We start from the raw sequence: 144,179 nt of genomic DNA, 5'->3' as shown, positions 1-144,179 counted from the left end.
TCGTTACTGGTCAGGACACCACCGCCAGAGTCACAGCCCAGGAGGGCCCAAGTATCGTTACTGGTCAGGAGACCACCACCGGAGTCACAGCCCAGGAGGGACCAGGATCCCACAGCCCCGCTGGGCAATGATGGAACGTCAAGCCACACACCAATGTCCAGTGTGGAGATCGTCATGCCACACACCAATGTCCAGTGTGGAGAACGTCATGCCACACACCAATGTCCAGTGTGGAGATCGTCATGCCACACACCAATGTCAGTATCCGATCCGGCATGTCAGAGCACCGCTGAACAGTCCATAGACCGGAATGGCTAAGCACCGCTGAACAGGGCAAAGACCGCCATGGTGAAGCCCGCTGAACAGGGCAAAGACCGCCATGGCTAAGCACCACTGAACAGGGCAAAGACTGCCATGGATAAGCACCGCTGAACAGGGCAAAGACTGCCATGGCTAAGCACCGCTGAACAGGGCAAAGACCGCCATGGTGAAGACCGCTGAACAGGGCAAAGACCGCCATGGCTAAGCACCGCTGAACAGGGCAAAGACTGCCATGGCTAAGCACCGCTGAACAGGGCAAAGACCGCCATGGCTAAGCACCGCTGAACAGGGCAAAGACAGCCATGGTGAAGACCGCTGAACAGGGCAAAGACCGCCATGATGAAGACCGCTGAACAGGGCAAAGACTGCCATGGCTAAGCACCGCTGAACAGGGCAAAGAATGCCATGGCTAAGCATCGCTGAACAGGGCAAAGACCGCCATGGTGAAGACCGCTGAACAGGGCAAAGACCGCCATGGTGAAGACCGCTGAACAGGGCAAAGACTGCCATGGTGAAGACCGCTGAACAAGGCAAACAACGTGTGGGTATGAATAGGTCGCCACATCAGGCATACTTATCCGATGTGCAGCTGGGACAGTGACAGGACATGAACTTTCAAGGGGAGACTCATCCTGTCTGGGCACCAGTCCCACCCAGTACCAGTAAAGAACTGCATATACTTGCGAAAATGTGGCTTTGCATTCCCCAGGATGTAACAGTGGGCAACCCACCCACTGTAAAGACTTGTGAGACTGTGGCTTTGCACTCGCCAGGATGTAACAGTGGGCAAACCACCCACTGTAAAGACTTGTGAGACTGTGGATTTGCACTCCCAGGATGTAACAGTGGGCAAACCACCCACTGTAAAGACTTGTGAGACTGTGGCTTTGCACTCCCCAGGATGGCACAGTGGGCAAGCCACCCACTGTAGAGACTTGTGAGACTGCGGCTTTGCACTCCCCAGGATGGCACAGTGGGCAAGCCACCCACTGTAGAGACTTGAGAGACTGTGGCTTTGCACTCCCCAGGATGGTACAGTGGGCAGGCCACCCACTGTATAGACTTGAGAGACTGTGGCTTTGCACTCCCCAGGATACATCAGTGGGCATGGAGCCCCGTCGTGGATCTGGCTTCGCATTCATGTGGCTGAGGTGCCCCCCCTTCCCTTCCCCCTGAGGTGCCTGTAGTGTTTCTATCTGATGCCCTGGCAGTGTTCTCTCGGATTTTGGTCAGGTATCTATTGTGGGCCTCGCCCATCCATTTTTGGACTGTTGGTGCACGGACATTGTTGTGTACATATCTGCACTATTTCTTGTATTGTATATATAATTATGACAGATTTCTAGATATATATCAGTATTTTCTTGTATGACATGTATATTGGCACATTACAATGTTTGACTGAAATTCGCTTTGTCTTTGCATTCTTCCGGGGGGATTGTGTGTTGTTCATGTGATTTTTGTAAATGCATTGGTGTGTATGTTGTGATATGCGAGGGTGGGGGTGTTTGGTGGGTGTCCCCCTAACTTTGCCTCCCCCCTCCCCTGTGTCCTAGATGCAGTACTCACCGGTATCTTCTGTGCCTACGTCGCTGTTGGTCGTAGAGGAGCAGAAAGACAAAGGCAGGTAGGATTTGGAGTTCCGGCTTCATGGAGTCGTCGTTCCTCGTGGAGTGTGTTCAGGTGAGCGTTTTCTCAGAGCAAAAGCTGTTTCCGCCGTGTTTTTATCCACAGAGAATCCGCCCCGGAAAAGGTGGCAGATTGGCCTGTCATAATAGTGTGGGCGGTACATTGTCTCCCGCCTGTCTGTTGGCGGTGACCGCCGCGCTGTTTGTCTGTACCGCCGTGGCGGATGATGTGTTAAAGTGGCTGTCTTTGTTGGTGGTTTCCGCCAGGGTCGTAATTCCCTTTTTTGGTCCGCCGGCCTGTTTGCAGTATTTCCGCAGCTTTAACACCATCCGCCATGGTTGTTATGACCCCCATTGTCTCAGTATATTATAAATTCAGCCAAGTCTCCATCCTTATGAAACTGTATGCTTCATTCTGTTGAATTAACTTTGTTTTTATGTTGGATTCTAGGACAGCAGAGGGGCTGTTTTTGTTTTCTGAACATCCCTGTCCTGAGGATAGTCTCACAAACAAACATAGGGGGTTATTACAACTTTGGAGGTGGTGTTAATCCGTCCCAAAAGTGACGGTAAAGTGATGAATATACCACCAGCCGTATTACGAGTCCATTACATCCTCTGGAACTCGTAATACGGCTGGTGGTATATCGTCACTTTACCGTCACTTTTGGGACGGATTAACACCTCCTCCAAAGTTGTAATAACCCCCATGGTCTTAAAGACAGAATGTAGGAAAGTCCCCTCTTTTTGGCATCTTGCCCCTAATTACTGCCTGATGTCAGTGTGTTTTGACTGTGTCACTGGGATCCTGCTAGTCAGGACCCCAGTGCTTATGGTTTATGGCCTGCTTGCCAGTATGTTTCACTGATTTCTAAATTGTCACTAGGGTCCTGCTAACCAGGACAGCAATGCTTATGCTCTCTCTGTTTCCAGATTTGTCTTTACATACTGGTAACCCAGTATTTCACTCCAAATTGGCATATTGGTCCTCCCTTATAAGTCCATAGTGCAAGAGGCTGGCCTGGCTTGTAGTGGGTACCAGCGGTACTTACACCTTGTGCCAGGTCCAGTTATCCCTTATTAGTGTAGAATAGGTGTTTCTAGCAGCTTAGGCTGATAGAAGGTAGCTATGGCAAAGCAGCTTAGGCTGAACTAGGAGACATGTAAAGCTCCTACTATACCACTGGTGTAATATGCACAATATCATAAAAAAACACAATACACAGAAGTACTAAAAATAAAGGTACTTTATTTTTATGAACATATGCCAAAAGTATCTCAGTGAGTACCCTCAGTATGAGGATAAGACATATACACAAGATATATGTATAGAAACCAAAATTATGCAGGTAATAGCAAAAGGAAGTAATGCAAACAATGTAAAGTTACAGTAGGTTGCAATAGGAGCACATAGGTATAGGGGCCACACAAACCATATACTCCAAAAGTGGAATGCGAACCACGAATGGACCCCAAGCCTATGTGAGCTTGTAGAGGGTCGCTGGGACTGTCAGAAAACAGTGAGGGTTAGAAAAATAGCCCACCCCAAACCCTGAAAGGTAGGTGTAAAGTGCACCTACTACCCCCAGAGAGCACAGAAGTCGTGATAGGGGGATTCTGCAGGAAGAACACACACCAGCAATGCAACAACAATGGATTTCCGGACCTGAGTACCTGTAAGACAAGGTGACCAAGTCCAAGGGTCATGACAGTGTCGAGAGTGGGCTGGAGCTCAGGAAATGCCAGCTGAGGGTGCAAGGAAGCTGCCACCTGTTGGAAGAAGCTTGGAGTTATGCAAGAACGAAGAGGACTAGGAACTTCCCCTTTGGAGGATGGATGTTCCACGTCGTGAAGAAGCTTGCAGGGGTGTTCCCACGCAGAAAGACCGCAAACAAGCCTTGCTAGCTGCAAGGGTCGCGGTTAGGGTTTTTGGATGCTGCTGTGGCCCAGGAGGTACCAGAATGTCGCCACTTGGATGAGGAGACAGAGGGGGCGCACAGCAAGTCAGGGAGCCCTCACAGAAGCAGGCAGCGTCCGCAGAAGTACCTGAACAAGCACTTAGAAGAAAAGTGAACCGGAGTCCACCCGAAGTCACAAAAGGGAGTCCCACGATGCTGGAGGACAACTCAGAAGGTTGTGCACTGCAGGTTAGAGTGTCGGGGACGCAGGCTTGGCTGTGCACAAAGGAAATCCTGGAAGAGTGCACAGGAGCCGGAGCAGCTGCAAATCACGCGGTACCCAGCAATGCAGTCTAGTGTAGGGAGGCAAGGACTTCCTCCACCAAACTTGGACTGAAGAGTCACTGGACTGTGGAAGTCACTTGGACAGAGTTGCTGAGTTCCATGGACCACGCTCGTTGTGCTGAGAGGGGACCCAGAGGCTCCGTGATGCAGTCTTTTGTTGCCTGCCGTTGCAGGGGGAAGATTCCATCGAACCACTGGAGATTTCTTCAGAGCTCCTAGTGCAGAGAGGAGGCAGGATACCCCAAGAGCATGCACCACCTGGAAACAGTCGAGAAAGCCGGCAGGATGAAGTGATACAAGGTTGCTAGTAGTCGTCTTGCTACTTTGTTGCAGTTTTGCAGGCGTCCTGAGCAGTCAGCGGTCGATCCTTGGGCAGAAGGTGAAGTGGGAGATGCAGAGAAACTCTGGTGAGCTCTTGCATTCGTTATCTGGTGAGATCCCCAAAGCAGAGACCCTAAATAGCCAGAAAAGGAGGTTTGGCTACCTAGGAAGGAGGATTGGCTACCAAGAGAGGTAAGAGCCTATCAGAAGGAGCCTCTGACGTCACCTGCTGGCACTGGCCACTCGGAGCAGTCCAGTGTGCCACAAACACCTCTCTTTCCAAGATGGCAGAGGTCTGGGACACACTGGAGGAGCTCTGGGCACCTCCCCTGGGAGGTGCAGTTCAGGGGAGTGGTCACTCCCCTTTCCTTTGTCCAGTTTCGCACCAGAGCAGGGCTGGGGGATCCCTGAACCGGTGTAGACTGGCTTATGCATCGATGGGCACCATCTGTGCCCATCAAAGCATTTCCAGAGGCTGGGGGAGGCTACTCCTCCCCAGCCTTCACACCTATTTCCAAAGGGAGAGGGTGTTACACCCTCTCGCAGAGGAAGTCCTTTGTTCTGTGTTGAATACAATTGACTCAAATACTATTTCCTGGAGTCTTGATCTATTCTTTCTCTGTTGAATGACTGGTTAATTGACTTTCAAAATACAATTCTGATGTAATTAAACCTCATCACTGAGAGTCTGCCGTTCAGAAAATCTTATAGAGAATTTAGGGCCAGATGTAGCAAAGTGTTTGCGCCTCGCAAACGGCGAAAATCGCCGTTTGCGAGGCGCAAAAGCCACTTTGCTATTCAGAAATGCATTTTGCGAGTCGGCTCCGACTCGCAAAATGCATTTCCGACTCTCAAATAGGAAGGGGTGTTCCCTTCCTATTTGCGACTCGCAGTGGGATACAATTCCATTTGGACTCGCAGTTACCATCCACTTCAAGTGGATGGTAACCCACTCGCAAATTGGAAGGGGTCCCCATGGGACCCCTTCCACTTTGTGAATGGACCCAAAAATATTTTTTCAGGGCAGGGAGTGGTCCAAGGGACCACTCCCTGCCCTGAAAAAATACCGAAACTAAAGGTTTCATTTTTTTTTAAAGTGCAGCTCGTTTTCCTTTAAGGAAAACGGGCTACACTTAAAAAAAAAAAAACTGCTTTATTTAAAGCAGTCACGAACACGGAGGTCTGCTGACTACAGCAGGCCTCCATGTTTGCGAGTGCCTATACTCGCAATGGGGCCGCAATTTGCGACCCACCTCATGAATATTGATGAGGTGGGTCATTGCGACCCCATTGCGAGTCGCAGTCGGTGTCTGAGACACCGTACTGCATAGCAAATTGCGACTTGCAATTTGCGAGTCGGATGGATTTAGTGGCCCTAAATCCCTTGTATACAAATGCAAACCAGCAAACACTGCCCCCTCACAGTGGATACATAGGACTGTGTGCCTGACTCTTGCGAGAGGCTTGTGAGAGTCACCCCTGCTATGTGTGGGAGCTTCATGGCTCTCGCAAGTGTCTCACGAGATGATCAGGAAGGAAAAACAGAGGAAAATAGTACATACAACATCTATAACTAAATTACAGGGTAGTTCTGAAAATGAATTTTTCAAGTAACATTTTGAAAAACTGTATTTTTTGTGGTTATTAACATTTCTAACTTTTTGTATTTTTCAAAAAGGGATAGAACAAAGACAAGAACCGGGGAGTGAAAATACATCATCTCCTTTAAAACAAAGAGGGAAAAAATGTAGAAAACAATGTTTAAAAAAACTACTGACTAGGTGGGAATTTATGATCCCGGACAAGCCTCTCCTGGGCAGCCCTTTATGTCTCAAAAGGAAAAATAATCTGCTTGCTTAAGCAACAAAAAAGGCTTTTTTCAGATATGTAGGGTTATTACCTGCTTGAGCAGTGAATACCAGGATAGGAACAGTGTCACCAGGTTAGAAAGATGTGGACACCCCTGCTGAGTAATCAAGCTCTGCAGCACGGCTAACTCAGCCAGAGCAAGTCATTGAGGGTACATAGCTCTCAAATGCTGCTACATCCCAGTGGCACTCATGGAATATTGCTTGTTCTGGCTGTAGGAAAGTACCATCTTGCCTGGCATGTTACCCCCATTTTTACTGTATGTATGTTTGTTTTTGCCTGTGTCACTAGGATCTTACTAGCCAGGACCCCAGTGCTCATAAAGTGTGCCCAGTATGTGTTCGCTGTGTGGTGCCTAACTGTATCACTGAGGCTCTGCTAACCAGAACTTCAGTGTTTATGCTCTCTCTGCTTTTAAAATTGTCACTGTAGGCTAGTGACTAATTTTACCAATTCTTATTGGCACACTGGAACACCCTTATAATTCCCTAGTATATGGTATCTAGGTACCCAGGGTATTGGATTCCTGGAGGTCCCTATAGGCTGCAGTATTTCTTTTGCCACCCATAGGGAGCTCAGACAATTCTTACACAGGACTGCCACTGCAGCCTGAGTGGAATAACGTCCACATTATTTCACAGCCATTTTACATTGCACTTAAGTAACTTATAAGTCACCTATATGTCTAACCCTCACTTAGTGAAGGTTAGGTGCAAAGTTACTTAGTGTGAGGGCACCCTGGCACTATCCAAGGTGACCCCACATTGTTCAGGGCAAATTCCCAGACTTTGTGAGTGCGGGGACACCATTACACGCGAGTACTAAAATAGGTCAATACCTATATGTAGCGTCATCATGGTAACTCCGAACATGGCCATGTAACATGTCTAGGATCATGGAATTGCCCCCTCAATACCATTCTGGTATTGGGGGGACAATTCCATGCATCCCCGGGGCTCCAGCATAGAGCACGGGTACTGCCAAGCTAACTCTCTGGGGTTTGCTCTACAGCTACCGCTGCTACCAACCCTCAGACAGGTTTCTGCCCCCCTGGGGCCTGGGCTGCCCAGTCCCAGGAAGGCAGAACAAAGGATTTCCTCTGAGAGAGGGTGTTACATCTTGAATGCAGAGGTGTGAGGGCACAATGGAGACCTCTGAGTGGCCAGTGCCAGCAGGTGACATCAGAGACCCCTCCTGATAGGTGCTTACCTTTCTCTGTAGCTAATCCTCCTCTGAGGGCTATTTAGGGTCTCTCCTGTGGGGATCTCACCAGATAATGGATGCAAGAGCTCACCAGAGTTCCTCTGCACTTCTCTCTTCGACTTCTGCCAAGGATCGACCGCTGACTGCTCCAGGACGCCTGTAAAACCGCAACAAAGTAGCAAGAAGACTACCAACAACATTGTAGCGCCTCATCCTACCGGCTTTCTCGACTGTTTCCTGGTGGTGCATGCTCTGACGGCTGTCTGTCTTCACCCTGCACTGGAAGCCAAGAAGAAATCTTCCCCCTGCCAACGCAGGCACCAAACTTCTGCATCACCTTTCCTCTGGGTCCCCTCTCATCCTGACGAGCATGGTCCCTGGAACAACGGAGCTGGGTCCAAGTGTCCCCGACAGTCCAGTGGCCCTTCTGTCCACATTTGGTGGAGGTAAGTCCTTGCCTCCCCACACCAGACAGTAATCCTGTGTTTTGCGTGAACTGCAGCTGCTAGGGCTTCTGTGCACTTTTGCAAGCCTTCCTTCATGCACAGCCCAGCCCAGGTCCCCAGCACTCCATCCTGCACTGCCCAACTCGCTGAGTTGGACCCTCACGTCGTGGGACCCTCTTTTGTTGTGCTGAGACGACCGCAGTGCTCAGATAGTCTGAAAGCATGTTCAGGTCCTTCTGTGGGTGCTGTCTGCTTTTGCGTGGGCCCTCTGTGTTGCTGAGTGCCCCCTCTGTCTCCTCCTCCAAGGGGCGACCTCCTGGTCCTTCATGGGCCCTGGCAGCACCCAAAATCTTCAACCGTGACTCTTGCAGCTAGCAAGGCTTGTTTGCGGTCTTTCTGCGTGGAAACACCTCTGCATCCTCCAGCACGCCGTAGGACATCTTCTGACCACAGGAGAAGTTCCTTGCACCTTCCATTGTTGCAGAATCTTTGGCTTCTTCCACCCAGAGGCAGCCCTTTTGCACCTTCATCCGGGGTTTAGTGGACTCCTGCCCCCCCCGGACACTTGCGTGACTCTTGGACTTGGCCCCCTTCCTTCGCAGGTCCTCAGGTCCAGGAATCCATCTTCAGTGCTTTGCAGTCAGTTGTTGTCTTAGCAGAATCCCCTATCTCGACTTTACTGCCTTCTGGGGTAGTAGGGTAACTTTACTCCTACTTTTCTGGGTCTTGGGGTGGGGTATCTTGGACACCCTTAGTGTTTTCTTACACTCCTAGTGACCCTCTACACACTACACTAGGCCTGGGGTCCATTCGTGGTTGTCATTCCACTTTTGGAGTGTATGGTTTGTGTTGCCCCCTAGGCCTATTGTCTCCTATTGCATTCTATTGTGTTCTACAGTATTTGCACTACTTTTCTAACTGTTTTACCTCCTAAGGGAGTATATCCTCTGAGATGCTTTAGGCATAATGTCACTAACATAAAGTGCCTTTATTTTTAGTAACTTGAGTATTGTGTTTCTTATGATATAGAGCTAAGTGATATTAGTGGTATAGTAGGAGCTTTGCATGTCTCCTAGTTCAGCCTAAGGTGCTCTGCTTTAGCTACCTCTATCATCCTAAGCTGCTAAAACACTACTAATTTATTAATAAGGGATAACTGGACCCGGCACAGGGTGTAAGTATCACAAGGTACCCACTATAAGCCAGGCCAGCCTACTACACTGGCTGCCCCTGCTGAACTCTTTTTTGCATATGTTACAAATTACATATTTGGCAGATGCTTTCTTCCCACCAGGCCTCATCTGAAACAATTGCCAGACCAAGGACTGCGTGGGTGGCTGAGGTCGCTGACTTGCAGGAACAGGGGTGGGGTTCTCATCTGTATTGGATGATGACAATCTGATCACAGAAAATCAGCAAAGTCAGAGAGGTAGCCAAAAAAGTATAATCACAGAAAAACTCAATAGTCAAATGGTGTAACAAGGAAGGAATCATTCTTTGCTAAATGAAGACATCCATATGAACCAATTACAAATCTCTCTTAAGATGTCTTTCCTCTCCCCGGTGTCTCACAGGTGTCTCAGTAGAGGCCTGTGGGGTTGTAAAAACAGATACTTTTTCTTCCTATCTGAAATACAACAATAAATGTATTGTTTTTCTACTTTAAACAGCACTTCTCATGTGTTACTTTCTTTAAAACAACAAAAATACACTGTCATGAACTTAATTCTAAATGTATGATCTTGTAGGGGACTCTGTGTTTGGGTCCTGTGATTGTCTTGCCAGAACAATACGTTTGTAAACAAAATAATTAATACAATATATATACTGTACTGACTTTATTATTAAACATTAGTATTCAATAATAATGGACCAGCTGAAAAAGAACTCTACGACAAATTAGAACAAAATGTATACCTTTATGATCTTGTAAGCCTTCCGCAAGAGGGATCACACACTTAAAAATAGACGTACATAGTGAAAACACATAGAGGCATACCTAAGAGCCCCTAGCACCACCTTAGTGCTGTCATAGCATCATTTTTTTACGCTGAAATTGAATTTTCCCCACACTATATTTACAAAGTGGCCCAAGTCATGCATTGCACCTCTTTGTAATTCCTTGCTCCACATTATTCCTGTGCCAGGCATAATTTATGCAAGGGGGTCATTCCCCTGTTAGGCGGGCCGAATAAATGTCTCAAGGAAACCTAGAAGATTTCCCTGCACCATTTTTGTTGGCACTGTTAACACCTGCTCAGAGCACATGTTAGTGGGCTATGTGAGGGAGACTGCCCTTGTGTGCAGCCCAGTAATTGCACACAGGTAGCCTTGTACAGAGGTGGACACTGCATGATTAAGATGTTGCCTGAGATAGGCCTTATAATATTAGAAGGAACTCATAGGTAAAGTTAGTTTGGTTTATTGTGTTGTCTGCAGTGACACTGTTATTTGTTGGTGTTTTGACCCTTTGACAAATTAAGTAACTCTGCCTCACTTAAAACCTTTTATGTTGTTACATCACATAGTCAGTCTGGTGGGGTTTGGCACAGGGCCTGGCCACAGACTGAGCATGGGGGGAAGGCCATGTGCTGTAGCTGGGGTTTGGGCATCAGCAAGGGGTTGGGTGCAGGGCTTGGCTTGGCTTCAGGCCAGGCCCTGCGCCCAACTGCACTCTGTGATGAGGCAGGGATAGGGTGCAATGGGGTGTTGAGTACCAGTGGAATATTAGGCATCCTATGTCCAACCCCATGCAACACATGGCAGTTGTCATCTTCATTTACATAACAAAATATAATTTCACTGAAAGAAAACAAAAGTTAAAGTGATATAGTTATTAATTGTAATAGGTTACTTTGCTGTATAAAATTTGTAAAAATTCACTAAAAAACAAAGGTTAAAGGGACGATTTAGTTATGTGAAAATGTCAGTTAAAACATACTGCTTTTACAAAAAAAACTACTTATGTTCACCAAATATAGTTATCTCAAGTAACTAAAACTAGTGCCCTAAAGTAACTATAATTTACTCCATCGCCATGCACTGCTAATTACTTGACATATTACATCAAACATGACATGTTCTTTGACATCATTGATAATAACACTGCTACATCTTAAATTACATCATTGATGGTTTCTGGAGCCCGCTGCTGCGTGGACTGTCACCCTCGCCCCCACAACACCCATAGTTACCATGTTGCTCTTCTCTTTTGCTGCAGTCTCAAGTGACCTCCAATTCCTCTCTGACAAGGCTGTGTGTGAGAGTGGGTATGCGCAGCTTGCAATGGAGTGGGTGATTGATAATCAGTCTTAACAGAACATTTTTTGTTGCAATTAGGTTCTTCCCATTTAGTACGCTCAGGTGGTTTGCTTTTTTTGTTACCTGGTTTTGTACTTTTTACTGTGGGTGAGTCTCCCAATACATATCTCTCACCCACATTAGTCACAATGTAAATGAACTGCACATATTTACCACCAGTGTTTGCTTTTTAGGATAAAGCAAAAACAACAAGTGATGGACGGAATGCTGAACTTTGTCAAATATTCACCCCCAGTACAGTGATCTGGGCCTAAATCCATTGTTTTTTTGCTGCCCATGCCATTCCAGTTTGGACCCAGCCATATGCAAATCAGTCTTGACCCTGTTCCCCATGGGAACAGTCCAGCCCGAACTGCTAGGCCAGGTCTTCCCTGGACTGGAAACAAGCATCCTGGGACTGTTTTGGTGGTTTCACCACTCATCAGCCAGGCTAGCTTGAACCCAGTGGCATGGGAAGCACAGGACCCACGTCTGGGAATACTCTTCCCACTTAGGGCGACAAAACAAAAACAACAAGTGATGGACGGAATGCTGAACTTTGTCAAACATTCACCCCCAGTGCAGTGATCTGGGCCATTCCAGTTTGGACCCAGCCATATGCAAATCAGTCTTGACCCTGTTCCCCATGGGAACAGTCCAGCCCGAACTGCTAGGCCAGGTCTTCCCTGGACTGGAAACAAGCATCCTAGGACCGGTTTCAGGGTTTCACCCCTCATCAGCCAGGCTAGCTTGAATCCAGTGGCACAGTGAGCAAGGGACCCACGTCTGGGCATACCCTTCCCACTTAGGGCAACTTTAGCAACACAAAAGGATGATAGATGGAGTGCTGAACAATGCAAAAACTCATTTGCATATGGCTGGGTCCAAACTGGAATGGCATGGGCAGCAAAAAAATGATGGATTTAAGCCCAGATCACTGTACTGGGGTCGAAGACACTTGGACCCAGCTCCTGTGTTCCAGGGACCACACTCGCCACAATAAGATGGGACGCAGAGGACCGATAATGCAGACGTTTGGTGTCTGCGTTAGCAGGGGGAAGATTCCGTCGACCCACTGGAGATTTCTTCTTGGCTTCCAGTGCAGGGTGAAGGCAGACAGCCGACAGAGCAAGCACCACCAGGAAACAGTCGAGAAAGCCATCAGGAGGAGGCACTACAATGTTGCTGGTAGTCTTCTTGCTACTTTGTTGCGGTTATGCAGGCGTCCTGGAGCAGTCAGCGGTCGATCCTTGGCAAAACAGTAAAAACACCCTGACAAATACTCACAAACAGGCCAAAAGTGGGGGTAACAAGGCTAGAAAGAGGCTACCTTCCTACACAACCCACCCCCAAACGAAGGCCAATAAGGCTAACCTTGGACAGTTGAGTCTTTATTGTCCAAGTGGTGATAATTGGAGAGTAGCTTTGCAATAGATTGGTCACTCCCTTTATCATCCACTATATGGTTACTTCCCTGTGGGGATGTAAACCACCCTGTTTGAAGTTTTTTAGCTTGCCAACAATGTGAAGCAATATTCTCAGAGTTCCTATTAGTATGTTTAAGTTTAGAGCAGTGGGGGTTGTCCACTGGACCTATATCAAGTGATGAGAATGCCAGACAGGGATGCTGATTCAGTAAAGCCATAGCTGGGAAAAAACGTTGTCCATGTGGCTGTAAAACAGAACAGGGTTGCTGTTTCTCTTGGGTTGGAGCAGGGCAGGGATGCTGTCCTATGAGCTCCACACTAGGGCAGGGCTGCTGTCCTAAGTGTTGTGAGGCAGTGCAGGGTTGCTGCACTAAAGTTTCTCTGGGAGGGTTGGAGGGATGCTCCATGTTAACTAAAATGGTGCACTTTTTCTCACCAATATTAGTTATCCCACAGAGAGGTTCTTCCACCTCAGGGAGTACAGCTGTGCTAGCTGTTGGTTTCCTTGGTACAGGTGCCAGCCCAGGAGAGGTTTCTCCCACCACAAGAATGGTATCCTGAATGGCAGGGTGGGCAGTGGATACTTTGATGCCCTTTTTACCTGTTGTTGGAGAAGGATCCTGAGTTTTCAGGCCTTTTTCCCTCATTTGCTTTTTCATTTCATCTGAAATGAAAGGAAGCAATTCCTCAGGGATACCCAGCATGGCTGCATGGGTATTAAACTCTACCTCAGCCCAACCTGAGGCCTCTAGGTCATTACCTAAGAGACAGTCTACAGGTATGCTAGGTGATACTACCACCTGCTTAGGGCCAGTAACTCCACCCCAACTAAACTGAATTATAGCTAAGGGCAAGAACTTAGTGGAGCTATGGAAATCAGTAATCTTTTACTGTTGTCCAATGATGTGTTGTGCAGGAGACACTAGGGCCCATATTTATACATTTTTAGCGCCGCATTTGCATCGTTTTTTGATGCAAAAGCAGCACAAAGTTACAAAATACAATTGTATTTTGTAAGTTTGCGCCGATTGTGCGTCAAAAAACGACGCAAATGCGGTGCAAACAAAGTATAAATATGGGCCTAGGTTTTCAGTCACCAAAGTGATACTGGCACCTGTGTCCCTGTAGGCCTGAGCCTCAACACCATTTATTGAAACTGTCTGCCTGTACTTATCCATTGTAAGGGAACACGCAGACAGTGTGGCAAGGCCAATGCCACTAGGTGTGACAGAAACTGTCTTGGGACTGACTAGCCCAGTTTCTATGATGGACCCATAAGTGAACCCAACTACACCCTTATTTTGACTGTTGCCAGCAGTCCCACCACTATTACCACTACTGCTACGGGCACTACAGTTTGATGTATTAGTAGTTGTAGGTTCAAGGGGTTTACCTGGGCAGGACTTATCCCCTGGCCTATGGCCTTTATTTTTACACACATAACACCAAGGCTTTTTAATGTGTGTGGGTTGTGAAGAAGAGGAAGAAGTTGATTTATCCCCACTCCCTGAAGAGTGTTTAGGATTTGAAGAGGGGTCTTTAGTTTTACTCTTATCCCCATGCTTATTGATCGGTATAGGGAAAGGTGCGGAAGACATTGTGACACGAAGGGTTAATTAGCTTGAACAGTGTAGATGAGCATGATGCCTGATGAAACCTGAAACAACGTGGAAAAGTCCATGATGTCGTTTTCAAGTTTGGTTTCCAACATTCTATAGACAAAATTATTCGCAGCTGCATGTGTAAGAAGCAGGATGTGTAGGAGAGAGAGACGAAGGTCGTCCTAACCCTGTGCAGGAGCCTGGCCTGGCCTGTAGTGGGTACCAGAGGTACTTACACCTTGTGCCATTTCCAGTTATCCCTTATTAGTGTAGAAGAGGTGTTTCTAGCAGTTTAGGCTGATAGAAGGTAGCTATGGCAAAGCAGCTTAGGCTGAACTAGGAGACATGTAAAGCTCCTACTATACCACTGGTATCATATGCACAATATCATAAGAAAACACAATACACAGATATACTAAAAATAAAGGTACTTTATTTTTATGACAATATGCCAAAAGTATCTCAGTGAGTACCCTCAGTATGAGGATGCCAAATATACACAAGATATATGTACACAAACCAAAATTATGCAGATAATAGCAAAAGGAAGTAATGCAAGCAATGTAAAGTTACAGTAGATTGCAATAGGAGCACATAGGTATAGGGGCAACACAAACCATATACTCCAAAAGTGGAATGCGAACCACGAATAGACCCCAAACCTATGTGAGCTTGTAGAGGGTCGCTGGGACTGTAAGAAAACAGTGAGGGTTAGAAAAATAGCCCACCCCAAGACCCTGAAAGGTAGGTGTAAAGTGCACCTACTACCCCCAGAAAGCACAGAAGTCGTGATAGGGGTATTCTGCAGGAAGAACAAACACCAGTAATGCAACAACAGTGGATTTCCAGACCTGAGTACCTGTAAGACAAGGGGACCAAGTCCAAGAGTCGCGACAGTGTCGAGAGTGGGCAGGAGCCCAAGAAATGCCAGCTGAGGGTGCAAGGAAGCTGCCACCTGTTGGAAGAAGCTTGGTGTTCTGCAAGAACGAAGAGGACTAGGAACTTCCCCTTTGGAGGATGGATGTCCCATGTCATGAAGAAGCTTGCAGAGGTGTTACCACGCAGAAAGACCGCAAACAAGCCTTGCTAGCTGCAAGGGTCGCGGTTAGGGTTTTTGGATGCTGCTGTGGCCCAGGAGGGAACAGGATGTCGCCACTTAGATGAGTGGCACCCAGGGGGTGCCTAGCAAGTCAGGGAGCCCTCACAGAAGCAGGCAGAACCCGCAGAAGTCCCTCAACAGGCACTTAGAATAAAAGTGAACCGGAGTCCACCCAAAGTCACAAAAGGGAGTCCCACGACGCCGGGGGACAACTCAGAAGGTTGTGCACTGCAGGTTAGAGTGTCGGGACGCAGGCTTGGCTGTGCATGAAGGAAATCCTGGAAGAGTGCACAGGAGCCGGAGCAGCTGCAAATCACGCGGTACCCAGCAATGCAGTCTAACGTGGGGAGGCAAGGACTTACCTCCACCAAACTTGGACTGAAGAGTCACTGGACTGTGGGAGTCACTTGGACAGAGTTGCTGAATTCCAGGGACCATGCTCGTCGTGCTGAGAGGGGATCCAGAGGACCGGTGATGCAGTCTTTTGTTGCCTGCAGTTGCAGGGGGAAGATTCCGTCGACCCACGGGAGACTTCTTCAGAGCTCCTGGTGCAGAGAGGAGGCAGGCTACCCCGAGAGCATGCACCACCTGGAAACAGTCGAGAAAGCCGGCTGGATGAAGCAATACAAGGTTGCTAGTAGTCGTCTTCCTGCTTTGTTGCGGTTTTGCAGGCGTCCTGAGCAGTCAGCGGTTGATCCTTTGGCAGAAGGAGAAGAGGGAGATGCAAAGGAACTCTGGTGAGCTCTTGCATTCGTTATCTGGTGAGATCCCCAAAGCAGAGACCCTAAATAGCCAGAAAAGGAGGTTTGGCTACCTAGGAAGGAGGATTGGCTATCAAGAGAGGTAAGAGCCTATCAGGAGCCTCTGACGTCACCTGCTGGCACTGGCCACTCAGAGCAGTCCATTGTGCCACAAACACCTCTGTTTCCAAGATGGCAGAGGTCTGGGACACACTGGAGGAGCTCTGGGCACCTCCTCTAGGAGGTGCAGGTCAGGGGAGTGGTCACTCCCCTTTCCTTTGTCCAGTTTTGCGCCAGAGCAGGGCTGGGGGATCCATGAGCCGGTGTAGACTAGCTTATGCAGAGATGGACACCATCTGTGCCCATCAAAGCATTTCCAGAGGCTGGGGAGGCTACTCCTCCCCAGCCCTCACACCTATTTCCAAAACGGAGAGGGTGTTACACCCTCTCTCAGAGGAAGTCCTTTGTTCTGCCTTCCTGGGCCAGGGCTGCCTTGCCCCCATTAGGGCAGAAACCTGTCTGAGGGGTTGGCAGCAGCAGCAGCTGCAGTGGAGACCCGGAAAGGCAGTTTGGCAGTACCCAGGTTCTGTTCTAGAGACCCGGGGAATCATGGACTTGTCCCCCCAATGCCAGAATGGCATTGGGGTGACAATTCCATGATCTTAGACATGTTACATGGCCATGTTCATAGTTACCATTGTGAAGCTACATATAGGTACTGACCTACATGCAGTGCACGCATGTGATGGCGTCCCCGCACTCACAAAGTCCGGGGAAATGTCTTTGAACTATATGGGGGCACCTTTGTTAGTGCAAGGGTGCCCTCACACTTAGTAACTTTGCACCTAACCTTCAGCAAGTGAAGGTTAGACATATAGGTGGCTGATAAGTTACTTAAGTGCAGTGAAAATGGCTGTGAAATAATGTGGACGTTATTTCACTCAGGCTGCAATGGCAGTCCTGTGCAAGGGTTTGCCTGAGCTCCCTATGGGTGGCAAAAGAAATGCTGAAGCCCATATTGATCTCCTGGAACCCCAATGCCCTGGGTACCTAGGTACCATATACAAGGGACTTATAAGGGGGGTCCAGTGTGCCAATTGAAATTGGTAAATGAAGTCACCAACCTATAGTGACACATTTAAAAGCAAAGAGAGCATAAGCACTGAGGTTCTGGTTAGCAGAACCTCAGCGACACAGTTAAGCACTATACAGACACACACATTAGTCCATAAACTATGAGCACTGGGGTCCTGACCAGCAGGATCCCAGTGAGACAGGCAAAAACATACTGTCATACAGGTAAAAATGGGGGTAACATGCCAAGGAAGATGGTACTTTCCTACAGAAGGGTAATGTGATCTTCGGGATTGAAGTAAGGTGACCACAAATGTAGGAGCAGGAAAGAATGCATTTATTAACTGTGTCCAAAGCTCTCCTATCACACAACATACTCCTGTCAAATTAACACTTTAAGCTATCAGTACTGGTGGTTTCTTAGGTAGGGGAGGGAGTAGAAGAGGAGTTTAGCAAGACATAGGACTACAGAGGAATTATTATATACATAAGGAACAAATGTATATGAAGGACAAAATTATTAGTTGTAACAGATTATTACACATATCCCTCATTAAAATATATGCAGCAAAAAAGCACATATTATTATCCAACCACATAGTCCTTCTGCCAATAGGGTACATTGCTTTGTTTCTTAGTGATGTATTCTCCATGCCTATCATGTCTAGTTTATGACTTTGAGAGCTGTTCTCTGGACTGTTTGGTAGTGCTCCATGAAATGTAGTAAATCTGTCCATTCTCCACCATTGATCATTCCAAAATCTCACAACATTATTCTTTAAATCAACTAAACACAAAGGTGGTCATTACAACCCTGGCGGACGGTGTTAAAGGTGCGCTAATACCGCAAACAGGCCGACGGACAAAAATAGGGAATCATGACCCTGGCGGAAACCGCCAACAAAGACAGCCACTTTAACACACCGCCCGCCACGGCGGTACAGACAAGCAGCGCGTCGGTTACCGCCAACAGACAGGCGGAAGACAATGTACCGCCCACACCATTACAACCCGTCAATCCGCCACCTTTTCCTGGGTGGATTCACCGTGGATAAAAACACGGCGGAAACAGCTTTTGCTATGGGAAAACGCTCATCTGAACACATCCCACGAGGAACGACGACTCCATGGACCCGGAACTCCAAATACTACCTGCCCTTGTCTTTCTGCTCCTTTACGACCAACAGCGACGTAGGTGCAGAAGATACCGGTGAGTACTGCATCTACGACACGGGGAGGGGGGAGGCAAAAGTTAGGGGGACACCCACCAAACACCCCCACCCTCGCATATTACAACATACACACCAATGCAGTCAAAAATATCACATTAACAACCCACAATCCCCCCGGAAGAATGCAAAGACAAAGCGAATTTCGGTCAAACATTGTAATGTGCCAATATACATGTCATACAAAAATATACAGATATATATCTCTAAATCACTCATAATAATATATACAATCCAAGAAGTAGTGCAGATATGTACACAATAATGTCCGTGCACCAACAGTCCAAAAATGCATGGGCGAGGCCCACAATAGATACCTGACCAAAATCGGAGAGAACACTGCCGGGGCATCCGATAGAAACACTACAGGCACCTCAGGGGAAAGGGAAGGGGGGGCACCTCAGCCACATGAATGCGAAGCCAGATCCACGACGGGGCTCCATGCCCACTGATGTATCCTGGGGAGTGCAAAGCCACAGTCTCTCAAGACTATACAGTGGGTGGCTTGCCCACTGTACCATCCTGGGGAGTGGAAAGCCACAGTCTCTCAAGTCTCTACAGTGGGTGGGTTGCCCACTGTGCCATCCTGGTGAGTGCAAAGCCACAGTCCCTCAAGTCTCTACAGTGGGTGGGTTTCCCACTGTGCCATCCTGGGGAGTGCAAAGCCACAGTCTCTCAAGTCTCTACAGTGGGTGGCTTGCCCAGTGTTACATCCTGGGGAGTGCAAAGCCACAGTCTCTCAAGTCTCTACAGTGGGTGGTTTGCCCACTGTGCCATCCTGGGGAGTGCAAAGCCACAGTCTCTCAAGTAGATGCAGGTCTCTACTGGTTCTGGAGGGGGACTGGTGCCCAGACTGGATGAGTCTCCCCGTGAAAGTTCCTGTCCTGTCACTGTCCCAGCTGCAAATGGGATAAGGATGCCTGATGTGGCGGTACATTCATTCCTACACGGTCTTTGCCCTGTTCAGCGGTGCTTTGCCATGGCGGTTCTGGACTGTTCAGCGGTGCTTTGCCATGGCGGTCTTTGCCCTGTTCAGCGGTGCTTTGCCATGGCGGTTCAGGACTGTTCAGCGGTGCTTTGCCATGGCGGTCTTTGCCCTGTTCAGCGGTGCTTTGCCATGGCAGTTTAGGACTGTTCAGCGGTACTTTGCCATGGCGGTCTTTGCCCTGTTCAGCGGTGCTTTGCCATGGCGGTTCAGGACTGTTCAACAGTGCTTTGCCATGGCGGTCTTTGCCCTGTTCAGCGGTGCTTTGCCATGGCGGTCTTTGCCCTGTTCAGCGGTGCTTTGCCATGGCGGTCTTTGCCCTGTTCAGTGGTGCTTTGACATGGCGGTTCTGGACTGTTCAGAGGTGCTATGCCATGGTGGTCTTTGCTCTGTTCAGCGGTGCTTTGACATGGCGGTTCTGATACTGACATTGGTGTGTGGCATGACGATCTCCACACTGGACATTGGTGTGTGGCACGACGATCTCCACACTGGACATTGGTGTGTGGCATGACGATCTTCACACAGGACATTGGTGGGTGGCATGATGATCTCCACACTGGACATTGGTGTATGGCATGACGATCTCCACACTGGACATTGGTGGGTGGCATGACGATCTCCACACTGGACATTGGTGTGTAGCATGACGATCTCCACAATGGACATTGGTGTGTGGCATGATGTTCCATCATTGGCCAGCGGGGCTGTGGCATCCTGTCCCCTCCTGGGCTGTGACTCCGGCGGTGGTCTCCTGACCAGTAACGATACTTGGGCCCTCCTGGGCTGTGACTCTGGCGGTGGTCTGTGGACCAGTGACGATACTTGGGCCCTCCTGGGCTGTGACTCTGGCGGTGGTCTCAGGACCAGTGACGATACTTGGGCCCTCCTGGGCTGTGACTCTGGCGGTGGTCTCTGGACCAGTGACGATACTTGGGCCCTCCTGGGCTGTGACTCTGGCGGTGGTCTCTGGACCAGTGACAACGGTGCTGGCGATTGTGTCTGGACCGCCGGAAATGATGGCGCACTTCTCCGCCGTGACACTCACAACAGGCTGGGGAGACTTCCTCTGGACCTTCCCCACCTTTTTTGGAGTTACAGCTGACTCACCAATCGCCTTCAATCCCATTTCACTTGTTGTCCAACCAGGAGTCTTGACACGGTCCCGTCGTCCACTCTCCAATTTCAGAGCCTTTACAGGGCGTGGGCTGCCAGTGCCTTGGCTCGGGTCCTACTGCCTGCCCTGGTGGACGGTGCACTCCAAAAACCTGGAATATGCACCACTGGTACTGGAGGCTTTTTGGCTGAGGCGCTACGACGGGACTGATGAATTGGAGGAGGGGGTGGGGGCAAAAAGGTCAATTTGACAGAAGGGCAGTTTCTGACGGACACTGGGATGGGTAGCTGGAGGGGGTCTGGGAGTGGAGGAAGAGGATGTGGTTGTAGGAGGTGTCACTTTAGGTGTTTTGGGTGCAGGTGCAGGTGCAGGTACTGGAGGCTGTCGTGAGGTGGATGGATGTGGGGTGAGTGATTGCCGGCGTTTGGGTACTTTGGGAGGGGGCGTCACAGACACACTGGGAGAGGACACAGGGGACGTGTAAATGGCAGTGGATGTGGTGAGTGCAGGTGAGCGGCTTGTGGTGCTGGGTGTCCTGGTGCGAGTCCTAGTGCCTGTAGATGTGGTGCTTGCAGGTGTGTGTGTAGACGAGACTGGGAGGGAGGAGGGAGAAGAGGAGGAGGGGGACACAGTGGAGACAGTGGATGTTGCTGTGTCTGTATGGGTGTGATGCTTTTGTGAGTGCCTGTGGGATGTGTGGTGCCTATGTTTGCTTGAGCTACTTTTGGGTGTTGACTTGTGTGCATGCTGGTCTGTAGGTGTGCTTGGGATGGACTGGGGTACAGGGGATTGGGTCTGGGTGGAGGAAGTTGGAGGGGGGAGACTCGACACAGGGACAATGGCTGCCATCAGTGCTGAGGCCAGAGATTGCAGGGTTCGCTGAAGGACAGCCTGACCAGAATGAATGCCCTCCAGGAATGCATTACCATGTTGTAACTTTCGTTCTACACCCTGGATGGCATTCACAATGGTAGACTGCCCAACAGTGAGGGACCTGAGGAGGTCAATGGCCTCCTCACTGAGGGCAGCAGTGGTGACTGGGGCAGGGCCTGAGGTGCCTGGGGCGAAGGTGATGCCCACCCTCCTGGGTGAGCGGGCACGGGGCGAACGCTGAGGGGCTGCTGGGAGGGCGGTGCTGGTAGGGGAGGTGGCGGCTGTACCTGTAGAAGTGGGGAGCACAGATGGTGCTGCCACCACAGGGGAGCTCCCATCGGCGGACGAGTCTGTGTCACTGGTTGGTGATCTGGTGGCTGACGTGAAGCTCACCTTGCCCACCGTCCCACTGGTGCATTCAGAGTCTGTGGTGTGACCCTCCATGGCCATGTGGGATGCAGGTCCCTTGTGCTCCGGTGCCACTGTACCTCCGCCTGATGATGCTGATGTACAAAAGGACAGGGAGAGCAGGAAAAGGGGGGGTGAGACAGAAGAAAGAGAGTTTTAGTGCATGGCATACCGCTACCGTTGGCGGACAAGACAGACGCAGCAGCCCGCTGCATAACGCCGTGCTCCTGGCCTCTGCAAAGGCAATTTCTGGGATATGGCCTACATGGCAATGGTGGAAATCTGTGCACATGGATGACACAGGGGCAACTATACCTCAACTTGCCACTCTTCTGAGGTGGGGTAGAGTGCCACATGGCCTACATTACGGAGGGGCCTTGCCTACCTAACTCGCCCTGGCCTAGGGACACCCACAGCCCACCTCCCCACCCAGACCCGTCCACTGCACGCAAAGTCCGCAGAATGAGGTTGTATTCACCCCCTTGTGTCTGCTGTGATGTCCTCAAGCGCCCATCCAACTCCGGGTAGGCCACCGCCAGGATCCGGAACATCAGGGGGGTTATGGTGCGACGGGCACCCCTCCCACGTTGGGAGGCCATCCCCAGCTGAGCCTCCGCCGTCTTCTTGCTGCAGCAGCGAATGTCCTCCCATCTCTTACGGCAGTGGGTGTCCCGTCTCTGGTGGGCCCCCAGGGTCCGGACCTCCTTGGCGATGGCACGCCAAATGTCCCTCTTCTGGTGGGCGCTGAACTACATGACATGCACAAGGGAAGAGGAACAGTCATTACCAACTGCACCATCAATGTGAGTGGCCCCCTCCCTACTCTGACCATGTGGCCCATTTATTCCCATGCTTTACTGTAGTATGAACTCTGCCCCCTTCCCTCTTCCACCCAGCCCTGTCCACCCAGGCCTAGCCCATACAACGTGCTCCCTGTGTACTAACCTGTTGGTCTGGAGGACCGTAGAGTAGCATGTACTGGGGGAGGACCCCATCCACAAGTTTCTCCAACTCCTGTGCAGTGAAGGCAGGGGCCCTTTCCCCAGACGCAGCAGCCATCGTCGCTTCCAGACCGAGGTCACAACAGCACTAGCAGTGTAGGTCCTCTCCTGTCGAAGGTCAGGTATCTAGTGATTGAACAGATAGAAAATGGCGGTGACGTCCGCGGCGGGGCGCATCATCACCGCCGGCTCACCTGTTCATTGGCTCCTGGGACCCATAGGGTCCAATGTTAACCAATGCAGCATTGCGCCGCGGTCTATGACCGCCTACCGCGACGGTGTGCAACGCCAGCGCTGTTACCCCACAATCCCATTATCCCAGTTTAGAGGTCAGGCAGCCGCCATTTCAGGGGCCCACATGGATTCATTTTCAACTGTGTCACACATAGCTAGGCCTACACTCAACACACATACAGGAAGGGTTTATTGTCTGGTGTAGTCTTGTGTGTGACTGTGGGTACATACCTGGAGGAATAGTGACTGGTTCTTCGCTGTTGTCCTTCTCAGGCACCGTCAGCTGGGACATATGAGAAGATGGCGGAATCCTCCGGTGTACCGACCGCTGGTGGACCTGTTGACAATGGAAGAGAGACATTTAATCGTCACCTACCGGTTTGACCGTGCCACAATTCAGGAACTATGTACCCAGTTGGAGCCAGACCTGATGTCACCAATCCGCCATCCGACTGGAATCCCCCCTGACGTGCAGGTGCTGTCAGTGCTCCATTTCCTTGCAAGTGGCTCTTTTCAGACAACTGTGGCCATGGCATCAGGGATGTCCCAGCCTATGTTTTCCAACGTCTTGTCCAGAGTGTTGTCTGCCCTGCTGAAACACGTAAGGAGATACATCATTTTCCATCAGGTGGAGAATTTGCCTACAGTGAAAGGTGACTTCTATGCCCTTGGACATATCCCCAACATCATAGGTGCCTTTGATGGGACCCATGTAGCTCTGGTCCCCCCCGCAGGAGTGAACAGGTGTACAGGAACAGGAAGAGTTATCATTCGATGAATGTCCAGATGGTCTGTTTGGCAGACCAGTACATCTTGCAGGTAAATGCTATGTTCCCTGGCACTGTGCATGACGCCTACATCCTGAGCAATAGCAGCATCCCTGATATGATGGGTCAACTCCAGAGGCACCGTGTATGGCTATTGGGGGACTCTGGTTACCCCAACCTTTTCTGGCTATTGACCTCAGTGAGGAATCCCAGGACCAGGGCAGAGGAACGCTACAATGAGGCACATGGGCGGACTAGGAGGGTTATCGAACACACCTTCGGCCTCCTTAAGGCCAGGTTCAGGTGCCTCCATATGACAGGTGGGTCCCTATTCTACTCACCGAAGAAGGTGTGCGACATCATCATCGCCTGCTCCATGCTCCATAATTTGGCATTGCGAAGCCAGGTGCCTTTTCTGCAGGAGGATGATCCAGATGACGGTGTTGTAGCAGCTGTGGAGCCTGTGGAGCCTGTGGACAGTGATGAGGATTAAGCTGAGGAAGAGGAAAACTACAACAGGGAGTCAGTCATACAGCAATATTTCCAGTGAAACTCAGGTGAGCACATTTTCAGGTTTAACATTACATTAACTTTCACACGTCTACCTCTATCCTGTACCGACATTTCACTCACTATTTGTTAACTGAGTTGTCCCCTTCCATTTCAGTTTCACAAATGTGGTAACCTACGTGTCAACTGCTTGCCTCCTTGAAGGGCTTGTGATGTGTGACATTGGTATGTTAGCCTTCCAATGGGTAACCCATTATGACACTGTAATTGATAATACAAAATTACAAATCATAGACTGACTCCAGTTTTTTTAGTGTTTCAAGGGTGTTTATTTAAGTGCTAAAAAATGAAGGGGGGTTGTAAAATGGTGATGGGTGATGGTGGAGGAATGTCCATGGCAGAGTCCAGTCTATTAGTCTCACAGGTACATTGCACATCTGGCCATTGGAAGTGGAGCTGGGGCAGTTCCGATTTAGACAGGGTAACAAAGTGGGACAGTGGGGGGACAATCAGGGTGGTCTTATTTCCTGGCGGGGGTCTTGCCATCTTGCTGTGTCCTGTTCCCGGTATCTCAAAGACCGCTTGCGTGGTGGTTGTCTGTCTGCAGGGGGTGTGGTGCTGGTGTGGTGGTCCTGTTGCGGGGCGTCTTGTCCACTAGCGCCGGCGGAGGTGGTGGGCAGTTTATCGTCATGGCTAGTGTCAGGGGCCCCTTGGAGTGCCACGGTGTCCCTCAAGGTCTTTTGAATGTCCGTCAGCACACCTACGATGGTGCCCAGGGCGGAGCCGATGGTCCTGAGCTCCTCCCTGAACCCCAAATACTGCTCCTCCTGCAGACGCAGGGTCTCCTGCAACTTGTTCAAGACCGTTGCCATCGTCTCCTGGGAGTGGTGGTATGCTCCCATGATGGAGGAGACACCGCTGATTGACCTATCCTGGGTAGGGAGGTTTGGGCCCGCTGGGTAGGTGCTGTGCTGGTGTTACCAGAGGGTGGAAGTTCGGTGTTGGGCTGTGGCTGGGCAAGGAGAACCGACTGTCCTGAGGCCCACGATGGTCCGGGCTGGTCATCAAGATCCAGTAGGGCAGAGCTGCTCTCGTCACTGTGGGCCTCTTCTGGGGGTGGAGTGGTGTTGTCTGGACCCTGTGGTGTGGTGACGTTCCTTCGGGTTCCTGCGGGGGTATAAGTACATGATTATTGCATGTGTGTGTTTCATGGTGTGCAATGGTTGGGTGTGCGTGAACCCCAGTGCAGGCATTCCTGTGTGGGGCTTGTGTGCTGATGGTTGGGGGGGTGTTCTGGGTATGTGCAGTGGGCATGCTTTAGTGATGGGTGTCCATGCTTAGTTGTGTCATGCAGGTCTTGGGGTTGGGATGTGTAGTTGGTGTTCTTAGTACATTAGTGAGGATTTGGGGTGATAGGGGAGGGTGTGAGGGTGGGGGTGTGTGATAGCATGCAGGTAGGGTGGGGGATATGATAGTTAAGATTTGACTTACCAGTGTCGGTTCCTCCAACGACTCCTCCGAGGCCCTCAGGATGCAAGATGGTCAAGACTTGCTCCTCCCATGTTGTTAGTTGAGGGGGAGGAGGTGGGGGTCCACCGCCAGTCCGCTGTACCGCGATGTGGTGCCTGGATACCTTGGAACGCACCTTCCCCCGTAGGTCGTTCCACTTCTTCCTGATGTCCTCCCTATTTCTTGGGTGCTGTCCCACTGCGTTGACCCTGTCCACTATTCTTTGACATAGCTCCATCTTCCTGGCTATGGATGTGTGCTGTACCTGTGAGCCAAATAGCTGTGGGATTTCCTCCTCCTCCACCTTGACCCTGAGCTCCTCCTCGGAGAAGCGGGGGTGTCTTTGGCGTGCCATGGGGTGGTGTGTGATGCATGGACCCCCAACACAGACCTGCATGGACACCCATCACCACAGCATGCCCAGTAGAGAGACTCACCCAGCCCACAAAATCACCACTCACACAAGGCCAAGCTGACAGGGAAATCACAATCATACAGGGAAACACACCCATGCACAAGATGGCACACGCAGATTACACCCCACAGGACCCATACTCAACGTCACCGGAGAGGAGGTGACAGCTACATCCAGTCCCCCCCCGAAGAGGCCCACAATGACGACAGCAGCTCTGCACGCCTGGATCAGGATGACCAACCTGACACATCCGGGACCTCTGGACAGTTGGTTCCCTTGCCACAGTCCCAATCCCCCACAGAGCCTTCCCCCTCAGGAAACACCAGCACAGCACCCACCCAGCGGGCCCACACCACTGCCCCCAGGACACGTCAATCAGCAATGTGCCCACCACTACATGGACCCTAGGCAACCCCACAAACCCAGGATGATCAGTTTAGGAAAGTACCATCTTGCCTGGCATGTTACCCCCATATTTCACTGTATATATGTTGCTTTAGTGTATGTGTCACTGGGACCCTGCCAGCCAGGACCCCAGTGCTCATAAGTGTGCCCTGTATGTGTTCCTTGTGTGATGACTAACTGTCTCACCGAGGCTCTGCTAACCAGAACCCAAGTGGTTATGCTCTCTCTGCTTTCTAAATTGTCACTAACAGGCTAGTGACCAATTCCACCAATTCACATTGGCATACTGGAACACCCTTATAATTCCCTAGAATATGGTACTGAGGTACCCAGGGTATTGGGGTTCCAGGAGATCCCTATGGGCTGCAGCATTTCTTTTGCCACCCATAGGGAGCTCTGACAATTCTTTCACAGGCCTGCCACTGCAGTCTGAGTGAAATAACGTCCACGTTATTTCACAGCCATTTACCACTGCACTTAAGTAACTTATAAGTCACCTATATGTCTAACCTTTACCTGGTAAAGGTTGGGTGCTAAGTTACTTAGTGTGTGGACACCCTGGCACTAGCCAAGGTGCCTCCACATCGTTCAGGGCAAATTCCACGGACTTTGTGAGTGCGGGGACACCATTACACGCTTGCACTATACATAGGTCAATATCTATGTATAGCTTCACAATGGTAACTCCGAACATGCCCATGCAACATGTCTAAGATCATGGAATTGTCACCCCAATGCAGAGACAATTCGATGATCCCCCGAGTCTCAAGCACAGACCCGGGTACTGTCAAACTACCTTTCCCGGGGTTTCACTGCAGCTGCTGCTGCTGCCAACCCCTCAGACAGGTTTCTGCCCTCCTGGGGTCCAGCCAGGCTTGGCCCAGGAAGGCAAAACAAAGGACTTCCTCAGAGAGGGGGTGTTACAGCCTCTCCCTTTGGAAAAAGGTGTCAGGGCTGAGAGGAGTAGCCTCCCCCAGCCTCTGGAAATGCTTTGTTGGGCACAGATGGTGCCCATCTCTGCATAAGCCAGTCTACACCGGTTCAGGGATCCCCCAGCCCTGCTCTGGCACGAAACTGGACAAAGGAAAGGGGAGTGACCACTCCCCTGACCTGCACCTCCCAGGGGAAGTGCCCAGAGCTCCCCCAGTGTGCTCCAGACCTCTGCCATCTTGGAAACAGAGGTGCTGCTGGCACACTGGACTGCTCTGAGTGGCCAGTGCCAGCAGCTGACATCAGAGATTCCTTCTGATAGGCTCTTACTTGTATTGCTAGCCTATCCTCCTTCCTAGGTAGCCAAACCTATTTAGGGTCTCTGCTTTGGGGAATTCTTTAGATAACAAATGCAAGAGCTCATCAGAGTTCCTCTGCATCTCTCTCTTCACCTTCTGCCAAAGGATCGACCGCTGACTGCTCAGGACGCCTGCAAAACCGCAACAAAGTAGCAAAGACGACTACTGCAACCTTGCATCGCTGATCCTGCTGCTTTCTCGCCTGTTTCCTGGTGATGCATGCTCTGGGGGTAGCCTGCCTCCTTCTTGCACCAGGAGCTCTGAAGAAATCTCCTGTGGGACGACAGAATCCTTCTGCTGCAACCACAGGCAACAAAAGACTGCATCACCGGTCCTCTGGGTCCCCTCTCAGCACTACGAGCGTGGTCCCTGGAACTCAGCAACTCTGTCCAAGTGACTCCCACAGTCCAGTGACTCTTCAGTCCAAGTTTGGTGGAGGTAAGTCCTTGCCTCCCCACGCTAGACTGCATTGCTGAGTACCGCGTGATTTGCAGCTGCTCTGGCTCCTGTGCACTCTTCCAGGATTTCCTTCATGCACAGCCAAGCCTGGGTCCCTGACACTCTAACCTGCAGTGCACAACCTCCTGAGTTGTCCTCGGGCGTCGTGGGACTCCCTTTTGTGTCTTTGGGTGAGCTCTGGTTCACTCCTCTTCCAAGTGCCTGTTCCGGTACTTTTGCGGAAGCTGCCTGCTTCTGTGAGGGCTCCCTGACTCTGCCTCCTCATCCAAGTGGCGACATCCTGGTCCCTCCTGGGCCACGGCAGCATCCAAAAACCCTAACCATGACCCTTGCAGCTAGCAAGACTTGTTTGTGGTATTTCTGCGTGTGAACACCTCTGCAAGCTTCTTCACGACGTGGGACATCCATCCTCCTAAGGGGAAGTTCCTAGACCTCTTTGTCTTGCAGAATCCACAGCTTCTACCATCCAGTGGCAGCTTCTTTGCACCCTCAGCTGGCATTTCCTGGGCATCTGCCCAATCTCGACTTTGTTGCAACTCTTGGACTTGGTCCCCTTGTTCCACAGGTACTCTTGTCCGGAAATCCACTTTGGTTGCATTGCTGGTGTTGGTCTTCCTTACAGAATTCCCCTATCACGACTTCTGTGCTCTCTGGGGAATATAGGTGCACTTTACACCTACTTTTCAGGGTCTTGGGCTGGGCTATTTTTCTAACCCTCACTGTTCTCTTACAGTCCCAGCGACCCTCTACAAGCTCACATAGGTTTGGGGTCCATTCGTGGTTCGCATTTCACTTTTGGAGTATATGGTTTGTGTTGCCCCTATACCTATGTGCTCCTATTGCAATCTACTGTAACTTTACACTGCTTGCATTACTTCCTTTTGCTATTACTGCATATCATTGGTATTGTGTACATATATCTTGTGTATATTTGGCATCCTCATGCTGAGGGTACTCACTGAGATACTTTTGGCATATTGTCATAAAAACAAATTACCTTTCTTTTTAGTATATCTGTGTATTGTGTTTTCTTATGATATTGTGCATATGACTCCAGTGGTATAGTAGGAGCTTTGCATGTCTCCTAGTTCAGCCTAAGCTGCTCTGCTATAGCTACCTTCTATCAGCCTAAGCTGCTAGAAACACCTCTTCTACACTAATAAGGGATAACTGGACCTGGTACAGAGTGTAAGTACCCCTTGGTAGCCACTACAAGCCAGGCCAGCCTCCTACATTGGTTGTGCAGCGGTGGGATAAGTACTTGCAACTACTTACCACTTTGTCATTGTGTACTTTTCATAAGAGAATAATATACAAAACAAGTTCAGTGTATGTACACCTAACCAAAAAGTTTTGCTTTTCTTCTCTTACACTATCTGCTAAGTGCTGAAAAGTACCTCTAAACTTTAAAAAAGTTTCTAAAAAGTTGAAAACGTTTTTTTTTCTGTTTCCCTAAAAAGTCCTGAAACTTTTTCTTTCTTTTATCTGTCCCTAAACCTTTTTCTATCATGTCTGATGTAGGACCTTCTCTTGATCTGGTCAGCTCAGCTTATGACCACCTTAACTGGAAGGGTTTGAGGAGTCTCTGCATTGATAGAGGTTTAGGGGTGGGGAAGAATCCCTCTAGAGAATTGTTTTCTAACATGCTTATTGAGAATGATAAAGCCTTAGCTGGCACATCCATTGAGAAGTTAGGAGATGGTTCACACTCTGACTCAGGGGCTCCCCTAGTAAGAGTGTTAGATGGTGATCTTTCCAACCTGCCCCTTAGCAGACCACCTAGCATAGCTGGTACTAATGTGAGCTCTCATCACAGTAGGGATGTTATTCCTGAAGGCCAGGTTGTTAGGGTGCCAACTGTTAAGGACAGGTCTCCCTCTGTTCATTCACATCATTCTCCTGTGTCAAAGCATGACCATCCCACCCACCCTGATGACAGAATGTTAGAAAGGGAACTCAATAGATTGAGAGTGGAAGAGTCCAGGCTGAAGCTTAAACAGCAACAGCTGGCTCTAGACAGGGAATCTTTAGACTTAGAAAAAGAAAGACAGAGGTTGGGGTTAGGACCCCATGGTGCCAGCAGCAGCAGTATTCCAGATAGTAATCCTGTGAAAGAGCATGATTCTAGGAATCTGCATAAGATAGTTCCCCCTTACAAGGAGGGGGATGACATTAACAAGTGGTTTGCTGCACTTGAGAGAGCCTGTGTTGTACAGGGGGTCCCTCAAAGGCAGTGGGCTGCTATCCTATGGCTATCTTTCAGTGGAAAGGGTAGGGATAGACTCCTTACTGTGAAGGAAAGTGATGCCAATAATTTTACAGTTTTGAAGAATGCACTCTTGGATGGATTTGGCTTAACCACTGAACAATACAGGATTAAGTTCAGAGAAACCAGAAAAGAGTCCTCACAAGACTGGGTAGACTTTGTTGACCATTCAGTGAAGGCCTTGGAAGGGTGGTTACATGGCAGTAAAGTTTTTGACTATGAAAGCCTGTATAATCTGATCCTGAGAGAGCATATTCTGAATAACTGTGTGTCTGATTTGTTACACCAATATCTAGTGGACTCAGATCTGACCTCTCCCCAAGAATTGGGAAAGAAGGCAGACAAATGGGTCAGAACAAAAGTGAACAGAAAAGTTCATACAGGGGGTGACAAGGATGGCAAGAAGAAGGATGGTAAGTCTTCAGACAAGGGTGGGGACAAATCTAAAAATGAGTCTTCATAAGGCCCACAAAAACACTCTGGTGGGGGTGGTTGGTCCAAATCCTCTTCTAATCAAGTAAATAAACCATGGTGCTATTTATGTAAAGTAAAAGGCCATTGGACAACTGATGCCAGTTGTCCAAAGAAAAGCACCAAGCCTCCCACTACTACAACCCCTACTGCTACACCTAGTACCCCTAGTAATAGCAGTGGTGGTGTGAGCAAACCTACTAATAGCCAATCCAAGGGAGTAGCTGGGCTCACTTTTGGTAAATTAGTTGGGGTTGGTCTTGTTAGGGAGACCACAGAGGCTGTGCTAGTCTCTGAAGGTGCAATTGATTTGACCACCTTGGTTGCTTGTCCCCTTAATATGGATAAGTACAAGCAACTTCCCTTAATAAATGGTGTTGAGGTTCAGGCCTACAGGGACACAGGTGCCAGTGTTACCATGGTAATAGAGAAACTGGTACACCCTGAACAACACCTACTTGGTCACCAGTACCAAGTGACAGACGCTCATAACAACAATCTTAGCCACCCCATGGCTGTTGTGAATCTCAACTGGGGGGGTTTACTGGTCCAAAGAAAGTTGTGGTTGCCTCAGATTTACCTGTAGACTGTCTACCAGGGAATGATTTAGAGACATCAGCTTGGGCAGAAGTGGAGTTGGAGGCTCATGCAGCAATGCTGGGCATTCCTGGGCATATTTTTGCTTTAACCAGGGCTCGGGCCAAAAAGCAAAAAGGACAGGGTGACTTGGATCCTGGAACAATGGACCAAGTGTTCCCTAAAGCTAGGGTTAGTAAGGGTAAATCCCTACCCACTATCCCTCCCTCTACAGATGATTCAACTTCTGAGGAAGAAGAATTCCCCCCCTGTGCAGAACCTTCACCAGAGGAGCTGGAAGCAGACACTGCTGACCTTTTGGGTGGAGGGGGGCCTGCCAGGGAGGAGCTGAGTGTGGCACAGCAAACCTGTCCCACATTAGAGGGTCTAAGACAGCAAGCTGTCAAACAGCAAAATGGGGATGTCAGTGACTCACATAGAGTTTACTGGGAGGACAACCTCTTGTGTAAAGAGGCAAGGGACCCAAAACCTGGAGCAGCCAGGAGATTGGTCATTCCCCTGCAATACAGAGAGTTCCTCCTAACTCTGGCACACGACATTCCCTTGGCTGGACATAAAATTAAAACATGGGAAAGGCTTGTCCCCCTGTTTCATTGGCCTAGGATGTCAGAGGACACAAAAGACTTTTGTAAGTCCTGTATGACCTGCCAAGCCAGTGGCAAGACTGGTGGCACACCAAAGGCTCCGCTTATTCCACTGCCTGTGGTTGGGGTTCCCTTTGAAAGGGCAGGGGTTGACATAGTTGGCCCCCTTGACCCTCCTACTGCTTCAGGCAATAAGTTTATCTTGGTGGTAGTGGACCATGCCACAAGATATTCTGAAGCAATTCCTCTAAGGACCACTACAGCACCTGCAGTGGCAAAAGCCCTCCTGGGAATCTTTTCCAGGATGGGTTTCCCAAAAGAGGTTGTATCAGACAGAGATAGCAACTTTATGTCTGCATACTTGAAGGCCATGTGGAAGGAACGTGGTGTAAAATACAAATTAACCACACCTTATCATTCCCAAACAAATGGACTGGTAGAGAGGTTTAATAAAACTCTCAAAGGAATGATAATGGGACTCCCTGAAAAACTCAGGAGGAGATGAGATGTCCTGTTACCTTGCCTCCTTTTTGCTTACAGGGAGGTACCCCAGAATGGAGTGGGTTTCAGCCCCTTTGAACTCCTATTTGGGCACCCTGTAAGAGGTCCTCTAACACGTGTAAAGGAGGGTTGGGAACAACCTTTAAAAGCTCCTAAGCAAGACATAGGGGGTCATTCCAACCTCGGCGGTAAAAGGCGCTTACCGCCGTTCAGAAGACTGCCATAACACCGCCGCGGCCGTAGTAAACCGCCGCGGTCATTCTGACCCACAACAGGCAAACCGCCAAAATACAGACATCCACAAAAGTCCGCCACACCAAAGGCCAGCGGGAAACTGGCGATGACCAAACCTCCACCGTCACGCCAACAGAAATACGCCCACACTATCACGACACACGAATCCACGCGGCGGTCTTTCAACCGTGGTATTCCATTGGAGGTACACACCGCCGCGCTCAAAATACACACACACTTACAAAATACAACCACATTGGACAATTCAAAATGCACACACCTGAGACACATACACACACCACTCCCACACACCCAATTAAATATAAAACACACACCCACATCACCCACAAACCTCCACTCCTAGAGATTCGTGAACACGCACCGAGAAAAGACATCCGAGCACCCAGACGCCCAATTCACTGTCACCCAGCAATATTTGCACGCACTTCACACAACACAACAATACACATCACCACACTTAGCACCACACAATCCACCCCACACATCACCCACACCACCCCATGGCACCGCAAAGACACCCCAGGTTCTCTGATGATGAACTCAGGGTCATGGTGGAGGAAATTGTACGAGAAGAGCCACAGCTGTTCGGGGCACAGGTGCAGCACACCAGCATTGCCAGGAAGATGGAGCTATGGAGCAGAATAGTGGACAGGGTCAACACTGTGGGTGTTAGGGTTTGTGCACAGCAAAGAGCATGTCCCCTCTCACTGCACTAGTGGGTTCTGTAATAGCTCTCTTTTAAACTTACTATTGAAAGCCTTTCTTGTTATCTCACCTTCCCACCCCCCCTAGGCTTCTGTGTATGTTGTTTAATGTGCTGTTTTGTTTACACATTGGACCTTGCTCTTACCAAGGCTTCTTTAAAACACTCCTCCCTTGGCCATGTGTTAATTCAACTCATTTGCATAATAACTGAAACTCTGCACACCTTTCAAGAACATGTGCAGCATGTGAGGACCACACCCAGCTCTTCAAACCACACCCAGCTCTGCACACCTTTCAAGAACATGTGCAGCATGTGAGGACCACACCGAGCCCTTCAAACCACACCCAGCTCTTCGAACCACACCCAGCCCTGTCTATAAAAGGTAGCCCCCGAGCCTCACCCAGTGCTTGTGCTCGTCTACCTCCCGCTTACCTGAGACCAGATCCCTCGGCGCTGGCACTCCTGCTCTCTACAGACTTTCATTGGCTTCAATGGGTGCAGCTGCTGGCTCTTCCTTCCTCCGGTTTCCGGTTCCTCCTTGCCTCAGCCTCTCTCCTACAAGCAACCTGCAAAAGAGAAAGAAGACAAGGTTAGACTGATCAGTATCTCTTGCCAGCAACAAGTAAGTGCAAAACTTTTTATTACCTGAAAGAACTTTGACAAGAATTTCTGGATTCGTGTATAGACAATTTGAAACAAGACACCTTCCACGAACATTGTGATTCAAACTCTTTGTTACAAGAATACTTTGCAGAACTTTGTGAAGCAAACATTTTTTTTTTATGGAACTTTTAAGAATTGAACAGTGGAAACCATTAACAGCAAGACAAACAGTAAATCAAGGACTTGCACAAATTACATGCTGTATTTTGATGTAAAAGTACAGTATTTGTTTTATAATAGATTCTGGAAATATGGGAAAAGTGAGTCTGCTATTTGGAGTTTAGGCTTTAGTTATATTAAGATGAATGTTAGATATTGGTAATTCTGATAACAGTATTTGTTTAATGTTTTAGAAGCTTTACAGCAATAGAAAGCACATCCCAGAGTAGTAACACATTCCAAACCTGGAAACTAGAGACCAGGATCCAAGAGGTACTTTTAGAAGAGAATTTCTAATAAATAAAGGGATAGTCAGGAACCCATTTAGGAATAGGTTGTACTTATCTGTTCTTTGTTTATGTTTCATTAGGCATCAGTTTCTACAGAAGTCAGAAAGGGCCGCAGATTTGTGCAGCACTTCAACAGTGGAAACGCAAGAACGGTGTTGTCTCTCTTTTTTATTTTATCCACTTCCCCCCTTCCCTTGAGCTTCTGTTCTTAGTGCACTGTTTTAAAAACTAGTGTGCTGGAACAAGCAGTTTCAGGGTGGGGTCAGATTATCTTCAACCTCCATCAGAACTGAACAAGGACTCAGGTGAGCTGGGTTTTGACAGAAGCACAAGCCTTAAAAAAAATATATATATATTTCAGTTCTGGTGGACGATGAATACCGGGGAAGTAATAGAGGGCATTGACGTCACGGATATGGCGCAGGCCCCAAATGAGGACTTGGCTCATAATGAATCAGTGTCTGGCATCTTGCAACATATGCAAGAGGAAATAGAGAGATTAAAGATGGAGAATACCTCTTTAAAACAGGATTTAAGCAGGTATACATTTAGGGGATCTCAGTGGAACACAGCTTTTACGCCTTTGTTTAAACCCTCCTCAGAGACAGGGGCACCATCAAAACATACAACTTTGCCTCCCCCAGTTGAGGTTACTGTTAATGTTCCTAATGCTGTGCCCTTAGCAGCACCTGAACGTTTTCATGGAGATAGTAACAAATTCCATGTTTTTATCAATCAATGTCAATTACACTTCGTTTGTAAGCCACAACAATTCCCTACTGATGCTACGAAAGTGGCATTCATCTTGTCTTATTTGGGTGGCACAGCAGCCAATTGGTCAATTCCTTTTGTGGAGAGAGATGATCCCATCCTCCATAATTGGAATCAATTTAAACATACCATGACCAGCCTTTTTGCAAAACACACTTTCATGCAGGCAAGTGATAATGAGCTTTTAAATCTTAAACAAGGTAACAAGGATTTATTGACCTATCTTACTAGTTTTAATCGTTTACTCACCGAGACACAGTGGCCAGAAGAAAAGCGTGTCTCCCTTTTTTATAAAGGTTTGAGAGACGAGTTTAAAGACGCGCTGGCTCATATCGTTGATTTGCCAGAAGACTATTCGGACTTTGTAGATTTAGTTGTGAAATTAGAACATAGACTAGGAGAAAGAAAGGGAGATAAATACAAACTGGAATCACAGTTAACTTTTATTAGACACGAGAAGAAAGACCCAGATAATAAACTCCCTGAACCTGAGCCTATGCAAATAGGGATACTCAGAGGTCCACTCACATCAGAGGAAAAAGAAAGAAGGAGAAAACTTCAATTATGTTTATATTGTGGCAGGGCGGGTCACTTTGCCAGAGAATGTCCAGTAAAGACTAAAACTCCACGAAAGGGTGCTGTTTCCTCCACCTCCTCAACTGAATCGGGAAACGATTAAGCTTGACAAGGGGAGAGGTTACTTGTTCGAGAAAACATCTTAATAAAACCTCTAATGCTGCAGCCTTCATGGTACCGCACATACCTAGACATTTCATAATTCAGGTAGTTTTAATTGTTACTACCCAAGTGAGGCATTCTCTCCCTGTCCTACTGGACTCAGGCGCGACAGGAAATTTTGTGGATAATAAGTTAGCTGAAAACTTAGGACTTCCTATGTGCCTAAAGCCTTGTCCAGAAGCAGTATGTGCAGTGGATGGGTCTGAATTGACCTCTGGATTAATCACAAAACAAACAAGTCCACGTGTTATGGTCTGTCAGAACGGGCACACAGAGGTGATTAGCTTTGATCTGATAGATACTCCTAATTTTGGTTTGATTCTCGGGGTACCCTGGTTAACAACTCATAACCCAAAAATTGATTGGGTGAATAGAACTGTTACTTTGGATTCCTCTTTCTGTAGAACCAATTGCTATCAAGAAGCAGGTACAGAACAGAGCACAGTATTACACTGTGCTAGTCTTACACAAGATGAACCAAGTCTCCCTCCTGAATATTCTGACTTTAAAGACGTCTTTGATCCAGTAAAGGCTAGTGTGCTGCCCCCACATCGGTCTTATGACTGTCGTATAGATCTTATCCCAGGGGCCCCTTTACCTAATAACAGAGTATATGCTTTGACTGACGAAGAAACTAAATACTTAAGAACCTACCTAGATGACCTACTACAGTCTGGGTTCATCCGTCATTCCACATCTCCGGTGTCATCTCCACTCTTTTTTATCCCGAAGCCGGATAAATCCCTGCACGCGTGTATCGATTATAGAGGACTAAATAAGGCTACAATAAAGAATAAATATCCTCTTCCTCTAATACCTGTGTTGTTGGATCAATTAAGACATTCTACTGTATACACTAAACTAGATCTGCAGGGAGCTTACCACCTGGTCCGAGTAAAAGAGGGGGATGAGTGGAAGACAGCTTTCAAGACAAAGTTTGGTTTATTTGAGTACACAGTAATGCCCTTTGGGTTATGTAATGCCCCTGCGGCCTTTCAGTTCTTTATAAATGTGGTCCTACATGAATTCCTGGACGTTTGTGTCATAGTATACATAGACGACATCCTCATTTACTCTAAGAACTCAGAAGAACATACCCAACATGTTCGTGCAGTATTATCAAAGTTAAAAGAAAATCATCTTTTTGCTAAGTTAGAAAAGTGTACTTTTAATGTCAGCAAGGTGGACTTTTTAGGATACTGCCTGTCACCTCAAGGAATAACTATGGATGTAAAGAAAATCAGTGCTATTGCTGATTGGCCAGAACCATCCTCTGTAAAAGATATTCAGAAATTTCTGGGTTTCGCCAATTTTAATTGGAGGTTTATTGCACATTTTGCAGACATTGCGGCCCCAATAACTACCTTGTTGAGGAATGGGCAACGATTTCTTTGGACTGATGAGGCGGCACACGCCTTTCAACTCCTAAAACAAAAATTCACTTCAGCCCCAATTCTGAAACATCCTGATCCTGACTTGCCCTTTTTTGTTGAAGCGGATGCTTCACAAGTAGCTTTAGGAGGAGTTCTCTCTCAACGAGATGCAGTAGATGGCCAGTTACATCCTATAGCCTTCTATTCCAAAAAGTTATTACCAGCTGAACAAAATTACACTGTGGCTGAAAGGGAACTACTAGCTATCAAAGTAGCCTTTTCAGAATGGAGGCACCATTTAATGGGAGCCAAGTACCCAGTTACAATCTTTTCTGACCATAGGAACCTACAGTTTTTTGGATCACTTAAAGCACTAACACCACGTCAGATGCGCTGGTTAAATTTTTTTAGCACATTTGACTTTGTAATAACCTATAGACCAGGTGCACAACAAATTCAATCTGATGTGTTATCTAGATACGGACATACCTCAGACATGAAACAAGATAAAATAGGAGAACCCATTATTCCTCCCCAAAAGTTTTTGGCACCAGTACAACAGAAGGATTTCATCACAGATCTATATAATGCACCCTTGAAAATAGCATCTCAGGATTGGTTAAAGGATTCCCATAACACAATACAACGAGGTTTATTGTATCACGACAACATGCTGTTTGTGCCCACCTCTGAATTACAAACATAGGTGATAATGTGGCATCACACCTCACCGTTGGCAGGTCATCCTGGTTGGGTAAAAACCCTGGAAAATGTGCAAAAACACTTTTGGTGGGACACTATAAGAAAGGACGTTAAGCAATTTGTCACTACCTGTCCAATTTGTGCAAGACATAAATCTTCTCATAAGGCCCCTGACGGCTTGTTAATACCAATGCCAACACCCAAACAACCTTGGCACACTGTGAGCGTAGATTTTATTGTAGGTTTACCACCTGTAAAATCTTTCTCAACAGTGTTGGTTATAGTGGATTTTTTATCTAAAATGGCACATTTTGTACCATTACGGAAATTACCCACGGCGGCAGAATTTGCCCATATTTTTATAAGGGAAATTGTGCGTTTACATGGCTTGCCAAGCAAAGTGGTGTCAGACCGAGGGAGCCAGTTCAACTCTAGATTTTGGAAAAAATTATGTGAAAAACTGAAAATAGATGTGGCATTATCCACTGCTTTCCACCCAGAGACAGATGGACAGACTGAACGACTGAACCAAACCTTACTTCAAACGCTACGTTGTTTATTGGCTGATTATTCTAGTGAATGGTTGGAAGCTCTCCCTGTAGCGGAGTTTGTTTATAATAATACTGAGCATTCAGCTCTACTTTGCTCACCATTCTATTTCTTGCAGGGGTATCATCCAAGAGCTATACCCATTTTGTTAGAAGATTCCCTGTTACCTACAGTAACGGATAGACTAACGAGGTTAGGTGACATACAAGACAAAGCCAGGAAACATTTATTAAAGTACAAGGAAAGCATGAAAAGACAAGCAGACAAACACAGATCTGAGGCCCCAATGTATAAAATTGGTGACAAGGTATGGCTCTCCACAAAGAACCTAAACATAGAGGGATCCCGAAAGCTGCAACCACGTTTCATTGGACCCTTTAGTATAACTGCCATAGTAAACCCAGTAACGATAAAATTAGATTTACCAAAAGAATATCCAGTACATACTACATTCCATGTGTCCTTGCTTAAGCCGTACAACCCAAAAACCCGACCTGAACCACCACCTCCACCCATACCAATTAAGGGAAATCTAGAATATGAAGTGAAAAGCATAAAAGACTAAAAAAGAATTAGTGGACGTCTGTTTTATTTAGTAGAATGGAAAGGAGATGATGAATCTGAAAATTCATGGGAACCAGCATCATATGTACATGCCCCACAGCTGATTAGACGGTTTTATTTAAAAAATCCAGGAAAACCCCGTCCTGTAGGAGGGCCTTTGAGGGGGGCAACTGTTAGGGTTTGTGCACAGCAAAGAGCATGTCCCCTCTCACTGCACTAGTGGGTTCTGTAATAGCTCCCTTTTAAACTTACTATTGAAAGCCTTTCTTGTTATCTCACCTCCCCCCCCCAGGCTTCTGTGTATGTTGTTTAATGTGCTGTTTTGTTTACACATTGGGCCTTGCTCTTACCAAGGCTTCTTTAAAACACTCCTCCCTAGGCCATGTGTTAATTCAACTCATTTGCATGATAACTGAAACTCTGCACACCTTTCAAGAACATGTGCAGCATGTGAGGACCACACCCAGCTCTTCAAACCACACCCAGCTCTGCACACCTTTCAAGAACATGTGCAGCATGTGAGGACCACACCCAGCCCTTCAAACCACACCCAGCTCTTCGAACCACACCCATCCCTGTCTATAAAAGGCAGCCCCCGAGCCTCACCCAGTGCTTGTGCTCGTCTACCTCCCGCTTACCTGAGACCAGATCCCTCGGCACTGGCACTCCTGCTCTCTACAGACTTTATTTGGCTTCAATGGGTGCAGCTGCTGGCTCTTCCTTCCTCCGGTTTCCGTTTCCTCCTTGCCTCAGCCTCTCTCCTACAAGCAACCTGCAAAAGAGAAAGAAGACAAGGTTAGACTGATCAGTATCTCTTGCCAGCAACAAGTAAGTGCAAAACTTTTTATTACCTGAAAGAACTTTGACAAGAATTTCTGGATTCGTGTATAGACAATTTGAAACAAGACACCTTCCACGAACATTGTGATCCAAACTCTTTGTTACAAGAATACTTTGCGGAACTTTGTGAAGCAAACATTTTTTTTTTATGGAACTTTTAAGAATTGAACAGTGGAAACCATTAACAGCAAGACAAACAGTAAATCAAGGACTTGCACAAATTACATGCTGTATTTTGATGTAAAAGTACAGTATTTGTTTTATAATAGAATCTGGAAATATGGGAAAAGTGAGTCTGCTATTGGGAGTTTAGGCTTTAGTTATATTAAGATGAATGTTAGATATTGGTAATTCTGATAACAGTATTTGTTTAATGTTTTAGAAGCTTTACAGCAATAGAAAGCACATCCCAGAGTAGTAACACATTCCAAACCTGGAAACTAGAGACCAGGATCCAAGAGGTACTTTTAGAAGAGAATTTCTAATAAATAAAGGGATAGTCAGGAACCCATTTAGAAATAGGTTGTACTTATCTGTTCTTTGTTTATGTTTCATTAGGCACCAGTTTCTACAGAAGTCAGAAAGGGATTTGTGCAGCACTTCAACAGTGGAAACGCAAGAACGGTGTTGTCTCTCTTTTTTATTTTATCCACTTCCCCCCTTCCCTTGAGCTTCTGTTCTTAGTGCACTGTTTTAAAAACTAGTGTGCTGGAACAAGCAGTTTCAGGGTGGGGTCGGATTGTCTTCAACCTCCATCAGAACTGAACAAGGACTCAGGTGAGCTGGGCTTTGACAGTGGGACAGCACCCAAGAAATCGGGACGACATCAGGAAGAGGTGGAACGACCTACGGGGGAAGGTGCGTTCCATGGTATCCAGGCACAACATCGCAGTACAGAAGACTGGCGGCGGACCCCCACCTCCTCCCCCAGAATTTACAACATGGGAGGAGCAAGTTTTAAACATCCTGCATCCTGAGGGCCTCGCAGGAGTAGGCGGAGGAATGGACTCTGGTAAGGCAAATCTTAACTACTTCTCCCCCCCACCCCACCTGCATGCCAACTCATACCCCCACTCTCACCCTCACCCCCATCACATCCTACTTCTTGCAACTTTCTCACCATCACAACCCACCCATCCCAACACCTAGCCCTGCATGCGTCCACAAAGCATGGACACCCATCACCTAAGCATGCCCACTGCACATACACATACAAACCCCCCCCCCAACCACCGTCACAACAGCCCCCACAAAGGAATGCCAGCACTGGGGTACACGGGCACCCACCCATTGCACGCTATGACACACACAGAAGCAATAACCATGCTTTTATACCCCTGCAGGACCCGAACGCCACGTCACCGCGCAGGAGGGTCCACAAATGTCCCCTCCACCCCAGAAGAGGCCCACAGTGAGGACAGCAGCTCTGTCTCCCTGATCTAGATGACCAGCCCGGCCCATCGGGGACCTCGGGACAGTCGGTTCCCCTCACACAGCCACAGGCCACAGTAGACCTTCCCCCCTCTGGGAACACCAGCACAGCACCCACCCAGCGGGCCCATACCTCTGTCCCCAGGACACGTCGATCAGCGGTGTGTCCACCACTACAGGGAACCCAGGCTAACCCACCACCCCAACAACAACAGGGACCTGGGGGCAGTGGTAGTGGGCACACGGTCCAGGGGACAGAGGCCCAGGGAAACAGGGGAACTGGGAGGGCTGCTGTGCGACAGGGGGGGGACAGGCCCAGGGAACCCACTCTCCACGAGGCCCTCTCCTCCATCATGGGAGCATACCACCGCTCCCAGGAGACGATGGCGACGGTCCTGACTAGGTTTCAGGAGATCCAGCTTCTGCAGGAGGAACAGTATATGGGGTTCAGGGAGGAACTAAGAAACATCAGTTCCGCCATGGGTACCATTGTAGTGGCCCTGAATGAGGTAGTCACGACATTGCGGAACACTGTGGCACCTCAAAGGGCCCCTGACACTAGCATGCACCAAGAACTGCCTACCACCTCCGCCGGCGCTAGTGGACAGGAGGCCCCGACACAAGACCAACAGGCCACCAGAACCCCACCCCCTGCAGAAGGAGAACCACCCGGCAAGCGGGCCCTGAGATCCAGGAAGAAGACAGAGTAAGACGTCAAGACCCCCGCCAGCAAAGGATACCGCCCTGATTGTCATCCCACTGTCCCACATTGTCACCCTGTCCAACCTTAAACTGCCCCTGCTCCACTTCCCACAGGCATTTGGACAATGCACCTGTGAAACTGATAGTCTGGACTCTGCCATGGACAATCCTCCACCATCACCCCTCACCGATTTGCAACCACCCATCCAATGTAGAGCACTTGAATAAAAACACTTATTGCACAAAACAATCTGGAGTCTGGCTGTGATTTAGAAAAAATGTATTAGACATGACCGTGCCAAAATGTTCATTCACATTGTGATGGTAACAAACCGCTGTCACACAGCTGTAGTCCATTGGGAAACAAAGCAGATGTCACGCAGTGGGGCCCACAGCTCTGAAAACGGAAGGGAAAGTCACAACACAGTTACCATACACTGGGGGAAAAAGTCAGACAGTAGAGAGGTAGGAGTCATTAAGTAAATGTCATATGCCGGTGTCTACTCTTAACTGTGTGTCACTGAAAATACTGCTGTATTACTGTGTTCCTGTTCTCTATGTCGTCCTCTTCGGCTTCCTCCTCTTCACTCTCCACAGGCTCCACAGCTGCTACAACACCACCATCTGGACCATCCTCCTGCAGAAAAGGCACCTGGCGGCGCAAAGCCAGGTTGTGAAGCATACAGCAGGCCACGATGATCTGGCACACCTTCTTTGGTGAGTACATTAGGGATCCACCTGTCATATGGAGGCACCTGAACCTGTCCTTCAGGAGGCCAAAGGTTCTCTCGATCACCCTCCTAGTCCGCCCATGGGCCTCATTGTACCGTTCCTCTGCCCTTGTCCTGGGATTCCTCACTGGGGTCAGTAGCCAGGACAGGTTGGGGTAACCAGAGTCCCCTAATAGCCACACCCGGTGCCTCTGGAGTTGACCCATCACATACGGGATGCTGCTATTCCGCAGGATGTAGGCGTCATGCACTGACCCAGGCATTAACATGGGAGATGTACTGGTCAGCCAAACACACCATCTGTACATTCATGGAATGATAACTCTTCTGGTTCCTGTACACCTGTTCACTCCTGCTGGGGGGGACCAAAGCAACATGTGTCCCATCAATGGCACCTATGATGTTGGGGATATATCCAAGGGCATAGAAGTCACCCTTCACTGTAGGCAAATCCCCCACCTAAGGGAAAACGATGTAGCTCTGCATGTGTTTCAGCAGGGCAGACAACACTCTGGACAACACCTTGGAAAACATAGGCTGGGACATCCCTGATGATATGGCCACTGTTGTTTGAAATGACCCACTTGCTAAGAAATGGAGTACTGACAGCACCTGAACTAGAGGGGGGATCCCGGTGGGTTGGCGATGGGTGACATCAGGTCTGGCTCCAGCTGCGCAGTTCCTGTATAGTGGCTCGGTCAAGCCTGTATGTCAGTATGACATGTCGTTCCTCCATTGTCAACAGGTCCACCAGCGGTCTGTACAAGGGAAGATTCCTCCATCTCCTCGCATGTCCCAGCGGACGGTGCCTATGAAGGACAACAGCGAGCACAGAGTCAATCAACCCACAGGTACGTAACCACAGCTTGCACATAGCACGATTCCCAATGCATTGAATGGCTTGTATGAGTGTTGGTGCATGGCCTAGGTATGTGTGACGGAGTTGGTAAATAGGCCATGTGGGCCCTTGAAATAGCGGCTGCCTGACCTGTGAAGTGCGACAGTGGGATGTGAGGTCAATGCGCTGGCGTGGCACACCGCGGCGGTAGGCGGTCGAAGACCGCGGCGCTAAGCCGCATTGGTTAACATAGAACCCTATGGGTTTCAGGAGCCAATGACGATGTGCGCCGGTGGTCGCGGTACGCACCGCCGTGGTACGCACTGCCACGGGCGTGACCGCCATTTTCTATCTGCTTAATCACTCGATACCTGATCTTCGACAGGAGAGGACCTACACTGCAAGTGCTGCTGTGACCTCGGTCTGGAAGAGACAATGGCTCATGCGACTGGGGAAAGGGCCCCTGTCTTCACTGCGGAGGAGTTGGAGAAACTTGTGGATGGGGTCCTCCCCCAGTATGCGTTACTCTACGGTCCTCCAGACCAACAGGTAAGTACAGTGGGACCATGCTTAGTGGGCAATGCCTGGGTTGAGTCGGGTGGATGAAAGATGGTGGGGAGGGGAGCGATTGAGGCATGCATCAAACGACAGATGAGAGCATGTGCCACATGGCAAGGGTGGGGATGGGGGGCCACTCACATCGAGCATGCAGAAGGTGATGACAATTTTTCTCTCCCTGTACATGTCACATATGTCAGCGCCCACCAGAAAGTCGAAATTTGGCGTGCCATCGCCAAGGACGTCCGGACCCTGGGGGTCCACAACAGACGGGGCACCCACTGCCGGAAGAGGTGGTAGGACATCCGACGCGGGAGCAGGAAGATGGCGGAGGCTCTGCTGGGGATGGCCTCCCAACGTAGGAGGGGTGCCAGTCGTCAATTGACCCCCCTGATGTCCCAGATCCTGGCGGTGGCCTACCCCGATTTGGATGGTCGCGTGAGGACATCACAGCAGACACAAGGGGGTGAGTACAAATACATTCTGCTGACTTTGCACGCAGTGGAGGTGTCTGGATGGGGGAGGAGGGCTGTGGGTATCCCTAGGCCAGGGCGATTTCTGTAGGCTAGGCCCCTCCGTAAGGCATGGCCCTGTGCCCCCGCCCCCCACCTCTGTAGGGTGCCAAGTACAGGTATCCATGGCCCTGTGTTATCTATGTGTGCAGTTGTCGTCCATAGGCTTGTAGGCCATGTCCCACGGATTGCGTAGTGGACCCCAAGTGCGCAGCGTAGTGCAGGGGCTTCTGTGTCTGTCTTGTCCGCCAACGGTAGCGGTAATCCATGCACTCAACATGTCTTTATTTCTCCTCCCCCCCTTTTGTGTGGTCTTCCTGTTCATGTGTGCATTAGCATCATCAGGCGGAGGAGAAGTGGCATCGGAGCACGAGGGAGCTGCATCTCACATGGTCATGCCGGGCCATGCAACTGACTCGGATTTCACCAGTGAGACGGAGGGCGAGGAGAGCTCCACAGCGGGGACTCGTGCTGATGTCAGTGACAGCGACTCGTCCTCTGAAGGGAGCTCCCTTGTGGTGGTGGCAACATCCGTGCCCCCCGCAACAACAGGTACAGCCGCCACCCAGCGCACCAGCACCGCCCTCCCAGCAGCCCCTCAGCGTTTGCCCCCTGCCCGCTCACCCAGGAAGGTGGGCATCTCCTTCACCCCAGGCACCTCAGGCTCTGCCCCTGTCACCCCTGCTGCCCTCAGTGAGGAGGTCATTGACCTCTTAAGGACCATCATTGTTGGGCAGTCTACCCTTTTGAATGCCATCCAGGGTGTACAAAGAGAGGTGCACCAGAGTAAAGCATACCTGGAGGGCATTCATTCGGGTCAGGCTGCCCATCAGCGATCGTTCAACGCTCTGGCCTCAGCACTGACGGCAGCAATTGTCCCTGTCTCTAGTCTCCCCCCTCCAACTTCCTCCACCCAGACCCAATCCCCTGTACCTCTGCCTATCCCAGACACACCATCAGACCAGCCTGCACACACCTCAACACCCAAGGGAAGCTCATCCAGATATAAGCACCACACATCACACAAGCATTCACACAAGCAACATCCACATGCAGACATACCAACACCCACTGCCTCCACTGTGTCCCCCTCCTCCTCGTCTCCCTCCTCCCTCCCTGTGACGTCTCCACTCACACTTGCATGCACAACATCTTCAGCTACTACGTCCATCACCAGCACACCCACCAGAACACTCCGCACACGTGCAGTCACCACCCCCACTACCATTTACACGTCCCCTGTGTCCTCTCCAAGTGTGTCTGTCACCCCCTCCTCCAAACTACACAAACGCAGGCAGCCACCCACCCAACAGCCATCCACCTCACGACAGCCTCCAGCCCAAGCACCTGCACCCAAAGACACCAGACTTCACACTCCTACAACCACATCCTCTTCCTCCACTCCCATACCCACTACACCTACCCATCCCTCTCTTTCCAAATTGATTTTCCTTTCCAAACTTGACCTCTTTCCTACAACTCCCCCACCGCGTCCGTCTCATAAGACTCCAATCAGCACCTCAGCCACCACAAAACCGGGACCAGTGAAGACTGTTGTCCATGGACTATGGAGTCCCCCACCCTCAAGGGCATCCAGTTCAGCTAGGAGCCAAGGCACGGCCAGCCCACCACCGGAAAAGCATCCTAAGATTGCCAGTGCCCGGCGCGAGCGACCAAAGACCCCAGGGACCAAAATCCCTACATTGGCACCGTCAGGAAGTGAGGTGCCACCTGGCACACCGCCAAAGGTGGGAAAGGGCCACAAGAGTGCAGGGAAGGGTGGGAAGGGCAGCACGCCCGACAAGTCCGGCAGCAGGCCAGCTGGCCAGGAGGGCCCCACCAGCCACATCCCAGGTGTGCAGGAGGACACACACAGGCCCGGTACTGCAGCCCAGGAGGGCCCCGCCAGCCACAGCCCAGCTGCCCAGGAGGGCCCTTCCAGCCACAGCCCAGCTGCCCCAGAGGGCCCTGCCAGCCACAGCCCAGCTGCCCAGGAGGGCACCGCCAGCCACAGCCCAGCTGGGCAATGAAGGACCACCAGCCACAGCCCAGCTGGGCAATAATGGACCGCCAGCCACAGCCCAGCTGGGCAATGAAGGACCGCCAACTCAAGCACCGCTGAACATGGCAAGGACTGCCAAGGCAAGCACCGCTGAACAGGGCAAGGACCGCTGAACACGGCAAGGACCGCTGAACAGGGCAAGGACCGCCAAGGCAAGCACCGCTGAACAGGGCAAGGACCGCCAAGGCAAGCACCGCTGAACAGGGCAAGGACTGCTGAACAGGGCAAGGACCGCTGAACAGGGCAAGGACCGCCAAGGCAAGCACCGCTGAACAGGGCAAGGACCGCCAAGCACCGCTGAACAGGGCAAGCACTGCTGAACAGGGCAAGGACCGCCAAGGCAAGCACCGCTGAACAGGGCAAGCACCGCTGAACAGGGCAAGGACCGCTGAACAGGGCAAGGACCGCCAAGCCAAGCACCGCTGAACAGGGCAAGCACTGCTGAACAGGGCAAGGACCGCCAAGGCAAGCACCGCTGAACAGGGCAAGCACCGCTGAACAGGGCAAGGACCGCTGAACTGGGACCTTCATCTCAAGCACCGCTCCGCTGGGCACCGCCGTCTCAAGGCTGCACTGGGCCCTTCATCTCAAGCACTGCTCCGCTGGGCACCGCCGTCTCAAGAACCGCTGCACTGGGCCCTTCATTTCAAGCACTGCTGAACTGGGCCCTTCATCTCAAGCACCGCTCCGCTGGGCCCTTCATCTCAAACACCGCTGAACTGGGCCCTTCATCTCAAGCACCGCTGAACTGGGCCCTTCATCTCAAGCACCACTCCGCTGGGCACCACCGTCTCAAGAACCGCTGCGCTGGGCCCTTCATCTCAAGCACCGCTCCGCTGGGCACCGCCGTCTCAAGCACCGCTGAACTGGGCCCTTCATCTCAAGCACCGCTCCGCTGGGCACCGCCGTCTCAAGCACCGCTGAACTGGGCCCTTCATCTCAAGCACCGCTGAACTGGGCCCTTCATCTCAAGCACCGCTCTGCTGGGTACCGCCGTCTCAAGAACCGCTGCACTGGGCCCTTCATCTCAAGCACCGCTGAACTGGGCCCTTCATCTCAAGCACCGCTGAACTGGGCCCTTCATCTCGAGCACCGTTCCGCTGGGCACCGCCGTCTCAAGAACCGCTGCACTGGGCCCTTCATCTCAAGCACCGCTGAACTGGGCCCTTCATCTCAAGCACCGCTCCGCTGGGCACCGCTGTCTCATGAACCGCTGAACTGGGCCCTTCATCTCAAGCACCGCTCCGCTGGGCCCTTCATCTCAAGCACCGCTGAACTGGGCCCTTCATCTCAAGAAGCGCTCCGCTGGGCACTGCCGTCTCATGAACCGCTGCACTGGGCCCTTCATCTCAAGCACCGCTGAACTGGGCCCTTCATCTCAAGCACCGCTCCGCTGGGCCCTTCATCTCAAGCACCGCTGAACTGGGCCCTTCATCGCAAGCACCGTTCCGCTGGGCACTTCATCTCAAGAACCGCTGAACTGGGCCCTTCATCTCAAGCACCGCTCCGCTGGGCACCGCCGTCTCAAGAACCGCTGCACTGGGCCCTTCATCTCAAGCACCGCTGAACTGGGCCCTTCATCTCAAGCACCGCTCAGCTGGGCCCTTCATCTCAAGCACCGCTCCGCTGGGCACCGCCGTCTCAAGCACCGCTGAACTGGGCCCTTCATCTCAAGCACCGCTGAACTGGGCCCTTCATCTCAAGCACCGCTGAACTGGGCCCTTCATCTCAAGCACCACTGAACTGGGCCCTTCATCTCAAGCACCGCTGAACTGGGCCCTTCATCTCAAGCACCGCTGGCCCATTGGCGGAAGGGGCAGGCCCGCATCTGTGTCGGGCAGGGCTGCACGAAGCACTCTGGGCACTAGTCCCCCTCCAGTACCAGTGGAGACTGTTATCCACTTGAGAGACTGTGGCTTTGCACTCCCCAGGATTGAACAGTGGGCAAACCACCCACTGTAGAGACTTGAGAGACTGTGGCTTTGCACTCCCCAGGATATGGCAGTGGGCAAGCCACCCACTGTAGAGACTTGAGAGACTGTGGCTTTGCACTCCCCAGGATGGCACAGTGGCCATGGAGGCCCTTCGTGGATCTGGCGTCGTGGACTCATCAGGCTGAGGTGCCCCCCCCCTTCCCTTCCCCCTGAGGTGCCTGTAGTTTTCCTTTCTGATGCCCCTGCAGTGTTCTCTCCGTTGGAGGCAGGTATCCTGTGTGGGCTTTGCCCATGTGTTTTGGCCCAGTGGCCCACGAACAATGGCTGATGGACATATCGGACTGGACAATTTATGTATATGAAGTTATAGATGTGTGATATATTTTATACTCAGTCTTACAATATAATTCTATATTTATAATAATTTCCTTTTGCCTTTGCATTCTTCCGGGGGGGTTTAGGGGTGTAACTGTGATGTGTTGCTATGCATTGATGTGTGTGTTGTAGTGGTTGAGGGTGAGGGTGGGTGTGTCGCATATGTGTGTCCCCGTAATTTTTTGCCTCCCCCTCCCCTGTGTCGTAGGTGCAGTACTCACTGTTGTCTTCTGCGCCGGCGTTCGTGCTCCTGGTAGAGGAGCAGGAAGACAATGGCTGGTAGGATGTGTAGTTCGGGTTCCATGCTGTCTAGATTCCTCGTGGGGTGTATGGAGGTGAGCGTTTTCCATTTGAAATGTCTGTTTCCGCCGTGTTTTTATCGGCGGGGCTATCGCCCCAGAAAAGGTGGCGGATTGGTGGGTTGTGATAGGGTGGGCGGTACATTGTCTCCCGCCTGTCTGTTGGCGGTGACCGCCGCGCTGTTTGTTTGTCCCGCTGTGGCGGGCGGTGTGTTAAAGTGGCGGTCTCTGTTGGCGGTCTCCGCCAGGGTCGGAATTGAATTTTTTTTACCGCCAGCCTGTTGCCGGTTTGACCGCAGCTTTAACACCGACCTCCAGGGTTGGAATGACCCACATAGTGGACTATGTACTTGGCCTAAGATCCAGAATGGCTGAGTACATGAAAAAGGCCAGTAAAAACCTTCAGGCCAGCCAAGAGCTCCAAAAGCAATGGCATGACCAGAAGGCTGTTCTGATTCAGTACCAACCAGGAAAGAAGGTGTGGGTCTTGGAGCATGTGGCCCCAAGAGCACTCCAAGACAAATGGAGTGGACCCCACATCATTGTTGAAAAGAAGGGAGAAGTCACCTACTTGGTTGACTTGGGCACTGCCAGGAGTCCCCTTAGGGTGCTCCATGTCAATCGCCTAAAACCCTAATATGACAGGGCTGATCTCACCTTACTCATGGCAACAGATGAAGGACAGGAAGAAGATAGTGACCCTCTCCCTGATCTCTTCTCTTCCACAGAACAAGATGCTCTAGTGGAAGGTGTAGTTTTGGCAGACTGTCTTACTGCTGAGCAGAAAGACCACTGCATAAATCTCCTGGGTCAGTTTTCTGAACTCTTTTCTACTGTGCCAGGCACCACTTCTTGGTGTGAGCACACTATAGTTACTGGAGACAGCATGCCTGTCAAAAGTAGGATCTATAGGCAGCCTGACCATATCAGAGACTGCATAAAACAAGAGGTTCAGAAAATGCTTGAACTGGGAGTGGCTGAACACTCTGAAAGTCCATGGGCCTCTCCTGTGGTGCTTGTACCTAAGCCTCACTCAAAAGATGGGAAAAGGGAGATGAGGTTTTGTGTAGATTACAGAGGTCTCAAACAGGTAACTAAAACTTATGCTCACCCTGTACCCAGGGCAGATGAGCTCATAAATACACTGGCATCTGCCAAGTATCTAAGCACCTTTGATTTGACTGCAGGGTATTGGCAGATCAAGTTATCAGAGGATTCTAAAGCAAAAACTGCATTTTCGACTATTGGAGGGCACTACCAATTCACAGTAATGCCCTTTGGTTTGAAAAATGCACCTGCCACTTTTCAGAGGTTGGTGAATACAGTCCTGCAAGGGTTGGAGGCTTTTAGTGCAGCATATCTAGATGATATAGCTGTCTTTAGCTACACCTGGGGTGATCACCTGGTACACCAGTGGAAAGTTTTGGAGGCCCTGCAAAAGGCAGGCCTCACTATCAAGGCTTCAAAGTGCCAGATAGGGCAGGGGAAAGTGGTTTATCTGGGACACCTGGTAGGTGGAGAACAGATTGCACCACTTCAGGGGAAAATCCAAACTATCATAGATTGGGTTCCCCCTACAACTCATACCCAGGTGAGAGCCTTCTTAGGCCTCACTGGGTATTACAGGAGGTTCATCAAGAATTATGGCTCCATTGCAGCCCCTCTGAATGTCCTTCTAAGAAAATGCCTAAAAAGGTATTGTGGACAGCTAGCTGTCAGAAAGCTTTTGAGGAGTTGAAACAGGCCATGTGCACTGCACCTGTCCTAAAAAGCCCATGTTACTCCAAGAAATTCATTGTTCAAACTGATGCATCTGAATTAGGGGTAGGGGCAGTCTTATCACAACTCAATTCTGAGGGCCAGGATCAACCTGTTGCTTTTATCTGCAGGAGGTTGACCCCTAGAGAAAAGCGTTGGTCTGCCATAGAGAGGGAGGCCTTTGCTGTGGTCTGGGCACTGAAGAAGTTGAGGCCATACCTGTTTGGCACTCACTTCATTGTTCAGACAGACCACAAACCTCTACTTTGGCTAAAACAAATGAAAGATGAAAACCCTAAATTGTTGAGGTGGTCCATATCTCTACAGGGAATGGACTATACAGTGGAACATAGACCTGGGAGTACCCACTCCAATGCAGATGGACTCTCCAGATATTTCCACTTATACACTGAAGACTCATCAAGTCCTGGCTAGTCTTATTGTCCTTCGTTTGGGGGGGGGGGGGTTGTGTAGGAAAGTACCATCTTGCCTGGCATGTTACCCCCATATTTCACTGAATATATGGTGTTTTCGTGTATGTGTCACTGGGACCCTGCCAGCCAGGACCCCAGTGCTCATGAGTGTGCCCTGTATGTGTTCCCTGTGTGATGACTAACTGTCTCACTGAGGCTCTGCTTACCAGAACCTCTGTGGTTATGCTCTCTCTGCTTTCTAAATTGTCACTAACAGGCTAGTGACCAATACCACCAATTCACATTGGCATACTGGAACACCCTTATAATTCCCTAGTATATGGTACTGAGGTACTCAGGGTATTGGTGTTCCAGGAGATCCCTATGGGCTGCAGCATTTCTTTTGCCACCCATAGGGAGCTCTGACAATTCTTACACAGGCCTGCCACTGCAGCCTGAGTGAAATAACGTCCACGTTATTTCACAGCCATTTACCACTGCACTTAAGTAACTTATAAGTCACCTATATGTCTAACCTTTACCTGGTAAAGGTTGGGTGCTAAGTTACTTAGTGTGTGGTCACCCTGGCACTAGCCAAGGTGCCTCCACATTGTTCAGGGCAAATTCCCCGGACTTTGTGAGTGCGGGGACATCATTACACGCGTGCACTATACATAGGTCACTACCTATGTATAGCGTTACAATGGTAACTCCGAACATGGCCATGTAACATGTCTAAGATCATGGAATTGTCACCCTAATGCCATTCTGGCATTGGGGAGACAATTCCATGATCCCCCGAGTCTCTAGCTCAGACCTGGGTACTGACAAACTACCTTTCCCGGGGTTTCACTGCAGCTGCTGCTGCTGCCAACCCCTCAGACAGGTTTCTGCCCTCCTGGGGTCCAGCCAGGCTTGGCCCAGGAAGGCAGAACAAAGGAGTTCCTCAGAGAGAGGGTGTTACACCCTCTCCCTTTGGAAAAAGGTGTCAGGGCTGGGGAGTAGTAGCCTCCCCCAGCCTCTGGAAATGCTTTGATGGGCACAGATGGTGCCCATCTCTGCATAAGCCAGTCTACACCGGTTCAGGGATCCGCCAGCCCTGCTCTGGTGCGAAACTGGACAAAGGAAAGGGGAGTGACCACTCCCCTGACCTGCACCTCCCCTGGGAGGTGCCCAGAGCTCCTCCAGTGTGCTCCAGACCTCTGCCATCTTGGAAACAGAGGTGCTGCTGGCACAGTGGACTGCTCTGAGTGGCCAGGGCCAGCAGGTGACGTCAGAGACTCCTTCTGATAGGCTCTTACCTGTGTTGCTAGCCTATCCTCCTTCCTAAGTAGCCAAACCTCCTTTTTCTGGCTATTTAGGGTCTCTGCTTTGGGGAATTCTTTAGATAACGAATGCAAGAGCTCATCAGAGTTCCTCTGCATCTCTCTCTTCACCTTCTGCCAAGGAATCGACCGCTGACTGCTCTGGACGCCTGCAAAACTGCAACTAAGTAGCAAAGACGACTACTGCAACCTTGTATCGCTGATCCTGCTGCTTCTCTACTGTTTTCCTGGTGGTGCATGCTGTGGGGGTAGTCTGCCTCCTCTCTTTACTAGAAGCTCCGAAGAAATCTCCTGTGGGACGACGGAATCCTCCCCCTGCAACCGCAGGCACCAAAAGACTGCATCACCGGTCCTCTGAGTCCCCTCTCAGCACAACGAGCATGGTCCCTGAAACTCAGCAACTCTGTCCAAGTGACTCCCACAGTCCAGTGACTCTTCAGTCCAAGTTTGGTGGAGGTAAGTCCTTGCCTCCCCACGCTAGACTGCATTGCTGGGTACCACATGATTTGCAGCTGCTCCGGCTCCTGTGCACTCTTCCAGGATTTCCTTTGTGCACAGCCAAGCCTGGGTCCCCGACACTCTAACCTTCAGTGCACGACCTCCTGAGTTGTCCTCCGGCGTCATGGGACCTTCTTTTGTGACTTCGGGTGAGCTCCGGTTCATTCTTCTTTGTAGTGCCTGTTCTGGCACTTCTGCGGGTGCTGCTTGCTTCTGAGTGGCCTCTTTGTCTTGCTGGACGCCCCCTCTGTCTCCTCATGCAAGTGGTGACATCCTGGTTTCTCCTGGGCCACAGCAGCATCCAAAAACCCTAACCGCAACCCTTGCAGCTAGCAAGGCTTGTTTGTGGTCTTTCTGCACAGAAACACCTCTGCAAGCTTCTTCACCACGTGGGACATCCATCTTCCAAAGGGGAAGTTCCTAGTCCTCTTCGTTCTTGCAGAATCCACAGCATCTACCATCCAGTGGCAGCTTCTTTGCACCCACAGCTGGCATTTCCTGGGCATCTGCCCACTCCCGACTTGAGTGTGACTCTTGGACTTGGTCCCCTTGTTCCACAGGTACTCTTGTCTGGAAATCCATTGTTGTTGCATTGCTGGTGTTGGTCTTCCTTGCAGAATTCCCCTATCACGACTTCTGTGCTCTCTGGGGAAATTAGGTGCACTTTACACCTACTTTTCAGGGTCTTGGGGTGGGCTATTTTTCTAACCCTCACTGTTTTCTTACAGTCCCAGCGACCCACTACAAGCTCACATAGGTTTGGGGTCCATTTGTGGTTCGCATTCCACTTCTAGAGTATATGGTTTGTGTTGCCCCTATACCTATGTGCTCTCATTGCAATCTATTGTGACTGTACATTGCTTGCATTACTTTCTATTGCTATTACTGCATAATTTTGGTATTGTGTACATATATCTTGTGTATATTTGCTATCCTCATACTGAGGGTACTCACTGAGATACTTTTGGCATATTGTCATAAAAATAAAGTACCTTTATTTTTAGTATATCTGTGTATTGTGTTTTCTTATGATATTGTGCATATGACACCAGTGGTATAGTAGGAGCTTTACATGTCTCCTAGTTCAGCCTAAGCTGCTCTGCTAAGCTACCTTTTCTATCAGCCTAAGCTGCTAGACACCTCTTCTACACTAATAAGGGATAACTGGACCTGGTGCAGAGTGTAAGTACCCCTTGGTACCACTACAAACCAGGCCAGCCTCCTACATTGCTCCAACTCAAGAGAAACAACAATCCTGTTCTCTCTTACAGCCATATGGACAATGTTTTTGCCCAGCTATGGCTTTACTGAGACAACATCCCTGTCTGGCATTCTCATCACTTGATATAGGTCCAGTGGAAAATTCCCACTTCTCTAAACTAAAACTTACTAATAGGAACTCTGAGAATATAACTTCGCATTGTTGGCTAGCTAAAAACTTCAAACAGGGTGGTTTACATCCCCACAGGGAAGTAACCATTTAGTGGATGATAAAGGGAGTAACCAATATATTGCAGAGCTACTAACCACTTATCACCACTTAGACAATAAATACTCAACTGCCCAATGTTAGCCTTATTTTCCTTTGTTTGGGGTGGGGGGTTTGTGTGGGAAGGTAGCCTCTTTCTAGCCTTGTTACCACCACTTTTGGCCTGTTTGTGAGTATGTGTCAGGGTGTTTTTACTGTCTCACTGGTATCCTGCTAGCCAGGGCCCAGTGTTCATAGTGAAAACCCTATGTTGTCAGTATGTTTGATATGTGTCACTGGTATCCTGCTAGCCAGGACCCCAGTGTGTAGGAAAGTACCATCTTGCCTGGCATGTTACCCCCATATTTCACTGTATTAATGTTGTTTTAGCCTATGTGTCACTGGGACCCTACCAGGCAGGGCCCCAGTGCTCATAACTATGTGCCCTGTATGTGTTCCCTGTGTGATGCCTGTCTCACTGAGGCTCTGCTAACCAGAACCTCAGTGGTCATGCTCTCTCTGCTTTCCAAATTTGTCACTAACAGGCTAGTGACTAAATTTACCAATTCACATTGGCATACTGGTACACCCATATAATTCCCTAGTATATGGTACTGAGGTACCCAGGGTATTGGGGTTCCAGGAGATCCCTATGGGCTGCAGCATTTCTTTTGCCACCCATAGGGAGCTCTGACAATTCTTACACAGGCCTGCCACTGCAGCCTGCGTGAAATAATGGCCACGTTATTTCACAGCCATTTACCACTGCACTTAAGTAACTTATAAGTCACCTATATGTCTAACCTTCACCTGGTGAAGGTTGGGTGCAAATTTACTTAGTGTGTGGGCACCCTGGCACTAGCCAAGGTGCCCCCACATTGTTCAGGGCAAATTCCCCGGACTTTGTGAGTGCGGGGACACCTTTACACGCGTGCACTGTACATAGGTCACTACATATGTACAGCGTCACAATGGTAAATCCGAACATGGCCATGTAACATGTCTAAGATCATGGAATTGTCACCCCAATGCCATTCTGGCATTGGGGGGACAATTCCATGTTCCCCCGGGTCTCTAGCACAGAACGCGGGTACTGCCAAACTGCCTTTCGGGGGTCTCCACTGCAGCTGCTGCTGCTGCCAACCCCTCAGACAGGTTTCTGCCCTCATGGGGTCCAGGCAGCTCTGGCCCAGGAAGGCAGAACAAAGGACTTCCTCTGAGAGAGGGTGTAACACCCTCTCTCTTTGGAAATAGGTGTGAGGGCTGGGGAGGAGTAGCCTCCCCCAGCCTCTTGAAATGCTTTGATGGGCACAGATGGTGCCCATCTCTACATAAGCCAGACTACACCAGTTCAGGGATCCCCCAGCCCTGCTCTGGCGCAAAACTGGACAAAGGAAAGGGGAGTGACCAATCCCCTGACCTGCATCTCCCTGGGGAAGTGCCCAGAGCTCCTCCAGTGTGTCCCAGACCTCTGCCATCTTGGAAACAGAAGTGTTTGTGGCACACTGGAGTGCTCTGAGTGGCCAGTGCCAGCAGGTGAAGTCAGAGGCTCCTTCTGATAGGCTCTTACCTCTCTTGGTAACCAATCCTTCTTCCTTGGTAGCCAAACCTCCTTTTATGGCTATTTAGGGTCTCTGCTTTGGAGAATTCTTCAGATAACGAATGCAAGAGCTCATCAGAGTTCCCCTGCATCTCCCTCTTCACCTTCTGCCAAAGGATCGACCGCTGACTGCTCAGGACGCCTGCAAAACCGCAACAAAGTAGCAAGACGACTACTAGCAACCTTGTATCGCTTCATCCTGCCTGCTTTCTCAACTGTTTCCAGGTGGTGCATGCTCTGGGGGTAGCCTGCCTCCTCTCTGCACCAGGAGCTCTGAAGAAATCTCCCATGGGTCGACGGAATCTTCACCCTGCAACCGCAGGCACCAAAAGACTGCATCACTGGTCCTCTGGGTCCCATCTCAGCACGACGAGCGTGGTCCTTGGAACTCAGCAACTCTGTCCAAGTGACTCCCACAGTCCAGTGACTCTTCAGTCCAAGTTTGGTGGAGGTAAGTCCTTGCCTCCCCACGGTAGACTGCATTGCTGGGTACCACGTGATTTGCAGCTGCTCCGGCTCCTGTGCACTCTTCCAGGATTTCCTTTGTGCACAGCCAAGCCTGGGTCCCTGACACTATAAAGTGCAGTGCACAACCTTCTGAATTGTCTTCTGTAGTCATGGGACTCCCTTTTGGGACTTTGGGTGGACTCAGGTTCACTCTTCTTCCAAGTGCCTTTTCAGGTACTTCTGTGGGTTATGCCTGCTTCTGTGAGGGCTCCCTGACTTGCTGAGCGCCCCCTCTGTCTCCTCCTCCAAGTGGGACATCCTGGTCCCTCCTGGGCCACAGCAACATCCAAAAACCTCTACCACAACCCTTGCAGCTAGCAAGGCTTGTTTGCAGTCTTTCTGCGTGGGAATACCTCTGCAAGCTTCATCACGACGTGGGACATCCATCCTCCAAAGAAGAAGTTCCTAGTCATCTTCTTTCTTGCAGAACTTCAAGCTTCTTCCAACAGGTGGCAGCTTCCTTGCACACTCAGCTGGCATTTCCTGGGCTCCTGCCCACTCTCGACACTGTCGTAACTATTCGACTTGGTCCCCTTGTCTTACAGGTACTCAGGTCTGGAAATCCACTGTTGTTGCATTGCTGGTGTTTGTTCTTCCTGCAGAATCCCCCTATCACGACTTCTGTGCTCTCTGGGGGTAGTAGGTGCACTTTACACCTACCTTTCAGGGTCTTGGGGTGGGCTATTTTTCTAACCCTCACTGTTTTCTTACAGTCCCAGCGACCCTCTACAAGCTCACATAGGTGTGGGGTCCATTTGTGGTTCGCATTCCACTTTTGGAGTATATGGTTTGTGTTGCTCCTATACCTGTGTGCTCCTATTGCAATCTACTGTAACTTTACATTGCTTGCATTACTTTTCTTGCTGTTACCTGCATAATTCTGGTTTGTGTACATATATCTTGTGTATATATCTTATCCTCATACTGAGGGTACTCACTGAGATACTTTTGGCATATTGTCATAAAAATAAAGTACCTTTATTTTTAGTACTTCTGTGTATTGTGTTTTCTTATGATATTGTGCATATGACACCAGTGGTATAGTAGGAGCTTTACATGTCTCCTAGTTCAGCCTAAGCTGCTTTGCCATAGGTACCTTCTATCAGCCTAAGCTGCTAGAAACACCTCTTCTACACCAATAAGGGATAACTGGACCTGGCACAAGGTGTAAGTACCTCTGGTACCCACTACAAGCCAGGCCAGCCTCCTACACAGTGCTCATAAGTTTGTGGCCAATATGTGTTCACTGTGTGGTGCCTAACTGTATCACTGATGCTCTGCTAACCAGAACCTCAGTGCTTATGCTCTCTCTCTGCTTTAAAATTGGCACTGCAGGCTAGTGACTAATTTTACCAATTTCATTGGCACACTGGAATACCCTTATAATTCCCTTGTATATGGTACCTAGGTACCCAGGGTATTGGGGTTCCAGGAGATCCCTATGGGCTGCAGCATTTCTTTTGCCACCCATAGGGAGCTCAGACCTTAAACAGGACTGCCATTGCAGCCTGAGTGAAATAACATCCACGTTATTTCACAGCCATTTTCACTGCACATAAGTAACTTATTAGTCACATATATGTCTAACCCTCACTTGGTGAAGGTTAGGTGCCAAGTTTCTTAGTGTGTGGGTACCCTGGCACTAGCCAAGGTGTTCCCACATTGTTCAGGGCAAATTTCCCGGACTTTGTGAGTGCGGGGACACCATTACACGTGTGCACTACAGATAGGTCAATACCTATATGTAGCGTCACTATGGTAACTCCGAACAGGGCCATGTAACATGTCTAGGATCATGGAATTGTCACCCCAATACCATCCTGGTATTGGGGGAACAATCCATGCATGCCCGGGTCTCTAGCACAGAACCCGGGTACTGCCAAACTGCCTTTCCGGGGTCTCCACTGCAGCTGCTGCTGCTGCCAACCCCTCAGAGAGGTTTCTGCCCCCACTGGGGCCTGGGCCGCCTGGTCCCAGGAAGGCAGAACAAAGAATTTCCTCTGAGAGTGGGAGTTACACCCTCTCCCTTTGGAAATAGGTGCGAAGGGCTGGGGAGGAGTAGCCTCCCCCAGCCTCTGGAAATGCTTTGATGGGCACAGATGGTGCCCATCTCTGCATAAGCCAGTCTACACCAGTTCAGGGATCCCCCAGCCCTGCTCTGGCGCAAAACTGGACAAAGGAAAGGGGAGTGACCACTCTCCTGACCAGCACCTCACAGGGGAGGTGCCCAGAGCTCCTCCAGTGTGTCCCATGCCTCTGCCATCTTGGATTGAGAGGTGTTGGGGCACAATGGACAGCTCTGAGTGGCCAGTGCCAGCAGGTGATGTCAGAGACCCCTCCTGATAGGTGCTTACGTCTCTTAGTAGCCAAGCCTCCTTTCTCAGTAGCCAACCCTCCTTTTTGGGCTATTTAGGGTCTCTCCTCTGGGCTATTTCTCAGATAACGAATGCAAGAGCTCACCAGAGTTCCTCTGCACTTCCCTCTTCGACTTCTGCCAAGGATTAACCGCTGTCTGCTCCAGGAAGCCTGCAAAACCGCAACATAGTAGCAAGGCGACTACCTGCAACATTGTAGCGCCTCATCCTGCTGGCTTTTTCGACTGTTTCCTGGTGGTGCATGCTCTGAGGGCTGTCTGCCTTCACCCTGCACTGGAAGCCAAGAAGAAATCCCCCATGGGTCGACGGAATCTTCCCCCTGCCAACGCAGGCACCAAACTTCTGCATCACCAGTCTTCTGGGTCCCCTCTCATACTGACGAGCGTCCCTGGAACACAGGAACTGGGTCCAAGTGTCTTCGACAGTCCAGTGGCCCTTCTGTCCGAATTTGGTGGAGGTAAGCCCTTGCCTCCCCACACCAGACCGAAATCCTGTGTACTGCGTGAACTGCAGCTCCTCAGGCTTCTGTGCACTTTTGCAAGACTTCCTTCATGCACAGCCTAGCCCAGGTCCCCAGCATTCCGTCCTGCATTGCCCAACTCGCTGAGTTGGACTGCGCCCTCGTGGGACCCTCCTTTGTGACTCTGGGGGTTATTACAACTTTGGAGGAGGTGTTAATCCGTCCCAAAAGTGACGGTAAAGTGACGGATATACCACCAGCCGTATTACGAGTCCAATATATCCCATGGAACTCGTAATACGGCTGGTGGTATATCCGTCACTTTACTGTCACTTTTGGGACAGATTAACACCTCCTCCAAAGTTGTAATAACCCCCCCGAGTCGACTGTTGTCCTCAGATCTTCTAAGTGCCTGTTCCGGTACTTCTGCGGGTGTTGCCTGCTTTTGCGGGGGCTTTCCGAGTTGCTGAGCGCCCCCTCTGTCTCCTCCTCCAAGGGGCGACATCCTTGTCCTTCCTGGGCCCCAGCAGCACCCAAAATCCTCAGCCGCAACTCTTGCAGCTAGCAAGGCTTGCTTGCGCTGTTTCTGCGTGGAAACAATCCTTCATCCTCCAGTTCGCCGTGGGACATCTTCTGACGAAAGGAGAAGTTCCTGGCACTTTCCGTTGTTGCGGAATCTTTAGCTTCTTCCACCCAGAGGCAGCCCTTTTGAACCTTCATCCGGGGATTAGTGGGCTCCTGCCCCCCAGGACACTTGCGTGACTCTTGGACTTGGTCCCCTTCCTTTAGAGGTCTTCAGGTCCAGGAATCAGTCTTCAGTGCTTTGGTAGCAGTTGTGGTTCTTGCAGAATCCCCTATATCGACTATACTGTCTTTATGGGGTAGTATGGTAACTTTACTCCTACTTTTCAGTGTCTTGGGGTGGGGTATTTGGGACACCCTTAGTGTTTTCTCACAGTCCCAGCGACCCTCTACAACCTACCATAGGCTTGGGGTCCATTCGTGATTCGCATTCCACTTTTGGAGTATATGGTTTGTGTTGCCCCTAGGCCTATGTCTACCTATTGCATCCTATTGTGATTCTACATTGTTTGCACTATTTTTCTTACTGTTACTTACCAAATTTTGGTTTCTGTACATATCATTTGTGTATATTACTTACCTCCTAAGTGAGGGTATCCTCTGAGATACTTTTGGCATATTGTCACTAAAATAAAGTACCTTTATTTTAAGTAACTCTGAGTATTGTATTTTCTTGTGATATTGTGCTATATGATATAAGTGGTATAGTAGGAGCTTTGCATGTCTCCTAGTTCAGCCTAAGCTGCTTTGCCATAGCTATCTCTAACAGCCTAAGCTGCCAGAAACACCTCTATTCTACTAATAATGGATAACTGGACCTGGCACAAGGTGTAAGTACCACATGGTACCCACTACAAGCCAGACCAGCCTCCTACAGGGGTCCACTCCATTTGTCCGGAAGTGCCCTTGGGCCACAATCTCCAATACCCACACCTTCTGTCCTGGGCGGTACTGAGTCAGGACAACCTTCTGGTCATGCCATTGCTTTTGGAGCTCTTTTTGATGTACTCAGACATTCTAGATCTTAGGCCAAGTACATAATCCACAATGTCTTGCTTGGGTGCTTTTAAAAGTTGTTCCCAACCCTCCTTCACAAGAGCAAGGGGACCTCTGACAGGGAGTCCAAAGAGGAGTTCAAAGGGGCTAAAGCCCACTCCTTTTGGGGTACCTCCCTGTAAGCAAAAAGGAGGCATGGCAACAGGACAGCCCATCTCCCCCTGAATGTTTCAGGGAGTCCCATGATCATGCCTTTAAGAGTTTTATTAAACCTCTCAACCAGTCCATTGGTCTGTGGATGATAAGAAGTAGTGAACTGGTAATTTACACCACACTTCTTCCACATAGCTTTGAGGTACGCAGACATTAAGTTACTACCTCTGTCTGACACCACTTCCTTAGAGAAACCCACTCTGGAAAATATTCCCAGTAGGGCTTTTGCCATGCAGGAGCTGTAGTGGTCCTTAAAGGAATGGCTTCAGGGTACCTAGTGGCATGGTCCACTACCACAGGGATAAATCTATTTCCTGAAGCTGTTGGAGGGTCAAGGAGGCCAACAATGTCAACCTCTTCCCTTTCAAAGGGCACTCCAACCACTGGGAGTGGAATTAAGGGGGCCTTAGGTATGCCACCAGTCTTGCCACTGGCTTGGCAGGTCAGATAGGAGCGACAAAACTCCTTGATATTCTGACATCTGAAACCAGTGAAACAATGGAACAAGTCTGTCCCAAGTTTACTCTGGCCCAAATGCCCAGCCAAAGGAATATAATGAGCCAAAGTCAGAAGAAACTCCCTATACTGCAAAGGGATGACCAATCTCCTGGCAGCTCCTGGCTTAGGATCCCTTGACTCATTATAAAGCAGGTTGTCTTCCCAATAGACTTTATGGCTATCAGTGATATCACCATTCTGCTGTTTGACAGCTTGCTGTTTTAAACCCTCTAGTGTGGGACAGATCTGCTGTGCCACACTCAGCTCTTCCCTAGCAGGCCTCCCTGCACCCAAAGGCTCAGCAGTGTCTGCCGCCAGCTCATCTAGTGTAGGTTATGCACAGGGAGAGGATTCCTCTTGCTCAAAAGGGGAATCTTCTGGAGACAGAGGGATAGTGGGCAAGGATTTACCCTTTCTACCCCTAGCTTTTGGGAGAACTTGGTCCATTTTTCCAGGATGCAAGTTTCCCTGTCTCCCTTGGTGCTGGGCCTGAGCCCTTGTGAGAGCAAAGATATGCCCTGGAATGCCCAGCATTGCTGCATGAGTCTCCAACTCCACTTCAGCCCAAGCTGATTTCTCCAAATCATTGCCTAGTAAGCAGTCTACAGGTAAATTAGTGGCTACCACAACTTTCTTTGGACCAGTAACCCCCCCCCAGTTGAGATTCACAACAGCCATTGGGTGGCTAAGAGTGTTGATATGAGCATCAGTCACTTGGTACTGCTGACCAAGTATGTGTTATTCAGGGGAAACCAGTTTCTCAATCACCATAGTGACACTGGCTCCTGTATCCCTGCAGGCCTCAACCTCAACACCATTTATTAAGGGAAGTTGCTTGTACTTACCCATATTGAGTTGAAAAGCAACCAAGGAGGCAAAATCAATCCCACCACCAGAGACTAAAACAGCCTCTGTGGTCTCCCTAACAAGACCAACCCCAACTAAATTACCAATGGTGAGCCCAGCTACACCCTTTGATTGGCTATTTGTAGTGTTCTTCCCACCACCACTGCTATTACTAGGGGCACTAGAGGACGCAGTTGGGTTGTGGTAGTGGGAGCCCTGGTGTTTTTCTTTGGACAAGTGGAATCACTTGCCCAATGGCCTTTTCTTTTTCATAAATAACACCATGGCTTCTTTTGATTGTTTGAAAGGGATTTCGCCCCATCACCCCAGAGGATTTTTGTGGGCCTGATGAAGACTGAGAATTATTTTTATCTTCGTCCCCACCTTGCCAGAAGACTTACCACCCTTCTTCTTGCCATCCTTGTCACCAACTTTATGAGCTTTTATGCTCACTCTTGTTCTGACCCATTTGTCTGCCTTCTTTCCCAGTTCTTGGAGAGAGGTCAGATCTGAGTCTAACAAGTACTGATGTAACAAATAAGACACACAATTATTCAAAATATGCTCTCTCAAAATAAGATTATATAGGCTTTCATAGTCAGTCACCTAACTGCCATGTAACCATATCTCCAAGGCCTTCACTGAACAGTCTACAAAGTCTGTCCAGTCTTGAGAGGACTCTTTTCTGGTATCTCTGAACTTTATCCTGTATTGTTCATTGGTTAAACCAAATCCATCTAAGAGTGCATCTTTCAAATCGTTGTAATTGTTGGCATCACACTCCCTGACAGTAAGGAGTCCGTCCCTCACTTTGCCAGTGAAAGATAGCCACAAGATTGCAGCCCACTGCCTTTGAGGGACCAACTGTACCATACAGACCCTCTCAAGTGCAGAAAACCACTTGTTTATGTCATCCCCCTCCTTGTGAGGGGGGACAATCTTATGCATGTTTCTTGAATCTGTTTCTCTAACAGGATGACTATCAAGAATACTGCTGCTGCCACCATGGGGAACTAACCCCAACTTCTGTCTTTCACTCTCTACATCTAGAGACTCTCTGTCTAAGGCCAACTGCTGCTGTCTCAGCTTCAGTCTGGCCTCTTCCAACCTCAGCTTTTTGAGTTCCCTATCTAGGGTGTTGTCCTCAAGATGGGAGGCTTGGGAATTCTCTGGCACAGAGGTAATGTGGGAATGGGCAGAAGTGGACCGTTCTCTAACTATCTGAACTCTAGTTACCTGGCCTTTTGAAGTGAAAGGTGCCCTACTAGTGTGTGACTCCCTCCCACTACCAGCTTCACTAGATAGCCTGTTAACTTAAAGGTCTTTGGAAGTACCTTCCCCAGAGTCCTCAGGGGCCTCCCCTGATTCTACCTGGGTACCCCCCTCCTCTACCACCTGATCCTGGGTTTGACCAGTCTGGTTCTGGTCACTTTCAAGGAGAAGGCTAAGAAGGAGATCTTTGGTAGGGTTCCTACCAATCCCTAAACTTCTTTCTATACAGAGACCCCTCAAACTTTAAAGTTTAAATTGTCATCAGTTGTCTGCACAACTTTGGGAGTGGCCTCTACTACAGACATAGTTGAAAGAAAGAGTTTAGGGGAGAGAGAAAACATTTAGAAAACTTTTAAAGAAAAGAGAAAATCTTTTCCAACCGTTTAAGTTAACTGTGTATATTTCCAAGTATTTAGAATATGGTTTTCTTATGAAAAGCACCAATGACAAAGTGGTAAAGCAGTTACAAGTACTTATCCCACCGCTGCCACCAATATAGGAGGCTGGCTTGGCTTATAGTGGGTACCGATGGTACTTCACCTTGTGCCAGGTCCAGTTATCCCTTATTAGAAGATTAGTAGTGTTCTGGCAGCTTAGGCTGATAGATGTAGCTATAGCAGAGCAGCTTAAGCTGAACTAGGAGACATGCAAAGCTCCTACTATACCACTTATATCATATAGGTACTATATCATAAGAAACACAATACTCGGGGTTACTAAAAATAAAGGTACTTTATTTTAGTGACAATGTGCCAAAAATATCTCAGAGGATATACTCCCTTAGGAGGTAAGTAAAATACACAAAATATACACACAAACCAATACCAGGTAAGTAATACTGTTAGAAAATAGTACAAACACTGTATTTATTTATTATTATTATTTTTTTGTTTTCCTTAGTAATTTATTATATGTCACCAGAACCGGCCAATGGGTCACAGGCTCACAGTACATAATGTAGTTTTTTTTTTTTTTTAAATATATTTTTATTAACATTTTGCTGTTTTAAATTTCACTGATATGTTGTTGGGAACATATAATTGTTGTCGTACACGCTGTCCAATTGGATACATTATTTTACATAAGTTCACGTATGTTTCTTGTCAAAGTTTTACATACTACTTGATCCTTATCTGTTTGCTGTCTTCTGCTCGTACTAGGATTCTAGTGTCTCTTTCTCTGGGGGTCTTGCTCATTGTCGTTCTATTGTTACCCATTTGTTTTATATGCTCTCATAACATCTATAACTGAAAATTTAACTATGTACACACTTGGTGGCCTTTTGTGGGTGGTTTTGGTGTCGGGCAATAGGGGTCATTCCGCAGGGGCGCTATACTTGGGGGGATATCTATTCACCCTTGAATATTTTTCTTGCTGCTCTTTGCAGGGGAATGTGACCCGCCCCGCTCTGTTCCCGTGGTTTATTGTGAGTTGTCGATGCTCTCGCCTGATTATTTCCTTAGTGTTTTTCTCTCTCCCCCCTAGGTAGTGTTGTTGGGTGTATCCCTTATCTCGTTACTGTGATCATTCAGGACTCTGCTACTGTTGGTGTTGTATTGGGAGTTAATGGCCTTTTCCCTCTACTCTCCCAGTTCAAAATTAGTTCTTCCCACTCCAGAGCGATGGGGGCTGACGGACACCCCTTGCTTCTTCGGCTTTTAAGACCTGCAATTCCGCTCTGGCCCATTTCACTATGTCACTTTTCCATTCCACAAGCGAGGGGTGGCTAAAAGCCTTCCAACCCCTCATAATCAATCTCTTATAAAGGGCCAGTGCGAGATCCAGGAATCGATTTTTAATCTTCTCTCGTGGGGAGTACGTCTTTAGGCCTAGCAGACATATATCGGGGGTAATCGGCAGTTCCGTGTCATATAGCTCCGACATGTTCTCCATCATTTCCCTCCATCCAGCCTGTAGCACTGTGCATTTCCACATCATGTGGTCAAAATCTGCCTCTCCCTGCCCGCACCTGGGGCACGTCCTAGGGGTCCCCCTGTATATACGGAACAGTTGGTGAGGAGTAAGATATGTTGTATGTAGGTAGTTATATTGGATGTATTGTAAGCTGGTGTTACGTGAGATCTTCCGGGGATATGCCAGTGCTCTGTTCCACTCTATCTCGGACAGCACATGTCCGATTGTTTTCTCCCATCTCTCCCTCAATGAGTGCATAGGATCCAATGCAGCCTCTATCTGGGCTCGGTATATTTTCGTAATCAAGCGGGGCTCTTCCCCCGATGTTAGTAGGAGGTGTAACACTCCGTGGACCCCGGGCTCTGCATTAATCGTATCCCAATGGTCTTTCAGAGTGTGCAACAATCCCCTGTACCTCAAAAATTGACCCTGGGGGACCGCCTTTCCTAGCAAGTCAACAAAGCTCTGCAGTGCCCCCTCCTTAAAGAGCTGTCCCACCGTCGTCAGTCCTGCTCTCGTCCATGGGCCCAGCCCTCGGTCTCCGGACTCTGTTCCCTTCGGGTCCACTATTAAGACCGAGAGCAGTAGCGCCGGAGAGTAGGGTGGACCGACTCCGGTCCTTCTCATACATCCCTGTAGGAGGCTGGACTGGCTTGTAGTGAGTACCAAGGGGTACTTGCACCTTGCACCAGGCCCAGTTATCCCTTATTAGTGTATAGGGTGTCTAGCAGCTTAGGCTGATAGATAATGGTAGCTTAGCAGAGCAGCTTAGGCTGAACTAGGAGACGTGTGAAGCTACTACAGTACCACTCAGTGTCATATGCACAATATCATAAGAAAACACGATACACAGTTATACTAAAAATAAAGGTACTTTATTTTTATGACAATATGCCAAAGTATCTTAGAGTGTACCCTCAGTGAGAGGATAGGAAATATACACAAGATATATATACACAATAGCAAAAATATGCAGTATAGTCTTAGAAAACAGTGCAAACAATGTATAGTTACAATAGGATGCAATGGGGAAACATAGGGATAGGGGCAACACAAACCATATACTCCAAAAGTGGAATGTGAACCACGAATGGACCCCAAACCTATGTGACCTTGTAGAGGGTCGCTGGGACTATTAGAAAATAGTGAGAGTTAGAAAAATAACCCTCCCCAAGTCCCTGAAAAGTGAGTGCAAAGTGCACTAAAGTTCCCCTAAGGACAAAGAAGTCGTGTTAGAGGAATAATGCAGGAAAGACACAAACCAGCAATGCAACAACTGTGGATTTCCAATCTAGGGTACCTGTGGAACAAGGGGACCAAGTCCAAAAGTCACAAGCAAGTCGGAGATGGGCAGATGCCCAGGAAATGCCAGCTGTGGGTGCAAAGAAGCTTCTACTGGACAGAAGAAGCTGAGGTTTCTGCAGGAACGAAAAGGGCTAGAGACTTCCCCTTTGGTGGACGGATCCCACTTGCCGTGGAGAGTCGTGTAGAAGTGTTTTCCCACCAAAAGAACGCCAACAAGCCTTGCTAGCTGCAAATCGTGCGGTTAGCGTTTTTGGACGCTGCTGAGGCCCATGAGGGACAGAAGGTCGCAAATTGGACCAGCAGAGAGATGGGACATCGAGCAAGACAAGGAACCCTCTCTGAAGCCGGTAGCACCCGGAGAAGTGCCAGAAACAGGCACTACAAGGATGCGTGAAACGGTGCTCGCCGAAGTTGCACAAAGGAGTCCCACGTCGCCGGAGACCAACTTGGAAAGTCGTGCAATGCAGGTTCGAGTGCCGTGGACCGAGGCTTGGCTGTGCACAAAGGATTAATGCCGGAAGTGCACAGGGGCCGGAGTAGCTGCAAAAGTCGCGGTCCCCAGCAATGCAGCCCAGCGAGGTGAGGCAAGGACTTACCTCCACCAAACTTGGACTGAAGAGTCACTGGACTGTGGGGGTCACTTGGACAGAGTCGCTGGATTTGAGGGACCTCGCTCGTCATGCTGAGAGGAGACCCAAGGGACCGGTAATGCAGCTTTTTGGTGCCTGCGGTTGCAGGGGGAAGATTCCGTCGACCCACAGGAGATTTCTTCGGAGCTTCTGGTGCAGAGAGGAGGCAGACTACCCCCACAGCATGCACAAGCAGGAAAACAGTCGAGAAGGCTGCAGGATCAGCGTTACAGAGTTGCAGTAGTCGTCTTTGCCACTATGTTGCAGGTTTGCAGGCTTCCAGCGCTGTCAGCATTCGATTCCTTGGCAGAAGGTGAAGAGAGAGATGCAGAGGAACTCGGATGAGCTCTTGCATTCGTTATCTAAAGTTTCCCCAGAGACAGAGACCCTAAATAGCCAGAAAAGAGGGTTTGGCTACCTAGGAGAGAGGATAGGCTAGCAACACCTGAAGGAGCCTATCACAAGGAGTCTCTGACGTCACCTGGTGGCACTGGCCACTCAGAGCAGTCCAGTGTGCCAGCAGCACCTCTGTTTCCAAGATGGCAGAGGTCTGGAGCACACTGGAGGAGCTCTGGACACCTCCCAGGGGAGGTGCAGGTCAGGGGAGTGGTCACTCCCCTTTCCTTTGTCCAGTTTCGCGCCAGAGCAGGGGCTAAGGGGTCCCTGAACCGGTGTAGACTGGCTTATGCAGAATTGGGCACATCTGTGCCCAACAAAGCATTTCCAGAGGCTGGGGGAGGCTACTCCTCCCCTGCCTTCACACCATTTTCCAAAGGGAGAGGGTGTCACACCCTCTCTCAGAGGAAGTTCTTTGTTCTGCCTTCCTGGGCCAGGCCTGGCTGGACCCCAGGAGGGCAGATGCCTGTCTGAGGGGTTGGCAGCAGCAGCAGCTGCAGTGAAACCCCAGGAAGGGCAGTTTGGCAGTACCAGGGTCTGTGCTACAGACCACTGGGATCATGGAATTGTTCCAACAATGCCAGGATGGCATAGAGGGGGCAATTCCATGATCTTAGACATGTTACATGGCCATATTCGGAGTTACCATTGTGAAGCTACATATAGGTAGTGACCTATATGTAGTGCACGCGTGTAATGGTGTCCCCGCACTCACAAAGTTCAGGGAATTGGCTCTGAACAATGTGGGGGCACCTTGGCTAGTGCCAGGGTGCCCTCACACTAAGTAACTTTGCACCTAACCTTTACCAGGTAAAGGTTAGACATATAGTTGACTTATAAGTTACTTAAGTGCAGTGTAAAATGGCTGTGAAATAACGTGGATGTTATTTCACTCAGGCTGCAGTGGCAGGCCTGTGTAAGAATTGTCAGAGCTCCCTATGGGTGGCAAAAGAAATGCTGCAGCATATAGGGATCTCCTGGAACCCCAATACCCTGGGTACCTCAGTACCATATACTAGGGAATTATAAGGGTGTTCCAGTAAGCCAATGTAAATTGGTAAAAATGGTCACTAGCCTGTTAGTGACAATTTGGAAAGAAATGAGAGAGCATAACCACTGAGGTTCTGATTAGCAGAGCCTCAGTGAGACAGTTAGTCACTACACAGGTAACACATTCAGGCACACTTATGAGCACTGGGGCCCTGGGTTACCAGGGTCCCAGTGACACATACAACTAAAACAACATATATACAGTGAAAAATGGGGGTAACAGGCCAGGCAAGATGGTACTTTCCTACACAACCCCACCCCCCCAAACGAAGGACAATAAGACTAGCCATGACCTGATGAGTCTTCATTGTCTAAGTGGAAATATCTGGAGAGTCCATCTGCATTGGAGTGGCTACTCCCAGGTCTATGTTCCACTGTATAGTCCATTCCCTGTAGGGATATGGACCACCTCAACAATTTAGGATTTTCACCTTTCATTTGTTTTAGCCAAAGTAGAGGTTTGTGGTCTGTCTGAACAATGAAGTGAGTGCCAAACAGGTATGGCCTCAACTTCTTCAGAGCCCAGACCACAGCAAAGGCCTCCCTCTCAATGGCAGACCAACGCTTTTCTCTAGGGGTCAACCTCCTACTAATAAAAGCAACAGGTTGATCCTGGCCCTCAGAATTAAGTTGTGATAGGACTGCACCTACTCCTAATTCAGATGCATCAGTTTGGACATAGAATTTTTTAGAGTAACAAGGGCCTTTCAGGACAGGTGCAGAGCACATGGCCTGCTTCAGCTCCTCAAAAGCTTTCTGACAGTTTGCTGTCCATAATACCTTCTTAGGCATTTTCTTGGATGTGAGGTCATTAAGAGGGGCTGCAATGGAGCCATAGTTCTCAAAGAACCTCCTGTAATACCCAGTGAGGCCTAGGAAGGCTCTCACCTGAGTCTGAGTGGTAGGGGGAACCCAATCAATAATTGTTTGGATTTTCCCCTGTAGTGGTGCAATCTGTTCCCCACCAACAAGGTGTCCCAGATAAACCACCTTACCCTGCCCTATCTGGCACTTTGAAGCCTTGATAGTGAGGCCTGCCTTTTGCAGGGCCTCCCAAACTTTCCATAGGTGGACCAGGTGATCATCCCAGCTGGAGCTAAAGACAGCTATATCGTCCAAATATGCTGCACTGAAAGCTTCCAGCCCTTGCAGGACTGTGTTCACCAACCTCTGAAAAGTGGCAGGTGCATTTTTCAAACCAAAAGGCATTACAGTAAACTGGTAATGTTCTCCAATGGTAGAAAATGCAGTCTTAGGTTTAGCATCTTCTGATAATTTGATCTGCCAATACCCTGCAGTCAAATCAAAAGTGCTTAGATACTTGGCAGATGCCAGTGTATCTATGAGCTCTTCTGCCCTGGGTATAGGGTGAGCATCAGTTTTGGTTACCAAGTTGAGACCTCTATAGTCTACACAAAACCACATTTCCTTCTTTCCATCTTTGGAATGGGGTTTTGGTACCAGTACCACAGGAGAAGCCCATGGACTGTCAGAGTGCTCAACCACTCCTAGTTCTAACATTTTCTGGACCTCTTGCTTTATGCAGTCCCTGACATGGTCAGGCTGCCTATAGATCTTACTTTTGACAGGTAAACTGTCTCCAGTATCTATAGTGTGCTCACACCAAGAAGTGGTACCTGGCACAGTAGAGAAGAGTTCAGAGAATTGATCTAGGAGATTTATGCAATTATCTTTCTGCTCAGCAGTAAGACAATCAGCCAAAACTACACCTTCCACAAGAGCATCTTGTTCTGTGGAAGAGAAGAGATCAGGTAGAGGATCACTGTCTTCTTCCTGTCCCTCATCAGTTGCCATGAGCAGGGTGAGATCAGCCCTGTCATAGTAGGGTTTCAGGCGGTTGACATGGAGCACCCTAAGGGGACTCCTGGCAGTGCCTAAGTCAACTAAATAGGTGACTTCTCCCTTCTTTTCAACAATTGTGTGGGGACCACTCCATTTATCTTGGAGTGCTCTTGGGGCCACAGGCTCCAAGACCCACACTTTCTGCCCTGGTTGGTACTGAACCAAAACAGCCTTCTGATCATGCAATTGCTCCTGGAGCTCTTGGCTGGCCTGAAGGTTTTTACTGGCCTTTTTCATGTACTCAGCCATCCTTGATCTGAGGCCAAGTACATAATCCACAATATCCTGCTTAGGAGCTTTTAAAGGTTGTTCCCAACCCTCCTTTACAAGTGTGAGTGGACCCCTAACAGGGTGTCCAAAAAGAGGTTCAAAGGGGCTGAAGCCCACTCCTTTCTGGGGTACCTCCCTGTAGGCAAAAAGGAGGCATGGTAGAAGGATATCCCATCTCCTGCGGAGTTTTTCAGGGAGACCCATAATCATGCCTTTGAGAGTTTTATTAAATCTCTCCACCAGTCCATTTGTTTGTGGATGATAGGGTGTTGTGAACTTGTATGTTACACCACACTCCTTCCACATGGCCTTTAAGTATGCAGACATGAAATTGCTTCCCCTGTCTGATACTACTTCCTTTGGGAAGCCCACCCTGGAAAATATTCCCAGGAGGGCCTTTGCCACTGCAGGTGCTGTAGTGGTCCTTAAAGGAATAGCTTCAGGATATCTTGTGGCATGGTCCACTACCACCAAGATAAATCTATTGCCTGAAGCAGTAGGTGGGTCAAGGGGGCCAACTATGTCAACCCCTACCCTTTCAAAGGGAACCAAAACCACAGGCAGTGGAATAAGGGGTGCCTTTGGGGTGCCACCTGTCTTGCCACTGGCTTGACAGGTTTCACAGGACTTACAAAATTCCTTTGTGTCCTCAGACATCCTAGGCCAATGAAACAATGGAACCAATCTGTCCCAAGTTTTCATTTGACCCAGGGGTCCAGCTAGGGGAATGTCATGTGCCAGGGTTAGGAGGAACTTTCTGTACTCCTGAGGAATCACTAATCTCCTGGCAGCTCCAGGTTTAGGATCCCTATGCTCAGTGTACAAGAGGTTCTCCTCCCAGTAAACTCTGTGAGAGTCACTGACATCCCCATTAGCCTGTTTGACAGCTTGCTGTCTGAGACCCTCTAATGTGGGACAGGTTTGCTGTGCCACACTCAGCTCCTCTCTGGCAGGCCCCCCTTCACCCAAAAGTTCAGCAGTGTCTGCTTCCAGCTCCTCTGGTGTAGGTTCTGCACAGGGAGGGAATTCTTCTTCCTCAGAAGTTGAATCCACTGTAGAGGGAGGGATAGTAGGAAGTGGTTTGCTTCTACTAGCCCTAGCTTTAGGGAGCACTTGGTCCATTGTTCCAGGATCCAAGCTTCCCTGTCCTTTTTGCTTTTTGGCCTGAGCCCTTGTCAAAGCAAAAATATGCCCTTGGATGCCCAGCATTGCTGCATGGGCCTCCAACTCCACATCTGACCAAGCTGATGTCTCAAAATCATTCCCTAATAGACAGTCTACAGGTAAATCTGAAGCTACCACAACTTTCTTTGGACCAGTAATCCCCCCCCAGTTGAGATTAACAACAGCCATGGGGTGGCTAAGTGTGTTGTTGTGAGCATCGGTTACTTGGTACTGGTGACCAAGTAGGTGTTGTTCAGGGTGGACTAGTTTCTCTATGACCATAGTCACACTGGCACCAGTGTCCCTGTAGGCCTGAACCTCAACACCATTTATTAGGGGTAGCTGCTTGTACTTATCCATATTAAGGGGACAAGCAACTAAGGTGGCTAAATCAATAGCCCCCTCAGAGACTAACACAGCCTCTGTGGCCTCCCTAACAAGGCCAACCCCAACTAAGTTACCAATAGTGAGCCCAGCTACTCCCTTGGATTGGCTATTAGTAGGTTTGCTCCCACCACCACTGCTATTAGTAGGGACACTAGGTGTAGCAGTTGGGGTTGTAGTGGTAGGAGGCTTGGTGCCTTTCTTTGGACAACTGGGATCTGTTGTCCAATGGCCTTTTATTTTACATAAATAGCACCATGGTTTCTTTTCCTTGTTCTGATTAAAAGAGGATTTGGGCCCACCACCCCCACCAGAGTGTTTTTGTGGGCCTGATGAAGACTCATTTTTAGATTTGTCCCCACCCTTGTCAGAAGACTTACCATCCTTCTTTTTGTTGCCATCTTTGTCACCCCCTGTATGAACTTTTCTGTTCACTCTTGTTCTGACCCATTTGTCTGCCTTCTTTCCCAATTCTTGGGGAGAGGTCAGATCAGAGTCCACCAAGTACTGGTGCAACAAATCAGACACACAATTATTAAGAATATGCTCTCTCAGGATCAAGTTATACAGGCTGTCATAATCAGTAACTTTACTGCCATGTAACCACCCCTCCAAGGCCTTCACTGAATGGTCAATGAAATCAACCCAGTCTTGTGAAGACTCCTTTTTGGTCTCTCTGAACTTTATCCTGTACTGTTCAGTGGTCAAGCCATAACCATCCAGGAGTGCATTCTTAAGAACTTGGAAATTATTAGCATCATTTTCTTTCACAGTAAGGAGCCTATCCCTACCTTTTCCACTAAATGATAGCCATAGGATAGCAGCCCACAGCCTTTGAGGGACATCCTGTACAACACAGGCCCTCTCAAGTGCAGCAAACCACTTGTTAATGTCATCCCCCTCCTTATAAGGGGGAACTATCTTATGCAGATTCCTGGAATCATGCTCTTTTGCAGGATGACTATGGGGAATACTGCTGCTGCCACCATGGGTTTCTAAACCCAGTTTCTGTCTCTCCTTCTCTACTTCTAAAGTCTGTCTATCCAAATCCAGCTGTTGCTTCTTGAGCTTCAGTCTGGTTTGTTCCACTCTCAATCTATTGAGCTCCCTTTCTAACAATCTGTCATCAGGGTGGGTGGGAGGGACATGCCTTGAAACAGAAGTATGGTGAGAATGGACAGAAAGAGACCTGTCCCTTACAGAAGCCACCCTAACAGCTTGGCTAACAGAAACATCACTACCAGTATGGTGAGAATAAATGCTTTTGCTATGATGTGAGACAACACTATTTATATGGTGTGGCTCATCATCATTACCAACTATGCTAGACTGTCTAGTAATGGGCAGGCTAGGAAGTTTCTTTCCTGAATCTTTTCCTGGGGGAGTCCCTGGATCAGATTGAGAACCATTAGCTACTTTTTCAACAGATTGGGCACTTATGGCCTTATCCTGTACTCTAAGCATGTTAATTAACAGTTCTAAGGAAGGATTCTTCCCTACACTCAAACCTCTCTCTATGCAGAGATTCCTTGCTCCTTTCTAGCTAAGGTGATCATATGCAAGTTTGGACAGATCAACATTTTGGCCTGTGCCAGACATTTTTTAGAGAGAGTTAAAGTGATAGTAAAAGATAAAAAGTTTGTCAGAGCTTTTAGAAAGACAGAGAAAAAAAACTTTTTAAACTTTTTAGAATTTTTTAGAAAGTTAGAAGTACTTTTCAGCACTTAGAAAAGAGTGAAAAGAGGAAATGCAAAACTTTTTGGCTATGTGTATATACACTGACCTTGTTTTGTATATTTTTCTCTTATGAAAAGTACAATGACAAGAGTGGTAAGTAGTCTCAAAGCACTTATCCCACCGCTGCACAACCAATGTAGGAGGCTGGACTGGCTTGTAGTGAGTACCAAGGGGTACTTGCACCTTGCACCAGGCCCAGTTATCCCTTATTAGTGTATAGGGTGTCTAGCAGCTTAGGCTGATAGATAATGGTAGCTTAGCAGAGCAGCTTAGGCTGAACCAGGAGACGTGTGAAGCTACTACAGTACCACTCAGTGTCATATGCACAATATCATAAGAAAACACAATACACAGTTATACTAAAAATAAAGGTACTTTATTTTTATGACAATATGCCAAAGTATCTTAGAGTGTACCCTCAGTGAGAGGATAGGAAATATACACAAGATATATATACACAATAGCAAAAATATGCAGTATAGTCTTAGAAAACAGTGCAAACAATGTATAGTTACAATAGGATGCAATGGGGAAACATAGGGATAGGGGCAACACAAACCATATACTCCAAAAGTGGAATGCGAACCACGAATGCACCCCAAACCTATGTGACCTTGTAGAGGGTCGCTGGGACTATTAGAAAATAGTGAGAGTTCGAAAAATAACCCTCCCCAAGACCCTGAAAAGTGAGTGCAAAGTGCACTAAAGTTCCCCTAAGGACAAAGAAGTCGTGTTAGAGGAATAATGCAGGAAAGACACAAACCAGCAATGCAACAACTGTGTATTTCCAATCTAGGTTACCTGTGGAACAAGGGAACCAAGTCCAAAAGTCACAAGCAAGTCGGAGATGGGCAGATGCCCAGGAAATGCCAGCTGCGGGTGCAAAGAAGCTTCTACTGGACAGAAGAAGCTGAGGTTTCTGCAGGAACGAAAAGGGCTAGAGACTTCCCCTTTGGTGGACGATTCCCTCTCGCCGTGGAGAGTCGTGCAGAAGTGTTTTCCCGCCGAAAGAACGCCAGCAAGCCTTGCTAGCTGCAAATTGTGCGGTTAGCGTTTTTGGACGCTGCTGAGGCCCAGGAGGGACCAGGAGGTCGCAAATTGGACCAGCAGAGAGAGGGGATGTCGCGCAAAACAAGAAGCCCACTCTGAAGCCGGTAGCACCCGAAGAAGTGCCAGAAACAGGCACTACGAGGATGCGTGAAACGGTGCTCGCCGAAGTTGCGCAAAGGAGTCCCACGTCGCCGGAGACCAACTTGGAAAGTCGTGCAATGCAGGTTCGAGTGCCGTGGACCCAGGCTTGGCTGTGCACAAAGGATTTCCGACGGAAGTGCACAGGGGCCGGAGTAGCTGCAAAAGTCCCCAGCAATGCAGCCCAGCGAGGTGAGGCAAGGACTTACCTCCACCAAACTTGGACTGAAGAGTCACTGGACTGTGGGGGTCACTTGGACAGAGTCGCTGGATTTGAGGGACCTCGCTCGTCGTGCTGAGAGGAGACCCAAGGGACCGGTATTGCAGCTTTTTGGTGCCTGCGGTTGCAGGGGGAAGATTCCGTCGACCCACGGGAGATTTCTTCGGAGCTTCTGGTGCAGAGAGGAGGCAGACTACCCCCACAGCATGCACAAGCAGGAAAACAGTCGAGAAGGCGGCAGGATCAGCGTTACAGAGTTGCAGTAGTCGTCTTTGCTACTATGTTGCAGGTTTGCAGGCTTCCAGCGCGGTCAGCAGTCGATTCCTTGGCAGAAGGTGAAGAGAGAGATGCAGAGGAACTCGGATGAGCTCTTGCATTCGTTATCTAAAGTTTCCCCAGAGACAGAGACCCTAAATAGCCAGAAAAGAGGGTTTGGCTACCTAGGAGAGAGGATAGGCTAGCAACACCTGAAGGAGCCTATCACAAGGAGTCTCTGACGTCACCTGGTGGCACTGGCCACTCAGAGCAGTCCAGTGTGCCAGCAGCACCTCTGTTTCCAAGATGGCAGAGGTCTGGAGCACACTGGAGGAGCTCTGGACACCTCCCAGGGGAGGTGCAGGTCAGGGGAGTGGTCACTCCCCTTTCCTTTGTCCAGTTTCGCGCCAGAGCAGGGGCTAAGGGGTCCCTGAACCGGTGTAGACTAGCTTATGCAGAATTGGGCACATCTGTGCCCAACAAAGCATTTCTAGAGGCTGGGGGAGGCTACTCCTCCCCTGCCTTCACACCATTTTCCAAAGGGAGAGGGTGTCACACCCTCTCTCAGAGGAAGTTCTTTGTTCTGCCATCCTGGGCCAGGCCTGGCTGGACCCCAGGAGGGCAGATGCCTGTCTGAGGGGTTGGCAGCAGCAGCTGCAGTGAAACCCCAGGAAGGGCAGTTTGGCAGTACCAGGGTCTGTGCTACAGACCACTGGGATCATGGAATTGTTCCAACAATGCCAGGATGGCATAGAGGGGGCAATTCCATGATCTTAGACATGTTACATGGCCATATTCGGAGTTACCATTGTGAAGCTACATATAGGTAGTGACCTATATGTAGTGCACGCGTGTAATGGTGTCCCCGCACTCACAAAGTTCAGGGAATTTGCTCTGAACAATGTGGGGGCACCTTGGCTAGTGCCAGGGTGCCCACACACTAAGTAACTTTGCACCTAACCTTTACCAGGTAAAGGTTAGACATATAGGTGACTTATAAGTTACTTAAGTGCAGTGTAAAATGGCTGTGAAATAACGTGGACGTTATTTCACTCAGGCTGCAGTGGCAGGCCTGTGTAAGAATTGTCAGAGCTCCCTATGGGTGGCAAAAGAAATGCTGCAGCCCATAGGGATCTCCTGGAACCCCAATACCCTGGGTACATCAGTACCATATACTAGGGAATTATAAGGGTGTTCCAGTAAGCCAATGTAAATTGGTAAAAATGGTCACTAGCCTGTTAGTGACAATTTGGAAAGAAATGAGAGAGCATAACCACTGAGGTTCTGATTAGCAGAGCCTCAGTGAGACAGTTAGTCACTACAGAGGTAACACATTCAGGCACACTTATGAGCACTGGGGCCCTGGGTTACCAGGGTCCCAGTGACACATACAACTAAAACAACATATATACAGTGAAAAATGGGGGTAACCTGCCAGGCAAGATGGTACTTTCCTACAATCCCTTCCAGCACGACGACGCAGTGTTAGTCATTAAGTTGTCTCCAGGGGGAAGTCCCTTCTTCCCTATCATACGTGCTATCATTCGGTCTATATTCAGTAAACCGCAGGAGGCAATCAAGTCCAGTTGTCCTTTACCTATCATCCAGCCGGCCACCCACTGCAGTTGGGATGCTAAGTAATATGCCTCAAAGTCAGGCGCCCCCAGTCCACCCGCGTGTGTCGGTCTGCACATAGTGGTCAGTGCTGTACGCCTACGGCCCTCATCCCATATCAATTCCCGAAGCAGAGCGTTCAATTCACTGAACCACGCAGGGGGGATCCACAACGGTAGGTTAGCAAAGAAGTAGAGGAGGCGGGGAAGCATCACCATTTTAGACAATGCTACTCTGGCCATTGTTGTTAGTTTTAGTGATCGCCAGAACCCAATCGAGGAGCGCAGGGAACGAAGTGCCCTACCCAAGTTGCCATCCCGGAGGTCACCTGGTTCATGGAATACTTGGATCCCCAAATATTTAAAGGTCCGTGGGGCCCAGTTCATATCTTCTGGGCACGTTTCGGGTCGTTTGTAGTTCAGTAGGATGGAGAACACAAATGTTTTGCCTCGGTTTAGGCGAAGTCCCGATAGTTCCCCAAAGCCCTCTAGAATCCCCAGGACCCATGGGAGGCCATTGGTTTCATCCTTCAGGTACACCAATATATCATCCGCATATAGGGAGATAATATGCTCGTTTAGACCCCAATTCATTCCTTTGCCTACTCCCTCTTGTCGCATCTGGGCTGCTAGGGGCTCGATTGCCAGAGCGAATAGAAGCGGGGATAGGGGACATCCCTGCCTGGTTCCTCGGTATACCGGATATGTATCAGAGATTGATCTACCCGTCTTCACCCTAGCTAGCGGGGAGGAATACAGCAGGTCTACCCATTTCACCCAGTTTTCACCCAAACCCATCTTTAGCATCACAGCTCTAAGATAATCCCACCTAATCGAGTCAAAGGCCTTTTCGAAGTCCACTGCTAACAGGACCCCCGTATGAGGTTTCTCTGTTTCTGGCATGTGTAAGATGGCAAAAATCCGCCTCAGATTCAGTGATGTGCTGCGGCCAGGGACGAAACCATTCTGGTCTGCATGTACCAGTGTGGTCATTAGGGGGAGCAGTCTGTTAGCCATGACCTTACTAAGGATCTTGAAATCGCTGTTCAGCATTGACAAAGGACGGAAGTCGGTCACTGGTGCTTCCCTGTTTTTTGTTTTAGGTAATGGCACCACTAGTGCCTCGCGCAGTGTGCCTGGTAGTTCTCCCCGGCGCAGTGCCTCTGCATATACCTCAGCCAGCTGGGGCACCAACAATGTCCTATATTTTTTGTAGAAGTCCATTGGGAGGCCATCGGTACCAGGGGTCTTTCCGGGAGCTAGCTGTGAAATGGCCTCGCCTATCTCTTCCACTGATACGGGACCCCGTAGGCAATCTCTCCCCTCTGGGTTAAGAGCCGGTAGGTTGATTTGCTGAAGGAAATTCCGAAATGTCTCCGCCCCCAGGTCGCTGGGTTTCCTGTACAGGTGCATGTAATATTCCTTAAACGCTTTATTAATTGGGCCTGGGCTTCGCCTGCAAATTCCCTCTTTGTCTCGTACACTTGTGATGGGTTCTCCCCCCCGTCTGGGCGCACCAGCCAGGCCAGTAGTCTCCCTGACCTACCCTCCTCTGATTGTACCGATGCCAGGTATTTTTGTGTGTTGTGGCAACTAAGTTGCGCCTCGATCCGGGAATGTTCTCTTCGGGCTCGTTTATATTCCTCGCTCTCTTGGGTTCCTGAGTCCTGTCTCGTTTCCCCCTCGTGTATTTGCTTCTCTAAAGAGGACAGTTCCCTTTCAAGTGTGCGTTTCACCCCCACCGATTGGCCCAGGCAGTAGCCCCTCGCTACCACCTTAAGCGTTTCCCACTCTGTGGCTCTGGACGTGGTGGATTCACTATTAATCTTGATATGTTCTGTCAGGTGGCAGCGAAGGGCCTCTCTATACGACTGATCCTCCAATGCTGTGGGGGACAGTCTCCACAATGGAATTGGGGGTCTGTCCTCAAGAATATTTAGTGTCAACAGCAGGGGATTATGGTCTGACAGTGTGCGGCCAAGATACTCTGAGTGGGTCGCATATCGCGCAAGGCCTGCCGTGCATGTCATTCTATCAATTCTGGTGTGCAGGCGGTGGAGGCCTGAGTAATACGAGTAGTCCCTGTCTTTTGGGTGTTTTTCTCTCCAAACATCCACAAGCCCCCAGGTATTCAGCCATTCACAGAGTTTTTTAGCTATTCTAGTGGATACTGCGCCCTGCAGCGGCTGGGTCGATCTGTCCATGTTAGTGTCTAATATTGCATTGAAGTCCCCCCCACTAGCAGTTCTCCCGTGCATTGGCGGGTAAGGTGACTCGACAATTTAGTCAGGAAGGGGACTTGGTCCTGATTGGGAGCGTAAATGCAACTCATGACAATTGAAATACCATGCAGTTTCCCCTCCAACACCACAAACCTGCCCTCCCGGTCTATGTCAGATTAATCTATTGTTAGTGGGGCCCCGGCCCTGATCCATATCAGTGCTCCCCTTGCATAAGCTGAGTACTCTGTGGCAAACACATGTCCCCTCCATCTGCGTCTCAGTTTCTCCACCTCCCCTGCTATTAAGTGGGTCTCTTGCAGCATTGCCACTTGCACCCCTCTTCTCTTCAAGTAGGAGAGGATTCTGTGCCTTTTGGCCGGAGTGCTCACCCCCCTGACATTCCACGTTAAGAGATTGTAGTCTGCCATTTTAATATAGTAATTTGATAATAGCGCCCCCGCCAATCCCAAAATTCGGGGCCATCCCTACCCCCGCTCAAACCCCTACCTCCATCACGCATCGCCACCCATTTAGCCAGTTTAACTGATAACTGTGAACCCCAACTCCCCCTCCCCAGGGCACCTACTAACCTACAGGTAGCCCAGAAAATCACGCAACAGTGCAACTTGTTCAAACTTTTAGCTACAGTTCCCGCCAGGCTAGCCAGACCAGCGAGATACTGGTTCGAGGGGCAGCCAAGTCCGGAGGGGCCTAACATTCTTCTGTAGTGCCGTGTCGCCAGGTCCTTTCGTGTCAAGCTTATCCAAGCTCATCAGCTGTTTGCGGCGTCACTTTGGGAGCACTTGTCGAACAGCCTGAGTCTCCAGCCGAGGACACCACCGTGTCATCCGATTCCTCACCGAGCCCCCCGGGGGGGACGCAGCACCACCAACTCGGGCCGCCGCCTCCAGGGCCGCTCTCTTGTCTTTTTCCTTTTGCGTTTGTGTTGGTGCCAGTCCTGAACGACCCCCGGGCCTTCGCGCCCTAGGGGCCCGGCGAGCCCGGCTCGCAGTCGTGTTTTCGCCGGCAGATCGCCCCGCCTGGGGCCCTCGTTTCTCGAGCCATTCCCATGCCTCCTCCGGGGTTTGTAAGAAAGTGGTTTTCCCTTCCAGTATTACTCTCAGCCTAGCCGGGTACAACAATGAATATTGGATCGTTTCGTCTCTGAGGGCCCTTTTAACTGTTAGGAATGAGGTTCTCTTATTCTGAACATCTAGAGTGTAGACCGGGAATAGCGTCACCTCACCGTTTGCAACCTTAAATGGACCCCTCTCTCTGGCCCTTTGTATAAGGATGTCTCTGTCTTTGTGATGCAGCAGTCTGGCAATCACTACTCGGGGTGGCCTACGGGGGCGAGAGGTCTCGACGACATCCGGTGCGCCCGCTCCAGCGTGTAGAAGGGTGTTAGGCATCCAGGCGCCACCGTTGTACTAAACCATTTCTCCAAAAAGTCAATCATGTTGGCTCCTTCGGCCCCCTCAGGAAGGCCCACCACACGCACATTGTTCCTCCTACTTCTACCCTCTGCATCTTCAGCCCTTTGATCAAGTCGTGTTACTCTAGCAGCCAGTGAGGTCACCTCTGCCGCTAGATCTTTCTGCTTCAGTCCGATGATTGCTAGTGTAGATTCCGTTTCCTTGACCCTGTCTGCCAGTTTATGGTGGTCTGCTCTTAGGAGGCCTACTTCGACCGCTACTTGGTTGATATCGTGTTGTAGTGTTTTCTTTGTGTCTTCGATCGCCCATAGTATTCTGTCCAGTGTTTCCTGCATGTTGAATTGTGGGTGGGGTTGTTCCTCCATTTCTTTGCGTGCTGGAGACGACGGGGGGTCCATGATTTTCCTCTTATGGCGGGCCTTGGATGGCATCGGCCAGGGCAGGCGGGGGGTTCGCACCCCGACGCGCCGGCCCGAACCTATTCACAGGCCCTACTTCCCTCGCAGCCTCTTACAAGCCCGGTCGCAGTTTCCGGGCAGGGCTGCTCCGATTCCACCAGGCGTCCCCTGGTTGCCCGTCACAGTTTCGGGAGAAGCCGCTTCGATCGCCTGCGGTTGGTCTCTGTTTTCCTTCGTTCTGAATTTCACATAGTGTAGGAGGCTGGACTGGCTTGTAGTGAGTACCAAGGGGTACTTACACCTTGCACCAGGCCCAGGTATCCCTTATTAGTGTAGAGGTGTGTCTAGCAGCTTAGGCTGATAGGAAAGGTAGCTTAGCAGAGCAGCTTAGGCTGAACTAGGAGACGAGTGAAGCTCCTACAGTATCACTAGTGTCATATGCACAATATCATAAGAAAACACAATACACAGATATACTAAAAATAAAGGTACTTTATTTTTATGACAATATGCCAAAAGTATCTCAGTGAGTACCCTCAGTATGAGGATATCAAATATACACAAGATATATGTACACAATACCAAAATATGCAGTAATAGCAATAGAAAACAGTGCAAACAATGTATAGTCATAATAGAATGCAATGGGGGCACATAGGGATAGGGGCAACACAAACCATATACTCTAGAAGTGGAATGCGAACCACGAATGGACCCCAAACCTATGTGACCTTGTAGAGGGTCGCTGGGACTGTAAGAAAACAGTGAGGGTTAGAAAAATAGCCCACCCCAAGACCCTGAAAAGTGGGTGCAAAGTGCACCTAAGTTCCCCAAAGAGCACAGAAGTCGTGGTAGGGGAATTCTGCCAGAAACAACAACACCAGCAATGCAACAACGATGGATTTCCTGACGAGAGTACCTGTGGAACAAGGGGACAAAGTCCAAGAGTCACGATCAAGTCGGGAGTGGGCAGATGCCCAGGAAATGCCAGCTTTGGGTGCAAAGAAGCTGCCACTGGATGGTAGAAGCTGTGGATTCTGCAAGAACGACAAGGGCTAGAAACTTCCCCTTTGGAGGATGGACGTCCCACGTCGTGAAGAGTTGTGCAGAAGTGTTTCCGTTCAGAAAAACTCCCAACAAGCCTTGCTAGCTGCAAAGGTCGCGGTTAGGGTTTTTGGATGCTGCTGTGGCCCAGGAGGGACCAGGATGTCGCCAATTGCGTGAGGAGACAGAGGGGGCGTCCAGCAAGACAAAGAGCCCACTCAAAAGCAAGCAGCACCCGCAGAAGTGCCGGAACAGGCACTACAAAGTGGAGTGAACTGGAGCTCACCCGAAGTTGCACAAGAGGGTCCCACGAAGCCGGAGGACAACTCAGGAGGTCGTGCAATGCAGATTAGAGTGCCAGGGATCCAGGCTTGGCTGTGCACAAAGGAAATCCTCGAAGAGTGCACAGGAGCCGGAGTAGCTGCAAAACATGCGGTTCCCAGCAATGCAGTCTAGTGTGGGGAGGCAAGGACTTACCTCCACCAAACTTGGACTGAAGAGTCACTGGACTGTGGGAGTCACTTGGACAGAGTTGCTGAATTCAAGGGACCTCGCTCGTCGTGCTGAGAGGAGACCCAGAGGACCGGTGATGCAGTTCTTTGGTGCCTGCGGTTGCAGGGGGAAGATTCCGTCGACCCACGGGAGATTTCTTCAGAGCTTCTAGTGCAGAGAGGAGGCAGACTACCCCCACAGCATGCACCACCAGGAAAACAGTCGAGAAGGCGGCAGGATCAGGGTTACAAGGTCGCAGTAGTCGTCTTTGCTACTTTGTTGCAGTGTTGCAGGCTTCCAGCGCAATCAGCAGTCGATTCCTTGGCAGAAGGTGAAGAGAGAGATGCAGAGGAACTCTGATGAGCTCTTGCATTCTTTATCTAAGGAATTCCCCAAAGCAGAGACCCTAAATAGCCAGAAAAGGAGGTTTGGCTACTTAGGAAGGAGGATAGGCTAGCAACACAGGTAAGAGCCTATCAGAAGGAGTCTCTGACGTCACCTGCTGTCCCTGGCCACACAGAGCAGTCCAGTGTGCCAGCAGCACCTCTGTTTCCAAGATGGCAGAGGTCTGGAGCAAACTGGAGGAGCTCTGGGCACCTCCCAGGGGAGGTGCAGGTCAGGGGAGTGGTCACTCCCCTTTCCTTTGTCCAGTTTTGCGCCAGAGCAGGGCTGGGGGATCCCTGAACTGGTGTAGACTGGCTTATGCAGAGATGGGCACCATCTGTGCCCATCAAAGCATTTCCAGAGACTGGGGGAGGCTACTCCTCCCCAGCCTTGACACAATTTTCCAAAGGGAGAGGGTGTAACACCCTCTCTCTGAGGAAGTCCTTTGTTCTGCCTTCCTAGGCCAAGTCTGGCTGGACCCGAGGAGGGCAGAAACCTGTCTGAGGGGTTGGCAGCAGCAGCAGCTGCAGTGAAACCCCGGGAAAGGTAGTTTGGCAGTACCCGGGTCTGTGCTAGAGACTCGGGGGATCATGGAATTGTCTCCCCAATGCCAGAATGGCATTGGGGTGACAATTCCATGATCTTAGACATGTTACATGGCCATGTTTGGAGTTACCATTGTGACGCTATACATAGGTAGTGACCTATGTATAGTGCACGCGTGTAATGGTGTCCCCGCACTCACAAAGTCCGGGGAATTTGCCCTGAATGATGTGGGGGCACCTTGGCTAGTGCCAGGGTGACCACACACTAAGTAACTTAGCACCCAACCTTTACCAGGTAAAGGTTAGACGTATAGGTGACTTATAAGTTACTTAAGTGCAGTGGTAAATGGCTGTGAAATAACGTGGACGTTATTTCACTCAGGCTGCAGTGGCAGGCCTGTGTAAGAATTGTCAGAGCTCCCTATGGGTGGCAAAAGAAATGCTGCAGCCCATAGGGATCTCCTGGAACCCCAATACCCTGGGTACCTCATTACCATATACTAGGGAATTATAAGGGTGTTTCAGTATGCCAATGTGAATTGGTGAAATTGGTCACTAGCCTCTTAGTGAAAATTTGGAAAGCAAAGACAGAGCATAACCACTGAGGTTCTGGTTAGCAGAGCCTCAGTGAGACAGTTAGTCATCACACAGGGAACACATACAGGGCACACTTATGAGCACTGGGTCCCTGGCTGGCAGGGTCCCAGTGACACATACGACTAAAACAACATATATACAGTGAAATATGGGGGTAGCATGCCAGGCAAGATGGTACTTTCCTACACAACCTCCCCCCCCCCCCCGAAACGAAGGACAATAAGACTAGCCATGACCTGATGAGTCTTCATTGCCTAAGTGGAAATATCTGGAGAGTCCATCTGCATTGGAGTGGGTACTCCCAGGTCTATGTTCCACTGTATAGTCCATTCCCTGTAGGGATATGGACCACCTCAACAATTTAGGATTTTCACCTTTCATTTGTTTTAGCCAAAGTAGAGGTTTGTGGTCTGTCTGAACAATGAAGTGAGTGCCAAACAGGTATGGCCTCAACTTCTTCAGTGCCCAGACCACAGCAAAGGCCTCCCTCTCTATGGCAGACCAACGCTTTTCTCTAGGGGTCAACCTCCTGCTGATAAAAGCAACAGGTTGATCCTGGCCCTCAGAATTGAGTTGTGATAAGACTGCCCCTACCCCTAATTCAGATGCATCAGTGTGGAAAATGAATTTTTGGGAGTAACAGGGGCTTTTTAGGACAGGTGCAGAGCACATGGCCTGTTTCATCTCCTCAAAAGCTTTTTGACAGTTAGCTGTCCACAACACCTTTTTAGGAATTTTCTTCGAAGTGACGTCATTAAGAGGGGCTGCTATGGAGCCATAGTTCTTTATGAACCTCCTGTAGTACCCAGTGAGGCCTAAGAAGGCTCTCACTTGAGTCTGAGTTTTAGGGGGAACCCAATCTATGATAGTTTGGATTTTCCCCTGAAGTGGTGCAATCTGTTCTCCACCTACAAGGTGTCCCAGATAAACCACTTTCCCCTGCCCTATCTGGCACTTTGAAGCCTTGATAGTGAGGCCTGCCTTTTGCAGGGCCTCCAAAACTTTCCACACTTGGACCAGGTGATCATCCCAGGTGGAGCTAAAGACAGCTATGTCATCTAGATATGCTGAACTAAAAGCTTCCAACCCTTACAGGACTGTATTCACCAACCTCTGAAAAGTGGCAGGTGCATTTTTCAACCCAAAAGGCATTACTGTTAATTGGTAGTTCCCTCCAATGGTTGAAAATGCAGTTTTTGCTTTAGCATCCTCTGATAACTTGATCTGCCAAACCCTGCAGTCAAATCAAATGTGCTTAGATACTTGGCAGATGCCAGTGTATCTATTAGCTCATCTGCCCTGGGTATAGGGTGAGCATCAGTTTTAGTTACCTGGTTGAGACCTCTGTAATCAACACACAATCTCATTTCCTTTTTCCCATCTTTGGAATGAGGTTTTGGTACTAGTACCACAGGAGAGGCCCATGGACTTTCAGAGTGCTCAACCACTCCCAGTTCAAGCATTTTCTGAACCTCTTGTTTTATGCAGTCCCTGACATGGTCAGGCTGCCTATAGATCTTACTTTTGACAGGCAAGCTGTCTCCAGTATCTATAGTGTGCTCACACCAAGAAGTGGTGCCTGGCACAGTAGAAAAGAGTTCAGAAAACTGACCCAGGAGATTTATGCAGTGGTCTTTCTGCTCTGCAGTAAGACAATCTGCCAAAACTACACCTTCCACTAGAGCATCTTGTTCTGTGGAAGAGAGGAGATCAGGGAGAGGGTCACTCTCTTCTTCCTGTCCTTCATCTGTTGCCATGAGCAGGGTCAGATCAGCCCTGTCATAGTAGGGTTTCAGGCGATTGACATGGAGCACCCTAAGGGGACTGCTGGCAGTGCCTTAGTTAACCAAGTAGGTGACTTCTCCCTTCTTTTCAACAATAATGTGGGGTCCACTCCATTTGTCTTGGAGTGCTCTTGGGGCCACAGGCTCCAAGACCCACACTTTCTGCCCTGATTGGTACTGAATCAGAACAGCCTTCTGGTCCTGCCATTGCTTTTGGAACTCTTGGGTGGCCTGAAGGTTTTTACTGGCCTTTTTCATATAGTCAGCCATTCTGGATCTTAGGCCAAGTACATAGTCCACTATGTCTTGCTTAGGAGCTTTTAAAGGTTGTTGCCAACCCTCCTTTATAAGTGTTAGAGGACCTCTTACAGGGTGTCCAAATAGGAGTTCAAAGGGGCTGAAGCCCACTCCTTTCTGGGGTAGCTCCCTGTAAGCAAAAAGGAGGCAAGGTAACAGGACATCCCATCTCCTCCGGAGTTTTTCAGGGAGTCCCATTATCATTCCTTTGAGGGTTTTGTTAAACCTCTCAACCAGTCCATTTATTTGTGGATGATAGGGTGTGGTGAATTTGTATGTTACACCACATTCCTTCCACATGGCCTTTAAGTAAGCAGACATAAAGTTGCTACCCCTGTCTGATACCACCTCTTTTGGGAAGCCCACCCTGGAAAAGATTCCCAGGAGGGCCTTTGCCACTGCAGGAGCTGTAGTGGTCCTTAGAGGAATTGCTTCAGGATATCTGGTGGCATGGTCCACTACCACCAAAATAATCCTATTGCCTGAAGCAGTAGGAGGGTCAAGGGGGCCAACTATGTCAACCCCTACCCTTTCAAAGGGAACCCCAACCACAGGCAGTGGAATAAGGGGTGCCTTTGGGGTGCCACCTGTTTTGCCACTGGCTTGACAGGTGACACAGGACTTACAAAATTCCTTTGTGTCCTCTGACATTCTAGGCCAATGAAACAAGGGAACAAGACTGTCCCATGTTTTCATCTGCCCCAAATGTCCAGCCAAGGGAATGTCATGGGCTAGAGTTAGGAGGAACTCTCTGTATTGCAGGGGAATTACCAATCTCCTGGCTGCTCCAGGTTTTGGGTCCCTTGCTTCAGTATACAAGAGGTTGTCCTCCCAGTAAACTCTGTGAGAGTCACTGACATCCCTATTTTTCTGTTTGACAGCTTGCTGTCTTAGACCCTCTAGTGTGGGACAGGTCTGCTGTGCCACACTCAGCTCCTCCCTGGCAGGCCCCCCTCCACCCAAAAGCTCAGCTGTGTCTGCTTCCAGCTCCTCTGGTGAAGGTTCTGCACAGGGTGGAAATTCTTCTTCCTCAGAAGTTGAATCCACTGTAGAGGGAGGGATAGTAGGTAGTGATTTACCTTTACTAACCCTAGCTTTAGGGAGCACTTGGTCCAATGTTCCAGGATCCAAATCACCCTGTCCTTTTTGCTTTTTGGCCTGAGCCCTTGTCAAAGCAAAAATATGCCCAGGAATGCCCAGCATTGCTGCATGAGCCTCCAACTCCACTTCTGCCCAAGCTGATGTCTCTAAATTGTTCCCTACTAGACAGTCTACAGGTAAATCTGAGGCAACCACAACTTTATTTGGACCAGTAACCCCCCCCCCCCCTGTTGAGATTCACAACAGCCATGGGGTGGCTAAGAGTGTTGTTATGAGCATCAGTCACTTGGTACTGGTGACCAAGTAGGTGTTGTTCAGGGTGGACCAGTTTCTCTATTACCATGGTAACACTGGCACCTGTGTCCCTGTAGGCCTGGACCTCAACACCATTTATTAGGGGAAGTTGCTTGTACTTATCCATATTAAGGGGACAAGTAACCAAGGTGGCCAAATCAATGGCACCTTCAGAGACTAACACAGCCTCTGTGGTCTCCCTAACAAGACCAACCTCAACTAAATTACCAAAAGTGAGCCCAGCTACTCCCTTGGAATGGCTATTAGTAGGTTTGCTCCCACCACCACTGCTATTACTAGGGGCACTAGATGTTGCAGTAGGAGTTGTGGTAGTGGGAGGCTTGGTGCTTTTCTTTGAACAACTGGGATCAGTTGTCCAATGGCCTTTTACTTTACATAAATAGCACCATGTTTTTTTTACTTGATTAGAAGAGGATTTGAGCCCACCACTCCCACCAAAGTGTTTTTGTGGGCCTGATGAAGACTCATTTTTAGATTTGTCCCCACCCTTGTCTGAAGACTTACCATCCTTCTTCTTGTCATCCTTGTCACCCCCTGTATGAACTTTTCTGTTCACTCTTGTTCTGACCCATTTGTCTGCCTTCTTTCCCAATTCTTGGGGAGAGGTCAGATCTGAGTCCACTAGATATTGGTGTAACAAATCAGACACACAGTTATTAAGAATATGCTCTCTCAGGATTAAGTTATACAGGCTTTCATAGTCAGAAACTTTACTGCCATGTAACCACCCCTCCAAGGCCTTCGCTGAATGGTCAACAAAGTCTACCCAGTCTTGTGAAGACTCCTTTTTGGTTTCTCTGAACTTGATCCTGTACTGTTCAGTGGTTAAGCCATAACCATCTAGGAGTGCATTCTTTAAAACTGTAAAATTATTGGCATCACTTTCCTTCACAGTAAGGAGCCTATCCCTACCCTTTCCACTGAAAGATAGCCATAGGATAGCAGCCCACTGCCTTTGAGGGACCCCCTGTACAACGCAGGCCCTCTCAAGTGCAGCAAACCACTTGTTAATGTCATCCCCCTCCTTGTAAGGGGGAACTATCTTGTGCAGATTCCTAGAATCATGCTCTTTTACAGGATTACTATCTGTAATACTGCTGCTGCCACCATGGGGTCCAAACCCCAACCTCTGTCTTTCTTTTTCTAAGGCTTATGCTTCCCTGTCTAGATCCAGCTGTTGCTTTTTAAGCTTCAGCCTGGACTCTTCCACTCTCAATCTATTGAGCTCCCTTTCTAACACTCTGTCATCAGGGTGGGTGGGTTGGGCATGCTTAGACACAGAAGAATGGTGTGAATGAACAGAGGGAGACCTGTCCCTAACAGATGGCACTCTAACAACCTGGCCTAAAGGAGTGATATTCCTACTGTGATGAGAGCTCACATTAGTACCAGCCATGCTAGGTGGCCTTCTAAGGGGCAGGTTGGGAAGGTTCCCATCTAACACTTTTGCTGGGGCTACCCCAGAATCAGAGTGTGAACCATCTGCTAATCTCTCACCTGATGTGCCACCTAAGGCCTTATCTTTTTCAATGAGCATATTAACTAACAATTCTCTAGAGGGATTCTTCCCTACCCCTAAACCTCTATCAATGCAAAGACTCCTTGCACCTTTCCAGCTAAGGTGGTCATAAGCAGTGCTGCCCAGATCAAGAGTTTGGCCTGTACCAGACATGATAGAAAAAGGTTTAAGGGACAGAAAAAGAAAGAAAAAGTATCAGAACTTTTTAAGGAAACAGAAAAAAACTTTTTCAACTTTTAAGAAACTTTTTGAAAGTTTTAGAGGTACTTTTCAGCACTTAGCAATACAGTAAGGTAAGAGAAGAAAAGCAAAACTTTTTGGTTAGGTGTACATACACTGAAATTGTTTTGTATATTTTTCTCTTATGAAAAGTACAAAATGACAAAGTGGTAAGTAATTGCAAGTACTTTTCCCACCGCTGCACAACCAATGTAGGAGGCTGGCCTGGTTTGTAGTGGTACCAAGGGGTACTTACACTCTGCACCAGGTCCAGTTATCCCTTATTAGTGTAGAAGAGGTGTCTAGCAGCTTATGCTGATAGAAAAGGGTAGCTTAGCAGAGCAGCTTAGGCTGAACTAGGAGACGTGTAAAGCTCCTACTATACCACTGGTGTCATATGCACAATATCATAAGAAAACACAATACACAGATATACTAAAAATAAAGGTACTTTATTTTTATGACAATATGCCAAAAGTATCTCAGTGAGTACCCTCAGTATGAGGATACCAAATATACACAAAATATATGTACACAATACCAAAATTATGCAGTAATAGCAATAGAAAGCAATGCAAGCAATGTACAGTCACAATAGATTGCAATGAGAGCACATAGGTATAGGGGCAACACAAACCATATACTCTAGAAGTGGAATGCGAACCACGAATGGACCCCAAACCTATGTGAGCTTGTAGAGGGTCGCTGGGACTGTAAGAAAACAGTGAGGGTTAGAAAAATAGCCCACCCCAAGACCCTGAAAAGTGGGTGTAAAGTGCACCTAAGTTCCCCATAGAGCACAGAAGTTGTGATAGGGGAATTCTGCAAGGAAGACCAACACCAGCAATGCAACAACAATGGATTTCCGGACGAGGGTACCTGTGGAACAAGGGGACCAAGTCCAAGAGTCACGACAAAGTCGGGAGTGGGCAGATGCCCAGGAAATGCCAGCTGTGGATGCACAGAAGCTGCCACCGGATGGTAGAAGCTGTGGATTCTCCAAGAACGAAGAGGACTAGGAACTTCTCCTTTGGAGGATGGATGTCCCATGTCGTAAAGAAGCTTGCAGAGGTGTTCCCACGCAGAAAGACTGCAAACAAGCCTTGCTAGCTGCAAGGGTCGCGGTTAGGGTTTTTGGGTGCTGCTGTGGCCCAGGAGGGACCAGGATGTCGCCAATTGTGTGAGGTGACAGCGGGGGCACCCAGCAAGACAAGAAGCCCTCTCAGGAGCAGGCAGCACCCGCAGAAGTGCCGGAACAGGCACTACGAAGAGGAGTGAACCGGAGCTCACCGAAAGTCACAAAACAAGGTCCCACAATGCCGGAGGACAACCCAGGAGGTCGTGCACTGCAGGTTAGAGTGTCGGGGACCCAGGCTTGGCTGTGCACAAAGGAAATCCTGGAAGAGTGCACAGGAGCCGGAGCAGCTGCAAATCACGCGGTACCCAGCAATGCAGTCTAGCGTGGGGAGGCAAGGACTTACCTCCACCAAACTTGGACTGAAGAGTCACTGGACTGTGGGAGTCACTTGGACAGAGTGGCTGAGTTCCAGGGACCACGCTCATCGTGCTGAGAGGGGACCCAGAGGACCGGTGATGCAGTCTTTTGGTGCCTGCGGTTGCAGGGGGACGATTCCGTTGACCCACTGGAGATTTCTTCAGAGCTTCTAGTGCAGAGAGGAGACAGACTACGCCCACAGCATGCGCCACCAGGAAAACAGTCGAGAAGGCGGCAGGATCAGCGATACAAGGTTGCAGTAGTCGTCTTTGCTACTTTGTTGCGGTTTTGCAGGCATCCAGGGCAGTCAGCGGTCGATTCCTTGGCAGAAGGTGAAGAGAGAGAGGCGGAGGAACTCCGATGAGCACGTGCATTCGTTATCTCAAGAATTCCCCAAAGCAGAGACCCTAAATAGCCAGAAAAGGAGGTTTGGCTACTTGGGAAGGAGGATAGGCTAGCAACACAGATACGAGCCTATCAGAAGGAGTTTCTGACGTCACCTGCTGGCCCTGGCCACTCAGAGCAGTCCAGTGTGCCAGCAGCACCTCTCTTTCCAAGATGGCAGAGGTCTGGAGCACACTGGAGGAGCTCTGGACACCTCCCAGGGGAGGTGTAGGTCAGGGGAGTGGTCACTCCCTTTTCCTTTGTCCAGTTTCGCGCCAGAGCAGGGCTGGGGGATCCCTGAACCGGTGTAGACTGGCTTATGCAGAGATGGGCACCATCTGTGCCCATCAAAGCATTTCCAGAGGCTGGGGGAGGCTACTCCTCCCCAGCCCTGACACCTTTTTCCAAAGGGAGAGGGTGTAACACCCTCTCTCTGAGGAAGTCCTTTGTTCTGCCTTCCTGGGCCAAGCCTGGCTGGACCCCAGAAGAGCAGAAACCTGTCTGAGGGGTTGGCAGCAGCAGTTGCAGTGAAACCCCGGGAAAGGTAGTTTGGCAGTACCCGGGTCTGTGCTAAAGACTCGGGGGATCATGGAATTGTCTCCCCAATGCCAGAATGGCATTGGGGTGCCAATTCCATGATCTTAGACATGTTACATGGCCATGTTCGGAGTTACCATTGTGACGCTATACATAGGTAGTGACCTATGTATAGTGCACACGTGTAATGGTGCAACCGCACTCACAAAGTCCGGGGAATTTGCCCTGAACGATGTGGGGGCATCTTGGCTAGTGCCAGGGTGCCCACACACTAAGTAACTGAGCACCCAACCTTTACCAGGTAAAGGTTAGACATATAGGTGACTTATAAGTTACTTAAGTGCAGTGGTAAATGGCTGTGAAATAACATGGACGTTATTTCACTCAGGCTGCAGTGGCAGGCCTGTGTAAGAATTGTCAGAGCTCGCTATGGTGGCAAAAGAAATGCTGCAGCCCATAGGGATCTCCTGGAACCCCAATACCCTGGGTACCTCAGTACCATATACTAGGGAATTATAAGGGTGTTCCAGTATGCCAATGTGAATTGGTGAAATTGGTCACTAGTCTGTTAGTGACAATTTGGAAAGCAAAGAGAGATCATAACCACTGAGGTTCTGGTTACCAGAGCCTCAGTGAGACAGTTAGTCATCACACACAGACCACATACAGGGCACACTTATGAGCACTGGGGCCCTGGCTGGCAGGGTCCAGTGACACATACAACTAAAACAACATATATACAGTGAAATATGGGGGTAACATGCCAAGCAAGATGGTACTTTCCTACACTGGGCACAAGGCCTCCTCCAGAACCAGTGGAGATATGCATCCACTCACCCCCTCCTTGGCAGGATTAAGCACACTGAGCACAAGAACTCCTCCAGAACCAGTGGAGAAGCCATCCACTAGAGAGACTGTGGCTTTGCACTCCCCAGGACCAAGCAGTGGGCAAACCACCCACTAGAGAGACTGTGGCTTTGCACTCCCCAGGACCAATCAGTGGGGAAACCACCCACTTGAGAGACTGCGGCTGTGCACTCCCCAGGACCAAGCAGTGGGCAAACCACCCACTTGAGAGAATGTGGCTTTGCACTCCCCCGGACCAAGCAGCGGGCAAGCCACCCATTAGAGAGACTGTGGCTTTGTACTCCCGGGGACATAACTGTGGGCATGGAGCCCCCTCCAGGAGCAATGGTATTGTCCCATCTTCTGGCTGAGATGCCTCCCCTTCCCCTTCCCCTTGAGGTGCCTGTGTGTTTTCAACCTGATGCCCCTGCAGTGTTGTCTCCGTATTGAGGCAGGGGTCAAGTGTGGGCTTGGCCCATGATTTTTGGGCCAGTGGCCCACGGACATTTGGGAAGGACAACGTACAACCTTATGTTCTGTGGTAGGCCGGGTTAGAGGACAACACGAAGCCCTGTAGTAGTGTACGCATGTGATTTATTGCTGAATATTTTAGAGTCTGAACAGGCTTTTCTCTGTGCTTCTTGTAGTGTTTTCTTGGACAGCTTTGGTCTCGTTGATTCGGTTCTTTACGTCTGCTTTGTTCTTTTCTTCTCTTTTAGGGCTCCCATGAAGCACATGCATGGAGAAGGAGAAGAAAAGTGCCGGTAAGTGGTTTTATTCTCTACCATTTTTTTTGTTTCTCTACCTCTTCTTTTTCCTTCCTCCTCTATCTTTCACACGTCTTGCTTCCTTTCTTTGTTCCTTTTTTCTGTGCTGTTTGTTCCGGATTTCCGACTCGGCCACTCGACGTCAAAGCCGATGCAGACGTCTCATTGGCTCCTGCCCCAGGCTCTTCCCGAGCACCAGGGGCAGTGTCAGCACCAGTTAGGTTTGTGAACGGGCTGTCTCCGACCGGCCCGTCACATATACATATTGTATATTTTTGTAAATAATGTTTTACTATTCGTTACGTATATCTGCCTATTTCGAATATATCACTGATTTGACACACTTCATTTTGTCCTTGCGCTTTAACACCGACTGCCAGGGTTGTAAAGAGGGCCTATATGTTCTAACCTGACTTTAAATGATGTTTTATTGCTTGAACTTGATAATACTGTTGAGGTTTTAACCCCTTCTGTGCTGCGGACGTAGTGGTTACGTCCTGCGGCACAGTGCTGCTGTGCCGAGGACGTAACCACTACGTCCTCGGCACACAGCCCAGAGGGAGCGCTCTCGCTCCCTCTGTGTGCTTCCCCCCACCCCCCAAAGTCAGGGATGGAAGGGGAAGCCCTTCCCCTTCCACCCTGACCCCCCCCACCCCCCCATAATGAAGTTAGCGCGCGATCGCGCGCTGACTTCATTATGGGGTTCTCGCCGCACAGGAAGCCATTTGCTTCCTGTGCGGCGAGCGGAGAAGAGGTGAGTTCCTCTTCCCGGTGGGTGGGGGGTTTGGGCTAAAGAGGCACCGGGGGAAAGGAAAGGCTTTTCCTTTCCCCCAATGTCTCTTTGAGCATTCCTGCTGCCCGATCGCATTGCGATCGGGCAGCAGGAATGCCCACTCGACACCAGGGATTTGTTTTTTTTTGTTTTACTTTCGTGTTTATGGCTTGCGGGGAGCGGCCCTTTGGGCAAGGGTCACTCCCCTTTTGGGGGCAATTAGTTACGGCCATTTCTGCCCCCCTTGGGGGCAGATTGGCCTACTTATTAGGCGGATCTGCCCCCAAGGGGGTCAGAAAACACTAGATCACCAGGGTTTTATATTGTTATGTGCATTTATGTGTGGGGGGGTGCCCCCTTGGGCAAGGGGCGCCCCCCCAAGGGGGCAGAGAACTGTTGGCCTTTTCTGCCCCCCTTGGGGGCAGATCGGCCTATTTTTTTTAGGTCCATCTGCCCCCAAGGGGGGCAGAAGCCACTTAGGCACCAGGGATTGTGTGTGTAGTGGATGGGGGGGGGCGCCCCCTTGGGCAAGGGTCGCTCCCCTTTGTGGGGCATGTCTTTTAGGGCCATTTCTACCCCTCTTGAGGGCAGATTGGCTACTTTTTAGTCAGATCTGCCCCCAAGGGGGGGCAGAAAACACTAGATCACCAGGGTTTTTTATTTGTATGTGTATTTATGTGGGGGGGTGCCCCCTTGGGCAAGGGGTGCCCCCCCAAGGGGGCAGAGAACTGTTGGCCTTTTCTGCCCCCCTTGGGGGCAAATCGGCCTATTTTTTTTAGGTCCATCTGTCCCCAAGGGGGGCAGAAGCCACTTAGGCACCAGGGATTGTGTGTGTAGTGGATGAGGGGCGCCCCCTTGGGCAAGGGTCGTTCCCCTTTGGGGGGCATGTCTTTTAGGGCCATTTCTGCCCCCCTTGAGGGCAGATCAGCCTATTATTTTTAGGCTGATCTGCCCCAAGGGGGGCAGAAACCACTAGAACGCCAGGGATTTTTTTTAATGTGTTTATTTTTGTGGGGGGGCGTCCCCTTGGGCACGGGGCGACCCCCCCAAGGGGGGCATTGACCTGTTGGCCATTTCTGCCCCCCCTGGGGGCTGATGGGCCTATTTTTGTAGGCCCAACTGCCCCCAAGGGGGGCAGAAGCCACTTAGACACCAGGGATAGTGTGTTTATGTGTGTGTTAGTGGATGGGGGGGGGGCTTGGGCAAGGGTCTCCCCCCACTTTGGGGGCACATGTACCCAGGCCATTTCTGCACCCCTTGGAGACAGATCAGCCTATTATTTTTAGGCTGGTCTGCCCCCAAGGGGGGCAGAAACCACTAGAACGCCAGGGATTTTTTTTTATTTGTTTTATTTTTGTGGGGGGGCGTCCCCTTGGTCACGGGGCGCCCGCCCAAGGGGGGCATTGACCTGTTGGCCATTTCTACACCCCCTGGGGGCAGATGGGCCTATTTTTTTAGACCCACCTGCCCCCAAGGGGGGCAGAAGCCACTTAGACACCAGGGATAGTGTGTGTGTGTGTGTGTGTGTTAGTGGATGGGGGGGGCCTTGGGCAAGGGTCGCCCCCCCACTTTGGGGGCACATGTACCCAGGCCATTTCTGCACCCCTTGGAGACAGATCAGCCTATTATTTTTAGGCTGGTCTGCCCCCAAAGGGGGCAGAAACCACTAGAACGCCAGGGATTTTTTTTTATTTGTTTATTTTTGTGGGGGTGCGTCCCCTTGGTAACGGGGCGCCCCCCCCCAAGGGGGGGCATTGACCTGTTGGCCATTTCTACACCCCCTGGGGGCAGATGGGCCTATTTTGTTAGGCCCACCTGCCCCCAAGGGGGGCAGAAGCCACTTAGACACCAGGGATAGTGTGTGTGTGTGTGTGTTAGTGGATGGGGGGGGCCTTGGGCAAGGGTCGCCCCCCACTTTGGGGGCACATGTACCCAGGCCATTTCTGCACCCCTTGGAGACAGATCAGCCTATTATTTTTAGGCTGGTCTGCCCCCAAGGGGGGCAGAAACCACTAGAACGGCAGGGATTTTATTTTATTTGTTTATTTTTGTGGGGGGGCGTCCCCTTGGTCACGGGGCGCCCCCTCAAGGGGGGCACTGACCTATTGGCCATTTCTACACCCCCTGGGGGCAGATGGGCCTATTTTTTTAGACCCACCTGCCCCCAAGGGGGGCAGAAGCCACGTAGACACCAGGGATAGTGTGTGTGTGTGTGTGTTAGTGGATGGGGGGGCCTTGGGCAAGGTTCGCCCCCCCACTTTGGGGGCACATGTACCCAGGCCATTTCTGCACCCCTTGGAGACAGATCAGCCTATTATTTTTAGGCTGGTCTGCCCCCAAGGGGGGCAGAAACCACTAGAACGCCACGGATTTTATTTTATTTGTTTATTTTTGTGGGGGGGCGTCCCCTTGGTCACGGGGCGCCCCCCCAAGGGGGGCGTTGACCTGTTGGCCATTTATACACCCCCTGGGGGCAGATGGGCCTATTTTTTTAGACCCACCTGCCCCCAAGGGGGGCAGAAGCCACGTAGACACCAGGGATAGTGTGTTTATGTGTGTGTTAGTGGATGGGGGGGGGGCTTGGGCAAGGGTCTCCCCCCACTTTGGGGGCACATGTACCCAGGCCATTTCTGCACCCCTTGGAGACAGATCAGCCTATTATTTTTAGGCTGGTCTGCCCCCAAGGGGGGCAGAAACCACTAGAACGCCAGGGATTTTTTTTTATTTGTTTTATTTTTGTGGGGGGGCGTCCCCTTGGTCACGGGGCGCCCGCCCAAGGGGGGCATTGACCTGTTGGCCATTTCTACACCCCCTGGGGGCAGATGGGCCTATTTTTTTAGACCCACCTGCCCCCAAGGGGGGCAGAAGCCACTTAGACACCAGGGATAGTGTGTGTGTGTGTGTGTGTGTTAGTGGATGGGGGGGGCCTTGGGCAAGGGTCGCCCCCCCACTTTGGGGGCACATGTACCCAGGCCATTTCTGCACCCCTTGGAGACAGATCAGCCTATTATTTTTAGGCTGGTCTGCCCCCAAAGGGGGCAGAAACCACTAGAACGCCAGGGATTTTTTTTTATTTGTTTATTTTTGTGGGGGTGCGTCCCCTTGGTAACGGGGCGCCCCCCCCCAAGGGGGGGCATTGACCTGTTGGCCATTTCTACACCCCCTGGGGGCAGATGGGCCTATTTTGTTAGGCCCACCTGCCCCCAAGGGGGGCAGAAGCCACTTAGACACCAGGGATAGTGTGTGTGTGTGTGTGTTAGTGGATGGGGGGGGCCTTGGGCAAGGGTCGCCCCCCACTTTGGGGGCACATGTACCCAGGCCATTTCTGCACCCCTTGGAGACAGATCAGCCTATTATTTTTAGGCTGGTCTGCCCCCAAGGGGGGCAGAAACCACTAGAACGGCAGGGATTTTATTTTATTTGTTTATTTTTGTGGGGGGGCGTCCCCTTGGTCACGGGGCGCCCCCTCAAGGGGGGCATTGACCTATTGGCCATTTCTACACCCCCTGGGGGCAGATGGGCCTATTTTTTTAGACCCACCTGCCCCCAAGGGGGGCAGAAGCCACGTAGACACCAGGGATAGTGTGTGTGTGTGTGTGTTAGTGGATGGGGGGGCCTTGGGCAAGGTTCGCCCCCCCACTTTGGGGGCACATGTACCCAGGCCATTTCTGCACCCCTTGGAGACAGATCAGCCTATTATTTTTAGGCTGGTCTGCCCCCAAGGGGGGCAGAAACCACTAGAACGCCACGGATTTTATTTTATTTGTTTATTTTTGTGGGGGGGCGTCCCCTTGGTCACGGGGCGCCCCCCCAAGGGGGGCGTTGACCTGTTGGCCATTTATACACCCCCTGGGGGCAGATGGGCCTATTTTTTTAGACCCACCTGCCCCCAAGGGGGGCAGAAGCCACGTAGACACCAGGGATAGTGTGTGTGTGTGTTAGTGGATGGGGGGGCCTTGGGCAAGGGTCGCCCCCCCACTTTGGGGGCACATGTACCCAGGCCATTTCTGCACCCCTTGGAGACAGATCAGCCTATTATTTTTAGGCTGGTCTGCCCCCAAGGGGGGCAGAAACCACTAGAACGCCAGGGATTTTTTTTTATTTGTTTATTTTTGTGGGGGGGCGTCCCCTTGGTCACGGGGCGCCCCCCCAAGGGGGGCATTGACCTGTTGGCCATTTCTACACCCCCTGGGGGCAGATGGGCCTATTATTTTAGACCCACCTGCCCCCAAGGGGGGCAGAAGCCACGTAGACACCAGGGATAGTGTGTGTGTGTGTGTGTGTGTTAGTGGATGGGGGGGGCCTTGGGCAAGGGTCGCCCCCCCACTTTGGGGGCACATGTACCCAGGCCATTTCTGCACCCCTTGGAGACAGATCAGCCTATTATTTTTAGGCTGGTCTGCTCCAAGGGGGGCAGAAACCACTAGAACACCAGGGATTTTTTTTAATTTGTTTATTTTTGTGGGGGGGCGTCCCCTTGGTCTCGGGGCGCCCCCCCAAGGGGGGCTTTGACCTGTTGGCCATTTCTACACCCCCTGGGGGCAGATGGGCCTATTATTTTAGACCCACCTGCCCCCAAGGGGGGCAGAAGCCACGTAGACACCAGGGATAGTGTGTGTGTGTGTGTGTGTTAGTGGATGGGGGGGCCTTGGGCAAGGGTCGCCCCCTCCACTTTGGGGGCACATGTACCCAGGCCATTTCTGCACCCCTTGGAGACAGATCAGCCTATTATTTTTAGGCTGGTCTGCCCCCAAGGGGGGCAGAAACCACTAGAATGCCAGGGATTTTTTTTTATTTGTTTATTTTTGTGGGGGGGCATCCCCTTGGTCACGGGGCGCCCCCCCAAGGGGGACATTGACCTGTTGGCCATTTCTACACCCCCTGGGGGCAGATGGGCCTATTTTCTTAGGCCCACCTGCCCCCAAGGGGGGCAGAAGCCACTTAGGCACCAGGGATAGTGTTGTGTGTGTTTTTTTGTTTTATTTTTTTGTTTGAGGGCTGTCCCCCTTGGCAAGGGTCGCTCTCCATGGGGACACACTACTAAAGGTATTTTCTGGCTTCCTTGGGGCAGACAGGCCTATTTTTGTAGTAGGCCCATCTGCCCCTATGGCAGAATCCACTTAGGCACCAATTTCTAAATGTTTGATGGTGGGGTGTTTGTCAACTGAAGAAGTCTTTGCATTTGTGATAAAAAATGTTTTCCTCCTTTTTGTTCTAGTTCAAAGCTTTTGCTTTATTTGCTGTGGCTCCTTGCGGTTTTGGCGGTGGTTGACCTGCAGTTTGCACAGTTGCATGTTTTAGGTAAGTAAAAACAATTTACTCCAAAGGAGTATTGTTGCCATGCATGAATGACATGTTTGTAGGGGGTGTACTAAATGCAGGATTGTGTGTGAAATTGTCCTTAGGTTTGTGCACAATGATATTTGTTTTGTCTTATTTCTAATTTGCCTTTCTTTCTTTATTTTTAGTGGGATATCATTGGTGATTGCTGTGTAGTTGCTGGTGAATCAAGCTTTTTCAGGCAAGTGAGCGGTATAGTTTTTGAGTTTATAACTCTTACTAACAAAGCTACACTTTGTTACTTGTCTTACACAGTGCTGGTTGTTGGTGGTGAATTTGTCCAGTTAATTTTAGCAGGAGAGATCATGGCTAGCCGCAGGATGACCGCTCAGCAGGTGGTTGGTATGCTTTTTGAGTCACAGTCTGATCATGACTATGAGACGGACTCTGCATCTGAGGCAGAGGAGGAAATCAGAGATTCTGGCAGTGATGTTTCTGTTGGAGGGGAATCTTCTGATGATGAAGCCACACTCAGTGCAGATGAAGGGCCTGTTTTAGAGGAGGACATTGATGTGCCAATAGTGCAGCAACCTGGGGCTGAAAGGTTTCCCGTTATAAGACCTGATGTCTGGGTTGCCCCAAACATGGAGCAGCCAGAATTGCCTCCCTTTACTGGTCTCCCGGGGTGTAACGCCAATACAGAGAACTTTATGCCTATCAATTTCTTTGAGTTATTCATGGATGATATGTTTTTGGAAGAGATTGTTGAGCAGACTAATTTGTATGCGGAGCAGCATTTGAGGGACAACGCTGCTAGACTTAGGCCACACTCTAGAGCTGCCCAGTGGATTCCCACAAATTTGGAGGAGTTAAAAAAGTTTTTGGGTTTGACTTTTTTGATGGGGTTGATAAGGAAGCCGTCACTGGCTTCTTATTGGTCTACTAGTCCCTTGATGGCAACAGCTATATTTCCAGCGACCATGAGTCGTAATCGGTATTTGCTTCTTCTTAGGATGCTGCATTTTGTTGACAATGCATTAGCCTTGCCACGATATCACCCAGATTCTGACCGTCTTTTTAAGATTAGGCCTGTCCTTGATCATTTTGTAGATCGGTTTTCGGAGGTCTATGTTCCAGGCAACGAGTTAAGTGTGGACGAGTCTTTGGTCCTCTTCAAGGGTCGTTTGGTTTTTAGGCAGTACATTCCTAGCAAAAGGGCACGATATGGAATTAAATTGTACATGCTGTCTGAAAGTAGGACAGGATATGTGTATAGTTTCCATGTGTACACTGGTAGGGATCCCAATATTGAGCCCCTGGTTGTCCTCCCACTTTTGGAGTTACTGAGAAAATTGTGTGGGATCTTGGTAGACGACTGTTCAACAAAGGTCACCATTTGTATGTAGATAACTTTTACACTGGTGTGCAATTGTTCAAGGAATTGTTTAGAGTGGACACAGTTGCTTGTGGCACAATCCGTTCTAACCGGAAAGGCTATCCAAGGGAGCTTGTCTGTAAAAAACTTGAGAGAGGACAGTGCTGTGCCTTGCGGAACGAGGAGCTGCTAGCTTTGAAATTTTCAGACAAGAGGGATGTCTACATGCTAAGTACCATCCATGATGAGAGTACTTCCCCTGTGACGGTTTGGGGCCAGGGTGCTGAAGTGCGCAAACCTGTGTGCATTTTAGATTATAATAAGCACATGGGAGGTGTAGATAGAGTTGACCAGAGGTTGGAACCTTATACTGCTATTCGTAAGTCTTACGTTTGGTATAAGAAGTTAGCACTTCACCTCTTCCACTTAGCAACCTTCAATGCTTTTATTGTGTTTAGGGATAGGTCTCCAGAGTCAAAGATGACATTTGTGAAATTTCAAGAGTCAGTGATAGAGAGCCTTATTGTGGTGGAACAGGCCAGAGTTCCTAGAGAAGCAGTGGTGGAGGATGTGGCTAGATTGAAAGATCGCCACTTTGCTGAGCACATTCCTCCCACACCCAAAAAAGACTTTCCAGCTAAGAAATGTAGAATGTGTTTTCGAAGAGGTATCCGGAGGGAGACTCGAATGTACTGCCCAGATTGTCCTTCAAAGCCTGGGCTGTGTGTCGCTGCTTGTTTTAAGAATTACCACAACCAGAAGAATTTCTGGGAACAACCATGAGTGTAAACTCATGTCTGTTTTGTATTTTCATGTGTTTAGTTTCATGGTTAGCATTTCTGTCATGTTCTTAGTTAGAGCTTTTGTGTTTGCAGTTTTGTAATTCTTTCTACTTAGTTAGGGGTTCCTCTGTTTAAAAAAAAAAAAAAAATGATGCCATTGTGTGTGGAGTGGGGCTTGGCTGAGAGTGTACATATTGACTTGCTGTTGGCTACTGCAACACACTGCCAGCCAAACACCAGTCCACACACTCCCATCAGCTGGTGTGATTGTTGTATCAGGCATATGGGCGTATGCAAGTGATGGGCCCTTGAGTGGCGCTGTCTGTTGATGTGAGTGTTGTAATGTGCTGGGCCCCTGGCTGGCGGTGTGAATGGCCTTGTGTGTGTCATGTATGAAAGTTGTGTGAATGGACTGTAAAGCGGTTGGTGCCTTGTCGCGGCTTTACAGCTCACGAGCTGTGAGTCATTGGTTCAGTTTTTTGCCTTTCAGTTACTAACAGTGCATTTCATTTTTGTGAAAGCTCTTGTTAGTAAAATTTGATCCACTGAACCATCACTCACCCTCGTGCTAAATCCAACCAGTATGTGTGGTAAAAATGACAAAACCTGCTCCGCTGTAATCAGGCGTCGCAGCACACCTGTGACACGCTAGGTGCCTCAGGTGGGACCCCGATGATGAAGCATGCCACCAACTTGGTTGGTGGGTGAGGGGTCTTTTTCACATAACCTAAGTGTGTTTCTTTTCAAAATTTTAGTGTTTGGCACATCACGGACGTATGTGGGCACATCAAAACGATATATTACAAAACTACCTGTGTTTGGGGGGGAGAGGGCACCTATGTTTTTGGTCCTGTGTGCGGCCTTCATTTAGGGAAACCTACCAAACCCAGATATTTTTTAAAACTAGACACCCCAAGGAGTCCAGGGAGGTGTGGCTTGCGTGGATCCCCCAACATTTTCTTACCCAGACTGTGGTACTGAAAATTCTGGACCCGTGTTATAAACATCGTCGTATCACAACGATTTTGGTATCAGCAGACCGAGAATGATCAGAATAGTATTCACAAGCATTGTATTCATATTCGGGTAACGAAATCACCCGAATATCAGAGTTTCCGTCTTGAACCCTCGTGTTCCATTTAAACGACAGCCATTTTGTGGTTGCCCTCACATAGGCCAATGTCTAATGCTGAAAACGAGTCTGAAGGACACGTACACCTTTGCTGACTCCTCTGTGACCTGGGCAAGCTGACTCCACTGCCTGAAGCCAAACCTGTTCGGCCAGTTTCTTTCCCAGTGGCCGAATGAGATTAGTATCAAGGCACAACACATCATAAACCTTTCATCACACACAAACCATGCCTAATCTTACACACACCTGTCTCTGTTTCTTTATTTATGACTTGCTTTACAAGGAGGAGGTGCCCGTTTTTATTGGGTCCGTCGATATCTGATGAAAGTACTAAGCCTTGCCGGGTAATTGATTGAGGGCTGGACAAACTGAAATATGGGCTTGTCATCATAAACCTGCTATTTCTTTGTAGTGAAAATATGTGAATGGTCAACTGTAAAATAAGGAATGTTTGCCCAAAGCATAATATTTTGTATAAAAGAGAAGGTTAGCTTTGCAAAGGAAGCAGTCTCATGAGAATATACACTGTGTTGTACTTCTAGGATACCTGTTACTGGCTGCAGCCAATAAACAAGATCTTTGACTTCACCAAGAAGACTCTGTGTTTCTGTAGTCTGAAACAGGAAGGACTTGAAGTCTTAGGGTGTGTTCCCTGGCACCGCTGGGTTCTGAAAAACCCAGTACTTCAGTTGGCGCCCAACGTGGGGCGATTTCAGCAGTACCGGTCCAAGCCAGAGGTTAGTGAGGAGCTTCGTGTGAAAATTCTGGAGGAAGGCCGCCACTTCATCGACCCCTGTATGTCGACGTGGTCCAAAAGTCTTTGCTGCGAGGTTCCCCGCTTTCCGACGGCTACGAAGGACTGCTGCCCGGACTATCGCCCTGTTTTGGACCCTTGATGATTTGGTAGAGCGAAACGATAAACGAGTCTTCTGGTGACGTCATCAATACCTCAGTTAAGTATAAGTGGAGCGTCTCCCAGTCCTTAGTTTGGTTCTTAGTTTGGTATCACCTTGGGATCTTTGATTTGGAACTTGCAAGTACCAAAGCCGAGGGATTCGTGTATTCACGAGACTATCGTATTCGATAATCCTTTGAAGTTTGAAGCTAGACTAGAGAGCAAAGATGCCTGGTCTTAGCAGATATTGAAGTTTGTTTTGTCTTGGTTATAATAGGGATTCCCGATTGGAGGACTCGTGTCCGGTTCCTCCGATTGGAACTCCAACCTATGAACTATATGTGAAACATGGCATAGGCCCCCTCACATATAATGAAGTATGGATCCGATACACCAGGAAAGATGGTGTTTTAAAATGGCCCCAATATGGTAGTTTCGACACAGAGATTCTGAATAATCTGGAGGTTAAACTTTTTAAGAAGAAAGCCCGGCCGGCGATGTTTGACTCTTTCCGCCTATGGCGTAAGGAAGCCAAACAGAAGGAAATTAAATTAGCAAAGAGAAATAAGAGGGAAGAGGGTATCTCGATAATGCAAGCTGCCATGCAGTTTAAAGATGATGAAGAAGAACAGATAAATGAGCAGTTGCACAGGCAACGTAAATTGGTGACCGATAAATGTTATCCAGTTCTTCCGCTTCTTCAGCAAGATGCAGCAAAAGAACTTGAGAAATGTCACACTTGTTGAGGTCGCCACCCCCTTATGCGCAGAATGCTACAGCACCTCCGCAACCTTTAGCTGTGCAACCTCCGGTTATTGTGCCTCAGGTTCTTCCACAGCCGCCAGCTCCTTTTCAGTTGGCTCCTACTACTATGGCGCAGCCCCTTCAAGAGCCGCCGACTTCGCTACCTGCTCCATCTGTACCTCCTGCGACTTTATGTACTACATCGACTGCCTCTTCTGGTGTTCTTCCTGATACTGCCTCTGCGTCTGCTTCTGCGTCTGCCTTGCCTCCCTCTGTTTTTCCTCCTGTTCTTTCATCAACTTCTCCTTCTGTCCGACAGAGAATGACAGATACTGTTGCCAGCCTTATATTTCCTCTCTTTGGGTCGTCTGGTGTGACCCCAGATTCGGAGCATAAGCAGTCGCGTAGTCAACTGCCTAATTCTCAAGAGAGAGAAATGTTGGACCGTATGGCGCGTAAATGGGTTGTTTACCCTTTAAGATACGAAGTAGAGTCTGTTATGGATGTCTTCCGTCAATGGGGAGCACCAAAACAAAGATACGTTTTTGAGAAAATGTGTGCTTTCCTTTGTGAGGAATTGGAAGATAATGATTTGGAAACAAATCCGCCCGATTTGTGCCGTGTACGGTTTGAGTTTGCAAAGGGCACGATTGTGGGTCCCGATGTTGAGACAGCAGTTGCGACGTTGTTGTCCTTTAGGAATAAGGATCCTTCTCAGTCATTGTTCCAACATGACTCCTCTGTTAAAAAAAAGGTGCGACAGTACCCAATGAGAGAAGTCCCTCCAGTATGGAAGGACGCTGTTGAGGCTGATGATGCTAATCACATTGATGCTGTCCCAGCTCATTTTCAGCGTGTTTGGGTACATGTTCCGTGGAAGCGAGCTGAAGTTTTAGCCCTTAAGCAGACTTTGCCTGATCCCCGTAAAAACCCTGCAGGGTATTACAAGGAATTATCACAGACTGCAGACTCATGCATTATGAATTTAGCCGACATAGACATGTTATTTGGGAATGTTGTTCCACAGCCTTTGTGGGGATTGATTCGCCATACAGATCATGCGCAAGAGTTAGGTGACTCATGGGCTAATATTAGTGCTGCAAATGATAGACTAGTTGGTGGTGCCAAGCCTGAGCCTATGGTAGCAGAACTGCCTGCTAGGATCATTACTTACATGAAGACTTTAATGCCTGCGATGCATGTGAATTGGGATAAATTGTCTGCGTGTAAGCAGAAGAAAGATGAAACAGTGTCTGATTTCTTCACCAGGTTTGAGGAAACGTTTATCGACCACAGTGGTCAAGATATGAGTACAGAAGGTGGTCAACGGTTGTTCGTCGACAAGTTTGTGCACAATTTGCTTGCCGAGCTGTGTAAGAAATTGAAGGATTCAGAGTTCTTGGGCCGTTTCCACTTCAGCACAAATATTGGCTACTGCACAGTACTACGAAAATATGGATAAAGATGAGAAGGATAGAGCAGACAAGAAAACTAAAGAATTAAAGACAAAGGTTCTTTTACAACAGGCGTATCCGCCACGTGGTGGTCAGAGTAACTATCAACAACCTCAACAGTTCCAGAGAAACTCGCAAAGGTTCGAGTTTTCTCAACCACGTGTTCCTGTAGGTCCCAATCAGTGTTCATATTGTAAAGAAGAGGGTCATTTCAAGTAGAGTTGTCCTATTTTGTTACAGCGTACGAATGGTGCTTCTGGCGCAAGAGGTCGAGGTGTTCAACAAGCTCCTAGAGGTAGAGGACGTGGAAGTTTCCCCCAGAACACGCGTTCCTTTCCGTCTCAAAACTCAATGAATAGTTTTGACCAGCAACATAACGCGTCTGGTAGGACGGCTCAGTACTATGCTGACGACTACTATGCAGAAGATGAGAATCAGGAAGGTAATAATTGCAAGGACAGCCATAGACCAAGAGAGGGAGTTTTTTTAGTTCCAGTGGATCAGAATGGACCTTATGTTAAGGTGATTACCTCAGGTGTGTCGGAGCCTTTTCTGTTGGATATTGGTGCTACAAAGAGTTCTATTATGCACTCAAAACTCCCTGGCGCACCTTTGTCTGGCGAGATGAATGTTTCAGTAGGTTTTTCTGGCTCCCCGGTTAGGAACCCGATTTCTAGTCCTAAGTCCCTTTCTGTTGGACCTTGTGAATTGGAAGCACCCCTTATTCTGACGACAGGTTGTGGTGAAAACTTGTTAGGATTGGATTTGTTGAAAAGATTGTATGCGACATTATATTGTTCTCCTTCGGGAGTACAACTTACACTGGGTAGGAAAATGGTCTCTCCAATGTATTTGTCGAAGGATAAACTTCCGACCGAATTGTCGTTTCTTCCTGATACCATTTGGGCTACTGGTCCTAATGACGTGGGTCTGTTGGAAATACCGCCTTATGTTGTGACATTGAAAGCCAATGTTAAATTACCACGCATTCAACAATACAAGATCTCTAGTGAAGGTGAAAAGGTGTTGCTAGCGATCGTTTATGATTTAATTGAAAAAGATGTAATTGAAGAGACAAGAGGCAACATTTGTAATAGTCCTGTTCTGCCTGTTTTGAAACGTACTGACCCCTCTAAGCCACCTGTTTACAGGCTCGTGATTGATCTTAGAGAGGTAAATAAAATAGTTGTGCCACAGTTTCCAGTTGTTCCTAATATCACTGCCCTATTGACTATGATTCAAGCTTCCGCCACCTGGTTCTCGGTGATCGATTTAAAGAATGCTTTCTTCAGCATCCCGATTGCAGAGGAGAGCAGGGATATTTTTGGATTCAGTTTAGGAGGCCGAAGTTTCCGCTTCAAACGCGCTCCTCAAGGCTACTGTGAAAGTCCATCAATATATAGTCAGGCTTTAAAAACACAGCTTGATGCAATTGTTTTACCTGAAGGCGCTACCCTTATTCAGTACATTGATGATTTGTTAGTCGCTACAGATACTGAAGAGATTTGTAAAGAAGCCACCTTGTTGTTGTTGCGTCATTTACCATAAGCAAATAGGAAGAATAACATAGGGGATGAGCGCTCACAGTAAATCAACACAGTAATATTCAAGAAGCTATCCAAGGCACGGTGCTCCTGGCAAGAGGATCTCCCCACTTCCTCTCATGTTTCCAAGGAAACTAATAACAATGTTCAAAATGTCAGGGCACTCGTGTATAAAAAGTTTAAACTTGAGTAAGTATTTTGTGGTCCAATAGTAGGTATACAATGCCAGTGTCCAAGAAATTTCGCTGTCTGACCAGGATTTGTGAAAAATAAAAGTTTAATTTATTCTTGAAATAAGCAGTTCTTCATAGCAACTCTAATTGTTCTCGGAAATACTGTCCATGTAGCAACAACAGCCAACCGCCAACACGTGTTTCGTCCTATTGAGGTAATAGCCTCAAAGACTTCATCAGGGCTGAAATACAAAATACAGTGACTACAGTTATAGTACACCCGATCCTATCAAACTTAAATAATAATATAGGAAATTATCACATCCTTTAGATTGTGACGATAGTGTGACATTGTTATTAGTTTCCTTGGAAACATGAGAGGAAGTGGGGAGATCCTCTTGCCAGGAGCACCGTGCCTTGGATAGCTTCTTGAATATTACTGTGTTGATTTACTGTGAGCGCTCATCCCCTATTTTATTCTTCCTATTTGCTTATGGTTTATGTCTTTGTATTGTACATAGGGGAGCTGCTCCAGTGTCTGTATTCTGATTAATATATCTTGTTTGTTTCTAACATTGTATTGAAATATGGAACGGGACAAATTGGCAGCAGACATTTTTGGGAATTTAGAACGGACAGGTTCTATACCAAAACCTCTAACGAGTGGCACCCAACATACCAAAATGGGGTTGCGCAAGAAATTTGTGAAGTTAGAAAAACTAAAGAAACAGGAGGTTTCCAAGTGGTGGGATGGAGCCACATTAAAGCAGTATGTTAAATTAAAAAGGATACCTAGGGGATTAAGATCACAAATTTTTCCTACCTTTGATGACCTCGATCCAGATCTGTTAGACAGTTGGGAGCAAGAATTGATCTCAAGTTCATTCAGACTAATCAACATATTGATAAAGAACTCAGAAAGGAAAGTGAATAAACTACAAGTAGAAATATCAGAATTAGAGGCAGATATTAAAAATATGAACTTGGAGGAAGCAACTGCGAAGAATTCACCCCCCCTTATTGCACCATTAGATCGGTTTTCGTGATTTCAAGTCCAGGTTGCTTTTCTTGGCACAAATGTGGCAGGTCCCAATTAGCCTAGTAGTTACACTACGATGCACATCATTTTGATTGGTAATTGCCAGCACTTCTATTATGTCATTAATATTACATGTCATATTTCCGCTTGTTAATATATTAGCATATTAATCAGACGGTTTGGATATTGCTGACACTGGTATAGGTAGGATATAGACTTCTAATTGATATGGGAGTTATTTACACTGTTTAAAGATGGCGCTCGGGATGGCGAGTAATTCCGCCGTTTGATTATTTTCACGTCTTCTTCTTATTTAGACAACCCATTTGGCCTTTACTTATTTAGGTCCAATTGGTATTTTAGTTTAAATATGGCGTTTCCCACTACAGTGAATCTGTTTGGACGCAGGTCAAGTACATTAGCTATTATCAACACAATCGTAAGGTTGATATATTTCTCCCATGATTTTGGAGTGGTGTTTATGGTTTCAAGATGGTGCCCGCGGGGAGGATTGGTCCGTTTTCCATTTCTTCTAATTAGCGCGTCGGAAGGTACGCTTTAAATAAGGTTGCTCCGGAACAGTCGGTCTTGATACACAATCACCGATATAACGAAACTCAGCGCGAGTATTCGAACGCGGTTTCGCTTCATTTATTATTGCTTGACAGGTGAGTGGCATATGGGGTGCCTTACGGCAATACGTGGAATGTTCGCATATAGCGAGTTAACCATTTAATTTTAGCCTTTAGATGAGGGTGCAGGTATATTAGCGTAATAACATTTGTTTACTTTGTTTAGGTCAATTATAAATTCCATTCTCACGAATACACGCGGGAAGAAATGATTTCAGAATATTATAAGGTTAGTTTGAGAATTATGGCCATAAAATATTGGGGTCATGTATTGGTGGTGTGATTCCTAGTTTTGCACTTTAAGCAGATTTCTTAGTGTATTCGGTATTTTTCAAATTTTAGATTCTTTAATTGAGTAAGATATTGGATTGGTAGCTTTGGAATCGCCATGGTAAAGGTATGTGTTACTTTTTTTCTGGGTTAATTTTAGGTTCCGGCTCTCTCACTATCACTATAGATGGGTTTGTCAATACTGGCTTCTTGCATGTCATTTCGCCACATGACTCGATCACTTGGGATATCTCGTTAGATTTAGGTTTGGGTGGACATGCACAATTGTGTCACGATAACTACCTATTTAGGATTTTAACCCACATCGAATCTTTCTGATGTGGGTTGTGTGTTTTAATTAGTACATTTTCATATTGGCAATTTCCTGTCCTATTCTTTGTGAAAAAATCTTCCCCTACCCTTGTTTATCATGTCACAAAAAATCACAAAAAATCACATCTGCTTCAATTTTTTCACACTATCGTCACAATCTAAAGGATGTGATAATTTCTTATATTATTATTTAAGTTTGATAGGATCGGGTGTACTATAACTGTAGTCACTGTATTTTGTATTTCAGCCCTGATGAAGTCTTTGAGGCTATTACCTCAATAGGACGAAACACATGTTGGCGGTTGGCTGTTGTTGCTACATGGACAGTATTTCCAAGAACAATTAGAGTTGCTATGAAGAACTGCTTATTTCAAGAATAAATTCAACTTTTCTTTTTCACAAATCCTGGTCAGACAGCGAAATTTCTTGGACACTGGCATTGTATACCTACTATTGGACCACAAAATACTTACTCAAGTTTAAACTTTTTATACACGAGTGCCCTGACATTTTGAACATTGTTGTTGCGTCATTTGTCTGATTTACATCACAAAGTGTCCCTTTCAAAACTGCAATATTGTCGACAAGAAGTGACCTACTTAGGTCATCTCTTATCGAAGGAGGGAAGGAAACTGACCTCAGAAAGAATTCAGGCAATTGCAAAATTGAGTGTGCCAAGGACACAGAGAGAAGTACGTGCTTTCTTGGGCATTACATCATACTGCAGACAATGGATACCGAATTTTTCTTTGCTGGCCAAACCTTTGGTAGCATTGACCTATAAAGATACACCAAACCCCGTTCCGTGGTCTGAAGATTGTCAGAAAAGTTTTTCCGAATTGCGTAATGCATTGTGTTCGGCTCCTGTGTTGGGTACCCCCGACTACAGTAAGCCCTTTACACTGTATGTCCATGAGAAAGAGGGTTGTGCATTGTCAGTGCTGACACTTTTGGAGACAAGCAGCGCCCATGCGCATATTTTTCGTCAACTTTGGATCCGGTAGCTAAAGCATTGCCGAGTTGCTTGAGAGCCACAGCGGCAGCAGCTGTTTCTATTCGACAGTCTGCTGGGTTAGTGATGAATAATATGTTGATTGTGATGGTTCCACATGCAGTGGACACGTTGTTAAACAGGACCAAGACACAGCATTTAACTAGTGCTCGATTGTCAAGTTACGAGTTGACACTGTTAGCGAGTCATGTGCACATAAAGAGGAGCAATACGTTGAATCCAGCCACGTTATTGCCAATTTCAGTAGAAACAGATGATGTTGAACAACATGATTGTTTTCTTAGGACAGAAGAAGAAACGAAAGGGAGAGTAGATCTTAAAGATACTCCTCTTGTAGAGTGGGATGGTACCTTATGGGTGGATGGTTCATGCTTCAAGCTTCCGAATGGTGATACGACTGCAGCATATGCTGTCACAACTTTGCATACGATTGTTGAAGCTGCACGTATACCACATAATTCAGCTCAAGCAGCAGAGCTGATTGCACTTACGAGAGCGTGTGTGTTATCGAAAGGAATGAAAGTGACCATATATACCGACAGCCAGTATGCGTTTGGTGTGGCCCATAGTTTTGGACGATTGTGGAAAGAACGTGGGTTCCTGACTTCGCATGGAACTAAAATTTAGCATGGTCAGTTGGTGAATGAGCTTCTTGAGTCACTGACCTTGCCATTACAAGTTGCGATTGTGAAATGCAGTGCACACAAGAAGGTTACTGATGATGTCGGTCGTGGCAATGCATTTGCTGACGAAATCGCAAAAGAAACAGCAAAAGATGTGATGAATCGAATGAATGTTGCAGGTCCTGCAAGATGGGTTGGTGACGTTGGAATATGTGAAGATACGATAGAGGGTGTGAAGTCTATTCAAGCTGAAGCTTCAGAGAAAGAGTTGAGTGTGTGGAAAGAAAGTATGGGTAAATTGGATGAAAATGGTTGTTGGGTTGACTTGTCAGAACATCAGCGATGGTTGTTACCCGATGCGTATGTGCTTGCAGTGGTGACAATGGCTCATGGAATGGCCCATATCAGTGTGAAAGGGATTTGTAAGTTGTTGGCTCCAGTATGGCAAAATGCTGGAATTCCTAAATGTGCAGAGAATGTGGTCAAGAATTGCATGGTGTGTCTGAAATACAATCCTGGTAGGGGAACCCCAACTCCAACTGGTCATTTTGCGCCTCCAACGTATCCGTTCGAGGTTTTGCATCTAGATTTCATCCACATGGAAAGGTGCAACAATCTGAAATACGTACTCGTTGTTGTTTGTGCTTTTTCAAGATGGGTAGAAGCATATCCCTTAAAAGACAACACTGCCTTATCCACAGCTAAAGCCCTTGTCAAAGAATTCTTCCCTAGGTTTGGAATGCCGAGAATGGTCTGGAGTGATAATGGGAGTGAATTTGTGGGTCGAGTGATGAAAAAAGTATGTGAAGGGCTAGGTATCCAGCAAAAATTCCACGCTGCAAATCACCCCCAATCAGCTGGACTAGTAGAGTGCTATAATGGCACGCTAAAACGGAAGTTGGCAAAGATACAAGCGAGCTCTGGTCTTAAATGGCCTGACGCTCTGCCTCTAGCACTCCTATCAACAAGAATGACTGTGCATTCGCGAGTGGGACTTAGTCCCTACGAAATTGTGTTTGGCCTCCCGGCCAACATATGGGGAGTACCAAGACCAACAAAATTCAGTGAGATCGAACACCCTGTACTGCTTGATTATTTGTATGAATTGATGGCTAAATTGCGTGTTCTACACCAACAGGTTCACGATACTCTGCCTCAAGTCTCTGAAGCTCCAGGACATCTTATCGATCCTGGATCATGGGTACTGGTCAAGAACTTCCAGCAGACAAAGAATGACCAGCCCCGTTGGACCGGCCCTTACCTCGTCCTTCTCTCAACTAGATCAGCTGTTCGAGTGGAAGGGAAAAAGAACTGGATCCACGGCGTACACTGCAAGAGGGTACCTTTTCCTCTACCGTACGACGGGTGGGACCAGGAGGGGATCGCTGACTCTGAGACTGAGACTGTGCCTCGTTTTTTGCCATTTAGCGATGCACGTGTAAAAGGAACAATTTCTGAACGAGAAAGTGACAATAATTTGCAAGAAGCTGTGCCACCGTCAATTCGATTGAACACTACAGAGCCTGAACTCTTGTTCCAGAACCAGACAATACCTGGAAAAAGCCGTTATAATTTGAGACCAAGAACTAAGGACAAATAATTTTTTTCCCGTTCCTTTGCTGTTTTTTTAAAGTGCGGCTCTCTCATCTGAGAAACTTTCTTATTTTTGTTTTTTTCTTTTCGAACCGCCATCCGGGTTCAGCTGTAGGGTCGTGGTTGCCCAAGTCTTAGGAGTGCAGCTGAAGACGTTAGGTTGACAGTTCTGGTCGGTCTAAGGGAGTTGCCCTGGACTGACAGAAGCATTCCCTAGCATAGAACACCCTACCACCACGAGCAGCAATTAGAGAGGATGGAGTTTTTCAAGAATGAGAGACCTGCCAGACAGATGGACTTTAAAGCCAGAATGAGTATAATAATGACAAAGAAACGATTTTTGATATTATGTGTTTTCATGTTGCTTAGTGTAATGACGTTTTTAATAGGATATGTTTTATTCTCTTTTCAAGTGACATTTGCACCCATTACACAGCCCATACCTCCTTCTACTGTTTCCTCGCATTCTTTTCACCCCCTGCCTGAACACGAGTCTGCCAGAAAATTAGAGTTTGCCAACAATTCATTCATTCAGCGTCTACACCAACACCAATTAGTAGTGAACACAACTAACTGTTGGGTGTGTGGTCTTATGCCTCATACTACTGATAAATGTATCCCTTATCTGGTCCTGCCTTTCAGCCATAATGGTTCTGTATGGGCATATAGAACGGTGTTCATATACGCGTATGAAGCCAACCCCCTACGTTCTGTGAATGATAATCCTAAGAATAGTGCTCTAGCTAAGGGTATAGTAGATATGATTAGGGAAGATATTTCCTATGAGACTATCCCGAGAGATGAGACACTAGCATATATTGGATGGAGCATAACAGGATATGGAGTTAGTCTGAGTGGGAACCAGCGAGCAAAGAGATCCTCTCCGATTTGGATTGTACCCCATCAGGGTCACCTATGTCTGCAAGGTAATGGCAAGAATCCCAGAGCTCAGTTAGGGAAAAGTATCTGCACTGAAACATATGTTTTTGCGTCTCAGACTTCTCCTTCGTTCTTAGCAGCTAAGGGTACCTATTTCATCTGCCATAATAGAGCCTATACATGGTTGCCTCCTGACTTCTCAGGCACATGTTTTGTTTCGTTCCTGTTACCTCCCACCTACACAGCCGCGGCAGATTACCATAAGACAAGGATGGTTCGAGGTGTCATAAGTAAAGAAGACACTACCTGACAAGAATTTGGAGATTTCGCAAAGGGTTTTCTGCCGTTTTGGGGCCCTATGGTTAACAGCAGGAACATAAGGCAATTGACAAAGGTGGTTGAATCCACGGTAGTTGAAACCGCCGGTGCCCTTGGTAATTTGACTGCTGAGCTCCAGTCGGATCGCCTTATGACTCTTCAGAACAGGGTCGCATTAGACGTCATACTTGCAGACCGAGGTGGGGTATGTAAAGTGATCCAATCAAGTTGCTGTGTTTTCATCCCAGATAACGCTCCGACAGTCTACCAGGCCATTTCCAAACTGCATAAGATCTCCGAATCTATTCACGTGGATAAAGGAGATTGGTCATTGATGGGGTGGTTCTGGGAGCTGATATCCGCCTGGGGATGGAAGACTCTGGTAGTCATTGGGATGATTTTAGCCATTCTTTTCCTGTCCTACCTGTGTGTACAGTGCGCTCCTGCAATATGTGGCCTCTGTGCTACATCGTGTGTACGGAAACTTGTATCAAGGGACGAGCTAGGTAATAGGATGATGCTACAGCAACATCTCAACGACTTTATGAATATAGACCTGGACTCAGATTAGCGTGAGTATAGGTTATTGCCTATGTAAGGGCAAAAGGAGGGTCTGTGGTACTGAAAATTCTGGACCCGTGTTATAAACATCGTCGTATCACAAGGATTTTGGTATCAGCAGACCGAGAATGATCAGAATAGTATGCACAAGCATTGTATTCATATTCGGGTAACGAAATCACCCGAATATCAGAGTTTCCGTCTTGAACCCTCGTGTTCCATTTAAACGACAGCCATTTTGTGAATGCCCTCACATAGGCCAATGTCTAATGCTGAAAACGAGTCTGAAGGACACATACACTTTTGCTGACTCCTCTGTGACCTGGGCAAGCTGACTCCACTGCCTGAAGCCAAACCTGTTCGGCCAGTTTCTTTCCCAGTGGCCGAATGAGATTAGTATCAAGGCACAACACATCATAAACCTTTCATCACACACAAACCATGCCTAATCTTACACACACCTGTCTCTGTTTCTTTCTTTATGACTTGCATTACAAGGAGGAGGTGCCCGTTTTTATTGGGGGTCCGTCGATATCTGATGAAAGTACTAAGCCTTGCCGGGTAATTGATTGAGGGCTGGACAAACTGAAATATGGGCTTGTCATCATAAACCTGCTATTTCTTTGTAGTGAAAATATGTGAATGGTCAACTGTAAAATAAGGAATGTTTGCCCAAAGCATAATATTTTGTATAAAAGAGAAGGTTAGCTTTGCAAAGGGAGTAGTCTCCTGAGAATATACACCGTGTTGTACTTCTAGGATACCTGTTACTGGCTGCAGCCAATAAACAAGATCTTTGATTTCACCAAGAAGGCTCTGTGTTTCTGTAGTCTGAAACAGGAAGGACTCGAAGTCTTAGGGTGTGTTCCCTGGCACCGCTGGGTTCTGAAAAACCCAGTACTTCAAGACTCCTCTGTAAACCTCAAAATGTGCTTAAAAAAGCATATTTTCCTTACTTTTCTTCGTAGGATCACCACTCCAGCACAAAATTCCTACTCCCCAGTGTTCCCCTCAGTCTCCCAAGTAAAATGACACCTCACTTATGTGGGTCCCCAAAGCAGAGTCAGTCTAAAGATGTATAAAAGAATATGGGGGTCATTCTGACTCCCGCCGGGCGCGGTCACTGCGCGCCCGGCGGGAGCCGCCAAAATACCGTACCGCAGTCGGAAGACCGCGGTGGGTATTTTGAGGTTTCCTCTGGGCTGGCGGGCGGCCTCCAAAAGGCCGCCCGCCAGCCCAGGGGAAAACGTCCTTCCCACGATGAAGCCGGCTCGTAATCGAGCCGGCGGAGTAGGAAGGTGCGACGGGTGCTACTGCACCCGTCTCATATTTCACTGTCTGCTAAGCAGACAGTGAAATACAAGCGGGGCCCTCTTACAGGGGCCCCTGCAGTGCCCATGCCATTGGCATGGGCACTGCAGGGGCCCCCAGGGCCCCGCGACACCCCCTACCGCCATCCTGTTCCTGGCGGGCGAACCGCCAGGAACAGGATGGCGGTAGGGGGTGTCAGAATCCCCTCGCGGCGCAGCAAGCTGCGCCGCCTTGGAGGATTCCAACGGGCAGCGGAAAACCAGCGGGAGACCGCCGGTTTTCCATTTCTGACCGCGGCCAAAGCGCCACGGTCAGAATGCCCTGCGGGGCACCGCCAGGCTGTCGGCGGTGCTCCCGCCAACCGCAGGCCTGGCGGTCTAAGACCTCCAGGCTCGTAATGAGGGCCTATGTCCTTATAAACTTGCTGCGCTATCCCCTCTATCTCTACAAGTTTTGGGCCTTATTCTGTTGCAGGCACCTGGCCCACCCACACAAGTGAGGTATCATTTTTATCGGGAGACATGGGGGAACACTGGGTAGAAGGAAATTTGTGGCTCCACTCAGATTCCAGAACTTTCTGTCACCGAAATGTGTGGAAAATGCGTTTTTTTAGACAGAATTTGAAGTTTGCAATGGATTCTGGGTAACAGAACCTGGTCAGAGCCCCACAAGTCACCCCATCTTGGATTCCCCTAGGTCTCTAGTTTTAAAAAATGCACAGGTTTAATAGGTTTCCCTAGGTGCCGGCTGAGCTAGAGGCCAAAATCTACAGGTAGGCACTGTTTTCAATGAAAAAATGTGATGTGTCCACGTTGCGTTTTGGGGTGTCTCCTGTCGCGGGCGCTAGGCCTACCCACACAAGTGAGGTATCATTTTTATCGGGAGACGTGGGGGAACGCTGGGTGGAAGGAAATTTGTGGCTCCACTCAGATTCCAGAACTTTCTGTCACCGAAATGTGTGGAAAATGCGTTTTTTTAGACAGAATTTGAGGTTTGCAAAGGATTCTGGGTAACAGAACCTGGTCCGAGCCACACAAGTCACCCCATCTTGGATTCCCCTAGGTCTCTAGTTTTCAGAAATGCACAGGTTTGGTAGGTTTCCCTAGGTGGCGGCTGTGCTACAGGCCAAAATCTACAGGTAGGCACTTTGCAAAAAACACCTCTGTTTTCCTTCAAAAATTTGGCTGTGTCCACGTTGCGCTTTGGGGCGTTTCCTGTCGCGGGCGCTAGGCCTACCCCCACAAGTGAGGTATAATTTTTATCGGGAGACGTGGGGGAACGCTGGATTGAAGGAAATTTGTTGCTCCTCTCAGATTCCAGAACTTTCTGCCACAGAAATGTGAGGAACATGTGTTTTTTTAGCCAAATTTTGAGGTTTGCAATGGATTCTGGGTAACAGAACCTGGTCCGAGCCACACAAGTCACCCCATCTTGGAATCCCCTAGGTCTCTAGTTTTCAGAAATGCACAGGTTTGGTAGGTTTCCCTAGGTGGCGGCTGAGCTACAGGCCAAAATCTACAGGTAGGCACTTTGCAAAAAACACCTCTGTTTTCCTTCAAAATTTGGCTGTGTCCACGTTGCGCTTTGGGGCGTTTCCTGTCGCGGGCGCTAGGCCTACCCACACAAGTGAGGTATCATTTTTTACGGGAGACGTGGGGGAACGCTGGGTGGAAGGAAATTTGTGGCTCCTCTCAGATTCCACAACTTTCTGCCACAGAAATGTGAGGAACATGTGTTTTTTAAGCCAAATTTTGAGGTTTGCAATGGATTCTGGGTAACAGAACCTGGTCCGAGCCACACAAGTCACCCCATCTTGGATTCCCCTAGGTCTCTAGTTTTCAGAAATGCTCAGGTTTGGTAGGTTTCCCTAGGTGGCGGCTGAGCTACAGGCCAAAATCTACAGGTAGGCACTTTGGAAAAAACACCTCTGTTTTCCTTCAAAAATTTGGCTGTGTCCACGTTGCGCTTTGGGGCGTTTCCTGTCGCAGGCGCTAGGCCTACCCACAGAAGTGAGGTATCATTATTATTGGGAGACGTGGGGGAAGGCTGGGTGGAAGGAAATTTGTGGCTCCTCTCAGATTCCAGAACTTTCTGCCACAGAAATGTGAGGAACATGTGTTTTTTTAGCCAAATTTTGAGGTTTGCAAAGGATTCTGGGTAACAGAACCTGGTCCGAGCCACACAAGTCACCCCATCTTGGATTCCCCTAGGTCTCTAGTTTTCAGAAATGCACAGGTTTGGTAGGTTTCTCTTGGTGGCGGCTGAGCTACAGGCCAAAATCTACAGGTAGGCAGTTTGCAAAAAACACCTCTGTTTTCCTTCAAAAATGTGGCTGTGTCCACGTTGCGCTTTGGGGCGTTTCCTGTCGCGGGCGCTAGGCCTACCCACACAAGTGTGGTATCATTTTTATCGGGTGACGTGGGGGAACGCTGGGTGGAATAAAATTTGTGGCACCTCTCAGGTTCCAGAACTTTCTGCCACAGAAATGTGAGGAACATGTGTTTTTTTAGCCAAGTTTTGAGGTTTGCAAAGGATTCTGGGTAACAGAACCTGGTCCGAGCCACACAAGTAACCCCATCTTGGATTCCCCTAGGTCTCTAGTTTTCAGAAATGCACAGGTTTGGTAGGTTTCCCTAGGTGGCGGCTGAGCTACAGGCCAAAATCTACAGGTTGGCACTTTGCAAAAAACACCTGTTTTCCTTCAAAAATTTGGCTGTGTCCACGTTGCGCTTTGGGGCGTTTCCTGTCGCGGGCGCTAGGCCTACCCACACAAGTGAGGTATAATTTTTATCGGGAGACGTGGGGGAACGCTGGGTGGAAGGAAATTTGTGGCTCCTCTCAGATTCCAGAAATTTCTGCCACAGAAATGTGAGGAACATGTGTTTTTTTAGCCAAATTTTGAGGTTTGCAATGGATTCTGGGTAACAGAACCTGGTCCGAGCCACACAAGTCACCCCATCTTGGATTCCCCTAGGTCTCTAGTTTTCAGAAATGCACAGGTTTGGTAGATTTCCCTAGGTGGCGGCTGAGCTACAGGCCAAAATCTACAGGTAGGCACATTGAAAAAACACCTCTGTTTTCCTTAAAAAATTTGGCTGTGTCCACGTTGCGCTTTGGGGCGTCTCCTGTCGTGGGCGCTAGGCCTACCCAAACATGTGAAGTATCATTTTTTATGGGAGACGTGGGGGAACGCTGGGTGGAAGGAAATTTGTGGCTCCTCTCAGATTCCAGAACTTTCTGCCACAGAAATGTGAGGAACATGTGTTTTTTTTGCCAAATTTTGAGGTTTGCAATGGATTCTGGGTAACAGAACCTGGTCTGAGCCACACAAGTCACCCCATCTTGGATTCCCCTAGGTCTCTAGTTTTCAGAAATGCACAGGTTTGGTAGGTTTCCCTAGGTGGCGGCTGAGCTACAGGCCAAAATCTACAGGTAGGCACTTTGCAAAAAACGCCTCTGTTTTCCCTCAAAAATTTGGCTGTGTCCATGTTGCGCTTTGGGGCGTTTCCTGTCGCGGGCGCTAGGCCTACCCACACAAGTGAGGTATCATTCTTATCGGGAGACGTGGGGGAACGCTGGGTGGAAGGAAAATTGTGGCTCCTCTCAGATTCCAGAACTTTCTGCCACAGAAATGTGAGGAACATGTGTTTTTTTAGCCAAGTTTTGAGGTTTGCAAAGGATTCTGGGTAACAGAACCTGGTCCGAGCCACACAAGTAACCCCATCTTGGATTCCCCTAGGTCTCTAGTTTTCAGAAATGTACAGGTTTGGTAGGTTTCCCTAGGTGGCGGCTGAGCTACAGGCCAAAATCTACAGGTAGGCACTTTGCAAAAAACACCTGTTTTCCTTCAAAAAGTTGGCTGTGTCCACGTTGCGCTTTGGGGCGTTTCCTGTCGCGGGCGCTAGGCCTACCCCCACAAGTGTGGTATCATTTTTATCGGGAGACGTGGGGGAACGCTGGGTGGAAGGAAATTCGTGGCTCCTCTCAGATTCCAGAAATTTCTGCCACAGAAATGTGAGGAACATGTGTTTTTTTAGCCAAATATTGAGGTTTGCAATGGATTCTGGGTAACAGAACCTGGTCCGAGCCACACAAGTCACCCCATCTTGGATTCCCCTAGGTCTCTAGTTTCAGAAATGCATAGGTTTGGCAGGTTTCCCTAGGTGGCGGCTGAGCTACAGGCCAAAATCCACAGGTAGGCACTCTGCAAAAAACACCTCTGTTTTCCTTCAAAAATTTGGGTGTGTCCACGTTGCGCTTTGGGGCGTTTCCTGTCGCGGGCACTAGGCCTACCCAAACAAGTGAGGTATCATTTTTATCGGGAGACGTGGGGGAACGCTGGGTGGAAGGAAATTTGTGGCTCCTCTCAGATTCCAGAACGTTCTGCCACAGAAATGTGAGGAACATGTGTTTTTTTAGCCAAATTTTGAGGTTTGCAAAGGATTCTGGGTAACAGAACCTGGTCCGAGCCACACAAGTCACCCCATCTTGGATTCCCCTAGGTCTCTAGTTTTCAGAAATGCACAGTTTTGGTAGGTTTCCCTAGGTGGCGGCTGAGCTACAATCCAAAATCTACAGGTAGGCACTTTGCAAAAAACACCTCTGTTTTCCTTCACAAATTTGGATGTGTCCACGTTGCGATTTGGGGCGTTTCCTGTTGCGGGCGCTAGGCCTACCCACACAAGTGAGGTATCATTTTTATCTGGAGACGTGGGGGAACGCTGGGTGGAAGGACATTTGTGGCTCCTCTCAGATTCCACAACTTTCTGCCACAGAAATGTGAGGAACATGTGTTTTTTAAGCCAAATTTTGAGGTTTGCAATGGATTCTGGGTAACAGAACCTGGTCCGAGCCACACAAGTCACCCCATCTTGGATTCCCCTAGGTCTCTAGTTTTCAGAAATGCTCAGGTTTGGTAGGTTTCCCTAGGTGGCGGCTGAGCTACAGGCCAAAATCTACAGGTAGGCACTTTGCAAAAAACACCTCTGTTTTCCTTCAAAAATTTGGCTGTGTCCACGTTGCGCTTTGGGGCGTTTCCTGTCGCAGGCGCTAGGCCTACCCACAGAAGTGAGGTATCATTATTATTGGGAGACGTGGGGGAAGGCTGGGTGGAAGGAAATTTGTGGCTCCTCTCAGATTCCAGAACTTTCTGCCACAGAAATGTGAGGAACATGTGTTTTTTTAGCCAAATTTTGAGGTTTGCAAAGGATTCTGGGTAACAGAACCTGGTCCGAGCCACACAAGTCACCCCATCTTGGATTCCCCTAGGTCTCTAGTTTTCAGAAATGCACAGGTTTGGTAGGTTTCTCTAGGTGGCGGCTGAGCTACAGGCCAAAATCTACAGGTAGGCAGTTTGCAAAAAACACCTCTGTTTTCCTTCAAAAATGTGGCTGTGTCCACGTTGCGCTTTGGGGCGTTTCCTGTCGCGGGCGCTAGGCCTACCCACACAAGTGAGGTATCATTTTTATCGGGTGACGTGGGGGAACGCTGGGTGGAATAAAATTTGTGGCACCTCTCAGGTTCCAGAACTTTCTGCCACAGAAATGTGAGGAACATGTGTTTTTTGAGCCAAGTTTTGAGGTTTGCAAAGGATTCTGGGTAACAGAACCTGGTCCGAGCCACACAAGTAACCCCATCTTGGATTCCCCTAGGTCTCTAGTTTTCAGAAATGCACAGGTTTGGTAGGTTTCCCTAGGTGGCGGCTGAGCTACAGGCCAAAATCTACAGGTAGGCACTTTGCAAAAAACACCTGTTTTCCTTCAAAAATTTGGCTGTGTCCACGTTGCGCTTTGGGGCGTTTCCTGTCGCGGGCGCTAGGCCTACCCACACAAGTGAGGTATAATTTTTATCGGGAGACGTGGGGGAACGCTGGGTGGAAGGAAATTTGTGGCTCCTCTCAGATTCCAGAAATTTCTGCCACAGAAATGTGAGGAACATGTGTTTTTTTAGCCAAATTTTGAGGTTTGCAATGGATTCTGGGTAACAGAACCTGGTCCGAGCCACACAAGTCACCCCATCTTGGATTCCCCTAGGTCTCTAGTTTTCAGAAATGCACAGGTTTGGTAGATTTCCCTAGGTGGCGGCTGAGCTACAGGCCAAAATCTACAGGTAGGCACATTGAAAAAACACCTCTGTTTTCCTTAAAAAATTTGGCTGTGTCCACGTTGCGCTTTGGGGCGTTTCCTGTCGCGGGCGCTAGGCCTACCCAAACATGTGAAGTATCATTTTTTATGGGAGACGTGGGGGAACGCTGGGTGGAAGGAAATTTGTGGCTCCTCTCAGATTCCAGAACTTTCTGCCACAGAAATGTGAGGAACATGTGTTTTTTTTGCCAAATTTTGAGGTTTGCAATGGATTCTGGGTAACAGAACCTGGTCTGAGCCACACAAGTCACCCCATCTTGGATTCCCCTAGGTCTCTAGTTTTCAGAAATGCACAGGTTTGGTAGGTTTCCCTAGGTGGCGGCTGAGCTACAGGCCAAAATCTACAGGTAGGCACTTTGCAAAAAACGCCTCTGTTTTCCCTCAAAAATTTGGCTGTGTCCACGTTGCGCTTTGGGGCGTTTCCTGTCGCGGGCGCTAGGCCTTCCCACACAAGTGAGGTATCATTCTTATCGGGAGACGTGGGGGAACGCTGGGTGGAAGGAAAATTGTGGCTCCTCTCAGATTCCAGAACTTTCTGCCACAGAAATGTGAGGAACATGTGTTTTTTTAGCCAAGTTTTGAGGTTTGCAAAGGATTCTGGGTAACAGAACCTGGTCCGAGCCACACAAGTAACCCCATCTTGGATTCCCCTAGGTCTCTAGTTTTCAGAAATGTACAGGTTTGGTAGGTTTCCCTAGGTGGCGGCTGAGCTACAGGCCAAAATCTACAGGTAGGCACTTTGCAAAAAACACCTGTTTTCCTTCAAAAAGTTGGCTGTGTCCACGTTGCGCTTTGGGGCGTTTCCTGTCGCGGGCGCTAGGCCTACCCCCACAAGTGTGGTATCATTTTTATCGGGAGACGTGGGGGAACGCTGGGTGGAAGTAAATTTGTGGCTCCTCTCAGATTCCAGAAATTTCTGCCACAGAAATGTGAGGAACATGTGTTTTTTTAGCCAAATATTGAGGTTTGCAATGGATTCTGGGTAACAGAACCTGGTCCGAGCCACACAAGTCACCCCATCTTGGATTCCCCTAGGTCTCTAGTTTCAGAAATGCATAGGTTTGGCAGGTTTCCCTAGGTGGCGGCTGAGCTACAGGCCAAAATCTACAGGTAGGCACTCTGCAAAAAACACCTCTGTTTTCCTTCAAAAATTTGGGTGTGTCCACGTTGCGCTTTGGGGCGTTTCCTGTCGCGGGCACTAGGCCTACCCAAACAAGTGAGGTATCATTTTTATCGGGAGACGTGGGGGAACGCTGGGTGGAAGGAAATTTGTGGCTCCTCTCAGATTCCAGAACGTTCTGCCACAGAAATGTGAGGAACATGTGTTTTTTTAGCCAAATTTTGAGGTTTGCAAAGGATTCTGGGTAACAGAACCTGGTCCGAGCCACACAAGTCACCCCATCTTGGATTCCCCTAGGTCTCTAGTTTTCAGAAATGCACAGTTTTGGTAGGTTTCCCTAGGTGGCGGCTGAGCTACAATCCAAAATCTACAGGTAGGCACTTTGCAAAAAACACCTCTGTTTTCCTTCACAAATTTGGATGTGTCCACGTTGCGATTTGGGGCGTCTCCTGTTGCGGGCGCTAGGCCTACCCACACAAGTGAGGTATCATTTTTATCTGGAGACGTGGGGGAACGCTGGGTGGAAGGACATTTGTGGCTCCTCTCAGATTCCAGAGCTTTCTGCCACAGAAATGTGAGGAACATGTGTTTTTTTAGCCAAATTTTGAGGTTTGCAATGGATTCTGGGTAACAGAACCTGGTCCGAGCCACACAAGTCACCCCATCTTGGATTCCCCTAGGTCTCTAGTTTTCAGAAATGCACAGGTTTGGTAGGTTTCCCTAGGTGGCGGCTGAGCTACAGGGCAAAATCTACAGGTAGGCACTTTGCAAAAAACACCTCTGTTTTCCTTCAAAAATTTGGCTGTGTCCACGTTGCGCTTTGGGGCATTTCCTGTCACAGGCGCTAGGCCTACCCACACAAGTGAGGTATCATTTTTATCAGGAGACGTGGGGGAACGCTGGGTGGAAGGAAATTTGTGGCTCCTCTGAGATTCCAGAACTTTCTGCCACAGAAAATTGAGGAACATGTTTTTTTTAGCCAAATTTTGAGGTTTGCAAAGGATTCTGGGTAACAGAACCTGGTCCGAGCCACACAAGTAACCCCATCTTGGATTCCCCTAGGTCTCTAGTTTTCAGAAATGCACAGGTTTGGTAGGTTTCCCTAGGTGGCGGCTGAGCTACAGGCCAAAATCTACAGGTAGGCACTTTGCAAAAAACACCTCTGTTTTCCTTCAAAAATTTGGCTGTGTCCACGTTGCGCTTTGGGGCGTTTCCTGTCGCGGGCGCTAGGCCTACCCACACAAGTGAGGTATCATTTTTATCGGGAGACGTGGGGGAACGCTGGGTGGAAGGAAATTTGTGGCTCCTCTCAGATTCCAGAACTTTCTGCCACAGAAATGTGAGGAACATGTGTTTTTTTAGCCAAATTTTGAGGTTTGCAATGGATTCTGGGTAACAGAACCTGGTCCGAGCCACACAAGTCACCCCATCTTGGATTCCCCTAGGTCTCTAGTTTTCAGAAATGCACAGGTTTGGTAGGTTTCCCTAGGTGGCGGCTGAGCTACAGGCCAAAATCTACAGGTAGGCACTTTGCAAAAAACACCTCTGTTTTCCTTCAAAAATTTGGCTGTGTCCACTTTGCGCTTTGGGGCGTTTCCTGTTGCGGGCGCTAGGCCTACCCACACAAGTGAGGTATCATTTTTATCTGGAGACCTGGGGGAACGCTGGGTGGAAGGAAATTTGTGGCTCCTCTCAGATTCCAGAAATTTCTGCCACAGAAATGTGAGGAACATGTGTTTTTTTACTCAAATTTTGAGGTTTGCAATGGATTCTGGGTAACAGAACCTGGCCCGAGCCACACAAGTCACCCCATCTTGGATTCCCGTAGGTCTCTAGTTTTCAGAAATTCACAGGTTTGGTAGATTTCCCTAGGTGGCGGCTGAGCTACAGGCCAAAATCTACAGGTAGGCACTTTGCAAAAAAATCTCTGTTTTCCTTCAAAAATTTGGCTGTGTCCACGTTGCGCTTTGGGGCGTTTCCTGTCGCGGGCGCTAGGCCTACCCACACAAGTGAGGTATCATTTTTTACGGGAGACGTGGGGGAACGCTGGGTGGAAGGAAATTTGTGGCTCCTCTCAGATTCCAGAACTTTCTGCCACAGAAATGTGAGGAACATGTGTTTTTTTAGCCAAATTTTGAGGTTTGCAATGGATTCTGGGTAACAGAACCTGGTCTGAGCCACACAAGTCACCCCATCTTGGATTCCCCTAGGTCTCTAGTTTTCAGAAATGCACAGGTTTGGTAGGTTTCCCTAGGTGGCGGCTGAGCTACAGGCCAAAATCTACAGATAGGCACTTTGCAAAAAACACCTCTGTTTTGCTTCAAAAATTTGGCTGTGTCCACGTTGCGCTTTGGGGCGTTTCCTGTCGCGGGCGCTAGGCCTACCCACAGAAGTGAGGTATCATTTTTATCGGGAGACGTGGGGGAACGCTGGGTGGAAGGAAATTTGTGGCTCCTCTGAGATTCCAGAACTTTCTGCCACAGAAATGTGAGGAACATGTGTTTTTTTAGCCACATTTTGAGGTTTGCAAAGGATTCTGAGTAACAGAACCTGGTCCAAGCCACACAAGTCACCCCATCTTGGATTCCCCTAGGTCTCTAGTTTTCAGAAATGCACAGGTTTGGTAGGTTTCCCTAGGTGGCGGCTGAGCTACAGGCCAAAATCTACAGGTAGGCACTTTGCAAAAAACACCTCTGTTTTCCTTCAAAAATGTGGCTGTGTCCACGTTGCGCTTTGGGGCGTTTCTGTCGCGGGCGCTAGGCCAACCCACACAAGTGAGGTATCATTTTTATCTGGAGACGTGGGGGAACGCTGGGTGGAAGGAAATTTGTGGCTCCTCTCAGATTCCAGAACTTTCTGCCACAGAAATGTGAGGAACATGTGTTTTTTTAGCCAAATTTTGAGGTTTGCAATGGATTCTGGGTAACAGAACCTGGTCCGAGCCACACAAGTCACCCCATCTTGGATTCCCCTAGGTCTCTAGTTTTCAGAAATGCACAGGTTTGGTAGGTTTCCCTAGGTGGCGGCTGAGCTACAGGGCAAAATCTACAGGTAGGCACTTTGCAAAAAACACCTCTGTTTTCCTTCAAAAATTTGGCTGTGTCCACTTTGCGCTTTGGGGCGTTTCCTGTCGCGGGCGCTAGGCCTACCCACACAAGTGAGGTATCATTTTTATCGGGAGACGTGGGGGAACGCTGGGTGGAAGGAAATTTGTGGCTCCTCTCAGATTCCAGAACTTTCTGCCACAGAAATGTGAGGAACATGTGTTTTTTTAGCCAAATTTTGAGGTTTGCAATGGATTCTGGGTACCAGAACCTGGTCCGAGCCACACAAATCACCCCATCTTGGATTCCCCTAGGTCTCTAGTTTTCAGAAATGCACAGGTTTGGTAGGTTTCCCTAGGTGGCGGCTGAGCTACAGGCCAAAATCTACAGGTAGGCACTTTGCAAAAAACACCTCTGTTTTCCTTCAAAAATTTGGCTGTGTCCACGTTGCGCTTTGGGGCATTTCCTGTTGCGGGCGCAAGGCCTACCCACACAAGTGAGGTATTATTTTTATCTGGAGACGTGGGGGAACACTGGGTGGAAGGAAATTTGTGGCTCCTCTCAGATTCCAGAAATTTCTGAAACAGAAATATGAGGAACATGTGTTTTTTTAGCCAAATATTGAGGTTTACAATGGATTCTGGGTAACAGAACCTGGTCCGAGCCACACAAGTCACCCCATCTTGGATTCCCCTAGGTCTCTAGTTTTCAGAAATGCACAGGTTTAGTAGGTTTCCCTAGGTGGCAGCTGAGCTACAGGCCAAAATCTACAGGTAGGCACTTTGCAAAAAACACCTCTGTTTTCCTTCAAAAATTTGGCTGTGTCCACGTTGCGCTTTGGGGCGTTTCCTGTTGCAGGCGCTAGCCCTACCCACACAAGTGAGGTATCATTTTTATCAGGAGACGTGGGGGAACGCTGGGTGGAAGGAAATTTGTGGCTCCTCTGAGATTCCAGAACTTTCTGCCACAGAAATGTGAGGAACATGTGTTTTTTTTATTTAGTCAAATTTTGAGGTTTGCAAAGGATTCTGGGTAACAGAATCTGGTCCGAGCCACACAAGTCACCCCATCTTGGATTCCCCTAGGTCTCTAGTTTCCAGAAATGCACAGGTTTGGTAGGTTTCCCTAGGTGGCGGCTGAGCTACAGGCCAAAATCTACAGGTAGGCACTTTGCAAAAAACACCTCTGTTTTCCTTAAAAAAATGTGGCTGTGTCCACGTTGCGCTTTGGGGCGTTTCTGTCGCGGGCGCTAGGCCAACCCACACAAGTGAGGTATCATTTTTATCTGGAGACGTGGGGGAACGCTGGGTGGAAGGAAATTTGTGGCTCCTCTCAGATTCCAGAACTTTCTGCCACAGAAATGTGAGGAACATGTGTTTTTTAGCCAAATTTTGAGGTTTGCAATGGATTCTGGGTAACAGAACCTGGTCCGAGCCACACAAGTCACCCCATCTTGGATTCCCCTAGGTCTCTAGTTTTCAGAAATGCACAGGTTTGGTAGGTTTCCCTAGGTGGCGGCTGAGCTACAGGGCAAAATCTACAGGTAGGCACTTTGCAAAAAACACCTCTGTTTTCCTTCAAAAATTTGGCTGTGTCCAAGTTGCGCTTTGGGGCGTTTCCTGTCGCGGGCGCTAGGCCTACCCACACAAGTGAGGTATCATTTTTTACGGGAGACGTGGGGGAACGCTGGGTGGAAGGAAATTTGTGGCTCCTCTCAGATTCCAGAACTTTCTGCCACAGAAATGTGAGGAACATGTGTTTTTTTAGCCAAATTTTGAGGTTTGCAATGGATTCTGGGTAACAGAACCTGGTCTGAGCCACACAAGTCACCCCATCTTGGATTCCCCTAGGTCTCTAGTTTTCAGAAATGCACAGGTTTGGTAGGTTTCCCTAGGTGGCGGCTGAGCTACAGGCCAAAATCTACAGATAGGAACTTTGCAAAAAACACCTCTGTTTTGCTTCAAAAATTTGGCTGTGTCCACGTTGCGCTTTGGGGCGTTTCCTGTCGCGGGCGCTAGGCCTACCCACAGAAGTGAGGTATCATTTTTATCGGGAGACGTGGGGGAACGCTGGGTGGAAGGAAATTTGTGGCTCCTCTGAGATTCCAGAACTTTCTGCCACAGAAATGTGAGGAACATGTGTTTTTTTAGCCAAAGTTTGAGGTTTGCAAAGGATTCTGAGTAACAGAACCTGGTCCAAGCCACACAAGTCACCCCATCTTGGATTCCCCTAGGTCTCTAGTTTTCAGAAATGCTCAGGTTTGGTAGGTTTCCCTAGGTGGCGGCTGAGCTACAGGCCAAAATCTACAGGTAGGCACTTTGGAAAAAACACCTCTGTTTTCCTTCAAAAATTTGGCTGTGTCCACGTTGCGCTTTGGGGCGTTTCCTGTCGCAGGCGCTAGGCCTACCCACAGAAGTGAGGTATCATTATTATTGGGAGACGTGGGGGAAGGCTGGGTGGAAGGAAATTTGTGGCTCCTCTCAGATTCCAGAACTTTCTGCCACAGAAATGTGAGGAACATGTGTTTTTTTAGCCAAATTTTGAGGTTTGCAAAGGATTCTGGGTAACAGAACCTGGTCCGAGCCACACAAGTCACCCCATCTTGGATTCCCCTAGGTCTCTAGTTTTCAGAAATGCACAGGTTTGGTAGGTTTCTCTTGGTGGCGGCTGAGCTACAGGCCAAAATCTACAGGTAGGCAGTTTGCAAAAAACACCTCTGTTTTCCTTCAAAAATGTGGCTGTGTCCACGTTGCGCTTTGGGGCGTTTCCTGTCGCGGGCGCTAGGCCTACCCACACAAGTGTGGTATCATTTTTATCGGGTGACGTTGGGGAACGCTGGGTGGAATAAAATTTGTGGCACCTCTCAGGTTCCAGAACTTTCTGCCACAGAAATGTGAGGAACATGTGTTTTTTTAGCCAAGTTTTGAGGTTTGCAAAGGATTCTGGGTAACAGAACCTGGTCCGAGCCACACAAGTAACCCCATCTTGGATTCCCCTAGGTCTCTAGTTTTCAGAAATGCACAGGTTTGGTAGGTTTCCCTAGGTGGCGGCTGAGCTACAGGCCAAAATCTACAGGTTGGCACTTTGCAAAAAACACCTGTTTTCCTTCAAAAATTTGGCTGTGTCCACGTTGCGCTTTGGGGCGTTTCCTGTCGCGGGCGCTAGGCCTACCCACACAAGTGAGGTATAATTTTTATCGGGAGACGTGGGGGAACGCTGGGTGGAAGGAAATTTGTGGCTCCTCTCAGATTCCAGAAATTTCTGCCACAGAAATGTGAGGAACATGTGTTTTTTTAGCCAAATTTTGAGGTTTGCAATGGATTCTGGGTAACAGAACCTGGTCCGAGCCACACAAGTCACCCCATCTTGGATTCCCCTAGGTCTCTAGTTTTCAGAAATGCACAGGTTTGGTAGATTTCCCTAGGTGGCGGCTGAGCTACAGGCCAAAATCTACAGGTAGGCACATTGAAAAAACACCTCTGTTTTCCTTAAAAAATTTGGCTGTGTCCACGTTGCGCTTTGGGGCGTCTCCTGTCGTGGGCGCTAGGCCTACCCAAACATGTGAAGTATCATTTTTTATGGGAGACGTGGGGGAACGCTGGGTGGAAGGAAATTTGTGGCTCCTCTCAGATTCCAGAACTTTCTGCCACAGAAATGTGAGGAACATGTGTTTTTTTTGCCAAATTTTGAGGTTTGCAATGGATTCTAGGTAACAGAACCTGGTCTGAGCCACACAAGTCACCCCATCTTGGATTCCCCTAGGTCTCTAGTTTTCAGAAATGCACAGGTTTGGTAGGTTTCCCTAGGTGGCGGCTGAGCTACAGGCCAAAATCTACAGGTAGGCACTTTGCAAAAAACGCCTCTGTTTTCCCTCAAAAATTTGGCTGTGTCCATGTTGCACTTTGGGGCGTTTCCTGTCGCGGGCGCTAGGCCTACCCACACAAGTGAGGTATCATTCTTATCGGGAGACGTGGGGGAACGCTGGGTGGAAGGAAAATTGTGGCTCCTCTCAGATTCCAGAACTTTCTGCCACAGAAATGTGAGGAACATGTGTTTTTTTAGCCAAGTTTTGAGGTTTGCAAAGGATTCTGGGTAACAGAACCTGGTCCGAGCCACACAAGTAACCCCATCTTGGATTCCCCTAGGTCTCTAGTTTTCAGAAATGTACAGGTTTGGTAGGTTTCCCTAGGTGGCGGCTGAGCTACAGGCCAAAATCTACAGGTAGGCACTTTGCAAAAAACACCTGTTTTCCTTCAAAAAGTTGGCTGTGTCCACGTTGCGCTTTGGGGCGTTTCCTGTCGCGGGCGCTAGGCCTACCCCCACAAGTGTGGTATCATTTTTATCGGGAGACGTGGGGGAACGCTGGGTGGAAGGAAATTCGTGGCTCCTCTCAGATTCCAGAAATTTCTGCCACAGAAATGTGAGGAACATGTGTTTTTTTAGCCAAATATTGAGGTTTGCAATGGATTCTGGGTAACAGAACCTGGTCCGAGCCACACAAGTCACCCCATCTTGGATTCCCCTAGGTCTCTAGTTTCAGAAATGCATAGGTTTGGCAGGTTTCCCTAGGTGGCGGCTGAGCTACAGGCCAAAATCCACAGGTAGGCACTCTGCAAAAAACACCTCTGTTTTCCTTCAAAAATTTGGGTGTGTCCACGTTGCGCTTTGGGGCGTTTCCTGTCGCGGGCACTAGGCCTACCCAAACAAGTGAGGTATCATTTTTATCGGGAGACGTGGGGGAACGCTGGGTGGAAGGAAATTTGTGGCTCCTCTCAGATTCCAGAACGTTCTGCCACAGAAATGTGAGGAACATGTGTTTTTTTAGCCAAATTTTGAGGTTTGCAAAGGATTCTGGGTAACAGAACCTGGTCCGAGCCACACAAGTCACCCCATCTTGGATTCCCCTAGGTCTCTAGTTTTCAGAAATGCACAGTTTTGGTAGGTTTCCCTAGGTGGCGGCTGAGCTACAATCCAAAATCTACAGGTAGGCACTTTGCAAAAAACACCTCTGTTTTCCTTCACAAATTTGGATGTGTCCACGTTGCGATTTGGGGCGTTTCCTGTTGCGGGCGCTAGGCCTACCCACACAAGTGAGGTATCATTTTTATCTGGAGACGTGGGGGAACGCTGGGTGGAAGGACATTTGTGGCTCCTCTCAGATTCCACAACTTTCTGCCACAGAAATGTGAGGAACATGTGTTTTTTAAGCCAAATTTTGAGGTTTGCAATGGATTCTGGGTAACAGAACCTGGTCCGAGCCACACAAGTCACCCCATCTTGGATTCCCCTAGGTCTCTAGTTTTCAGAAATGCTCAGGTTTGGTAGGTTTCCCTAGGTGGCGGCTGAGCTACAGGCCAAAATCTACAGGTAGGCACTTTGCAAAAAACACCTCTGTTTTCCTTCAAAAATTTGGCTGTGTCCACGTTGCGCTTTGGGGCGTTTCCTGTCGCAGGCGCTAGGCCTACCCACAGAAGTGAGGTATCATTATTATTGGGAGACGTGGGGGAAGGCTGGGTGGAAGGAAATTTGTGGCTCCTCTCAGATTCCAGAACTTTCTGCCACAGAAATGTGAGGAACATGTGTTTTTTTAGCCAAATTTTGAGGTTTGCAAAGGATTCTGGGTAACAGAACCTGGTCCGAGCCACACAAGTCACCCCATCTTGGATTCCCCTAGGTCTCTAGTTTTCAGAAATGCACAGGTTTGGTAGGTTTCTCTAGGTGGCGGCTGAGCTACAGGCCAAAATCTACAGGTAGGCAGTTTGCAAAAAACACCTCTGTTTTCCTTCAAAAATGTGGCTGTGTCCACGTTGCGCTTTGGGGCGTTTCCTGTCGCGGGCGCTAGGCCTACCCACACAAGTGAGGTATCATTTTTATCGGGTGACGTGGGGGAACGCTGGGTGGAATAAAATTTGTGGCACCTCTCAGGTTCCAGAACTTTCTGCCACAGAAATGTGAGGAACATGTGTTTTTTTAGCCAAGTTTTGAGGTTTGCAAAGGATTCTGGGTAACAGAACCTGGTCCGAGCCACACAAGTAACCCCATCTTGGATTCCCCTAGGTCTCTAGTTTTCAGAAATGCACAGGTTTGGTAGGTTTCCCTAGGTGGCGGCTGAGCTACAGGCCAAAATCTACAGGTAGGCACTTTGCAAAAAACACCTGTTTTCCTTCAAAAATTTGGCTGTGTCCACGTTGCGCTTTGGGGCGTTTCCTGTCGCGGGCGCTAGGCCTACCCACACAAGTGAGGTATAATTTTTATCGGGAGACGTGGGGGAACGCTGGGTGGAAGGAAATTTGTGGCTCCTCTCAGATTCCAGAAATTTCTGCCACAGAAATGTGAGGAACATGTGTTTTTTTAGCCAAATTTTGAGGTTTGCAATGGATTCTGGGTAACAGAACCTGGTCCGAGCCACACAAGTCACCCCATCTTGGATTCCCCTAGGTCTCTAGTTTTCAGAAATGCACAGGTTTGGTAGATTTCCCTAGGTGGCGGCTGAGCTACAGGCCAAAATCTACAGGTAGGCACATTGAAAAAACACCTCTGTTTTCCTTAAAAAATTTGGCTGTGTCCACGTTGCGCTTTGGGGCGTTTCCTGTCGCGGGCGCTAGGCCTACCCAAACATGTGAAGTATCATTTTTTATGGGAGACGTGGGGGAACGCTGGGTGGAAGGAAATTTGTGGCTCCTCTCAGATTCCAGAACTTTCTGCCACAGAAATGTGAGGAACATGTGTTTTTTTTGCCAAATTTTGAGGTTTGCAATGGATTCTGGGTAACAGAACCTGGTCTGAGCCACACAAGTCACCCCATCTTGGATTCCCCTAGGTCTCTAGTTTTCAGAAATGCACAGGTTTGGTAGGTTTCCCTAGGTGGCGGCTGAGCTACAGGCCAAAATCTACAGGTAGGCACTTTGCAAAAAACGCCTCTGTTTTCCCTCAAAAATTTGGCTGTGTCCACGTTGCGCTTTGGGGCGTTTCCTGTCGCGGGCGCTAGGCCTACCCACACAAGTGAGGTATCATTCTTATCGGGAGACGTGGGGGAACGCTGGGTGGAAGGAAAATTGTGGCTCCTCTCAGATTCCAGAACTTTCTGCCACAGAAATGTGAGGAACATGTGTTTTTTTAGCCAAGTTTTGAGGTTTGCAAAGGATTCTGGGTAACAGAACCTGGTCCGAGCCACACAAGTAACCCCATCTTGGATTCCCCTAGGTCTCTAGTTTTCAGAAATGTACAGGTTTGGTAGGTTTCCCTAGGTGGCGGCTGAGCTACAGGCCAAAATCTACAGGTAGGCACTTTGCAAAAAACACCTGTTTTCCTTCAAAAAGTTGGCTGTGTCCACGTTGCGCTTTGGGGCGTTTCCTGTCGCGGGCGCTAGGCCTACCCCCACAAGTGTGGTATCATTTTTATCGGGAGACGTGGGGGAACGCTGGGTGGAAGTAAATTTGTGGCTCCTCTCAGATTCCAGAAATTTCTGCCACAGAAATGTGAGGAACATGTGTTTTTTTAGCCAAATATTGAGGTTTGCAATGGATTCTGGGTAACAGAACCTGGTCCGAGCCACACAAGTCACCCCATCTTGGATTCCCCTAGGTCTCTAGTTTCAGAAATGCATAGGTTTGCAGGTTTCCCTAGGTGGCGGCTGAGCTACAGGCCAAAATCTACAGGTAGGCACTCTGCAAAAAACACCTCTGTTTTCCTTCAAAAATTTGGGTGTGTCCACGTTGCGCTTTGGGGCGTTTCCTGTCGCGGGCACTAGGCCTACCCAAACAAGTGAGGTATCATTTTTATCGGGAGACGTGGGGGAACGCTGGGTGGAAGGAAATTTGTGGCTCCTCTCAGATTCCAGAACGTTCTGCCACAGAAATGTGAGGAACATGTGTTTTTTTAGCCAAATTTTGAGGTTTGCAAAGGATTCTGGGTAACAGAACCTGGTCCGAGCCACACAAGTCACCCCATCTTGGATTCCCCTAGGTCTCTAGTTTTCAGAAATGCACAGTTTTGGTAGGTTTCCCTAGGTGGCGGCTGAGCTACAATCCAAAATCTACAGGTAGGCACTTTGCAAAAAACACCTCTGTTTTCCTTCACAAATTTGGATGTGTCCACGTTGCGATTTGGGGCGTCTCCTGTTGCGGGCGCTAGGCCTACCCACACAAGTGAGGTATCATTTTTATCTGGAGACGTGGGGGAACGCTGGGTGGAAGGACATTTGTGGCTCCTCTCAGATTCCAGAGCTTTCTGCCACAGAAATGTGAGGAACATGTGTTTTTTTAGCCAAATTTTGAGGTTTGCAATGGATTCTGGGTAACAGAACCTGGTCCGAGCCACACAAGTCACCCCATCTTGGATTCCCCTAGGTCTCTAGTTTTCAGAAATGTACAGGTTTGGTAGGTTTCCCTAGGTGGCGGCTGAGCTACAGGGCAAAATCTACAGGTAGGCACTTTGCAAAAAACACCTCTGTTTTCCTTCAAAAATTTGGCTGTGTCCACGTTGCGCTTTGGGGCATTTCCTGTCGCAGGCGCTAGGCCTACCCACACAAGTGAGGTATCATTTTTATCAGGAGACGTGGGGGAACGCTGGGTGGAAGGAAATTTGTGGCTCCTCTGAGATTCCAGAACTTTCTGCCACAGAAAAGTGAGGAACATGTTTTTTTTAGCCAAATTTTGAGGTTTGCAAAGGATTCTGGGTAACAGAACCTGGTCCGAGCCACACAAGTAACCCCATCTTGGATTCCCCTAGGTCTCTAGTTTTCAGAAATGCACAGGTTTGGTAGGTTTCCCTAGGTGGCGGCTGAGCTACAGGCCAAAATCTACAGGTAGGCACTTTGCAAAAAACACCTCTGTTTTCCTTCAAAAATTTGGCTGTGTCCACGTTGCGCTTTGGGGCGTTTCCTGTCGCGGGCGCTAGGCCTCCCCACACAAGTGAGGTATCATTTTTATCGGGAGACGTGGGGGAACGCTGGGTGGAAGGAAATTTGTGGCTCCTCTCAGATTCCAGAACTTTCTGCCACAGAAATGTGAGGAACATGTGTTTTTTTAGCCAAATTTTGAGGTTTGCAATGGATTCTGGGTAACAGAACCTGGTCCGAGCCACACAAGTCACCCCATCTTGGATTCCCCTAGGTCTCTAGTTTTCAGAAATGCACAGGTTTGGTAGGTTTCCCTAGGTGGCGGCTGAGCTACAGGCCAAAATCTACAGGTAGGCACTTTGCAAAAAACACCTCTGTTTTCCTTCAAAAATTTGGCTGTGTCCACTTTGCGCTTTGGGGCGTTTCCTGTTGCGGGCGCTAGGCCTACCCACACAAGTGAGGTATCATTTTTATCTGGAGACCTGGGGGAACGCTGGGTGGAAGGAAATTTGTGGCTCCTCTCAGATTCCAGAAATTTCTGCCACAGAAATGTGAGGAACATGTGTTTTTTTACTCAAATTTTGAGGTTTGCAATGGATTCTGGGTAACAGAACCTGGCCCGAGCCACACAAGTCACCCCATCTTGGATTCCCGTAGGTCTCTAGTTTTCAGAAATTCACAGGTTTGGTAGATTTCCCTAGGTGGCGGCTGAGCTACAGGCCAAAATCTACAGGTAGGCACTTTGCAAAAAAATCTCTGTTTTCCTTCAAAAATTTGGCTGTGTCCACGTTGCGCTTTGGGGCGTTTCCTGTCGCGGGCGCTAGGCCTACCCACACAAGTGAGGTATCATTTTTTACGGGAGACGTGGGGGAACGCTGGGTGGAAGGAAATTTGTGGCTCCTCTCAGATTCCAGAACTTTCTGCCACAGAAATGTGAGGAACATGTGTTTTTTTAGCCAAATTTTGAGGTTTGCAATGGATTCTGGGTAACAGAACCTGGTCTGAGCCACACAAGTCACCCCATCTTGGATTCCCCTAGGTCTCTAGTTTTCAGAAATGCACAGGTTTGGTAGGTTTCCCTAGGTGGCGGCTGAGCTACAGGCCAAAATCTACAGATAGGCACTTTGCAAAAAACACCTCTGTTTTGCTTCAAAAATTTGGCTGTGTCCACGTTGCGCTTTGGGGCGTTTCCTGTCGCGGGCGCTAGGCCTACCCACAGAAGTGAGGTATCATTTTTATCGGGAGACGTGGGGGAACGCTGGGTGGAAGGAAATTTGTGGCTCCTCTGAGATTCCAGAACTTTCTGCCACAGAAATGTGAGGAACATGTGTTTTTTTAGCCACATTTTGAGGTTTGCAAAGGATTCTGAGTAACAGAACCTGGTCCAAGCCACACAAGTCACCCCATCTTGGATTCCCCTAGGTCTCTAGTTTTCAGAAATGCACAGGTTTGGTAGGTTTCCCTAGGTGGCGGCTGAGCTACAGGCCAAAATCTACAGGTAGGCACTTTGCAAAAAACACCTCTGTTTTCCTTCAAAAATGTGGCTGTGTCCACGTTGCGCTTTGGGGCGTTTCTGTCGCGGGCGCTAGGCCAACCCACACAAGTGAGGTATCATTTTTATCTGGAGACGTGGGGGAACGCTGGGTGGAAGGAAATTTGTGGCTCCTCTCAGATTCCAGAACTTTCTGCCACAGAAATGTGAGGAACATGTGTTTTTTTAGCCAAATTTTGAGGTTTGCAATGGATTCTGGGTAACAGAACCTGGTCCGAGCCACACAAGTCACCCCATCTTGGATTCCCCTAGGTCTCTAGTTTTCAGAAATGCACAGGTTTGGTAGGTTTCCCTAGGTGGCGGCTGAGCTACAGGGCAAAATCTACAGGTAGGCACTTTGCAAAAAACACCTCTGTTTTCCTTCAAAAATTTGGCTGTGTCCACTTTGCGCTTTGGGGCGTTTCCTGTCGCGGGCGCTAGGCCTACCCACACAAGTGAGGTATCATTTTTATCGGGAGACGTGGGGGAACGCTGGGTGGAAGGAAATTTGTGGCTCCTCTCAGATTCCAGAACTTTCTGCCACAGAAATGTGAGGAACATGTGTTTTTTTAGCCAAATTTTGAGGTTTGCAATGGATTCTGGGTACCAGAACCTGGTCCGAGCCACACAAGTCACCCCATCTTGGATTCCCCTAGGTCTCTAGTTTTCAGAAATGCACAGGTTTGGTAGGTTTCCCTAGGTGGCGGCTGAGCTACAGGCCAAAATCTACAGGTAGGCACTTTGCAAAAAACACCTCTGTTTTCCTTCAAAAATTTGGCTGTGTCCACGTTGCGCTTTGGGGCATTTCCTGTTGCGGGCGCAAGGCCTACCCACACAAGTGAGGTATTATTTTTATCTGGAGACGTGGGGGAACACTGGGTGGAAGGAAATTTGTGGCTCCTCTCAGATTCCAGAAATTTCTGAAACAGAAATATGAGGAACATGTGTTTTTTTAGCCAAATATTGAGGTTTACAATGGATTCTGGGTAACAGAACCTGGTCCGAGCCACACAAGTCACCCCATCTTGGATTCCCCTAGGTCTCTAGTTTTCAGAAATGCACAGGTTTAGTAGGTTTCCCTAGGTGGCAGCTGAGCTACAGGCCAAAATCTACAGGTAGGCACTTTGCAAAAAACACCTCTGTTTTCCTTCAAAAATTTGGCTGTGTCCACGTTGCGCTTTGGGGCGTTTCCTGTTGCAGGCGCTAGCCCTACCCACACAAGTGAGGTATCATTTTTATCAGGAGACGTGGGGGAACGCTGGGTGGAAGGAAATTTGTGGCTCCTCTGAGATTCCAGAACTTTCTGCCACAGAAATGTGAGGAACATGTGTTTTTTTAAGCCAAATTTTGAGGTTTGCAAAGGATTCTGGGTAACAGAACCTGGTCCGAGCCACACAAGTAACCCCATCTTGGATTCCCCTAGGTCTCTAGTTTTCAGAAATGCACAGGTTTGGTAGGTTTCCCTAGGTGGCGGCTGAGCTACAGGCCAAAATCTACAGGTAGGCACTTTGCAAAAAACACCTCTGTTTTCCTTAAAAAATGTGGCTGTGTCCACGTTGCGCTTTGGGGCGTTTCTGTCGCGGGCGCTAGGCCAACCCACACAAGTGAGGTATCATTTTTATCTGGAGACGTGGGGGAACGCTGGGTGGAAGGAAATTTGTGGCTCCTCTCAGATTCCAGAACTTTCTGCCACAGAAATGTGAGGAACATGTGTTTTTTAGCCAAATTTTGAGGTTTGCAATGGATTCTGGGTAACAGAACCTGGTCCGAGCCACACAAGTCACCCCATCTTGGATTCCCCTAGGTCTCTAGTTTTCAGAAATGCACAGGTTTGGTAGGTTTCCCTAGGTGGCGGCTGAGCTACAGGGCAAAATCTACAGGTAGGCACTTTGCAAAAAACACCTCTGTTTTCCTTCAAAAATTTGGCTGTGTCCACGTTGCGCTTTGGGGCGTTTCCTGTCGCGGGCGCTAGGCCTACCCACACAAGTGAGGTATCATTTTTTACGGGAGACGTGGGGGAACGCTGGGTGGAAGGAAATTTGTGGCTCCTCTCAGATTCCAGAACTTTCTGCCACAGAAATGTGAGGAACATGTGTTTTTTTAGCCAAATTTTGAGGTTTGCAATGGATTCTGGGTAACAGAACCTGGTCTGAGCCACACAAGTCACCCCATCTTGGATTCCCCTAGGTCTCTAGTTTTCAGAAATGCACAGGTTTGGTAGGTTTCCCTAGGTGGCGGCTGAGCTACAGGCCAAAATCTACAGATAGGAACTTTGCAAAAAACACCTCTGTTTTGCTTCAAAAATTTGGCTGTGTCCACGTTGCGCTTTGGGGCGTTTCCTGTCGCGGGCGCTAGGCCTACCCACAGAAGTGAGGTATCATTTTTATCGGGAGACGTGGGGGAACGCTGGGTGGAAGGAAATTTGTGGCTCCTCTGAGATTCCAGAACTTTCTGCCACAGAAATGTGAGGAACATGTGTTTTTTTAGCCAAAGTTTGAGGTTTGCAAAGGATTCTGAGTAACAGAACCTGGTCCAAGCCACACAAGTCACCCCATCTTGGATTCCCCTAGGTCTCTAGTTTTCAGAAATGCACAGGTTTGGTAGGTTTCCCTAGGTGGCGGCTGAGCTACAGGCCAAAATCTACAGGTAGGCACTTTGCAAAAAACACCTCTGTTTTCCTTCATAAATGTGGCTGTGTCCACGTTGCGCTTTGGGGCGTTTCTGTCGCGGGCGCTAGGCCAACCCACACAAGTGAGGTATCATTTTTATCTGGAGACGTGGGGGAACGCTGGGTGGAAGGAAATTTGTGGCTCCTCTCAGATTCCAGAACTTTCTGCCACAGAAATGTGAGGAACATGTGTTTTTTTAGCCAAATTTTGAGGTTTGCAATGGATTCTGGGTAACAGAACCTGGTCCGAGCCACACAAGTCACCCCATCTTGGATTCCCCTAGGTCTCTAGTTTTCAGAAATGCACAGGTTTGGTAGGTTTCCCTAGGTGGCGGCTGAGCTACAGGGCAAAATCTACAGGTAGGCACTTTGCAAAAAACACCTCTGTTTTCCTTCAAAAATTTGGCTGTGTCCACTTTGCGCTTTGGGGCGTTTCCTGTCGCGGGCGCTAGGCCTACCCACACAAGTGAGGTATCATTTTTATCGGGAGACGTGGGGGAACGCTGGGTGGAATGAAATTTGTGGCTCCTCTCAGATTCCAGAACTTTCTGCCACAGAAATGTGAGGAACATGTGTTTTTTTAGCCAAATTTTGAGGTTTGCAATGGATTCTGGGTAACAGAACCTGGTCCGAGCCACACAAGTCACCCCATCTTGGATTCCCCTAGGTCTCTAGTTTTCAGAAATGCACAGGTTTGGTAGGTTTCCCTAGGTGGCGGCTGAGCTACAGGCCAAAATCTACAGGTAGGCACTTTGCAAAAAACACCTCTGTTTTCCTTCAAAAATTTGGCTGTGTCCACGTTGCGCTTTGGGGCATTTCCTGTTGCGGGCGCTAGGCCTACCCACACAAGTGAGGTATTATTTTTATCTGGAGACGTGGGGGAACACTGGGTGGAAGGAAATTTGTGGCTCCTCTCAGATTCCAGAAATTTCTGAAACAGAAATATGAGGAACATGTGTTTTTTTAGCCAAATATTGAGGTTTGCAATGGATTCTGGGTAACAGAACCTGGTCCGAGCCACACAAGTCACCCCATCTTGGATTCCCCTAGGTCTCTAGTTTTCAGAAATGCACAGGTTTGGTAGGTTTCCCTAGGTGGCAGCTGAGCTACAGGCCAAAATCTACAGGTAGGCACTTTGCAAAAAACACCTCTGTTTTCCTTCAAAAATTTGGCTGTGTCCACGTTGCGCTTTGGGGCGTTTCCTGTTGCAGGCGCTAGCCCTACCCACACAAGTGAGGTATCATTTTTATCAGGAGACGTGGGGGAACGCTGGGTGGAAGGAAATTTGTGGCTCCTCTGAGATTCCAGAACTTTCTACCACAGAAATGTGAGGAACATGTGTTTTTTTAGCCAAATTTTGAGGTTTGCAAAGGATTCTGGGTAACAGAACCTGGTCCGAGCCACACAAGTAACCCCATCTTGGATTCCCCTAGGTCTCTAGTTTTCAGAAATGCACAGGTTTGGTAGGTTTCCCTAGGTGGCGGCTGAGCTACAGGCCAAAATCTACAGGTAGGCACTTTGCAAAAAACACCTCTGTTTTCCTTAAAAAATGTGGCTGTGTCCACGTTGCGCTTTGGGGCGTTTCTGTCGCGGGCGCTAGGCCAACCCACACAAGTGAGGTATCATTTTTATCTGGAGACGTGGGGGAACGCTGGGTGGAAGGAAATTTGTGGCTCCTCTCAGATTCCAGAACTTTCTGCCACAGAAATGTGAGGAACATGTGTTTTTTTAGCCAAATTTTGAGGTTTGCAATGGATTCTGGGTAACAGAACCTGGTCCGAGCCACACAAGTCACCCCATCTTGGATTCCCCTAGGTCTCTAGTTTTCAGAAATGCACAGGTTTGGTAGGTTTCCCTAGGTGGCGGCTGAGCTACAGGGCAAAATCTACAGGTAGGCACTTTGCAAAAAACACCTCTGTTTTCCTTCAAAAATTTGGCTGTGTCCACTTTGCGCTTTGGGGCGTTTCCTGTCGCGGGCGCTAGGCCTACCCACACAAGTGAGGTATCATTTTTATCTGGAGACGTGGGGGAACACTGGGTGGAAGGAAATTTGTGGCTCCTCTCAGATTCCAGAAATTTCTGAAACAGAAATATGAGGAACATGTGTTTTTTTAGCCAAATATTGAGGTTTGCAATGGATTCTGGGTAACAGAACCTGGTCCGAGCCACACAAGTCACCCCATCTTGGATTCCCCTAGGTCTCTAGTTTTCAGAAATGCACAGGTTTGGTAGGTTTCCCTAGGTGGCAGCTGAGCTACAGGCCAAAATCTACAGGTAGGCACTTTGCAAAAAACACCTCTGTTTTCCTTCAAAAATTTGGCTGTGTTCACGTTGCGCTTTGGGGCGTTTCCTGTCACAGGCGCTAGGCCTACCCACACAAGTGAGGTATCATTTTTATCAGGAGACGTGGGGGAACGCTGGGTGGAAGGAAATTTGTGGCTCCTCTCAGATTCCAGAACTTTCTGCCACAGAAATGTGAGGAACATGTGTTTTTTTTATTTAGTCAAATTTTGAGGTTTGCAAAGGATTCTGGGTAACAGAATCTGGTCCGAGCCACACAAGTCACCCCATCTTGGATTCCCCTAGGTCTCTAGTTTCCAGAAATGCACAGGTTTGGTAGGTTTCCCTAGGTGGCGGCTGAGCTACAGGCCAAAATCTACAGGTAGGCACTTTGCAAAAAACACCTCTGTTTTCCTTCAAATATTTGGCTGTGTCCACGTTGCGCTTTGGGGCGTTTCCTGTTGCAGGCGCTAGCCCTACCCACACAAGTGAGGTATCATTTTTATCAGGAGACGTGGGGGAACGCTGTGTGGAAGGAAATTTGTGGCTCCTCTCAGATTCCAGAACTTTCTGCCACAGAAATGTGAGGAACATGTGTTTTTTTAGCCAAATTTTGAGGTTTGCAAAGGATTCTGGGTAACAGAACCTGGTCCGAGCCACACAAGTAACCCCATCTTGGATTCCCCTAGGTCTCTAGTTTTCAGAAA

The sequence above is a fragment of the Pleurodeles waltl genome, chromosome 6 (assembly GCF_031143425.1).
Source record: "Pleurodeles waltl isolate 20211129_DDA chromosome 6, aPleWal1.hap1.20221129, whole genome shotgun sequence".
Lineage (NCBI taxonomy): Eukaryota > Metazoa > Chordata > Amphibia > Caudata > Salamandridae > Pleurodeles > Pleurodeles waltl.
Note: the sequence above shows the minus strand (reverse complement) of the source record.